Raw genomic sequence first — 144,179 nt, 5'->3', positions numbered from 1 at the left:
CATAATACACACACATAAACTTACATGCATAAACACCGCACATTACGTATCATAAGCACAAAACACATAAACGCACCACACATATTAGCAAAACTAAACAATACTCTTATACTTACACATTGCACACTTACATAAAAAGGTTCCCTAGCATTAAGGTTAATATTCAAGGTTTATTCATTATTAATTATGGAATGAAGCAACTGTATTTAAGATCTCAGGTTTAGTACATGATAAGCAGACCGTGTTTGGTGCTATTCTAAACCACTGTTTATTTGCAGACTTCCGGTTCCATCGGCAAGGAGATCGCAGCAGGCATTCGCAAGATATGAATTATAGGTTAGAATGTATCTCTGTATGTAGTGTCTATTGATTAGTTCAAACGGACACAAAGAAGCTGTTGGAGGCTGAACTATTACAATACAAACTGACCTATGAACTACATCGTAACAGGAGAACCAGGAAGAAGAACCAATGCCAATGCCAACTTGTTCTATTGTATTGCCTATCTCTGCAAGGGTTTATATGCAAGCTCCCTGAACCTGCTAGTCAGTCATCATATTCTTTCTGTTGACGGAGGCTTCACCTTTGATGCTGGAAATCTGGATCCAGAGCGCCTGCGTAATGAATTTACTGTACCTTGTTTATGTATAATCTTTTGCGCTAATTGTATTTAGATCACAGCGTGTAACTATCTGCTTTTTGGTGAATAATATCTTTCTGTGCTTCGGAACCACAATCCAAGTCTGGAAAGCAATTCTTTCTTGTGCGACCTATAACGCTATTTAGCGACATTTAGAGTGTATAGATAGGTAGGAATCATTAGGAGGCACTCCAGGGACTGGTATATGTTTAAATAGAAATGAGCCACACACGGCAGCGAAAATCCGATGTTTCGGGTTTATTCACCCTTTTTCAAGGAATAAGATATACAAAATAACATAAACATGCCTTTATACACCCAGTGTGTTCTGGGTGTATAAGTGACCAGTCAGCTGGAGCGTCAGCGTATCCCAGCAACGGAGACGCTATATCAAGTGACATACCTTCCACCATAAATGCGGACTACGCTACGGAGGAAACAGAAACTGCATCTCAAAAAATATCATATAACAATAGATGAACTCTCCAATATAGAGAAGACTAATGCGATAGCAAAAACATAATACAAGTAATAAATCAATTTTGTTCTGCATGAGTAATCGGCAATAGAGCACAACTGATCTAAATTATTAACTGTAAAAGAGAACACACATGTTCTCAAGTGAGAAGTTAGAATGTTAAAAATTACAATAACATATATAGTCACCCTCATGCTGAAGCTTTGCGAATGGATAGTCATGATGCTTGGCTCTCTCCCTACACTTTTCAGCTGGACCACTAAGGTGAAGGAGTGTGAGGGTGGGGGAGTGCAGCTAGGAGGGGAGTTGAACAACCGGGGAGGAATTCGATGGCAGAGGAGAGGAACAGGAAGGAAGCAGGAGGCATGAGAACTGATTACTGTTGGTGGCGGTCAGTGCGACCCTGCCTCTGGTGACACCCGGGCGGGAAGGCTTATAATGCGCGTGGGTAGAGGACGTGGCCGGAGTTGCGGACTGCCCTCGGGGACCAGTCTTTTTGCAGTGCCGGCTCCCTCACTGTGTCAGTAGTGCTGCACGTAATGCTACAGTGCAGCAACCGGCTCCTGTCACAGAGGAGGGGTTGGTCAGCCCTCGGCGGGTGCTACCCCGTGCAGTCCGCACCCCGCTTGTGACGCCACTGGTGGCGGTGCTGAAGCTGGGTGCAGGGGGATGTGGACCAAGGAGGAGAAGCACCTGTCCTTGTGTGTCACAGTGAGACCCGGTGTTTGACTTGGGGCGGGGGAAGGGGGGTGCGTTATCAGTGGGCGGGGCTTTGGCTGGACAGCTGCTGTAACAGCACAGTAGTTTAATAGTTTTAATAGGTGCTGCTACCCCGTTTTCTCCGTCCATGATCCTCGGGGCCCCTCTGACCCTCGGGGCCCGGTATGGGTGCCTTCCCCCCCGTCGCAGGGCCTGCTAACTGCATGGGGTTTGAATATTCTCCCCAGCCTGACATGGGTTTCCTCCTGCTACTCTGGTTTCCTCCCACAACCCAAAAGTATACTGGTAGGTTAACTGGCTCTGGACAAAAATTAACCATAGTGTGTGTTTGTGTGTGTGTTCTTGTGTGCGCTCGCACACGTGTGTGAACATGTGGTAAGGAATATATATTGTTAGCACATATGCGATCAGAATGAATGCTATGTCGGGCGGTATGTACTCAGCAAGGTTAGTACATCAGCCCAGGGACTGATGTGACTAGCCAAAAAACGCTCTGCAAATCACTGCAAAATATATATGTGCTGTATAAATAACTGTCAATAAATAGAAGAGGTTATAGGATGAAGGTGTTATGTATGCATGTATGTGTGTATACATATATATATATATATATATATATATAATAGCATTTTGTAGCTTGGCACTCTATGATGAAAACAAGTATATAGATAAATGAATCCTGGGTGCCTTACTTACGGTAGAATAAGCAGGTAATCCTCCTTGCAAGGACTGGTTAACCCTTAAGGAATAAGAATAGGCGGCACTCCATTCTCGGTGAAAATGTGATTATATTTGACAATCAAAAAATTACATACAAGTCGACGTTTCAAGGTCCTCCGACCTTTTCCTCAGGACATGTGTAATATACTAGTGAAGCAAGTCTTACCTTAATAGCAGTGTTAATCTTGTAAAACGCATGTTGCCATGCTGGATTGCCCACAGCCTCCGGCGGAGTCGCGTAGAAGGGATGCTGCGGGCCCGACCCGGTGCAATGACGTCAGACGGTTGCCCGGCAACCCTGGACGCCAATTGCCATGACCCCTGTTGAAAAGGTGCAAATAACAAGTGCATGAAAAAAGTAGAGTTATGGTAAAACTTACCTTTGTTAACTCTCATCCTTCGAAGTCCATAGCGTCCAAAGGGAGACATTGGCATGCAGGTGGGACCTGGAGGACCAGACACAGCAAAGCCCCTCAATCCCAGGATGCCCCGTGGTGTGGGCAGCCCAGTTTAGGATCCAAAAGGGACAACCCTGTTCAAATGGGGAGTCTGTAGCCACCAGGCTGGGGACAGGCGAGCCTCTGGGGGGGAGGCGTATCATCTGGGATGTGAGCAGATGGGGCAGTCCGTTCCACCTGGAGAGGATCAGGTGTTGCAGGGGCCTGGAGTGAAACTGGACGAACTCCACCATGTCGAAGGTGGATATCATTGATCCCAAGACCTGCATTGCAGAGTGAATCAACACTCTGCGATTGTGAAGCAGTCTGCGTAGTCTGTACTGTAGTACTGACATCTTGTCTGCCGTCAGGAAGATTCTCTGAACTCGAGAGTCCAGGAGAGCTCCCAAAGTTACCATCCTTTGAGAGGGTGTCAGGGAAGACTTCTTTCAGTTGATCAGCCAACCGTGCATTTGTAGAAAGGTAATGGTTACCTGCAGATGACGTTGAAGATGCTCTGGGGAGCTTGCCAACAGCAAAAGATCTTCCAAGTATGGGAGCAGTCTGATCCCTTGACAACGAAGAGAGGCCGCCATAACTGCCATGATCTTGGTAAAAACCCAAGGGGCTGTTGAGAGGCCAAATGGTAGCTAGTTGTCTATATAATAAGCAAGATGGAGTGTCTGTCTGTCCTTTATGCACGGCCAGAGTTTTGGACCTAGCTCCACCAAATTTGGCAAGTTGGTGTAATTTGACAAGGATTAGGTTTTTGCCTAGGTTTGAACTTCATCAGGGCCACACACTGTCACACAATCCCTAAAAATGGGGACACTCTTAAATTACACAGGTTCCGGTGCTAGCTCCAGTGGAAATTGGCAGTCTGCCAAAAACCTGTGTGGAAGATAAATAAGCATCCTTTCAACCTCACAGTGTGAGCAAGTGTCAAACTTTATAACTCATGGAAGTTCATATTAAATCCAGAGTTAGTCCTTTTTAAAGTGACCATATATATTAGTCAACTCTCTGTGTTTGCATGCAAGGGCGTAACTAGAACTTTGGGGGCCACATAGCAAGATCTTAAAGGCCCCCCTAGAGGTAAAAAACACATACATTTGCTCCCACACAGAACCCATTCATACAATACAAGTTAGTAAAGACAAGTTAAAAAAAGTATGTAAAAATCTTAGCTAACTCACTAGCACACGCTTTCAAAACTTTCCCCATAATCCCGTCCGGACCGGGTGCTTTCCTGACACTAACGCCGCGTAAACTATTTCTAACCACACACTCAGTGAGAACTAATTTAGGCTGAAGTAAATACAGTTATTACTGTTTTGCGAGTCCTACCATCCCATGTTAATTGTAATTTATCCTAATAGCTCTTACAAATTGGCATTTTAGTTCCCTCTATTGGCATATTGCTTACATCCTTCACCCCCTATAAAGAGATTGGCATGATCGGGAAATTCTAGCAATGAAAATGGGATTTTGGTACCTACCGGTAAATCCTTTTCTCTGATTCCACAGGGGACCCTGGACGCCCACCTCTGCGCTCTTAGCCTGCCTGTTTGGTTTGTTCCATATGTTGTATGTTTTGATTATTGTGTGTTCTCTCCCTTTTTACTCCGCTTGTTCTCCATCTCCTCTCGGCCTTCATTTTCTAAACTGAGGGCTGATGGGGCATAGAGGGGGAGGAGCTTCGCACTTCTAAATTATTTAAAGTGCCGGCTCCAGTTATCCACGCCTCTATACCCCAGCGTAAGCACCTCCAGTGTCCCCATTTTCTCTTTCATCCACTAGGGGACACTGTAGGTGCTTACGCTGGGGACGTCCCAAAGTTTTCCCCACGGGCGGGAGCGCTCTGCAGGACCTGCAGAACAAGACGGCCAAAACGGGATGCCGAAACCGCGAACGTATCAAATTTGTAAAACTTGACAAACGCACAGAAGACCAAGTGGCCGCACGGCACAATTGTGATGTGGAGGCTCCCCTATCGGCCGCCCAGGACGCACCCACAGAGTGTGGAATGAGCCAAAATGGACGAAGGAGGCCGGCGTTCGGCACCAACATAAGCCTGATGAATAGTCAGTCGGATCCAACGTGCCAAAGTCTGCTTAGACGCTGGCCAACCCCTCCGAACCGCATCATAGAGGACAAAAAGTGACTCAGACTTACGGAGGGAAGCAGTCCTGTCAACATAAATGCGGAGAGCTCTAACCACATCCAAGGTAGAAGAACCACCAGAGTCCTCCACCAAAGACGGTACCACAATAGGCTGATTAATATGAAAAGCCGACACTACCTTGGGAAGGAAGGCGGCTACCGTCCGGAGTTCCGCCCTATCAGCATGAAACACAAGGTAAGGTGGCTTATAGGACAGAGCACCCAATTCCGAAATTCTACGAGCCGAAGCTAGAGCCAAGAATAGGACCGTCTTCCAAGACAAGTACTTAATATCAACCTCTTCCAAAGGTTCAAACATGGACGACTGAAGAAACAAAAGCACTAAGTTCAAGTCCCAGGGAGCAATCGGAGGTACAAAAGGAGGCTGCACCCGCAAGACCCCCTGAAGAAATGTCTGCACCTCAGGAATGAGGGCCAATTTCCGTTGAAAGAAAATGGAAAGGGCAGAAACCTGCACCTTTAAAGTTCCAAGACCTAGGCCAGAATCCAGACCCGTCTGAAGAAAAAGCAGAAACCGGGACAACTGAAAAGTCCTAGATGGAAGATCCCGACTGGAACACCACAAGATATAAGAATGCCAGATGCAGTGATAATGCGCAGCAGTAACTGGTTTCCTGGCGTGTAGCATGGTGGAAATGACAGAGTCCGGGATTCCTCTGCGTCTTAGGATATTGGTTTCAAGAGCCACCCCGTTAAATGCAGTTGCGCTAGGTTGGGGTGTACTAAAGGACCCTGCTGTAGCAGATCCGGGCGCAGAGGAAGGGGCCACGGATCGTCTGACAATAGGGACCGAAGGTCCGCGAACCAACTCCTCCGAGGCCAGTTCGGAGCCACGAGAATGACAGAGGCTGACTCGTGTTTTATCCTTTTTAGCAGTCGAGGAAGAATTGGAATCGGAGGAAAGAGGTAAACCAAGTCGTAGTTCCACGGAACTGTCAGAGCGTCTACTGCCACTGCCTGCGGATCTCGAGTTCTTGACACGTACATATGGGGAGCTGACGATTCAATCGTGACGCCATGAGGTCCACCTGAGGACATCCCCATCGACGTATCAGTGCGTTGAACACGTCTGGATGAAGCTTCCATTCCCCGGGGTGGATATCCTGTCGGCTTAGGTAATCTGCTTCCCAGTTGTCCACACCCGGGATGAATACCGTCAACAGGATTACTGACTGGCTCTCGGCCCACCTGAGAATCTGAGTTACTTCTCGCATGGCCATGCGACTCAGAGTCCCTCCTTGGCGGTTGATGTACGCGACGGCCGTCGCGTTGTCGGACTGAACTCTTACCGGACGAGTTCTTAGAAACTCTGTTGCTTCTATCAGAGCATTGTACATCACTCTGAGTTCCAACACATTTATGGGTCACTTTTGTTCTAGAGGGGACCATCGACCTTGAAAATGATAATCGAGGACTACTGCTCCCCATCCTCGAAGGCTGGCATCCGTTGTTACGATGATCCAGTCCCACACTCCGAATCTCCGGCCCGCTAAAAGATTGTTGGATTGTGTCCACCAGAGAAGGGCCACTCTGGTAGCTTGGCTCAGATGGATCTGTCGATGTAGGAGCAGATGAGACCCTGACCCCTGTGTTAGTAGGTCCAGCTGAAACACCCTGGAGTGGAACCGCCCGAACTGTATTGCCTCGAAGGCCGCTACCATCTTCCCCAGGAGACGCAGACAAAGAAGGAGGGACACCCTCTTTGGTCTGAGGACCAGCTGAACTAACAACCGGATATCCCGGGCCTTGTCTACTGGAAGAAAAATCCTCTATGATGCCGTATCTAAGATCATGCCCAGAAACAGGAGCTTATGGGACGGATTGAGATTTGATTTCTTGAAGTTTATTATCCAACCGTGTTGGATTACAGTCTGATATGTCAGTAAGGCATGACTTGTAAGAAGAGATACCGACTGCGCCTTGAGTAAGAGGTCATCCAAATAAGGGATTATGTTCACTCCCGATGACCGAAGGAGAGCAATCATGACTGACATGAGTTTGGTGAAGATGCTGGGAGCTGAGGATAACCCGAACGGCAATGCCCGAAGCTGATAATGATCCTTCAATATGGCGAAACGCAGAAAGGCTTGGTGTGGTTCCCAAATGGGAACGTGGAGATAAGCATCCTTGATATCCATGGATAATAGGAACTCTCCTGGTTCCAAGCTCGCAATAACGGACTGCAGAGACTCCATTTTGAACCGATACATCTTCAGATACAGGTTCAATGACTTGAGGTTCAAGATGGGCCTGACCGATTCATCCGGTTTGGGTACTACAAACAGGTTTGAGTAAAACCCCATACCCCGTTGATGTTCTAAAACCGGGACTAGCACAGATGACACTACTAGAGACTGTATAGCCTCCTGTAGAACCCTGGCCTTGTCTGCAGGTATTGGCAGACTTGTAGTGAAGAACCGAGGTGGAGGGGGGACCTCCAAGTCTATTCGGTACCCCAGGGAAATTAGTCTGCGGATCCGCGGCTCTGGAGATGTCTGGTTCCAAACTTATTGAAATCTTTGCAGGCGGCCTCCCACTGTAGGTGGTCCCAGGTGGGACGGAAAACCATCATGCCACCTGTTTCTCAGCTGGCTTAGGCTCCTGTCTACGTGCAACCGAGTGTGGGCAACCTCTACCTCTGTCGCCTCTTGCTTGGGAGGGAGCACCTCTGGCTCTACCACGAAAGGAATGTGGCGCACAAAAGGAATGAAAGGAAGGTCCAGTGTAAGATCTTCTGGGAGCCGGTGCAGTTGACGGGAGGAAGGAAGACTTACCCCCCGTGGCCTGGGATATCCATTTGTCTAGTTCCGGGCCAAACAGCATGTCGCCATTGAATGGTAAACCCTCCACCGCAAGCTTGGATTCTGCATCCGCATGCCAGGCGCGCAACCAGAGGGCTCTGCGGCCCGAAATAGCAGATATGCGAACACTAATCTGACTGATATCTTTTGACGCTTCTCCCACGAAAACTGCAGACTCGCGGATGTGTTCTGCTAGTAAGCGTAACTCTGCTCTAGAAGCACCCGAGTCCAAACCTGTAATCAACTGGTCAGCCCAGCAAACCACCGCCTTGTTAACCCAAGCAGTAACAAGGGTGGGCCTAAGTTGAGCACCCGCTGCGGTATAAATAGATCTTAGCGTTGTCTCCAATTTACGATCTGAAGGATCTTTTAGTACTGTAGCTCCCGGTACTGGCAGTGCTGTTTTTTTAGAAAGAAGGGAGACGGACGCATCTACTGGAGGGGGTGTTTCCCACTTCTCCATCATGGATGATGGAAAAGGGTAGCTAGAAGGAAACCGGCGCGGAATTTGGAACCGTTTATCTGGTTGCTTCCAGGCCACTGAGAGCTGTTGTTGAAGATGCAGTGAGAAAGGAAAAACCACCAAACTCTTTGGTTGTTCATGAAATAATTCACACTCCTGGGATGCAGGAATAATATCCTCAGGTGAGTTAAGGATTTTTCTGACCGCCAAAATTAGAGATTCCACCCCGGGAGAGGTGGACTCTAACTCTAGAGGGGTATCATCCTGTAATGCTTCCTCCAATTCCCCTTCCTCAGTATCCTCTGTAGCGAGGAATTCCTCGGCAGATTCTTCTGACTGGAGAACAGTCGATAAAGGACGCTTTTGTGTCGGTCCATGTAGGGAAGTGGAGGGTGCGGACACAGCTGTACCCATAACCTGTACCAGGGTGTCAAGAGACTTGGTTAGCCCAGCAACCCAGGGAGGCTGAGACTTGCGTGCCTCAGCTAACTCAGACGTTAAATCCATCATTACTCCTACCATGTCAGCGGCCCATGTAGGCGCAGGTGAGGCAGTATTAGCCACAGGTGGATCAATTGCTATACAAGCATCACATAACGTGGACCCAGCAGCATGTGGCTTGGATAGTTTGTTGTTACACCTAGGAGCTTAACACTTCTAAATTATTTAAAGTGCCGGCTCCAGTTATCCACCCCTCTATACCCCAGCGTAAGCACCTCCAGTGTCCCCTAGTGGATGAAAGAGAAAGTCATATAGTGCCCCACATGCAGAGCAGGATTAAGATCCCATGCCCAGCGGAATATTGGGCAATAAGGGAGCAGAGTGCCAATGCAGTATGCAGTTGGACGTCTGAGAGTGAGGTGCGTTGTCCGACGTCGCGGTGCAATCGGTGTCTTGCAGTGTGCTGCCATTTAGTTAGTGTTTTAAATTGTGCTTTCAGTTTTATGTCATCTTTGGAACTTTCTTTATTATTGTATTGTTAACAATGTTTGGACATAAAATTTGTCAGAATGGGCTTTTTGTTTAGATGAATTAGCTCATATTTTTGTCTTTTTGTTTTGCAGATTTCTCCCCTTTATCATGTCAAAAAGAAGGCGATGTAATGATAAGCACTAGTTTCCCAAACAAATAATGTAATTCACAACCACGTCTGTGAAAATATTTTGGACCAATTCATCTCAGGTATCAGAGTTAGTCCTCTGAAAATCTCCATATAGTTGGATGTCAACTGATATCTCCAGTTGTAGTCAGCTCATCACATTAGTGAGGTACGTCAATGACGGTCAGGGCCATAACTAGGGTGGGGTGACATGTGCCACGGCACAGGGCACCACAGGGCAGGGGGTGCTGTTCAGGCCTGTCAAATTTTTGTGAATGTTCATTCTCACTTATAGCTTCCTCTTCTTTTATCTCCGGGCTTCTCCTGCCCGCCCCTATCTCCTCCCTGGCCGAGTCCACCTCCAACTGGCCACCTCCCCAAGCACCTTCAGTCACATCCTCTTTTATTTAACACACACAGCTATCTGCCCCACAATTTCTGATGGTAGCCCTGAACACAGCCACCGATTCCCGTTCCAGGCGTTACCAACACACCTCGAGTAACACTGGTACAATGGGATCGGTGGGGGGTGCCAATGCTCTTTCTGGCCCAGGGCACCAAAAAGTCTAGTTACAGCTCTGATGATGGTGCTGTGAAGGAAGATTTCCTGTTCTGTGAGGACCTGAAGACAACACAACTGCAAAGGATGCGATGCAGCTGATGATAAGACTTCTTGGCCAAACATGATTTAGATGTCAAAGTCATTGGTTCTTTGTGCACTGATGGGGAACCTGCAATGCTTGGAAATAAATAATTTTTTTTTGTGCATTGATAAAAAGGGAGATTTCAGATGTACAAGCTACACATTGTGTTCTTCATCAGCATGCTTTGGCAGCAAAAACATTGCCTCCAAATTTGAAGACAGTCCTTGACACTTCTGTGTGATTATCAACTGGATCAGGGGTCGAGCTTTGTATCATTGCATCTTCAAATCGTTTTGTAAAGATCCCGGAGTTGAGCATTCTGTTTTACTTTTCCACACAGAAGTCTGTTGGTTGTCAAGAGGAAAAGCTGTAACACGCTTATTTGAACTGCGTGAAGAAATCAAAGTATTTCTGGGGGAGCGTGATGACCTGAATGTTTCTCTTAAGAGATAAGAGTTGAACATATTGAAGGCTTGTGAAAGGGTGAATGCCTTCAATGAAAAGTTACTTCTTTAGCATCGAAGGGTGGAAAGAGGCAATCTCTCAAAGCTCCCCTCACTTGAAGAGATGGTTGGTGATAACACCTACTTTGCGTGAAGTACTCGTAATTGTGTCTCATTTGGGAATTCTGTCAGTATCTTCTGATGGCTAATTTGCCAGTGGAGACTTTATGATTTCAGAAGACTGGATCATGGAACTATATTTCTACAATATGGAGAAAATGTCAGATGAAAAAGATTTGGAGGAAGATATTATTGACGTGGACAAATCGCACTCTTGAAATGCAAACTGAAAGCAACACTTTGGAGGATTTATGGTGCTCAGCACTAGATATGTTCCCAAGGGGATGCAGTCAGGATGCCGGCAGTCGAAATGCAGACCGCCAGAATCCTGACACTGAGAGCCCAGCATGATACTAAAGATGGGCGTCTAAATACCGACACCTATCATTAGCCCCACGTCGAAATCCCGACGCCCGGCATACCAAATGTAGGTTAGCAGGGCGTTGCGACCTGTTAGCTGTGGGGGTCGGGGGGGGCAGGCTTAGGCACTCCCGGGGGGACTTAGGGTTAGGCACCCCCCGGGAGGGTTAGGTTTAGGCTAGGGGAAGGGGGAGTTAGGGTTAGGCACCATCAGGGGGAGGTTAAGGTTAGGCACCCCCCGGGAGGGTTGGGTTTAGGGTGTGTGGAGGGGGGGTTAAGCATCACGGGGAGGACTTAGGTTTAGGCACCCCCCCAAGTCTTAGGGTTAAGCACCCCCAAGGGAGGGTTATGGTTAGGGGGGAGGGGAGGGTTGAAGATACTTACCAGCCAGCATCGGCATTATGATGTCTTGGGCTTCCAGGGTCGGGATTTGACCCATACCCAACCCGTTCCCAATTGGGAAAGCACTCCGTGTCCTCATTCCATTTGACACATCATACTTATGTGGATCAGGATTCAGTTCTCTTTTCTTGTCAATCAAGACAAAGGCCCTGTTTCAGAGCCGGACGCTCTGACCAGAGCGCTCGCTCTGAATCAGGGCCCTCCTCCATTAAAATGGAGCGTCCTCCTGGACGCTCGTATAGCTGTAGGTCACCACCCACAGCATATACGAGCGTCCAACAAGATGGTCGCGATGGTCTTGACCATCGCGACCATTGGATTTTGCGAGTGAAACCCTGTGGTCGGGTTTCTCAACCACAAGCCCTGGAGTGATTTTGGCTCTATCAGAGCCAAAATCACTCCCACTGACATCACTAGTGATGTCAGTGGGGCCGGCTTCAGACGGTAGGCGTTCCCATGGGAACGCCTCCGTCTGGAAGGCACGCCCCCGGCACGCCCACCAAAGGGGGCGTGCTGTCACTCAACATCGACAGCACGCCCCCTTTGGTGCGAGACCCGGAGCGATGGAAAGTCCTTCGCTCGCCGGGTCTCGCGCATGCGCACGACGGAGCTCCCTTCGTCGTGCGCATGCGCAGTGGGGACCATCGACCCACTTGCGAGCGTACTGCTGCTCGCGAGTGGGTCTGAATGACCCCCAAAATCCAGAAATAGACTGAATCCAGAGGCAGACCTGCGGCTCACAATCAGCAAGAAAGATCTGCGTTTGGACAAAATCATGAACAACAAACAGGAACAAAAAAGTCATTGAGTTAAATGTTCACAATTCTGATTGAATTCACTGTGTAGCATTTTTGGTAATTTACCACTTTATATTCGGATTTTATGCACTGAATTAAAAGTTAATTTTTTTTTATTTTGAATTCAATTTTGGACTGTTTAACATTTTTGGTAATTGCTCATGCTCAAATTATATATGCATTTTAACTTTATTTCTTTAGAGCAGTATCACGCAGACCAAGGGGGTGAAGGATTTCCAGTAGGAGACAGTGGTCCACAGTGTCAAAAGTAGCAAACAGATTATTATAATCATTTATTTACATGGCGCCACAAGTGTTCTGCAGCGCCTTACAAGGTACATAACCACAAAAGTGACTTACAGTAAAATACAATACAATGAAGGACAAGGACACGGATAATATACGTTGATACATTGGTGGCCATAACACCCACATAAGCAGCAAAGCATAGGCACCAAGTGTTAGGTGTCCTAGTGGTGAGTAAGAAGTAAATGAACATATAGTAAGGAGAAGCACAAGAGGGTAGAGGGCCCTGCTCGCAAGAGCTTACATTCTAAAGGGGAGGGGCAGACAGACAGGCATGATACATATAGCAAGTTAGCTGTGATAAATGTTAATCAATCAATTGTTGAGATAGACAAACTCAGTAATATGCACATTATCTGATAGCAGTTCATTTGTTGTAAAAGACACATGCAATCAGCAACCAAATTGTTTCTAAAGCAGGTTTCAGAGATCCATTAGAAATACATTGATGTATATTCTCTACTTTGATGTCTTAGAAAAACGAGTGTCAAGAAGAATTAAAGGTGGTAGGGCGGATGTATACCATACACTCAATTGCCAGTATCCAATTAGCCCTGATATATTTTCAGGGGCGAAAAACGGGGATGTTTTTGCCTATAATCTTCGTTTTTCGCCGAGTTTTTTTTATCACCTTATCCTATTTGTTTAGGCAAACAAATAGGATAATTTGGCCTAAAACACATATGATTCGTAATAAGTTCACAGACCTATGTGTTTCGGGCAGGACTTCAGGGCTAATTGGATAGCCCCGGGGGATCCATTAGCGCCTGAATAATGTTCAAAGCTAATTGGATACTGGCCAATGAGTTTGGCAGCAAATGGAATAGAGACCTACACAGTGTATTAAAGTGTATTCAATAAATCATTACACATATAAAAATGATTGCAAGCACATAAGGCAATCCAAATAGACCAGTACACATAGCATAATATCGCTCAGGTAAAAAATGAGAATCTTACACACCATGGGTACATCATTTGGCGTTTAGCCTGACAGCTGTTTCGATGCACCCTCCTTAAACATCTCTCAAGGGCTAAATGACACTTTGTCTATCAGGGTGTATATACCCCATGAGCAAGCATTAGTTAAAGAAATCATTTAACTCACCTATGGGACGTCAATCCAGCATGGTCTCTGCAAGGATTGAGAAGCGTTACCACGTCGGGCTGCCAAGGAGTGCTGTGGCACGTTGCCAAGCAATTCACATCATGGCATCAAGTATTACCCACGTCAGAGACAGTAGGTGAGGTGTCCGTTACTAAGCACCATGACAAGCACACTGAAGTGAAAAAAATATATAAACATGAAAAGGACCAGTAGCCTATAATAAAGGATTTGTAGGGCAGGCCAAATCCATCCCTATATCACAGGTTAAACCGAGTGCATATAAAGCTATTATGGGGAATATATCCAAGTTCACAGGAACAATTATACAGTAAATGGACATGCAATAACATAAAAAAAATAGTAAAACACTCAAAAGTGATGGAATAAAATTGGGCAATATATAATAACAAATATATATAAAACAAAAAAACAAATTGCAAATGACACCACCATTGCTATATATGTAATATTAATACTAAAGAAAACAGCTTCAATTTGGTTCCTCATTAAGACCATAGGGGACCATGGAATTGAAACGATTGATCCAAGCAGCTTCCCTCTGTAATAATAATTTATTATGATCACCACCTCTCCTTAATGGCGGACTTTAGTCTATCAGCATGAAGTGAAAATCCATCACAGTATGGGGTCTATGTACTAAACTTTGGAAAGAGATAAAATGGATGGAGATATTTATTTATTTATTAACAGTTTCTTATATAACGCAGCATATTCCGTTGCACTTTACAATTGTACACATGAATAGAACAAAACTGGGTAATAACAGACAGATATATAGGTAGGAAGGTCCTGCTCACAAGCTTACAAGCTATAGGATTATAGGAATATATAGGAATATAAAGTATCAACCAATCAGCTCCTAACTGTCATTTTTCAAACGTTAGAATGTAAAGTGACAGCTGGAAGCTGATTGGTTGGTACTTTATCTCTCTCCAAGGCTTAGTACATAGACCCCTCAACAATGTATTTCCCAGAGCTAAAATATAAATATTAAATTACTAACTGTAATATTAAGGGGGGAATTAAATTGTTAGGGTGGCCACGCTAATTAATGGGCGCCCGACGGAACAATTCAATTATTCCGGACGCCCATAAATGAAGTATTTGAAAAGGAGCTTATTTGATATTACAAAACGCTCCTTAGTAAATCTCCCTCTCAGAGGTAATCCTGACTCTTTTGGAATCTCAAAACAAAGATCATCCATCAAAATAAATAAAGAAGGAATTTATCTCAGTGAGAAGTCAATTGTAGTCCTTGCTTATGATTCGGATCCATGTTGCTCTATTTTACATCAAATATTCTATATCTCCGGTAATAGAGAGAGAAGAGGTCAATAAGCTAAAAGGATGGATACTGCCATATAATATGCCTCTTATAATGACACACATCCTTTTTAATACACATTTCAGATAGCGTTAATTTAAAACCGATATTAGCAAGCCGGGATAAATTAGTGACTAATAGATTGGGGCCTCTTATTGCTAATCTGATGAGGATGGGCATTTTGCGTAGGCAAACATTGGGTAATACTAGGAGGGTCCTGAATATTTTGTAGAGTTTCTTGTGTGAAGAAGGCATGTACTGCTCTCTCTATGGGGCCTACTCATCATTGGGAGCTGGGTGGTCCCTGATAATTAAGTATCCAACTCATTGCGAGTTCAATTAGCGCCACGGTGGTCTTGAGATTTTACTGTGCCCTGCACATATTCAAGGCACCCCGTACCTTGTGCCAGATGCAGCAAAGCAGCCCCAAAACATAACCAAGTCTTCTCCATATTTCACAGCAGGTGTTCTTTTCTTTGAAAGCTTAATTTTTCATCCGTGAACATAGAGCTGATGTGACTTGCCAAAGAGCTCCAGTTTCGACTCATCTGTCTCCCAGAAGCATCGTACCTGGTCAATATGCATTTTAGCAAATTTCAGATCCTCCTGGGTCTTTTTCTATGGAGCCCACTGTTGATCTTTGGGTGGTGTGATCAGATACAAGTTCCGCTTGTATCTCTTTGGAAATTTCCCTTGACTTTTTTTTTTACTATTCTCGCTATCCTTCTGTTTAATCTGGGGTCGATTTTCCTCCCGCCGCCATGTCCAGGGAGTTTGGCTGCAGTCCCATGGACTTTTTAATAATATTTGCAACTGTAGTCACAGGAATGTCAGGCTGCTTGGAGATGGTCTTATAGTCGTTGCTTTAAACATGCAGTTCTATAACTTCCTTGCAGACAGCTCTCTCCCCTGCTTTCTCTGGTTCATATTCAGCGTGGTGCACAAACAAGAGAGTGACTACTTTTCTTTGTTAAATATTGAAGACATGCGTGATGCTAATTCAAGAAAGCAATTAGTTTGAAATATCATTATTATCCAATTATTTATCTTTATTAAGAGATACCCACAAATATGTCTAGGCCAGTGGTTCCCAAACTGTGTGCCGCGGCACCCTGGGGTGCCTCGGGACACTTGCAGGGGTGCCTCAGGTTGGTGGTCCAGCACCAGATCAATATTTTTTGTCAATGTAATGTAAATATGTGGACAAACAGAATCACAAACCTGTCCACCACATAACTGACCCTAAGGATTACCGGTAAGAACAATAAACTTCTGGCTTAGGGGTGCCGTGAAAACCATACTGATGCACTAGGACACCGTGATGCAAAAAAGTTTGGGAACCACTGGACTCTAGGCCATTTTAGAATATATTTTCACAGTTTATTTGCTTTATTATGTGGCATACCAAAGGCATGCACGTATACATGAGACAATAGGTTTTAATACAATCACTTTTAAGGAGGTATGAAGCATTTCTTAGTTAAGCTGTAAGGCTACCAAAAATTGTCCACATCTGTATTTGGATAATGTACGAAGTACAAGTACACATGGAAGTATGTCATGTTGGGAATACATATTCCTTCAGAGATAGAGGGAGCGTTTGAATATAGCAATTTATTGGTAATGCTTATGTTACAAGTTCCGGTAACGACTTGCTTCCCTCTAGCAATTTACCTCTTTCTGGCAGTCTGGTTCCAGTTCCGTCGGTTGCTAGGTGAGCTGGATGCCGCAGGATGTCATGTGCTGTCCACAGCATGGCATGATTGGTTCCTTCCACTTTTTTGTACACGCTGGCCTTTTGCCGCCTCGCCAACTATAGAGTTCCTTGTGGATTTCTCGGCTCTGCTGCATGGTCAGCGTTCTCATCTTTCTTGGTCGTAGCGCATGCTGTTTCCCCGGCTTCCAGCCGCTCCGTCAGCCTCCTGGCTGCTACCGGCTTCCAAGCCGCTCCACCGGCTCTATAGCCGCTCTGTCAGCCTCCTGGCTGCTATCGGCTTCCAAGTCGACCCACCGGCTCTCCAGCCGCTCCATCAGCCTTAAAGCTACCATCGGCTCTCAAAGTCGCATCACTGGCTTCCAAGCCACTACATTAACACTTCAAATTGTATTACCGGCTTTAGCCGCACCATCGGCATACAAATCCGCAACATTGGCGTACAACGCTGCACCATTGGCTCTCAAAGCCACATCACTGGCTACTAGGCCACTACATTAACTCTTCAAATTGTACTAACGGCTTTAGCCGCACCATCGGCGTACTAAGCCGCACCATCGACTCTCAAAGCCACATCACTGGCTTCCAAGCCACTGCATCAACTCTTCAAACTGTACTACCGTCTTTAGTTGCACCATCGGCTTACAATGCCGCACCATCGGCATAAAAAGCTGCACCATCGGCGTACAACACCGCACAATCGGCTCTCAAAGCCCCATCACTAGCTTCCAAACCACTTCATCAATTCTTCAAATTGTACTGTCGGCTTCAGCCGCATAATTGGCTCTCATAGCCGCACCATCGGCTTCCTAGCCATACTACTGATTTTCCTCCCAGTATCCAGTATCTCCTGCTAATCTCTGGTTTCCGAAGGTAATCAGTGTAAACCTCTACTACCCCCAGTATTAAGTCCAGGCGGCCACTTAAGTACGTGTGAACGTTTTCTAGTTCTAAGGAAACAACGGGTGGCTGTTAGTGGCAGAAGACCTCGCTAGCCTGGGTTCTAGGGGTTTACACGGAACAGCCTAGGAATCCATAACAGCTTATTTATAGGTCACCAAAAGATTCCCCAAAGCTGGACAATTGGAAAACAAAACAAATGGTTGAGAAACGAGGACCCTGCTTGTGAGAGTTTCATCACCTGTGATTTGTATATATATATTTAGTAATTACTGTTTTTTTTTCAAATTATCAAATATATACAGTGTACCTCATTCACAGCAAGTACTTCACACATAGGCGGGAGAGAGATAAAATAGTAAAAAATAAATTACCAAACAATCAGCTCCTATCATTTTTTTAAACACAGCCTGCAAAATGTAAATTGGAAGCTGATTGGTTAGTACTTCATCTCTCACAATTCTCTCTCTCTCCCAGCTTTGATAAATACACCCCACAGTGTAAAATGCCTTTAATTTTGCATGGGTGCAAAAAAATGGTCTGTCCAATGGACACACTTACATACCCACCCCTCCTCACTATTAGGAGGCACCTCTGCAAGCTAGGAGGCCCTCTACATGTTCAATGGGGTCTAAACATTGCAAAAAGCTCACAGTGCAACGTCACATCAAAGCAGGGCCGTAACTAGGGTGGTGCAACCTATGCCATGGCACAGGGCACTGCAGGGCAGGGGGTGCTGTTTAGGGGTGAGCGGATTCGGTTCTACTCGGTTCCGTTTAGATTTAAAAATCGAATCTTATTGGGTATCAGCTGTCACGAGTTTTGGATAGCCAATAAGATTCGGTTTTTAAAACCGAACGGAACCGAGTAGAACCGAATCCGCTCACCCAGGCCACCCCTATCTCTTCAATGGGCCTTTTTTGGGTGTAATTATGTCCCTATTTGAAAAATAGGGGGGGGGCGAGTGGCGCACCAATGCTCTCTCTGGCACGGCGCACCAAAAAAAAGTCTAGTTACGGCTCTGTTTCAAAGGTATTACCTCCTATCATTTTCAAGCCATCCTTTTAATTGATTAATTAATTAATTAGCCTCCCCCTTACAGAAATCTTTAAGAGCTAGAACTGTACTTGGAAATTAGGAACAGTTGGCAATTACAGCAGGAACTTCCTTTTCAATCTGTGATGTTGCAAGAGTCCAGTAGTGACTATTACCATTTGCAGCCACCAGATGTCAGTGTGACTCCTAAAATTTTCTAGCAATGCCATGTGGGTCAGTTTTATCCAGTAAGGGGATCAAATCACAGCAATAGCACATCCAAACTCTTTAACTTCTGGAGAAATTATGTCATCTTACGTGTATATATAGCATATAGGTGCATATATTAGCATACTTTACTTCTGTCGTGCCAAAATATTCTGTCCCACTTTACAGTAAGTGTAACACAGGAACATATACTGAGACAGAAGGTATAATGACCGTACTTGCTAGGGCTTACAAATTGCTATAGATTATTAATATTTGTTTATCTAGTGCAGTGGTTCCCAAATTTTTTTGAAACACGGTGCCCTAAAGTATCAGCATTGTTTTCATGGCACACCTAAGCCAAAAGTATGTTATTGAGAAATTCAGAAAAAATGCAGTAAAGTAGAAAAGTGAAGTAAATTGTGGTCATCCTTAGGGTCAGTTATGTGGTGGTGGACAGGTTTGTGATTCTGTTTGTCCACATATTTACATTACATTGACCATAAATAATTTGATATGGTGCTGGATCACCAACCTGAGGCACCCCTGCAAGTGTCCCAAGCAGAGCCAGCCCTAGGCATTATAAGCAAATGCCTAGGGGTGACTGGAATGCCCAAGGGGCATGCCAGGGTCTGACGCTGCCTCCCCCCTGCCAGCCACTTCCCCCAACTACCGCGCTGTCAACCCTGGCGCTGCTACCCTCCCTCTCTCCTAGCGCGCTGCCTCGGTCGAGCTCTCCGATTGGGCAGCGCAGCAGATGGCTGGACATGTTAGGAGCGTGAAGGTGACTTCATGATGTCACATCACGCTCCGACGGCAGGCGCGAAGAGGAGCCTGGGGGCTTTGAGCGTCCTTCCCTTGTTTGTTTTACTGTCCACTCCTCATCGGCTTCTGCCTCCTGCCGAAAGAAACAGAGCGACGGAGGCTGTTTACTGAAAGGTAGGAATATTTTTGGGTGGGATTTTGTAAGTGATGCACGGTTGGGGGGGGGGGTCACTGATAGTGGTGCAGGGAGTAGTAGTGAATGGGGGTTGTTAGTGGTGCAGAGGGTAATGGAGGGATGTACTGTATGCTAGTGATGCTTAAAGTAGTGAAGGGGGTTGGTTAGTGATGCTGGGAGTAGTGGGGGGGTTGGTTAGTGATGCTGGGAGTAGTGGGGGGGTTGGCTAGTGATGCTGGGAGTAGTGGGGGGGTTGGTTAGTGATGCTGGGAGTAGTGGGGAGAGGTTAGTGATGCTGGGAGTAGTGGGGAGAGGTTAGTGATGCTGGGAGTAGTGGGGGGGTTGGTTAGTGATGCTGGGAGTAGTGGGGAGAGGTTAGTGATGCTGGGAGTAGTGGGGAGTGGTTAGTGATGCTGGGAGTAGTGGGGAGTGGTTAGTGATGCTGGGAGTAGTGGGGGGGTTGGTTAGTGATGCTGGGAGTAGTGGGGAGTGGTTAGTGATGCTGGGAGTAGTGGGGAGTGGTTAGTGATGCTGGGAGTAGTGGGGGGGAGTGGTTAGTGATGCTGGGAGTAGTGGGGGGGGGTGGTTAGTGATGCTGGGAGTAGTGGGGAGTGGTTAGTGATCAGGGCCGTAGCCAGGGGCGGATTGGGATGGAAAACCAATTCGGGAAATTTCTGCAGTAGCCCTAAATGGGAGGAGGTGGAGTCTGTGAAGGGGGCAGGATCTGATGACATATCTAAATGGATCGGATGGTATATAAGGGGCAAGTGGAGGAGAGACAGCAAGAAATCTCAGAGAGAGATTGGGGAAGGTAGAGAAACAAACGAGAAAGATAGAGAGAGACGAAAGCTGTTTTTTTCTTCATCATTTATCAATGTACAATCCCATCTCCTCTATATAATAATAATAATGCCACATATCAGTGTATGCTGGGGGCTGTTTTATTCCCCCTCACATCACTGTATAGTGCCTTCACCTCAATATAATATGAATACCACATATTAGTGTGTGCTGGTGGCTGTGTTATTCTCCATTCTATATCACTGTACTGTCCCATGTCACCTATAAAATAATAGTACCACATATCAGTATGCTAGCAGCTGTATTATTCCCCCTCATATATCACTGTACAGTCCCCTCTCCCCTATATAATACCACATATCAGTGTGCACTGGGAGCTGTGTTCCCCCCCTCTCATATATCACTGTACAGTCCCCTCTTCCCTATATATTAATAACAATACCACATATCAGTGTGTGCTGGGAGCGGTATTATTTCCCCTCATATATCAGTGTAGTGCCCAGTGGCGTAACTAGGGCAGGGCGAGCAGGGTGCGTTCCCTGGGCGCCGTGGGACCGGCGGCAGGGGGGGCGCCACCGGCCACGGTCCGCCCCGCCCTAGTTAGCCACCAGAGTAGCGCCGACCGCAGTGAGTGCGGTCAGCGCTACACATTTACACAGGACCGGCGCTAGGCTTCCAGCACCGGTCCTGTGCTGCACACCTGAGCCCATTCCCTCCCCCTGAGCGGTTGCCCAATAGCGCCGGGAGGCAGGCTCAGGCTGTGCATAACACACGCATCGCCGCCAGCGCTGGCGGCGATGCGTGTGTTAAACATTAGCCAATGAGAGTCAGATAGACTCTCATTGACTGCTGCAGCACCCACTGCAAGAGCCGGACTTCCGTCCGGCTCCTGCAGTGGGTAATGGGACAGACGTCATGACATCATGACGTCTCTCCCATTATGTTGAGCGCGATAGCCCGGGAGGACTGGTGGGCGGAGGCGGCGGCGGGAGAGGTGTCGTGATCTGGAGCAGCAGCGTGGATTCAGGTAAGTATGTTTTTATATATATTTTTTTTAAAAACCCGTCAGCATAACTGGGGGCACAACGGGGGAGGGGGGGGTGGCTACTACTGAGGGGACCTCTACTGGGGTGGGGGCACAACGGGGGGGTGGTGGCTACTACTGGGGGCACAACGGGGGAGGGGGGTGGCTACTACTGGGGGCACCATTATTGGGAGGACCTCTACTGGGGGGGGCTATTACTGGGGGCACCATTATTGGGAGGATCTCTACTGGGGGGGTTATTACAGGGGGCACTTAATCAGGAGGGGGAACCTCAACTGGGGACAACTACTTGGGGGGGGAACTACTACTGGGGGCATTATAAAAGGGGCCTACTACAAGGGGCACTGCACTGGGGGGACCACAACTGGGGGCAATAACAGGAAGGACCACTATAGGGACCACTGGATAGGGGGGGTCACTACTGAGGGCCTGCATCAGGGGGACCACTACTGGGGCACTGCATGGGAGGGGGGGGACTACTGCTGGGGGCACTATATAAGGGGCTTACTGCTAGGGGCACTGCGGGGACCACTACAGGGGGCACTAGATAGGGAGGGGATCACTACTGGGTGCCTGCATAAGGGGGACCACTACTGGGAAAACTGCATGGGGGGGACTACTGCTGGGGGCACTATATAAAGGGCACTGCATAGGGGGGGGAACTACTACTTGGGGCACTATATAAAGGGCACTGCATAAGGGGATACCATAGTGGGTGCACTGCATTGTGGGGACTGTTACTGTGGGCACTGCATAAGGGGGAACACTACATAGAGCACTGCATTTGGGGGGACCACTACTGGGGGCACTGAGTAAGGGGAACTAATTGGGGGCTGTATAAGGGGGACCACTACTGGGGATACTGTATAAGGGGCACTACTATGGGCCTGCATAAGAGGGACCACAACTGCATACTGGGGGTACTGTATAAGGGGTACTACTGGGGTTAAGGTGCATATGGATAGGAATGTTCAGCGTGACAATAAAGGGGTGTGTCATGTTGACACGCCCCATTTTTAAGTGACCATGCCCATTTTTTTTTCGGCGCGCGCACATATCGGGTTGTGGTGGTGATGGTGGGGGGGGCTCCCTTTTCAAATTTGCCCTGGGCTCCAAATACACTGGTAGTGCCCCTCTCTAATATATAATAATACCACATATCAATGTGTGATGGGAGCTGTGTTATTCCCCCTCATATATCACTGTACAGTCCCCTCTCCCCTATATAATAATACTACATATCAGTGTGTGCTGGGGGCTGTATTATTCCCATATGAGAGAGAGAGAGAGAGAGAGAGAGAGAGAGAAAAAGAGTGAGTGTGTGTGCGCGCGCGCTGGAAGCTGTGTTCAGCTCCCCCAGAGGGTCACTTACCTTACCAGCTTTTATCCATTCCTAGTAGCCATGTTCAGATCGAAGAGCAGTTCAGCCAGTGACAATGCGCAAGCTGTGCTGTCTAATGAGGAGGCCACACTGGAGTGAGACACCTGGTGGTGGGGAGAGGTAACTGCAAGTCAGTGTTACTGGCAGCCCTGAGAGACCGTGCTGTCTGCACGGCCCAGCTGTCTGACATCTTCGGATTCTCCACCGCCGCCGCTTCTAACATGCGTGGCCACAGCAGTGAAGGCCCTGACGGGGCTGCTAATGACAGAGATGTCCGGCCCAGCGGGAAGTACCCCAGTTTCCCGGCGGCCCAATCCGCCCCTGGCCGTAGCTAGGGTAGTGCGGCCAGTGCCATCGCACAGGGCACCACAGGTCAGGGGGCGCTGTTTGGGCCTGTCAAATTTCTGTTTATTATCATTCTTGCTTGTAGCTTCCTCTTATTTCATCCCCAGCATCTCCTGGCCTCTCCTATCTCTTCCCTGGTCCTTCCCCATGAAGCCATGGCCCTTTTTTGGGTGCATTATGTCCCTTTGAAAAATGATGGGAGGCGCCAATGCTCTTTCTGGCACAGGGCACCAAAAAGTCTAGTTACGGCTCTGTTAGTGATGCTGGGAGTAGTGAGGGGTGGTTAGTGATGCTGGGAGTAGTGGGGGGTTGGAAGGTGATGCTGGGAGTAGTGGAGGATTGGTTAGTGATGCTGGGAGTAGTGAGGGGTGGTTAGTGATGCTGGGAGTAGTGGGGGGTTGGTTAGTGATGCTGGGAGTAGTGGGGGGTTGGTTAGTGATGCTGGGAGTAGTCGGGGGTTTTGTTAGTGATGCTGGGAGTAGTGGGGGGTTGGTTAGTGATGCTGGGAGTAGTGGGGGGGTTGGTTAGTGATGTTGGGAGTAGTGGAGGGTTGGTTAGTGATGCTGGGAGTAGTGGGGGGTGGTTAGTGATGCTGGGAGTAGTGGGGGTTGGTTAGTGATGTTGGGAGTAGTGGGAGGTGGTTAGTGATGTTGGGAGTAGTGGGGGGTGGTTAGTGATGCTGGGAGTAGTGGGAGGTGGTTAGTGATGTTGGGAGTAGTGGGGGGGTGGTTAGTGATGCTGGGAGTAGTGGGGGGTGGTTAGTGATGCTGGGAGTAGTGGGGGTTGGTTAGTGATGCTGGGAGTAGTGGGGGGTTGGTTAGTGATGCTGGGAGTAGTGGGGGTTGGTTAGTGATGCTGGGAGTAGTGGGGGGTGGTTAGTGATGCTGGGAGTATTGGGGGGTTGGTTAGTGATGTTGGGAGTAGTTGGGGGTGGTTAGTGATGCTGGGAGTAGTGGGAGGATTTGTTAGTGATGCAGCAGCTCCCGATTGGTTCACGGACAGCGTCAGATTTGAAATGGCCGCGCGGTGCCGCTGTCTCTGCATGGATGCCTGCCAAGCAGGGCGCCAAAATATATATATATATATATATATATATATATACAGTCAGGTCCATAAATATTGGGACATTGACAGAATTTTCAGATTTTGGCCTCTATTCACCACCACAATGGTTTTGAAATGAAACAAACAAGATGTGCTTTAACTACAGACTTTCAGATTTAATTTGAGGGTAATTACATCCAAATCGGGTGAACGGTGCAGGAATTACAACAGTTTCAATATGTGCCTCCCACTTTTTAAGGGGCCAAAAGTAATGGGACTATCAACTCAAAAGCTATTTCATTGACAGGTGTGGGCTATTCCCTCGTTATTTCATTATCAATTAAGCAGGTAAAAGGTCTGGAGTTGATTCTAGGTGTGACATTTGCATTTGGAATCAGTTGCTGTCAACTCTCAATATGAGTTCCAAAGAGCTGTCACTATCAGTGAAGCAAGCCATCATTAGGCTGAAAAATCAAAACAAACCCATCAGAGAGATAGCAAAAACATTAGGTGTGGCTAAATCAACTGTTTGGAACATTCTTAAAAAGAAAGAACGCACCGGAGAGCTCAGCAACACCAAAAGACCCGGAATACCACGGAAAACAACTGTGGTGGATGACAAAATAATTATTTCCTTGGTGAAGAAAAACCCCTTCACAACAGTTGGCCAAATCAAGAACACTCTCCAGAAGGTAGATATGTATATGTGTCAAAGTCAACAATCAAGAAAAGACTTCACAAGAGTGAATATAGAGGGTTCACCACAAGATGCAAACCATTGGTGAGCCACAAAAACAGGAAGACCAGATTAGAGTTTGCCAAACAACATCTAAAAAAGCCATTACAGTTCTGGAACAACATCCTATTGACAGATGAGACAAAGATCAACTTGTACCAGAGTGATGGGAAGAGAAGAGAAGGAAAGGAACTGCTCATGATCCAAAACATACCACCTCATCAGTGAAGCATGGTGGTGGTAGTGTCATGGCGTGGGCATGTATGGCTGCCAGTGGAATTGGTTCACTTGTATTTATTGATGATGTGACTGCTGACAAAAGCAGCAGAATGAATTCTGAAGTGTTTCGGGCAATATTATATGCTCATATTCAGTCAAATGCTTCAGAACCCATTGGACGGCGCTTCACAGTGCAGATGGACAATGACCCGAAGCATACTGCAAAAGCAACCAAAGAGTTTTTTAAGGCTAAAAAGTGGAATGTTATGCAATGGCCAAGTCAATCCCCTGTCCTGAATCCGATTGAGCATGCATTTCACTTGATGAAGACAAAACTGAAGGGAAAATGCCCCAAGAACAAGCAGGAACTGAAGACATTTGCAGTAGAGGCCTGGCAGAGCATCACCAGGGATGAAACCCAGCGTCTGGTGATGTCTATGCGTTCCAGACTTCAGGCTGTAATTGCCTGCAAAGGATTTGCAACAAAGTATTAAAAAGTGAAAGTTAGAGTTACGATTGTTTAGTTTGTCCCATTACTTTTGGCCCCTTAAAAAGTGTGAGGCACATATAGAAACCGTTGTAATTCCTACACCGTTCACCTGATTTGGATGTAATTACCCTCAAATTAAATCTGAAAGTCTGCAGTTAAATCACATCTTGTTTGTTTCATTTCAGAGCCATTGTGGTGGTGAATAGAGGACAAAATCTGAAAATTCTGTCAATGTCCCAATATTTATGGACCTGACTGTATATACACATATACAACAAATAGTGGTGACCGGCGCTATAACTGTAGATAAAGACGGCTAAATTGTCCTTTCCTTAAAACCCAGTTAGTCAGATAAAAAATAAGGTTACACTCCTCTTTTCTCAGAGTGGCTGCTAGAATGATCTCCAAGATAGGACCGTTGCTCCAGAATGTCCAATAAAACAGTGGGGATCATTCAGACCCGCTCGCGAGCAAAGGACGCTCGCAAGCGGGTCAATGTTGTGCGAATGCGCACGACGGAGGGAGCTCCATCGTGCGCATGCGCGAGACCCGGCGAGCAACGAGGAATACGTCGCTCGGGGTCTCGCACCTTTGGTGGGCGTGCCGGGGGCGTGGCTGCCAGACGGAGGCGTTCCCATGGGAACGCCTACTGTCTGAAGCCGGCCCCACTGACATCAGTAATGATGTCAGTGGGAGTGATTTTGGCTCCGATAGAGCCAAAATGACTCCTGGGCTTGCAGCAGCGAGACCCTACCGCAGGGTCTCGTCGCAAGCCCGATGGTCGCAATGGTCTTGACCATCGCGATCATCTTTTTGGCCGCTCGCATATGCTGTGGGTGGTCAACCACAGCTATGCGAGCGGCCGGGAGGCCGCTCCATTTTCAGGTAGGAGGGCACTGATTCAGAGCGAGCGCTCTGGTCAGAGCGTTCGGCTCTGAATCAGGCCCAGTGTTCAATAATAGTGAGACGTCAGCGCCATCTAGTGTAAATTCTTCAAAAGGTGACTTTAAATAATGTCCAGTCAAAAACGAGCTCCTTCTGCAACTCTCAAATCAGGATAGGGTGATATTTAGACACAAAGAGAAAAAAACATAAATTAATGCTGTGATGTACATATATATACATATATATATATATATATATATATATATATATATATATATAGTGTCTCCAAGCCAAAGTGCATGTGCCACTTGAAGATCTATTGCACCCTATTTCAAACAAATGCAAATAAGCAAGCAGCATCCACAAAAGTGCAAAAATGCAAAAAAAGTGCTTCACCACAAATAAAGTGTTCAGTGCAATTCTTTGCTACAGGTGCCAATCCAGCAATCAAAAAGAATAAAGTGCATATAGGCATGCAAGAGGACTTTCACGATATTATCCTTATATTCGCCATGTCATAAATGGATTTGCAGGTAAGAATAGAAATAAGGTACCAATGAGTTGTAAATTTAAAACCACATTTAATAAAAAATAATAGTAACATACATCTAAAAACAGAATAATCAGCTTATCTGGTTAGGACCAACAGCAAGAGGATATGGACCACCAACACCAGAGATACCTCAACGCGTTTCGTCAAGACGCCAAATGGCCAGACTTCTTCAGGAGGATCAGGTGGTCGGTTACTGATGCTGGGAGTAGTGGGGGTTGGTTAGTGATGCTGGGAGTAGTGGGGGTTGGTTAGCGATACTGGGAGTAGTGGAATGATTTGTTAGTGATGCGGCAGCTCCCGATTGGTTCACGGACAGCGTCAGATTTGAAATGGCCGCGCGGTGCCACTGTCTCTGCATGGATGTCTGCCAGGCAGGGCACCAAAAAAAAATAAAACTAAAAAATAAATAATATGAGATATGGTAAGAACTTACCCTTGTTACCTCTATTTCTACGAAGTCCATAGGGTTCCACAGGATACCTTGGGGTATAGGTGTGACGTCAGTCATCGGGCACCAAAGAGTTAAGCTTTCAGCCTCCCAGGATGCACTAGGTCCCCCTCCTATACCCCGCCCCCGAGCCAAGGCATCTCAGTTAGTTACCAAGCCATAGGCCGGAGGAGGAGAAAGAAGAGAGAGAACAAAGATCTGGACACATACAAGAATCACATTCTCACCAGAGGGAGACGGAAAACCGGTGACCAGAGCAAAGCCCATCTGCAGCACAGGTGCGACAGGGCAGGAGTCCTGTGGAACCCTATGGACTTCGTAGAAATAGAGATAACAAGGGTAAGTTCTTACCATATCTCATATTTTCTACTTCAGGGTCCATAGGGTATCCACAGGATACCTTGGGGATGTCCCAAAGCAGTATCCTTTAAGGGTGGGGATGCTCCTGTGCAGAAAGGAGAATCCGCCGCCCGAAGGAAGCATCCTGAGAGGCGAAGGTGTCAAACCTGTAATACCTCACGAAGGTATGGACAGAGGACCATGTAGCAGCCTTGCAGATCTGGACTGCAGAGGCACCACGTCGAGCTGCCCACGAAGGACCCACAGACCTAGTGAAATGAGCCTTCACAGAAGGAGGAACCGGCAGGCCTTCATGAAGATAAGCTTCAGAAATAGCCATACGGATGCAGGCTGCCAAAGTTTGCTTTGAAGCAGGCCAACCCTTTTTACGGAAGCCATCGAGGACAAACAAAGCGTCCGACTTCCTAAACGAAGAAGTGCGGTCAACATAAGTCCTTAAGGCCCGCACAACATCCAAAGAGGCCTCACCCACAGAAAGACCCGGTGAGTTAAAGGCCGGAACAACGATTTCTTCGTTAACATGAAACTGGGAAACAACTTTGGGAAGAAACTCAGGCCGAGTGCGGAGCACTGCCCTGTTCCCATGAAAAACCAAGAAAGGGGGTCTACAAGAAAGAGCCCCTAACTCAGAAACACGTCTGGCCGAAGCAATAGCCAGAAGGAAAACAGTCTTAGCTGTTAGCCATTTAAGGTCCACTGAGCCCAGTGGTTCAAACGGCGGTCCTTGGAGAGCCCTCAGGACCACAGCCAAATCCCAAGGCGCCACAGGTGGAACAAAGGGCGGCTGAATGCGGACAACACCTTGCATAAAGGTGCGCACATCCGGGATTGTAGCAATCCTACGGTGAAACCAGACAGACAGGGCCGAAACCTGTACCTTCAAAGAAGCAAGGCGAAGCCCATGATCTAGTCCCGCTTGTAGGAAGGCGAGAATCCGAGACAGACGAAACTCCCGCGGTGCATAACCTCTCGGTCGACACCACTGGAAGAACGTATGCCACACGCGATGGTATATCCTCGCGGAAGACGGTTTCCGAGCTCGCAACATGGTACGCACCACAGAGCTGGAAAACCCCCGGGACCTCAGCATGGCCGTCTCAACAGCCACGCCGTCAAAGACAGCCGAGTCAGGTCCGGGTGAAGACAAGGACCCTGAGACAGAAGGTCCGGTTGTAGCGGCAACCGCAGAGGACAGACCACGGACAGACCCTGAAGGTCTGAGAACCAGTGCCGTCTGGGCCACGCGGGAGCTATCAACAGGAGCGTCCCTCCTTCCTGTTTGAATTTCCGGATTACCCGTGGAAGAAGGGAGACCGGAGGGAACAGGTATTCGAACCAGAACGTCCACCGGATGGACAGAGCATCCATCAGAGACGCCCCTTCGTCTCTTGTGCGAGACCCGTACACCGGCAACTTGTTGTTGTGCCGGGACGCCATGAGGTCGATCTCTGGAAGACCCCACCTGTCCACCAGCAGTTGAAAAACGTCCGGGTGCAGGGACCATTCCCCCGGATGAACGTCCTGGCGACTTAGAAAGTCCGCCTCCCAATTTAGCACTCCCGGGATGAAGACCGCTGATATGGCCGGAAGATTGCGCTCCGCCCAAACCAGGATCCGAGAGACCTCTACGAGAGCCGTCCGACTGCGGGTTCCTCCTTGCCTGTTTATGTAGGCCACGGTGGTAGCGTTGTCCGACTGGACCTGTACCGGGTGACCCTGGAGAAACCGATGTGCCTGCTGGAGAGCATTGAAGACCGCACGGATTTCCAAGATATTTATGGGAAGCTCCGCTTCTGTCGGCGTCCACCTGCCCTGGAACAAGTGTGGACCCAAAACCGCTCCCCAGCCCCAAAGACTGGCGTCCGTTGTCAACAGGACCCAATTTGGAACCCAGAACGGACGTCCCTTGTTGAGGTGGGTCATCTGTAACCACCAAGCAAGGGACAGGCGAACTTCCGGGGTGAGCACAATCTTCTGGGACTTCAGAGACTGAGGCAGCCCGTTCCACTTGGACAGGATCAGGTGCTGCAGAGGTCTGGGTGAAACTGGGCGTATTCCACCATGTCGAACACCGACACCATGGAGCCCAGTAACCTCATCGCCGAGTGTAGGGACACCCGGCGGCTGTGCAGACAACTGCGCACCCTTGACTGTAAAGCAGAGATCTTTTCCTCCGTCACAAAGATCCTTTGCTGTCCCGAGTCCAATAAGGCTCCAAGATGCAGAATCCTCCGAGACAGGATTAGAGTGGACTTCTGCCAGTTGATTAGCCAGCTGTGCCGTTGCAGCAGTGCAATGGTCAGGTCCAAGTGGCGTAACAGGAGCTCTGGAGATCCTGCCACCAATAACAGGTCGTCCAAGTACGGCAACATGCGGACTCCCTGCAGCCGCAGAGAAGTCGCCATGACCGCCATCACCTTGGTGAAAACCCGTGGTGCTGTCGCCAGGCCAAAAGGTAACGCCCGAAACTGGAAGTGGTCGCTGCGGATTGCAAACCTGAGGAACTGTTGATGGAGCAAAAGAATAGGGACATGCAGGTAAGCGTCCTGTATGTCCAATGACACCATGTAGTCCCCAGGTTCCAGCGCCAGAATGATGGACCGTAGGGTCTCCATCCGAAACTTCGGTACCCGCAAAGACCTGTTGAGTGCTTTGAGGTTGAGAATCGGACGATACGACCCATTGGGTTTCTGTACCAAAAAAAGATTTGAATAGAAACCCTGGCCCCTCTGGGAGAATGGAACAGGCACTATAACTCCAGCCTGGAGCATAGTGTGCAATACCTTCCGCAGCTCCGTAGCCTTGTTCCGGTCTGATGGTAGCCCCGTGGTGAAGAATCGAGCCGGGGGTCTGTGCCGGAAGGAGAGGGCGTACCCGTGGGAGACCACCTGCAGAACCCAAGTGTCTGTCGTAGTGGTCGACCAACACTGGGCGAACTGCAGCAGGCGGCCTCCCGCCCTGGGATCCCCCAAAGGGAGGCCCGGACCGTCAGGCCACAGGCTTGTCATCTGGCTTGGGGGCCGGACGTCTGGTACTCCATGTCTGCTTCCGGGGCTTGACCGATTTCTTAGGGCCAGCCTGTCGAGGAAACGACTGTGGTCTGGGCCTGCCCTGGGCCCTAGATGACCGAAAGGACGATGGTCCAGAACCAGAAGGAGCAGCGGCCGACGGGAGACAAGCCGATTTGGCTGCCGCCAGCGTGGCCACAATCTTATCCAGATCCGGACCGAAGAGAACTTCTCCGGTAAACGGCAATGCCTCCAGACCCTTTTTGGAATCTGCGTCCGCCTTCCAGGATCGCAGCCACAAGGTGCGACGAGCAGCTACCGCTGCTGAAGAAATCCTAGACACCAGAGTACTAATGTCTAGGGCCGCCTCATTGATGTAGGTGGCCGAATCACGGAGATTGCCAATCAACTCTGCCTGTGAGAATCCACCTGAGGAGGGGATTCCCACTTTGCAAAATAATTATCCGCGAACGGATAAGCCACCGCCAGGCGTCTCTGCGGCTGGTATCTTTTGCCAGGCTGTTTCCACGCCTCCTCTAAATGGTCCACCAACTGACCCGAAAGAGGAAAGACTGTGGCATCGCCCTTCACATCTTTGAAAAAGGCATACTTAGATTTAGCCGCTGGGGGAACTTCGTCCTCAATCACCAAGGCTGTGCGGACCGCCCGAATAAGTCCAGGAATATATACTTTGGACTTAGCATCAGCGTCCTTAGCATGGAGAGGTTCCTGATCGTAAGGATCCAGAATCTCCCCATCATCAGACGTCCCCTCGTCATCCTCATAAGGGTCCGACAGAGACGCCACCGGCCGTTTATGCGGCCGCATCACAGACTCCCCTTGCAACACATCCGACAAGTGCTGTACAGAACTCGTCAGGGAGTTAACCCACGCTGGCTCCTGAGAAACCGGGAGCGGGGAAATAGGGAGACTGTGGGGTACCACCAATTGTCGTGGGAAACCCTGCATGGGTGACGACACCACTGACTGCTGGGACAAACCCATCGGTGTAAACGCGGGCTGCGGAGCTAACTGGCCCACTAAGGCTGTAAGCGCTTGAGCGAAACAAGCCCAGGGCGGCTCCTGTACCGGTGCAGTAACCGTAAGAGGCCGCGCCATAGACAAACACTGCCGGCAGAGGCCCTCCGCGCTACCCTCCCCCTCCGCTAACGGTACTTTACACGTAGTACACTGTAGCCGGAGGGAAAAATCACTTTCAGACATGATGGCACCACGTATGTGACCCCTCTCACCAATTATATATTTAAGAGGCGAGAGACCACCCTGCAGCACCGCACCGCAAGGGCTTAGCAGAAAAAACAGGGACAGTATAAAGCTGACAGTTTAGAAAAAAAGTTACAGGCGCAGCGCTAGCACAGTCACATACAATGCAGAGAAATAACAATTTCTGCACTAACAGCGCTGATCACTCAACTACACAGACACAGGGCCTGGTAGGACACAGCGCTGCATACACAGACCTGACCACAGCGGAGGAGAGGTATGCGGGGGGACCCAGACCACGATGCTTCCAATGCAGGCTTCCAGCAGCGTTCACCATGCTTCAGAAAAGATGACCACCGAGGAGCAGAAAGAAGGCTGGCCTGGGGGAGGAGCGCTGACACAGGGCCAGTCAGCACAGTGCAGAGAGGGCTGTGTGCAGCGGGGGAGGCGCCGGCTGTGAGACAGGGAAGGCGCGCTCCCCTGGCATGCATTTAACCCCTGGGACGCCGCTGCGCTACCGCTCTGCTGCGGTCCACTGTCCCAGGGGGTAGTGGAAGCGCAGGTTGGTCGCCTGGCTCCACGCTGCAGCCAGTCCCCAGGGAGCCCCCTGCCTGGGGACTTAGGACCATGTGATCAGCGGGGACCCCCCGCGGGACCCCGCTGCTTACCTCTGTCCCCCTTGAATCCGGCCATGGTCCGGAACATCTGGGGTCACCGCTAGCTGTGACCCCAGATGTCCACCAGCATCCCCGGATCAGTACCGGCGTTCTGGTACCGGCGGGGTGTAGGGAAGACAGCATGGACGTCAGGACTGACTGTCCATGCTGTTCATCCAGATGTGCAGCCACAGCTGCATGAAGAAAAAGCTTCAGGGGCTCTTCTAAGCCCCCCTCTAGCAGGTGCCTCCGACTACGGCCGGGCACCAAACGAAACTGAGATGCCTTGGCTCGGGGGCGGGGTATAGGAGGGGGACCTAGTGCATCCTGGGAGGCTGAAAGCTTAACTCTTTGGTGCCCGATGACTGACGTCACACCTATACCCCAAGGTATCCTGTGGATACCCTATGGACCCTGAAGTAGAAAAATATATATATATATATGGTGTATATATATATATATATATGTGTGTGTATATATATATATGAATATATATTAATATATATGTGTGTGTGTGTATAACAATTCCAAATAGGTCCACACTCACGTCTTCACAAACATTTTGCTGGGGTAGCTTACCCAAAAAGGGAGTTACAAAACCACCCATAAAAGATAAACATTTTAAAAAATGGGGTGCACTCACCAGTCTTCTGAATAAAACTCCTTTATGAAGTTATGACATAGCAGGTTTCACAATCAAATCAAATGTGTGTGTGTGTGTATATATATATGTGTGTATCTTCAAAAAAGACACGACACTCCCAGGCTCTTATTTAAAGATGCAAAAGATTAAAGTGTACATAATTGTAAACGTTTCAGGACACACTTTGGAGTTGTATTTAATTTTACACTGGCACCGAGGCCAGATGATCTATAACGACTGAGTGCAGGCAGTCTTGGAAATGTGTATGTATATGTATATATATATATATATATACACACACATATATATAATTGGTGGTGGGATTATCTGCTAGGGGGCACCAGTCAAAACTTTGCCTAGGCAAATTAGCTAGGGCCGGCTCTGGTCCCAAGGCACCCCAGGGTGCCACGGCGCACAGTTTGGGAACCACTGATCATAGTGAATCATACTATGCAGTACTGTAAAAGTGGAAACCACCAGTAATAAAACAGAGATGGGTATTAACTAAGACGTAAGAGGGCCCTATTTGCATGCTTACAATTTATAGGGCTAATTAAATTCTGTGGCTGCGCAGATTTTCAGTCATTACGATACAGAAATTTTGCTCACACCTCTATGGGGTGCAAACTAAACCAAGCGAGATTTTCCTGCCCGCATATTACGCAGTGTCCTAGCCCACGTGATTCCAACAGGTTTTGTTGAATTGAATTGCCCGCCCGCCCCTCCTCCATAGGATATAAATATACTGCTTCATCAGTCATTCTATAAGTGATGCATGCATTATCTTACTCTATACAGTATATACAGTCAGGTGCATAAATATTGGGACATTGACAGAATTTTCATATTTTGGCCTCTATTCACCCCCACAATGGCTTTGAAATGAAACAAACAAGATGTGCTTTACCTGCAGACTCTCAGATTTAATTTGAGGGTAATTACATCCAAATCAGGTGAACGGTGTAGGAATTACAACTGTTTTATATGTGCCTCCCACTTCTTAAAGGGGCCAAAAGTAATGGGACTGTCAACTCAAAAGCTATTTCATGGACAGGTGTGGGCTATTCCCTCGTTATTTCATTATCAATTAAGCAGGTAAAAGGTCTGGAGTTGATTCTAGGTGTGACATTTGCATTTGGAATCAGTTGCTGTCGACTCTCAATAGGAGATCCAAAGAGCTGTCACTATCAGTGAAGCAAGCCATCATTAGGCTGAAAAATCAAAACAAACCCATCAGAGAGATAGCAAAAACATTAGGTGTGGCCAAATCAACTGTTTGGACCATTGTTAAAAGGAAAGAATGCACCGGAGAGCTCAGCAACACCAAAAGACCCGGAAGACCACAGAAAACAACTGTGGTGGATGACAGAAGAATTTCCCTTGTGAAGAAAAACCCCTTCACAATAGTTGGCCAAATCAAGAACACTCTCCAGGAGGTAGGTGTATATGTGACAAAGTCAACAATCAAGAGAAGACTTCACAAGAGTGAATATAGAGGGTTCACCACAAGATGTAAACCATTGGGGAGCCACAAAAACAGGAAAACCAGATTAGTTTGCCAAACAACATCTAAAAAGCCATTACAGTTCTGGAACAACATCCTATGGACAGACGAGACAAAGATCAACTTGTACCAGAGTGATGGGAAGAGAAGAGTATGGGGAAGGAAAGGAACTGCTCATGATCCAAAACATACCACCTCATCAGTGAAGCATGGTGGTGGTAGTGTCATGGCGTGGGCATGTATGGCTGCCAATGGAACTGGTTCGCTTGTAGTTATTGATGATGTGACTGCTGACAAAAGCATGAATTCTGAAGTGTTTCGGGCAATATTATATGCTCATATTCAGTCAAATGCTTCAGAACTCATTGGACGGCGCTTCACAGTGCAGATGGACAATGACCCGAAGCATACTGCAAAAGCAACCAAAGAGTTTTTTAAGGCTAAAAAGTGGAATGTTATGCAATGGCCAAGTCAATCCCCTGACCTGAATCCAATTGAGCATGCATTTCACTTGATGAAGACAAAACTGAAGGGAAAATGCCCCAAGAACAAGCAGGAACTGAAGACATTTGCAGTAGAGACCTGGGCAGAGCATCACCAGGGATGAAACCCATACTTTTGCTGTGGGCTCCTCAGGTGCCGTGCTCTCCCGGGCTCGGCAAGCCGCCTGTCCACGGGGACAGAGCGAGACACAGGGGCGGGGGAGGGACACATGAAGCTATGCACCAATAAGAGGAGTCAGTGTCCGGGGCTGGCGGGTACTGAGTGAGTACAAGTGGCTCACTGTCACTGACTGTGGTGGCGTAGTGGGTCTGGCTGCAGCAACCCTCCTCAGTGTGCCTTAAGCAGCCCCGTACCCCGCGTAATGGGCCGTCACTGCTGCCTCTGCACGCCCAACAAAGAGTGTGCCGAGTGTGGGAGCCATGGGGGAGGCAGGCAAGGCTGCAATGAAGGTGCCGGGCGCAACGCTACTAATATACACAGCAGCAGGCACCCGGCAAAATAGAGATTGCGGTGGGCAGACGGTTCTTCCCCAGGGCATGCTGCGCTCTGTGCGGTGGCACCGACCGTACCATTCTAGTTACAGCCCTGGCTGCAATGATGCTACACAATATATATGCAGTATAACTCACCAGCTCTAGATGTAGGAAAGCGCTGGTGAAGCTGCACCTGCAGCAGGATTTGTCCATCAGAACAGCCGTGCACAAGCCTGGAGCCGGCAGTGAAGATCACCGACTTAAGGTATAGAAAGAGCGCTACTTGTAGTGTACAGTGCATCCGGAAAGTATTCACAGCGCATCACTTTTTCCACATTTTGTTATGTTACAGCCTTATTTCAAAATGGAATAAATTAATTTTTGCCCTCAAAATTCTACACACAATACCCCGTAATGAAAACGTGTAAAAAGTTTTTTTGAGATTTTTGCAAAATTAATAAAATAAAAACACTAAGAAATTACATGTACATAAGTATTCACAGCCTTTTCCATGAAGCTCAAAATTGAGCTCAGGTGCATCCTGTTCCACTGATCATCCTTGAGATGTTCCTATAGCTTAATTGGAGTCCACTTGTGGTAAATTCAGTTGATTGGACATGATTTTGAAAGGCATACACCTGTCTATATAAGGTCCCACACTTGACAGTGCATGTCAGAGCACAAACCAAGCATGAAGTCCAAGGAATTGTCTGTAGACCTCAGAGACAGGATTGTCTCGAGGCACAAATCTGGGGAAGGGTACAGAAAAATATCTGCTGCTTTGAAGCTCCCAATGAGCACAGTGGCCTCCATCATCCGTAAATGAAAGAACTTCAGAACCACCAGGACTCTTCCTAGAGTTGGCTGCCCGTCTAAACTGAGCGATCAGGGGAGAAGGGCCCTAGTCAGGGAGGTGACCAAGAACCCGATGGTCACTCTGTCAGAGCTACAGCATTCCTCTGTGGAAAGACGAGAACCTTCCAGAAGGACAACCATCTCTGCAGCAATCCACCAATCAGGCCTGTATGGTAGAGTGGCCAGATGGAAGCCACTCCTTAGTAAAAAAGCACATGGCAACCCGCCTGGAGTTTGCCAAAATGCACCTGAAGGACTCTTAGACCATGAGAGACAAAGATTGAACTCTTTGGCGTGAATGCCAGACGTTCTGTTTGGAGGAAACCAGGCACCACTCATCACCAAGCCAATACCATCCCTACAGTGAAGCATGGTGGTGGCAGCATCATGCTGTGGGGATGTTTTTCAGCGGCAGAAACTGGGAGACTAGTCAGGATAGAGAGAAAGATGAATGCAGCAATGTACAGAGACATCCTGGATGAAAACCTGCTCCAGAGAGCTCTTGACCTCAGACTGGGGCAACGGTTAATCTTTCAGCAGGACGACCCTAAGCACACAGCCAAGATATCAAAGGAGTGGCTTCAGGAGAACTCTGTGAATGTCCCTGAGTGGACCAGCCAGAGACCAGACTTGAATCCGATTGAACATCTCTGTAGAGATCCGAAAATGGCTGTGCATCGATACTTCCCATCCAACCTGATGGAGCTTGATGGGTGCTGCAAAGAGTAATGGGCGAAATTGCCCAAAGATAGGTGTGCCAAGCCTGTGTCATCATATTCAAAAAGACTTGAGGCTGTAATTGCTACCAAAAGTGCATCAACAAAGTATTGAGCAAAGGCTGTGAATACTTATGTACATGTGATTTCTTAGGTTCTTTTTTTTTAAATTACATTTGCAAAAATCTCAAAAAAACTTTTTACACATTGTCATTATGGGATATTGTGTGTAGAATTTTGAGGAGAAAAATTAATTTATTCCATTTTGGAATAATGCTGTAACATAACAAAATGTGGAAAAAGTGACGCTCTGTGAATACTTTCCGGATGCACTGTATATGCAGCAAATATCAGCGATAGGAAGATCCATGTATGTACCATGCGCCGGCAGCTGAACTTACCGGCAAGTGTACACAAGGTGTGCTGGTAACACCTGGGTCGAAAATCGGTGGCTATGTTAAGTGCTGCCATCAGAAATTATGGAGCAGATAGCTCCATGTGTAAGGTGTCTCATTCATGTAAGAGGTCATAGGTTTGCCCGGGTATGATAGTATTTTGAAATGTGTATGTTAAATAAAAGAGGATGTGACTGAAGGTGCTGTGGGAGGTGGTCAGATGGAGGAGTTGGCCAGGGAGGAGATAGGGGTGAGCAGGAGATGCTGGAAATAACAAAAAAAGGAAACTACAAGAGAGAATGATTATAAATTGATGATTGACAGGCCTGGGCATGCTGAGGTCAGTGATTGCGTCCTCGGACGCAGCTTAACTGGCTTCAGCAGCATGATTTCCCTGCCATCCTGAGTAACTAGAGGGATATTCAGATGACCAATGTTCACGCAGACGATCCAATGCAGTGTCTTCGAACTGGATCAGGGAAACCATCAGGAGGCGTCTATTGTCACAAGATGCCTCCTGCGGCATAAGCATATTATCGCACAGCCGGTGCGTACAAGAGGGGCTAGCTTTAGTTATTTCAGACAAGAGGGATTATTGCTTCCATTTATTTAAAAAAAAAGCCAGGCTGACTACATAGCGACTTGGGTAATATGTCACAATAACAGTAATCAAAGTTTCAAAATAATTCATACTACTTTTTTAAACTTGGTAGAACTTTACTATATTCTTTTTACTAAAATAATTATTATAGTTATAGTGACAATGTATGTAATTAAGGGCCTGATTCAGACCCGCTTGATAGTCGGCCAGTGCGCACGTGCGGCGTGCGCAATGCGCGTGACCGAGTGAGGACTTCACTCGCTCCGGGGCTCGCTTCAAAACGGGGAGGCTGATTGACAGCTCGCCCCGTTTTGTAGGCGGGGAGTGGGGGTGGCTGGACAAACGGAGGCGTTCCCGTAGGAAAGCCTGCCGTTTGTGGGCGGCCCTACTGACATCATTCGTGATGTCAGTAGTGAACTTCCTGCTCTATTAGAGCAGGAAGTTCACTCGGGCTTGCGGGAACCGAGACCCTACCACAAGGTCTTGTCGCAAGCCCGATGGTCGCGATAATCGCCAGGTAGCTTGCAAAAGCTGTGGGTGGTCACCCACAGCTATGCGAGCGGCCTGGAGGCGGATTTTTGTTTAAAAGAAATCCGCCCTGATTCAGAGTGAGCGCTCGCAAATAGTGAGCGCCTCTGAATCAGGCCCCAAGTGTCAAACTGCATATATGTTCTCTATAGAATTATTACTCCAAAAACATTGTGCAAACAGTAAAATGATTGCTGCTTTATGTACAGCTGACGTACTGTACAATTGTTGATACAACACTGTGAATAATCTGTTTATGTAGTCTAATTAAAAGTCCCATGCACCCATTTTGTTTCACTTTCAGCAGTCTGCCCAACACCTTACACCCTGTGCTCTAATTTTTTCCACTTTAACCTATACAGTTAGGTGCATAAATATTGGGACATTGACAGAATTTTCATATTTTGGTCTCTATTCACCACCACAATGGCTTTGAAATGAAACAAACAAGATGTGCTTTAACTGCAGACTTTCAGATTTAATTTGAGGGTAATTACATCCAAATCAGGTGAACGGTGTAGGAATTACAATGGTTTCTATATGTGCCTCCCACTTTTTAAGGGGCCAAAAGTAATGGGACAAACTAAACAATGCTAAATCTAACTTTCACTTTTTAATACTTTGTTGCAAATCCTTTGCAGGCAATTACAGCCTGAAGTCTGGAACGCATAGACATCACCAGACGCTGGGTTTCATCCCTGGTGATGCTCTGCCAGGCCTCTACTGCAAATGTCTTCAGTTCCTGCTTGTTCTTGGGGCATTTTCCCTTCAGTTTTGTCTTCATCAAGTGAAATGCATGCTCAATCGGATTCAGGTCAGGGGATTGACTTGGCCATTGCATAACATTCCACTTTTTAGCCTTAAAAAACTCTTTGGTTGCTTTTGCAGTATGCTTCGGGTCATTGTTCATCTGCACTGTGAAGCGCCGTCCAATGAGTTCTGAAGCATTTGACTGAATATAAGCATATATTGCCTGAAAAACACTTCAGAATTCATTCTGCTGCTTTTGTCAGCAGTCACATCATCAATAAATACAAGAGAACCAGTTCCACTGGCAGCCATACATGCCCACGCCATGACACTACCACCACCATGCTTCACTGATGTGGTATGTTTTGGATCATGAGCAGTTCCTTTCCTTCTCCATACTCTTCTCTTCCCATCACTCTGGTACAAGTTGATCTTTGTCTCATCTGTCCATAGGATGTTGTTCCAGAACTGTAATGGCTTTTTTAGATGTTGTTTGGCAAACTCTAATCTGGTCTTCCTGTTTTTGTAGCTCACCAATGGTTTACATCTTGTGGTGAACCCTCTATATTCACTCTTGTGAAGTCTTCTCTTGGTTGTTGACTTTTACACATATACACCTACCTCGTGGAGAGTGTTCTTGATTTGGCCAACTGTTGTGAAGGGGTTTTTCTTCACCAGGGAAATAATTCTTCTGTCATCCACCACAGTTGTTTTCCGTGGTCTTCCGGGTCTTTTGGTGTTGCTGAGCTCTCCGGTGCGTTTTCTTTTTAAGAATGTTCCAAACAGTTGATTTGGCCACACCTAATGTTTTTGCTATCTCTCTGATGGGTTTGTTTTGATTTTTCAGCCTAATGGTGGCTTGCTTCACTGATAGTGACAGCTCTTTGGATCTCATATTGAGAGTCGACAGCAACTGATTCCAAATGCAAATGTCACACCTAGAATCAACTCCAGACCTTTTACCTGCTTAATTGATAATGAAATAACGAGGGAATAGCCAACACCTGTCCATGAAATAGCTTTTGAGATGATAGTCCCATTACTTTTGGCCCCTTAAAAAGTGGGAGGCACATATAGAAACCGTTGTAATTCCTACACCGTTCACCTGATTTGGATGTAATTACCCTCAAATTAAATCTGAAAGTCTGCAGTTAAAGCACATCTTGTTTGTTTAATTTCAAAGCCATTGTGGTGGTGAATAGAGGCCAAAATATGAAAATTCTGTCAATGTCCCAATATTTATGCACCTGACTGTATGACCTATTCTCAGCCCCCCCAACACTTTGCTACAATTTTCTTTTTTTCATTAGACTGCGCTAAGCCACCTCCCAGTAACAGCCCAATCACTTTGTCCAAGACGTTCCTGGTACTATGCATCTCGATTGCAACATCACCTTTGTGCGTGCACTCTGTGTAAGGCATGCACTGTTTACTTGCCTACTCTCCCGGGAGTCACGGGAGTCTCACAATTTGTCGGGGAACCCCCCTGCACCCCTGAAAGAGTAGGCAAATCTCCAGCATCCTGCCCACTTCCTAGTGAAGTGGGCAGGATGGGGAGATTTTCCGAGAAATTTGCATGTCCGTAGGGAATAGGCGGGGCTAAATGACGTGATTCACATAATGTAGCAAAACCCCCTCCTAGTGGGTCTTTCCGGTAAAGGGGGTGTGGCCTAATGACGGCTATAGTCTGTCCCCGCCCCCCGATGATGAGAAGGTATGATTCACTGTAGAAGCTTTTAGGGAAATTTGTGCATGTGTGACATCGCCACTATGTGCGCCTCTGAATCAGGCCAGCTATCTATCTCAGCCTGTCTCCTCTCTTAAGATGTCTTGCTCCATTAACCATCTCATTCACTTACCTGTTTGTCGCAATCTCCCACTTACTAGGGCTGTCCATTGCAAGATAGTCATCAAATAGTGGCAGCGATGTTGCCATCGCAAGGTAACCAACAACGGTTTAACCATTGTCTCAGCTGCACTGAAGATTTTCATCTATGGTTGCTAACCATCGGCTTCCGATGGCCATACATACCACCTACCTCTCATGCTGTGGAACTTCCCCGATTAGAATAACCTGTCTTCCGCTACTGTCTTAGGGCCTGATTCAGAAATGGACGCACTGCTGTTATTTACCCTCTATCGGTGACCTGCACATGCGTCTAAGTCGCACTGCCTCCTGGTACATTAACAGCTTCGCCCGCAGCGACTATTTACCCACATGGTGATTGACAGTCAGGGGAGTGTCTGCAAAATGTCGAGACCGTTTGTAGGAGTGTTGCAGCCTGCATATGTGATCCCGTATGTTATACAAATGGCTCCGGCATTTCAGTACATGCGGCCATTCTGCGTGACCACAAGGTTACTCAGAGGGCCGATTATCAAAGGATCTTTGGGCCTGATTCGGACCCGCTCGTGAGTGCAGGACGCTCGCAAGCGGGTCGATGGTGCCCGAATGCGCACGACGGAGGGAGCTCCGTCGTGCGCATGTGCGAGACTCGGCGAGCGACGAGGAATCCGTAGCTCGGGGTCTCGCACCATAGGGTGCGTGCTGTCGATGGTGACTGACAGCATGCCCCCTTTGGTGGGCGTGCTGGGGGCGTGGCTGCCAGACGGAGGCGTTCCCATGGGAACGCCTACCGTCTGGGGCCGGCCCCACTGACATCAGTAGTGATGTCAGTGGGAGTGATTTTGGCTCTGATAGAGCTAAAATCACTCCAGGGCTTGCGGCAGCGAGACTCTACCGCAGGGTCTCGTCGCAAGCCTGATGGTCTTGACCATCGCGACCATCATCATGGACGCTCGCTATAACTGTGGGTGGTAACCCACAGCTATGCGAGCGTCCAGGAGGCTGCTCCAAGAACAGGTAGGAGGGCCCTGATTCAGAGCAAGCGCTCTGGTCAGAGCGTTCGGCTCTGAATCAGGCCCTTTGTACACAGACGCTTTGATTTGTGAAGGCATCAGTGGGCAACTCAATACAAATCTAGGCGTCTGCGACAATTGCATATTTTTGCACAGCCGCTGTGTAAAAATTTGCAGCTGCGCTGGCATTAGCGCCCATTCTCTGAAGCAGGACCTTATTCTCTCAAGTATCCAATCTCATTCTCTTCAAATGAGTTTATCAAATAGGCCTGTATAGACCTAGGGCTAAATTTGCTATGAGGTCCTTTTCAAAGATGCCACGTCTATTATCGGGTATGTAGTCAGGAAGCCGGCGGTTGGCTTCCCGACTGTCAAATCCCGGCATGGGATTAATGATAGGTGTCGAAATCCCAACGCCTATTATTATCCACCCGCTGAAATACAGAACGAAGGTAAGCCGGGCGGCGGGTGCGGACAGCCGCGGGCGGGGGTGGTTAGGGGCTCCCAGGGGGGACTTAGGGTTAGGCACCGGGTCAGGCTAGGGGAAGGGGGGTTAGACACTCCCGGGTGGAGGTTAGGGTCAGGCACCCCACCGGGAGGGTTAGGTTTAGGGTACGGGGAGGCGTGGTTAGGTTTAAGCACTTACGGGGGAGGTAAGGGTTAGGCACTAGGGGGGGAGGTAAGGTTTAGGCACTAGGGGGTGAGGTTAGGGTTAGGCACCCCTAAAGGAGGGTTAGGGATAGTGAAAAAAACGTACCTGTCGGGATCTGCTGTTGCCGGTCTTCCGGCGTCGTGATTTGAACCGTCACACTTATCGATTCCCTATTATCACTGGATTTAAAGGAGCAATTAGATACAATAGGAAACACAACTGGGTTTGTATTGAGTATAACTGCCCTTTTAAATCTAGGGGCTGAAACCACCAAAGTCATGCTGGTTTTGAAAAGAAATATAGCCCCTATTTTCATTGCAGCCATAGAAAGTACTTTACGGCCTATTAACCAGAAAACTAAACAAAACTAAAAAAAACCTCAGAGGCAGCTGAGCGATGCACAGATCACCAGCGATACTGATAGGCACCATAAAGAGGCTGATTCAGAGGGGGCGGTAAAGGCATCTTTGCACACAGCAGTTGTGCCAAAATATGCAAAAGCAGCAGGAGGCGTCTTGTTTAAAAAGACGCCCACTGATGGCTTCTCTGATCCGCTGCTGCGTCCAAAGACTGTGTGAACATCACCTAGCCATCTGACATCTGAGTATTACTCAGGTTACTCAGGATGTCCAGCAAAACTATGCTGCCGAGACCAGTGAAACTCTTGTCCAAGGACGCAGCCACTGGCTTCAGCATGCACAGAATTTGGGGGCGACGCTCTCCTTTGCCGCCCCCAAACACCAGCAGCATGTCAATCATGCTGCGGTTTTTGGGGCACTGCAACGGATGTTGCAGGGACAGATCTGCATATGTTCAGTGCGGCTCTGGCGCATATCTAAAAAAAAACCAGTGATTTGCGTGAATATCGATGACCATGTCAACTTTTTTTTCTGTCGACATTCAGAACCAGTCAACCTTTTGAAAGTCGACCTTTATACTGTCAACCTTTTATACAACAGTATGTAGTAAATAGGAGAGCCCCTGCAATGGCCACCACCAGGGTATACGTTCAGGAAGCCGGCGGACGGAATGTCGACCGCCGGCTTCCAGACATTGTTATCCCGACTAGGGACGAATGACAGGTGTCTAAATCTATACGCCTGTCATTTGACCGACGTCGGGAGACCGGACAGCCGCGCAGGGGGGGGGGATCGTTAGGTTTAGGGCTCCCGGGGGGGACTTAGGGTTAGGCACCCCCCGGTAGGTTAGGCTAGGGGGAGGGAGGGTTAGGCACCCCCAGGGGGAGGTTAGGGTTAGGCACCCCCTCAGGGGACTTAGATTTAGGCGGCGGGGAAGGAGGGGTTAGGTTTAGGCACTTAGAGGGGGGATTAGGGTTAGGCACAGGGGGGGAAGGTTAGGGTTAGGTACCCTAAAGGGGGGTTAGGGGGTAGATTAGTGAATACTTACCTAGGGACGATCAGGATTTGTTCCTCTGTTGGCCAGGCGCTGTCAGGATTTGAACCGCCGGCCAGGGGTCCAGAGGTAATTCATACCGATTCCTACCACAAGCTGTGGGGCTGGATAAACAGGTAAAACCCCTAAATCCTGCGAAAACATACGGTTTCCACAGGATTTAGGGGTCTATATATAAAAGACTTTTCTTCTGAGAAATCGATTCATACTGTCTTTAAAAAGTAGAAACACTCAGATCTCCACTGTTTACTTAGCACATACAATGGGGTCCGACACTTCCTCATTTTAAAGAACACATTAGTTTTGCAAAGCGAAACTATTATAAGAAAAAAAACATAACAGCGTCTGATGATCACATTATGTCTGCTCGCATTGGTGTAAAGCAGGAAGAGACCGTTCTCTTCCTGCTTTTTCCCACAGTGCATTGCTCCCCGGCTCCTTCGGCCTCTGTTCTGCAGTGGACATCCCTCGGCACCTGTTTTGCGCCTACGCCGGGACAGTGAGCAACAAACACAAACTGTAGCAAGAGACAGCAAAAAGAGCACACTACATGCCAGTTTTAGCCCTCACCATAACTGACCTTTACCGTGTGGTCATCCCATCAATACAAATAATATAAAAACGGGGTAAAAAGCCAGACAAAAAGCCAGGAAAACTGAAAACTCGCATTGCTTTCTTTTTAGCTATACTGTAGCCCTTAGTGCTAATTGCCTTTGATAACTAGACTCCTTATTGTTGATCACTCCTAATCTGTCTGTCTATTCCTCTCCATAACCTGCTTCTCTATGGGGGTGATTTTGACTTGGATGCAGTTGCTGCGCAGATGGGTCTTTATGGTAATGGTACTGCCGATGGGTGTCCTATACGACATCCACAGGCTGTGACATGCTGCTATTGTGACCAAAAAGATGCACTTTTGGCTAACCATCGGACATTGCATCTATCTATGGCAGGCGCAGAATGTATGGGCTATATTTACTAAAGTGAGAGTTTTTAGACGTGAAGATGTTGTCCATTGCAACCAATCAGATCCTAGCTATTATCTTCTAGAAGGTGCTAGTTAAATGTTAAGTTGAATCTGATTGGTTGCTACGGGCAACATCTCCACGTCTAAAAACTCTCACTTTAGAAAATGTACCCCTATGATTTACCACAGCCACTGGCATCAGTGGAATTGTGTCCTCAGATGCAATCGTTGACATCGACACATCCATCGCTTGTAGCCATCCCCCTTGTTACCACCCAGAAACGCCTATTGAAATGATATGGATCTCCATGCAATTTCGATCTGTGTCCCCCGGCAGTAAACATCGGGAGACATACGCAGTACGTCTCGGAAATATGCACAGAAGACATTGCAGGGCTCAGCCAACCCGGCCAGCCCATCGGTTCTGTGGCGATCTCACCGCAGCCTCCTCCTGCCAGGGTAGAGAAGGGTGATCTTAAAAGTAACGTCTAAAAGACAGTCTCCCTGCAGCCCATTTTGAGGGAGATCGGGGACGCTGCAGCCTCCCTCTCTCCCCCCGGCAACAGGCACTGCCAGGGGGTTGGCGGAAATGAAGGGACCGCGGCATATATCAGAGATTTCTGCTGCGGCCCTTCCATCTTAAATCCTGGGGATGCTCAACTAGTTGTTTGGCATGGTCGCATCAGATGTGACCACGCCAAGCTGGGCTATCTCTGATTACCTTCCAGCAGCCGCTGCAGATGTCAGATGAGACCGTGTCAGAGAAACCTGCAGCAGCTGCCAGAAGGTAATCTTCTGTCAGTCGCCGGGCTCAGCCAACCCGGCCAGCGCATTGGTTCTGTGGCGACCTCACCGCAGCTTCCTCCTGCCAGGGTACAGAAGGGTGATCTTAAAAGGATTGTCTAAAATATAGTCTTCCTGCAGCCTGGGTTGAGGGGGATCAGGGATGCTGCAGCCTCCCTTCTCTCCCCCCGGCAACAGGCACTGCCAGGGGGTTGGCTGCAATGGGCGATCCTGGATTGCCCACCAGCCTGGGCTGTCTGCACTGCACAGCCCTGCCTCTCCATGCTGTCTAACACCCACCACGCCAGCAGTCATGGATTGCCCCCTCCCTGCTGCTGTCGGATCTTGCACTACTGTGAAGTCCTGCAAGAAAATTATGTTTTATATGGTTAAAAAAAAAAACAAAGGTTTGGTACATTATATATATATATATATATATATATTTATTAACTGTATAAAATATTTTTTCCCAAAATTGTTGAGATTTGAAATAATGAAATTATTTGAAGAGCTATTTAACCCTTATTCTGTGTGATTTTATTAACAATCCTGCATATTTGTTAATAAAATTATACTGAATTGGGTTTAAATAGATTGTAAGCTTGCAAGCAGGGCCCTCTTACCTCTATGTCTGTCTGTTATTACCCTGTTTTGTTCTATCAATGTTTCCAATTGTAAAGCGCAACGGAATATGCTGCGCTATATAAGAAACTGTTAATAAATAAATAAAATAAATAAATAGCTATCAATTACATAATTTGATAAATAAAAAAAACTTGACAATTTAGGGGACATTTTTGGGAAAAAAATATTTGTCAGTTAAGTGGTTAATGTTTGCAAAAACACCTGCAAATATTCTAATATGCCAAGTCTATCCAGAACCTACGTCTATCCAGAACGTGTAACCCCATGTCCAAGTCTCTCCATAACTTGTCTCCCAATGTCTCTCCGTAACCTGTCTCCAAAACCCATTTCCTGATTTCTCTCCATAACTGCCTCACTCCAAAACCCATCTGTCTCTCCATAATCTGTGTATGTTTCTCCTGTCTCCCAATATCTCTGTCTATTCCTCTCCATAACCTCTCTAATCTTCCCCATCTGTTTCTTATCTTTCCTGACCTACCTGTCTCATTCCTTCACTGTCTCATTCCCTTACATCCTACGACTGTCTCATACTCTCCCTGCTGTCTCTTTACCTGTGTGCCCAGACACCCCTCCCTCAGTCTATCCCCCACCCATACACTTCATGTGTTCTCCAATCACTCCCCCCCTTCCCAAAGCCGTGCACCCCTGTACGTCCCCCCTCCTTCCTGTCTTCCCCCTCTCTTTGTCACCCACCTCCCCCTCTTACAGTACCCTAATCCTCTCCACCAATCCGCGTTCCCGTCAGCCTCCCAGACCTGTCTCCCGCAGTGCACTCTGGGGAATGTAGTCATTTCCATTTCAGCTTCCGTTACTCTTTATCTCTCAGAACTGCAAATCCCAGCATCCCCCGCGGCCGGCTTCCCTCATCTTGGCCTGTGATTGGCTGCTGGTTGCAGAATGAATGAAATTGTACAGTATTGTGATATTAGAGGGGCTGCAGTGTTCTTGCTTAATACCCAGCAGCACCATGAACACAGCCCTGCACAACCCCCTCAAATCGTGAGTACATGTGTGTGACATAACTCAACCCCATTTCATGCGTGTGTGTGAGTGCATGTGTACATGCATGACTTTTATTTCAGCATGCAGAGAAATATAAAAATATGTGTAATATATATATATATATATATATATATATATATATATAAATATATATGCACATTCTGCAATGTATGTACATGGTATCTGTGTCTAGTAATCTGATAGTGAGGTGCATGTGTATATCTCCTCTCTCTGTATAAGCATATATATGTAGTATAGACACCTGACTTCTATTAGTCAGCAGTTCTCTGTGTCTGCCTACACTCTGCATTCTTTTTTATTGTATTAGGGTTCTGTATAGAAAGGTCACATGTTAGGAGAGTCTGGCATCTGGATTGCACAGCAGCCCACAGTGTAGACATGAGCTGTCACTGCACCCTCTGTATATTCTGTAGCCACCTGACTGTATAGGAACTCTGCAGCACTATGTTATAGAGGAGTAGGATGTGGGGTAAGCTGTATGCACTGTGAGCACATACTGTCCTTAATTCCTTCTGCACATCTGGAGAGACTGAACCCCATGTGACTGTCCGCTGTGCACCCCTTCACTGCTGTATTGGATACTGTGGCTGAGAACTGACTAATCCCTGTGACATTTCCCTCTGTACTCTTTCATATGATTAGTATTATATATACATAGTATTATATGCACCCACATACCCCCTGCACCGTTCTATGTAGCACATCAGTGTAACAGCCGGCTGAGTCCACACGATGTACGTTCCATTATCCATGTGTGCCTCCTGCTTATTGTATATTTTTTTATTTAGTAATATTAGTATTGTTATATTTCTTGTAACGCATATTTTAGCCCTCAATAAGGCGTTTCATTTATTAGACTATTTATAACATGCACATTTAAAACGCTGCTTTATTTTGCTGATGTAAAACAGCTAAAAAAGGGATAATTATGTTGGCTTGTGTAATGACAATAAATATGTAGCAATACAATGGCATAAACTTATTCTGCGTTGTGCATACATATCTCATGTCAGTATGTAGCTTTCTGCAGAGCTGGTAGCGTGTGTGACCTGGAGCTAGACATATTCAGCACAATATATATATATATATATATATATATATATATATATACATATACAATGATATAATAACAGGTGTAAAGAGTATACAGTACCAAGAGGCGTCTGTGACCTGTCTGTGACTGCAGACTCAGTTCCCTTAGTCATGTACAGGGATGTTATATGTATGTGTGTGTCTATGTAAAATGATATGTATGATCGTAATAATGAAGTAAATAATTTATTTTCTGAATCGTAATTTATGCGTAGCACATTCTTAATCCTAATTAACTAAGTAGTATAATTTTTGTCTTTAATTCATCTTCCACCAGACAGAAATGACCTGTGACAATTACCACAAAACTAATTGTATTTTTATAAGGCAGCTCAATCTGACTTGTCCAAGCAGTCAGTTATTCAAGTAGAGTGTATGTTTTATACAAAGATCCCTATTTCACGCTTAGTAAAATGCCAGACATACAAGGCACGTGATTTTATCACTGCATACATACATACATAGCCACGATAAAGTGACTCCGCTACCACTGAGTCTGCTGATACTGCCACACACACACTGTACAACAATTTATAATCTTCCCACACACTGATATCCTCCCAAAAGGTACAATACAGATTACATCCCATATTAGACAGTGTTTAAAGGTCTGATCTACCCGCATCCACATTTTACACTACAAGATAATGCCTCCCACACAATACAAAGCCAGCCAGAACAATTGATTAAAAAAAAGTCATTTTGGAAAACAATTGCCCAAAAATTACCCAAATACATTTCTTTCTAAAAAAAAAAATAATTGCACCATGTTCATGGTAGTATTTGCATGCTTTTTTTCCTATTTGCAATGCAAATATCTTGCTAATGAGCATTATTCCAGCCATCCATGCGTTGAATTCTAAGGCAGCCTCACTGTAGCAGTGGATAGTTTTTATCATGTTTGCATACTTAAATATTAATATATATATATATATATATTATATATTAATAGACTTATATTTAGGCTCGCACATGTTTTATAAAGTTATCACAAAAATTCAAATAGTTTTACCTGCAGCTGTGTAAAATCCGCAGGTTCTCACTTTTCGAGCACCAGGTGCTAGTTTATACATGTACCCATATTGTACAATGAAAAGTGTAATCTACCCAGAATGTGTGGTATGATTTCTCCCACAGTTGTGTTATCACAGTGTACCACACTGTACAGTGTATGGTTTATTCACTTTTCTCAACACACACACATACTGCACTATACACCACCACATCTCACAAAACTCTGATCTTCCCTACGTACTGTACTCATCAGGATGTAATCTTCCCCGCTTTGTACAATACAGCAGGTGCGCTGGCCACACTGCACTATATAATGGGTTCTGAACTTGTTCTACATTCTACAGTACAGATATTGATGTCCCAATACTGTATAATGTATAGTATAATCCCCCAACACACTGTATCGGATCTCACCACACACTGTATAGAAGATCTGATTCCAAACTCATTGTACAATACAAGATCTGATCTCCCCCACGCTGTACAGTACAAGGTTTCATCTCCACTACATTGACAATACAAGATCTCATCCTCCATACTGTACAGTTTACGATTTGATCACCCCCACACAGTTCAATAGAGGATCTCATCTCTGCCACATTGTACAATACAAGATCCCATTGTACAATACAGGGTCTGGTCTCCCCCATGCTGTATATACAATGCAAGATCTCATCACCTTCACGCAGTACAAAACAAGATCTGACCTACCTCCATGCTGTGCAACACAAAAATGTCATCTCCACCATATTGTATAATGCAAGATTTGATCTCCACACACAGGGCCTGAGTCAGCAAGGATCGCAACTGCTAATACGCACGTAATCGGCCGATTGCTGCGTACTGCGTATGCGTTGGAAATCGCAGTTCGCGAACCAGCCACTGCGATGTTTCTACGCAGACCCATCGCAGAGTGATTGACAGGAAGTGTCCTTTGTGGGTGGTGACAGTGGGGGTGGTCGGTGAAATGCAGGCGTGTCAGTGCGTTTGAACGCCGTTGCATAGGCGTGCATAAATTATCTGCTGCGATGCCGTATGCAGCCTGAGTACTCATAGCGTGCGATGAAGTTATCAATTTCTGAGTAAGGTCAGAGCTGGTGTAAGTTTGTGTGAGGCTGCGATGGTACTCGATTGTACCGATAGTTTCGCAGTCTTGCTAAACATTACGGATGTGTGTAAGGTAAGGTGGGCGTCCTTGTGCTGCGTCAGCATAGCAATCGCAATGGATTAGCATACTATCGCAGTGGAACTGTGTGGGATAATCGCGGTAGTGAATCAGGCGCACTGTACAGTACAAGATCTGATCTCTCCCCACACTGTACAATACAGGATCTCATTTCACCCACACTGTACAATAAAGGATCTCATTTCACTCAGACACTGTACAATACAGGATCTCATTTCACCCACAATGTACAATACAGGATCTCATTTCACCCAGACACTGTACAATACAGGATCTGATCTAACTCCATGCTGTACAGTACAAGATCACATTCTACTGTACACTATACAATTCAGAATCTGATCTACCCCCATTCTGTACAGTACAAGTTCACTTCTCACTCACACTGTACAGTACAAGACCTAATTTCCTCCACCCTTTAGAATACAAGATCTGAACTCCCTCCATGCTATACAATGCAAGATCTCACCTCTCTCATGCTGTACAGCAATGGTTCTCAAACTGGGCGCCACGGCACCCTGGGGTGCCTCAGGACACTTGCAGGGGTGCTTCAGGTTGGTGGTCCAGTACCAAATAAAATTATGTGACAGTCAAAACCAGTGCTAATGGCTGACAATCAAAAAATATGTGGACAAAAAGAAGTGCAGCCCTGTCTCCCACCACTTAACTGACCCTTAGAGTGACAGGTAAGCACAATTTACTTCAATGCTGATACTCTAGGGGCCATGACCTGAAAAAGTTTGGGAACCACTGCTGTACAGTACAATGGGATTCACCGCAATAGCAATTACGCACGCAGTTCAACTACGATAGTATGCTCATTCATGGCGATCGCCATTCCCTCACAGCACAACACAAGGACGCCCACTTTACTCACCACACATCCGTAATGTTTCGCAAGACTGCAAAACCATCGGTACATTCGAGTACCATCGCAGCCTCACGCACACTTGCACAAGCTCTGACCTCACTCAGAAATTGCTAACAACCATGCACGCTATGAGACCTCAGTCTGTGTAGGCCATTGCAATGGATAATTTATACCCGCCCCTTCAACAGCGTTGAAACGCACTGGCACACCTGCGTTCGCCCGACCACCCCCCGTCACCACCCACAAACGGCACTTCCTGTCAATCACTCTACGATGTGTCTGCGTAGTCACTGTGATCGCAGTCCCGATTGCAATAGATAGTTTACGAACGCGCACTGTGATGCAGTTGCAGAACGCAACAATCGGTCGTTTGCATGCGTATTAGCAACTGCGTTCCTTGCTGAAACAGGCCCAATATCAGAAATACGCTGCACACATTAATGTCCAGGAGTATCTCAGATAGATCCACTGGGGTCTTTATGCTAAGTATAACTCCAAATAACTTTAAATGTAGCCTACTAAAAAAAAATAATAATAATAAAATCTATATACAAATAATCATAGGTGGTATTTCTAAAATGAATAAGGATTGGTTTGGTATAAATGTACACAAATGGAAAGGTAATTCACACATTTTATGCGGCACACATAAGGAATGAACAATAAGGCGCGAGTTGCCGCCTCGACTACAGTAGGCTGATATCTGTACCTTCATAGAACTCTTGAGACAATCACGCAAAGCTGGCGGAAGCTGTTCCAGCAGCGCTCATGTCTAATTGAATCTGCCCCGTTTGGGTGTACTTCTTTGGGGGTTAATTTACTACAATTCCTGTTATATTTTATATATATGATGCAAGAAATTATATAGTTAATAATTTCTAAAAAATCCAACAATTTTGATGACTAGGGCATGGGTGGCAGGACATGCTGGGATGTGTAGTTCAACAGCAGCTGGAGAGCCGCTTATTGCCCATCCCTGGACTCAGGACTCATCCTAAAGCCCAAAGCCTGGTATACACTAGACGACTTGCAAACGATGCGATGTCATCAGCGATTTCCCTTGAACTCCCGGACAAACGATCTAGTGCATACACACTGTGCAATCTAACAAATGACCAAACGTTATATCTTGCATCGTTTGGTGGGTAGATCGTTAACTATATAAAGTAACCGTATCGCCTGGTCGTTCCGTAGAGCGTAAACACTGCACGATATGCGGGGAATCGCTAACGAGATTGACAGATCTTCCTGCATGTAGAGAAGATCTGAAGATGCGAGGGACGACGCCACGGGAGTGCACATAGTGCGTACACACTGGACAATTTGTTTTTCCGATGCGTCATAATCGGCCATATCGTTCAAAATATCGTCTAGATTGTCCCTGGAAATTAGAACCAACTCAGATTATTGGTGCATTATATCAATAACATAGTAGTGGGCTCAGGGCAGTGTGTTTCATCACCTCTCCCTTGTGGCCACAGATGCACCTGTATGACCTGTATAGCATAGAAGGGACTTTTCATAGTGTTGCTATAATAGCAGAGGTTATTCAAGCTTGGTACATACTACGCGATAGTGTATGCAGCCGACGGTACAATGCGATGTAATGATGCATCTTGGCGTCCGTACATACAGCACAATGCGGTATACATTGCCGATGTGTGCGCAGTTATCTGCTGTAGCGAATGGAGTGTTTGCAGAGCTGTTGGCGGACAGCCATGGGAGTTTCTAGGAGGTGATTGGCGGCGGACAGCCATGGGAGTTCCTAGAGGTGACTGGCGGCGGACAGCCATGGGAGTTCCTAGGGGGTGACTGGCGGCAGACAGCCATGGGAGTTTCTAGGAGGTGATTGGCAGCAGACAGCCATGGGAGTTCCTAGGAGGTGACTGGCGGCGGACAGCCATGGGAGTTCCTAGGGGGTGACTGGCGGCGGGCAGCCATGGGAGTTCCTAGGAGGTGACTGGCGGCGGACAGCCATGGGAGTTCCTAGGGGGTGACTGGCGGCGGACATTCATGGGAGTTTCTAGGAGGTGACTGGCGGCGGACAGCCATGGGAGTTCCTAGGGGGTGACTGGCGGAGGACAGCCATGGGAGTTCCTAGGAGGTGACTGGTGGCGGGCAGCCATGGGAGTTCCGAGGGGGTGACTGGCGGCGGACAGCCATGGGAGTTCCTAGGGGGTGACTGGAGGCGGACAGCCATGGGAGTTCCTAGGAGGTGACTGGCGGGGGACAGCCATGGGAGTTTCTAGGAGGTGACTGGCAGCAGACAGCCATGGGAATTCCTAGGGGATGACTGGCAGCAGACAGCCATGGGAGTTCCTAGGGGGTGACTGGAGTTCCTAGGGGGTGGCTGGCGGCGGACATTCATGGGAGTTCCTAGGAGGTGACTGGCGGCGGACAGCAATGGGAGTACCTAGGAGGTGACTGGCGGCGGACAGCCATGGGAGTTCCTAGGGAGTGACTGGCGGCGGATAGCCATGGAAGTTCTTAGGAGGTGACTGGCAGCGGACAGCCATGGGAGTTCCTAGGAGGTGATTGGCGGCGGACAGCCATGGGAGTTCCTAGGGGGTGACTGGCAGCGGACAGCCATGGGAGTTCCTAGGAGGTGACTGGCGGTGGACAGCCATAGGAGTTCCTAGGGGTGACTGGCGGCGGACAGCCAAGGGAGTTCATATGGGGTGACTGGCGGCGGACAGCCATGGGAGTTCCTAGGAGGTGACTGGCGGCGGACAGCCATGGGAGTTCCTAGGGGGTGACTGGCGGAGGACAGCCATGGGAGTTCCTAGGAGGTGACTGGCGGCGGACAGCCATGGGAGTTCCTAGGGGGTGACTGGCGGCGGACAGCCATGGGAGTTCCTAGGGGGTGACTGGCGGTGAACATTCATGGGCGTTTCTGGGAGGTGACTGAGAGGTGGCTTGAAGTAAACACAAAAAAAAATAATCTCATGGTCGTGTTATGGGAGTGTCACAGGCGTGTCAGTGAATGCGGCTGCGTTCTCAAATGCAGAGTCACAGCCAAAGAAGCCATTATTAGAGAGAGTTTCTATAACGCCTCCCTATGGAGTTTTTGATTCTCCATATAAACTACCCCCACCCTCAGGGATTTCTAGTGGGGGTGGGCAATAAGCGCCCCCCCCAGATGTTGTAAAACTACACATCCCAGCATGCCCTGCCACAGTTTTGCTATTTGGCCGTTATAAAAATGTTGCAATGCATGCTGGGATTTGTAGTTCAACAACAGCTGCCTTTATTGAAGAATGCGGATATCTGATGGGATGGGTTTCCAGGGACGCTCCCTGTTACATCGTGGACAGTTGGCAACTACGATAAACTCCTTCAATAACTTCACTTGTTACTCCATATACATCTTCCCTAGAATTCCTCCTCTTTTACCCCATATCACCCAGCTCTAAATGTTCAGATATTAATCTATATAACTTCTGTATATCTCTTTTATAAATGCATAGAACATTTACTGTTCCCCTCCATATAGTTCTAGCTATTATACCATGTTACCCCGATCTATATCTCTCCCTTTAATCAGTAGCGCTCCCTTTCTATAACACTTTTATTCCATATACGCCATACTTCCTTAATAATAACCTATTATTCTATATAAACACTCCCAGTGCAAGCTCCTATTATTCCATAGAGAATATTAATATAACACATGCTATGGCTCCTCCCATTACTCCATGTAGCCCCTCCCCATATCTCCTTCCTGTACTCAGTGTGTTGTCTATGAATAATATACCATACACTGTAATCCCTTCCCCCTATTTTTTAAGATAATACTTCACATAGGCCCTCATTCAGAGCCGCTCGTTAGCGGCAGTACGCTCGTTCCGAGCGATGTTTGCACATCTGCGCATGCGTACGGTTTTTAGTACGCATGCGCGAACCAGTCAGTGCGGCCGAAAAACGTTGGTACGCAATATAGCGAGGGCCTGCTATTTTGAGTGACAGAATGAGGCGTATGTGGGTGGTAACAGGGGAAGGAGCTTGAAAATGGGGAGTGGAGATCCGAACGCAGGCGTGCTTAAAGGTCAAAACGGGCGTTTTATGGGTGTGTATATTTAAAACAGCAGCGTCATTGACCACGTCACTGGGTTATTTTAGAGCCAGAACTGCTCGCAAATTTGTGGTAGCAAACACCAACCACAAGAATAGCGAGCAGTTCATACGCTGGTCGATGTACTCGATTAATCTAATAAATAGCGGACATGACGTAGGATGCGAGCGGCCAGGGGGCGTTTTTAACAAATAAACGAGCGTATGTTTTGCTCGCTCGTTCAGACTTAGAGGTGTGAACAGACTGCAATGTGCGTACGGATCATTTGAATAGCCACCCCTTGTTTTTAAACGAACGACCACAAATAGCGAACGGCTCTGAATCAGGCCCATAATCCCTCTTACTTCCTCTTATTCTTACTTATAAACCACTTCTCTGCTCCATAGAGGTAATTGTAGTACTTCTCACTAGCCCCCCTATTAAATACCTGGTCCCACATATTATCTGTGCTGCAAATAATTGTATTTTTGTTAGGTATCAATCTGCAGCCTCTCCTCTTGGTGCAGGGCCTTTGAAATGTTAATGCACTTGTTCTGCTGCATATATACATATATATTGGGATTTGATGTGTGCAGGGTGTGCAAGTATTAATGTGTCAGCGCCCTGCCCCCCTTCACACCCACACAATGATACGGAGTCTTGTGTCTGTTCTGCAGGTTGGCTGTCTGGTGGGATATGTGGGTGGGGGAGCTCGTAGGGGAACGAAAAAAAAAGGGGCGTATGTGTGTGGTGGGGAAAATTGGGGAAATAAAATGTGGGTTTAAAAAAAAGATATTGATAAAGAGGGACAGACTGTCAGGAGAATGAATAAATCAGGGTTTTGCAGATATATTCCATTTCTATTTCCTCTAGACATGTTCTAAGTCAATGCAGACAATTATGCCAGAGAAGCACAGACTGCAACCGCTCCGAAAAACAGCCCCCAGTCTTGCTTCTCGAAGTCAAGGACATGGCTTAAAGGTTAAAGGGGAATTAATCCTAAATAACAGAACAAAAGGTTCCCATACATGCTGCAGTTCTAAACATGGCCTAATTGGTTGTAATATACATAAGCCAGAAAAAGGCCACCGATACTGATCAACATCTGATTGCGATGCTTTGGATGCTGAACGCCTGGAGTGTCTTGTCGGACGGTGAATGCATGGGACAATGTGTATGCTAATTGTCAGATAGGCCTGGTTGTGACCTTACTCTCTTCCACTCGATTGTAATCTTAACAACAAGTCTCTTTCTGACCCTGTAGCGGCAATTTTGCATGGGACACAACTGTGAAAATATGCTAATAGTCCCATAGCTTACCCAAGCGTAGGGACGCACACTGCTGCCTTCTCATCTGCGTCCTATGTCATGCACCAGTGTAAAAATCGGTAACATCGACAAACATTGACCAGCTATTCCGCATATGCGGCAGGTCTGACCAGCCGCAAGCAGTGCAGCTCTCCTGACACGCAGAGAGCTCTCATGCTGCGTAGGAATTCGCAATGGATAATTTAAGCACGCTCACGTAACGGCGTGTAGATGGAAAGACACGCGTCCGTTTTTCTAACTACCTCCCCCAAACGGTGACGTCCTGTCGCTCACTTTGCGAATGGATCCTCTGTGCGGGCGTAATCACAAAACAATCTCTGCATGTGCGCAGTGCGGCTGACACGCATGCACAGTGGCAAACAATCGCTCGATCTGCGTAAAAATCGGCATTGCGTACATCTTTGAATCTGGCCCATTGTCTTTCATGTGGGATTGACAATATACACGGGAATATCTCCGATACACATTAAGGGCCCGAATCTGAGTTGGGCATAGGTCCCTCTGTATGGATCTCGCGATATTTAGCAAACTGCGCACGCACCGGAGCCTTCATGTGCAACTTAGAGCAATTACAGGTGATTCAGAGTCATACTGATCTCAGAGGCCAACTTGGACCAAATAGACAGGCACAACGTTCTTCTTATATTAGTGTCAATTATTATAAAGGTGGACTTAATTGTAAGACTAAGGACTGAGGACCTCATTCAGAGCCGGACGCTAAGAAGCGTTTGCTCGTAGCTGGCCGATGTTTGCATTCTGCGCATGCGCGAACCAATGCGAACGCTTGGGAAGCGTTCGCTCGCTGCGCATAGACTTCCCAGAAGAGTGAGTGACAGGAGAAGCCGTCTGTGGGTGGTGACGGGCAGGCTGCTAGAAATGGGGGAGTGGAGGTGCGAACGCAGGCGTGCCTGAGGGTTTCTACGCCGTTTCAGAGGCATGTGTAATTAAGAGACAGCGTCATTGTCCAGGTCACCTTGCTTTTTATACTCAAGTGATCGCAGTGCTTGCGGTAGGGTATAGTCAACCTCAACCTTCCGATGGTACCCGATGTACCGATGGTTGCATACACTTCCTGGAGATGACGTGCGCAAGTGGGCATCTTAAGACAGGCTGGTGGGCGTATACATACTCAGAAGTGATTGCACGCCAAGACATAGTGGACGTGCTTATGCCTTGCAGTGCGATCGCCTGCCTTGCCGTCACTTAGCCGGATTTGCATACGCTGGGTGCGAGCGTGCGCATCTAGCGAGCGGGTCTGAATGAGCTCCTCAGCTCTCACTAACAATACACTAATACGCATGACTGTCATATTTCTCTTTTTGCCCCGTTTGAGCCAGTCACATGTATAAAGCAGTATAAAGCAGTACTTTGCCCCAGCTGATGGTAGGCGCTGGGAGGAGCGATGTTGCCCCTTGTTAAATACAGAGTAGGCATGCATAGCAGTGCAATAATGGCATTTTAATATGCAGAGGGGGATTATTGAAGGGGGGAGCGAATTTAATTTTAGGGGTGTTCCTTGCTTTGCAACCATACGAGTTCATTCCACAGAAACAGCTGATTTTTGCACCAGCTCAGAGCACAGGAGAAGCAAGGAATTCATCACCCAACATATAATGCACACAAATGGCCTCATATCCTTATGTCTTCTCTCTATGGTGATTCATTTATGCCTCAAACCGAGATGAATTTTAAAAGTAAAACTGAAATTCATAAATAAATAACAATACATAATAATAATAATAATAATAATAATAATAATAATAATAATATTATTATTATTAATATTATTATGTGTTCTCTATATCGGCCAGTGTGTACGCTAAAACGATGAACGATAAACGACCAACGATGCACGCTTCCGCAGGTCGTTGGTCATTGTCGTTCATCGCCAGAACATGCAGGCCAACCTGACGATATTGTCAGGTTGTTGCATGTTCGGGGATGAGGGAGGGTGCCCGGCACTGAATGATATTGTTCAGTGTGTGTGCTCAATGTCGTTAATGACATTGACCACACCCGTACCCGGACAGACACTAGACGATATCGCTTATGGAGCGAATCGTCTAGTGTGTGCTCACCTTAAAAAGATTTTAAGGATATCCTTGCTTGACCACAGGTGACTTAATTAGTACCTCAGTCAATTTTATTTAATCACCTCTTTAAAAGCTGAGCTGCTGGGTTGCCTTGAGGACCGCGTTCGGGAACCTCTGGCTTACGCATTGTTTGTGTTGTCTCACTGTACAGCTGTTGTACATTTCAGCAAGTAAAAGAGACATCAGGTCCTTTAGTTGAAGTGACATATTTAGGGGTTTTATTGGATAAATGGGCTAATTCTACGAAAACAAATTTCTAGCCAGCATTCCCTTTCTCCTAAATCGCAGCGGCAGAACTGTTGAGGTTCCATTATATGGCCCAATGTTGTTTGGATGATCTTGCCCCCGAGGCACTGCAATGTTTCTTATACCCGTGCTGGTATAGCAGGCTCTTTGTCCATTTGTAACACAGGGGTCTATTTACTAAGCACTGTTAGGAAACAGAGTGAAAAGTGATAAGGTGCCAGCCAATCAGCTCCCAACTGTCATTTTTCAAACACAGCTTGTGAGATGGCAGTAAGGAGCTGATTGGCTGGCACCTTGTCACTTTTCACTCTGTCTCCGAACACTGCTTAGTAAATAGAGCCCACAAAGTGCTAATGGGACCTCCCCAACTGTTGTGTGCTGGGCTGGGGAGGGCCCGGGGAGGCTGCTGCCACTGAGCAGCAGCAGTCTCTGCTTTCTCCCTGCCTCATGTGCCTTCACACACAAGCGTCAGATCACCTTGCCAAATTACAAGCAAAGGGCCCCGTTTAGCAAATGACCTTAATACCAGCGGCATATTTTGTTTAGTATTGCAGTGAAACTAAGGTATATATGCCACTGGTATTTAACATTACTTACTCCTCTGGCGAGGTCCAGCGTCGCCCCCTTGGCGGCATCCCCCGCTCTGTTGCTGTCAGCCTACCCCTGTCAGCGAGGGGCTGCTGTGTCATACGCATGCGAGGAGGCCAGTCTGCACATGTGTATGACATTTTCACCTGGCAGGATAATGGGGATCTATAGATGGTGTAGGCGGTACAGTGACAATCAGCTGTAATCTTAGTTTACCACTGTTTGCTGAATATTGAAAGGAGGATATAACCCCTTAGGAAGTGCTGAAGGGGTTATATCTCATTGTAAAATGGGACCCATAGACTGGAGGGATGTAACAGACAGAACCATTGGGCTTGTTTCACCATTCTAGCTATCATTTTTCTCTATGGCATTCTAGAAAATGATAGACACAATCTGATTGGTTGCTATGGGTAACACCACCACTTGTCTGTTTTAGAAGCTTTAGCAAATCTACCCCTATGTGGCGGAAATGTACTAATCTTTGAAAAGTGATAAAATGGAGAGTGATAAAGTGCCAACCAATCAGCTCCTAACTGTCACTTTACAGGCTGTGTTTGAAAAAAATGACAGGAGCTGATTGGTTGGTACTTTATCACTCTCCACTTTATCACTTTTCAAAGCTTAATACATCTCCTCCAGTGTCTGAACAGTATATACATTTTATGTAGAGCAGTGGTGTCAAACCCGGGCCCTTCAGCTTTTGTGGAACTACATATCCCAGCATGCCCTGCCACAGTTTTAGCATGCCGTAATAGCAAAACTGTGGCACTGCATGCTGGGATGTGTAGTTCCACTGCAGCTGGAGGGCCTGAGTTTGACACCACTGATGTAGAGTCTCCCTATGCTGAAAGGCCTGAGGGCCTGATTCAGAGCCGGACGCTATTTACGCTCGCTCGTTCAGAAAAAGGGGCCGGCTATTTAAATAGAGCGCTCGCTCTTTGCGGTCTGTTGACACCTCTATGTCTGAACGAGCGAACGAAACATGCGCTCGCTATTTTTTTAAAAACGCCCCCTGGCCGCTCGCATCCTACGTCATCTCCGCTATTTATTAGATTAATCGAGTACATCGAACGGCGTATGAACTGCTCGCTATTCTTGTGGTTGGATTTTCCTACCGCAATCATGTGAGCAGTTCTGACTAAAAGACAACCAAGTGACGTGGTCGATGACGCTGCTTTGTTAACTATGCACACCCTTAAAACGCCTGTTTTGACCGTTTGGCACGCCTGCGTTCGGATCTCCACTCCCCGTTTTCAAGCACCTTCCCCTGTTACCACCCACAAACGCCTCATTCTGTCACTCAAATTAGCAGGCATTCGCTATTTTGCGAGCATACAATTTCCGACCGCAATGACTGGTTCGCGCATGCGTATTACAACAACCCATACGCATGCGCAGTTGTGCGAACATCGCTCGGAGCGAACGAGCGGCCGCTTACGAGCGGCTCTGAATCAGGCCCTGAAGCAGTAACTGCAGTCAGTGGCGGAACTTACACTCTCCTTGCTGCAGCCTCCATCGGATGGGGGTGGTGTAGAGAGCTCCTTCTGGCTCAGAGAGGCAGGAGGATAGGGGCTTGAAGAAGAGGATGATACGTTGGCACATCAGGACCCAGTATTCTGTACCTGGGCTCTCCACCCATCTCGGCGCTCCCACTGCCACCCCCTCCATACATGGTGCTAATAGGTGAATGCAACCATTGCCTTCACGAGTTACCCATATGACATATTAATAATTTGTTATAATATGGCACCACTACTCATGAATACAGTTGCTGGAACGGCATACAACCCGTTTGACAAATCAGTACAAAAAAAAACTTGCCATATTTTCTCATATCTTCAAAAATAAATAACACAGGTCTGCGAAATTGAAGGTATTGAAAGCTTATTTTAATAATACTTTTATAGTTTTAATTATACTCCTGTGTACATCAAGAAATAGTATATTAATAAAAATTACCACATCACATTTACCTATAAGGGGGTTATATAAATTTTTAAGAAAAAACAAGAAGTTTAATTGTTTTGACATATTTATTGTGAAATACAAAGAAGTGTAGATGATATCACTGTGTTTTTGTCTTAATCACATAATAAAATAACAATAAAATCAAACAATAATAGAAACAAAACCATAATTTTGAAAAAAATCGTTAATCTCTTGTTTTTTTTGTCATCAAACTTAGGGCCTGATTCAGAGCCGGACGCTATTTGCGCTCGCTCGTTCAGAAAAAGGGGCTGGATATTTAAATAAAGCGCTCGCTCTTTGCGATCTGTTGACGCCTCTATGTCTGATGAGCGAACAAAACATGCGCTCGGTATTTTTTATAAAACGCCCCCTGGCCGCTCGCATCCTATGTCATCTCATCATGCGAGCAGTTCAGGCTAAAAGACAACCAAGTGACGTGGTCGATGACGCTGCTTTGTTAATTATGCACACCTTTAAAACGCCCGTTTTGACCGTTTGGCACGCCTGCGTTCGGTTCTCCACTCCCCATTTTCAAGCACCTTCCCCTGTTACCACCCACAAACGCCTCATTCTGTCACTCAAATTAGCAGGCACTCGCTATTTTGCGAGCACACAATTTCCGACCGCAATGAATGGTTCGCGCAGTTGTGCGAACATCGCTCGGAGCGAACGAGCGGCCGCTTACAAGCGGCTCTGAATCAGGCCCTTAGTTTTGTCGCTTTTCGCTTATAAGCTTTTTCTGTGTCGTCTCTGTGTATCATCCAGCAGTAGTCAGCAATCATGCTGACGTCCCAACGACCCTGGTATCTTTTTTCTACATCTTTAACTTCTTGGTAGAACCGTTCACCCTGTTCTTCACTGTAGTCTCCGAGATTATTTGGGAAATGCTCAATATGGGAATTAAAAAAATGTACCTTTAAACTCATATTGCAGCCAAGGTTTCTGTAACTATCAAGAATTTCCCTGACAATTTCTTTGTAGTTTGGATCCTTGACATTGCCTAAAAATTTGGAAATCACTTGAACTGTATGAGTGGCGTGTACTGTAGATGTTCTGTGTAGTGTAGTGTGTACTGTGTGTGTATGTGTGTTTATGTGGTGGTAGGCAGGGGTTAAAATGAGCCGGCACAGGGCAAAACTGTGTTGCATCTGTTGTATTTGGTTCCACCTTCGCCAGCTCACCTTGTAGTTGTAGCTGTTGGGGAATGGGGAACCTCAGGTCCAGGGGCTGTATAAGGCTCCCGGAATCATTTGGTCTGGCCCTCTGAGCTTTTTTCTGCTAGCCTCATCAATCTATGGAGCAGTGCCGCCTGGAGCATCCTTAGGACACTTCAGACGGTCGCACCGCTGCCCTTACAGCTCCCCGGAGCAGCCCCAGGATGCTCCGGGCATTGCAGTAATCACCGGCAATTGTTGCCCCACCCCTATGTGACATCACATGGAGGGGGAGTGGCTTGCACTGGGCCCGCGAATAGTGTTATATATATCAAAATGGCCCTCGGCAGAAGAAAGGTTCCCCACCCCTGCTTTAGACAGTATGGGGTTTAGGCCCTTTGTAAATTTCAGCACCAGGACCATGTGGACCTTAATCTGGCACTGGGCGGGGGGAAGTTTTATGACGAGAACTGAATTGCAACGTTCTATACTACCGACTGAATTCATTTAAGACAATGGGTCTCATTCAGACCCGCTCACAAGCGCCTGAGCGCTCGCAAGCAGGTCGATGTTTGGCTGTGTGCACGTGCAGTGGCCGCACTGCGCGTACGCAAGCCCCAGAGCGAGAGAGAAATTCTCTCGCTCCGGGGCTCACTACAAACGGGGCGGCTGTCGATGTTGATCGACAGCTCGCCCCGTTTTGTAGGCATGGCGGGGGGTGGTTTCACAAACGGAGGCATTCCCAAACGAACGCTTGCCGTTTGTGGGCGGCCCCACTGACATCACCAGTGATGTCATTGGGAGAGCTTCCGGCTCTATTAGAGCCGAATACTCTCTGGGGCTTGCGGCAGATGAGACCCTACCTCAAGGGTCTTGTCGCAAGCCCCGATGGTCACGATGGTCTTGACCATCGCGACCATCATCCTGGTCGCTCGTTAAGTCTGTGGGTGGTAACCCACAGCCTAGCGAGCGGCCAGGAGGCCGGATCATTTTTTAGATGCGGCCGCCCTCATTCAGAGCAAGCGCTCGCATTTTGCGAGCGGCTCTGAATGAGGTCCATTGTTTTATAATAAATGTAGGCAGAATACATTTATTACTTTAAAGAATATGAAAAAAAAGACTTATTCATAAATACACGTTTTGCAGAAAAAACGTGATGTGATATACAAAATCGGGAGTCATTTTCGTGTTCAGAAGCCAGAAATCTATAAGTATCGCATAAATCCGTTAAAAAAGCTTTTTTAATCGCAGACCTGTGTAATTGACACATGTTAAAAAATTTAACGGTGAACACAGAACCTTGAAGTGTGGAATCTGATCTTCAAACACTGTTGGGGAGATGTATCAAACCTTGGAGCGAGATAAAGTGGAGAGAGATAAATGTACCAACCAATCAGCTCCTAAATGCCATTTTATAGGCTAGAAAAATTACAGAAGCGGATTGGTTGGTACTTTATCTCTCTCTGTACTTTATCTCCCCCACAGTAGTTTTTCGCTGTCCAAATTTCCAAAATGTTAAGATACTTTTTATTTATTATTTAAGAATCTTTAGTGAATGGCGAATGCGAGACGCAGATTTTGAACTGTAAGTGCAAATCAGGGTCTATTGATGATCGTATTGTGAACACCTTTGTGACCTACGAGACTCTGTAATAAAATGAGAGGTTGGGGCTGTGGTGTAGTCAGGACAGAGGGTCTGTAACTACAGGTCAGGAATACAGAGAACATGTGAAGAAAGATATATATATATATGTGGAAGGGAGCTGCAGCCTTGAGAAGGAAGGGTGAGATGGGGTGAGGGGGAGGAGTGCTGGTTAACGCCGCAGAAAGCCTGACACACACCACCCCACCTCCCTCCCCCATACACCTAGTAGTATACAGTATTATTTGAATATTAGGACTGTTCTCCATGGTGACAGATCACTGGCTGGTGGCAGACTGAGATTGGGGAATTACAGTCACCCCAGGCTTGCAGTCTGCTACTCAGGAGAGAGCTGGTGAGAGGGTATAGGGGAGAGTGTGTGTGTGTGTTTTGGGGTTTGGACTGGACCCTGATTGATTAGGGGAAAAGAGAGGGGAGAGACTAGTGAGAGCGCTAACTGCTTTCTGTTAGACCTACGGTAGCTGATATTGATTAAAGTGATGTCTAAATGGATAGTGAGAACCACTTTTTAAGGATCAGAGGAGACAGTCCGAATGAGACTGCAAGTTAAGGCCTGCCTGAGACATCATATGGTGTTACCTTGAAGAGACAGACAAAGAAAGAGTCTATTTATTAATCAGAGACAGCAAAGTGGGATAGTGATACACTGGGGAGAGTTAAGGAGAGAGTTAGCTAAAAGGCCAGCGGATTCATTTATTAAAGAGACAGACGCGGTGGTGAGAGGTGAGGAGGATGAATTGATCTCAGACGTAACAACAGAGAAAATAAAAACTGGGGGGTGAGAATGCAGACAGAAAGCAAGGTATAGATATGTCTGACTTTCTGGGGATAAGTAACATGCTGCACTGAGAATAATGGGTATATATACTAACGTGCGGGTTTTTAGAAGTGGAGATGTTGCCCATAGCAACCAATCAGATTCTACCTATCATTTAACTAGCACCTTCTAGAAGATAATAGCTAGAATCTGATTGGTTGCTATGGGCAACAACTCAAATTCTAAAAACCAGCACTTAATTAAATATACCCCTAGATCTGATTTCTGTAACAGATTTCAATGTTAACCTTTTGCTAAATCCTTTGGTGGGGTGGTCGTCACATCTGGGTGGGTTTATCTTTCACCGACTTGTTAATAAAATTGTGCTGTGTGAAATGTGGCGTAGCCCATAACAGCCAATCAGGCATTTCCTTTCATTTTCAAAATGACCTCATGGCCAGTTATACATTACATCATGGGGCATGTCATATAACGCTAAAGGGTACATTTACTAAAGGTCGATTTCAATCGATTCTTAATACATTTTATTTTATTTCAAATCGATCTAAAGCTGGGTACACACTAAACGATGTCTAGTGTACCCGACATGGTCATCGGCAGGACCCGGAGGGGGGACCGGCATCGGCAAGTGCATACACACTTGCCGATGCCAGGAACGATGGCGGGGACCATGCTGTATTTGGCAGAATGGCCCCCGCTAATGACAACCCCCATCGGACCTGCATGCTGGGCAGACAAAGGATGTCGCTGACGACGCGTGGGGGCGCACAACGTCAGCGACATAGCAAACACACACTAGACAATGTGCCCGATAAGTAGCTCCGATCCACCGGAACGGACGATATATTATCTAGTGTGTATCCGGCATAAATCGATGTTGTGTTTCTGGGTCTCAATCACACATTTACTAACAGACAATGGGCCTGATTCAGACCCACTCGCGAGCGGCTGTCCGCTCGCAAGTGGGTCGATGTTATGGACTGAGCATGCGCACGACGGAGGGAGCTCCGTCGTGCGCATGCGCCAGACGCGACGAGCGAAGGAAAGTCCTTCGCTTGTTGTGTCCGATCAAAGGGGGCGTGCTGTCAATGTTGATTGACAGCACGCCCCCTTTGGTAGGCGTTCCGGGGGCGTGCCTCCCTGACGGGGGCGTTCCCACGGGAACGCCTCCCGTCAAAAGCCGGCCCACTGACATCACTAGTGATGTCAGTGGGAGTGATTTTGGCTCTGAAAGAGCCAAAATCACTCCGGAGCTTGCGGTTGAAAACCTCAACCGCAGGCTCCGGCTCGCAATTTCGATGGTCGCGATGGTCACGACCATCGCGGCCATCAAAATGCACGCTCGTATAGCCTGTGGGTGGTGACCTACAGCTATACGAGCGTCCAGGAGGACGCTCCATTTTCATGGAGCCCGGCCCTCATTCAGAGCGTGCGCTCTGCTCAGAGCGTACGGCTCTGAATGAGGGCCAATATTCAGTATTAGTAAACGTGTGATGTAGCCCCAGAAACACAACCTCGAGTTAGATCGATTTGAAATCAATTGAAATCGACATTTACTAAATTTACCGCTATTTGTCACACATCACATTACAATTACCTCACAACTTTTAGTTGTCCCATACTAGGACAGCCATGCATAAGCAGGAGGCTTGTCCTTGTCATGGGATATATATATATTGGTCCCTTACCTTACAACACCCTTTCAATGCCGCATGTCCTGAGCAACGAGACTGCTGGGACAGTGCCACCTAAATCAGGACATCTGGGAAATAATCCCCACTGACTCCTGTACTAGAATTTAGATATTATTGAAGATGTAATACAATAAGGCCCTAAATAGTCATAGTGTAGAAGTGCGGCCACAGTAAATCCTTGGGAGGGCTTTATCATGGCTGCCAGTTGGACACCCTGTGCTCTGGGTGCTGTTCCTCCCTGGATAGGGATGGCAGCAGTTAATGATGGTTTCTCGGGCTCCACACTATGAATAATTCATCTTATACCTGAATCTCTTTATGCAGCAAATGCAATTTTATGTTCTCTCAAAGCTCCAATCAGTCCTCCCAGAGGAATTTATTGAGAATGCAAAGCACAGGCTTATATAACAGAGATGGAATATGCATACACCTCTGTATATATATATATATATATATATATATATATATATATATATATATATTTATATATTTATTTAAAATAACAAGGTATTGAACTAGCGCTACTCCTATACACATCTGTTTGTAGCATGTCCTTAAGATTTTCCTCTCACCCAGGTGGCTGCTGTGATTTCTCCTTGTATACTGTCATAATAAAGTCCCGATATGAATTTGTGAAAAAAAAAAAAAAAGACGACAAATAGCGCCATCTAGTGTAGTATCTTAGCGAAAAATCAAATAGTGCTCACAAATATTCTAGTCAACAAGTGATATGTGTACCGGAACACGGAGTATTCCAAGAACCTTGATTCAGGATCTTTCCTTTTGACCTCACTTTCAGTCCCCCCAGAATCAGCCTTGACACAGTAGCTCATATGTTGCCGTGCAGGTTATGACACCATCCATTAGGATATATTTCCCATGTGGAGACAACAAATAGAGGGCTTGCATAGTGTAGTAGTTTCACTAATGTTAATAATACACCACCTATAAAACAATTAATAATGACCAAACGTAAAATAAAATGAAAGCTTATCTGATGTCCCAGAAGTCACTTTGGTGTCGTCAGAAGAGAGAGAGAATCCGGGTCACTGCCGTGCCTCTACACTATTCTAAGACGCTGGGTTGCGACTGTATCCGCGCGAGAATTAGGGGTCTATTTACTAAGCAGTGTTAGAAGACAGAGTGAAAAGTGATAAGGTGCCAGGCAATCAGCTCCTAACTGCCATCTCACAGGCTGTGTTTGAAAAATGACAGTTGGGAGCTGATTGGCTGGCACCTTATCACTTTTCATTCTGTCTCCTAACACTGCTTAGTAAATAGAACCCTTAGTTTTAAACACTTAAAAAGTTGCAGATGAAGCACCTGGGAACTTGGCATGAGAGAGAGTGAGAAAGAGAGCGAGAGAGAGAAAGAGAAGGAGCAGGCACTCAAATGGTACTTACTGAGAACTTATCTTAAATATAGTGAAGGTTCAGCAGTATTGGCGTATCTTTAGTGGGTGCAGTTCACCCATATTATATTATACTTACCTCTCCGGAGTTCCGCGTCGACCAGTACTACAGACATGAATCATCGGGAAAATGCAGCTGTGGCCATTTTCCCGTAGATTTGCACATGTACAGTAGAGAAGTCTGTGGGAATATAGCACGGGTACCATGTTCCCGGAGACCACTCTGGAACAAAGTCAAAGTCTACTGCGCTGCACAGAGGCTGCACACTGCCCCCTCCTCTCTTAAATGCCTCTGCTAAGCAGCAATGTTTCAGAGAGTCCAAACTCCTTTCTCAAGTTTGTATACTAATAGGGGTATTCAATATGGGTGCGATAACATCGTTTTTTGCATTAATATCGCACTTTTTAACTTTTTTGCGTTAATATCACTGGTTTTACTTTTACACCGTATTTAATTTCAGAGACTTATCGCAGTTTTGAAAAGTCTTTGATAAAAAACGGTGATAACTTTTCACCATTAAAAAAAATAGCCTGCACCCCTGAGATTGACATTTAAAAAGAACTGTGTCAAAAAAAGTAAAAGAAAAAAAAAAATAGGGACACCCCAAAAAGTTAATTTAAAAATTGGGGTGCAAAAAAAAAAAAAGGGAAAAATTGTTAAACAATAGGGAAATAGGTTCAGGGCTATTCTGCAAGTATGCGGCAGGTGTTTTCTAGAATAGAATTATAGCGGCAGGTGCACAAATGCTGAATTTTTAAAAACTGACTTTAGGGACACCAAAATATGCTAGTACCCATTTTTATTTACCCCAAATTTGATGGGACCACTTAAAAAAACGAAAAAAATAACCTAAGTGCTCTTCTGCATCACTTCTTCAATGTCGGGAAAAAACACCTGCTGCGTCTATTTAAATCCACGACTTTCAATTAAAGGCTAAAACGGGGGTACCCATAGTGATCACCCATGTTTTTACAACTTTAGGGGGGTCTTACAATTATTTTAAGGAAAAATTCGTAACTTTATGCAAATCCAACTTCGGAGTTTCCCGTTTTCGTTAATTTTATTTTGAATACGGGGATAAGCGGCAGCGCGCACCATACCTTTACGCAGAAAAAAACTCCGATATGAAACGTTAACTTCGCCAGGGAAGTTAACCTTTCATATTGAATACCCCTCTAAATGTATATTCATACATTTAGGGGCATATGTATCAAAGCTTGATGTGAGATAAAATTGTGAGATATATATCACCAACCAATCAGCTTCTAACTCACATTTTGCAGGCTGTGTTTAAGAAATGATAGTTTGGAGCTGATTGGTTGGTGATCTATATTTGACAATATTATCTCACATCAAGTTTTGATATATATGCCTTTGCATTCCAGTGGGGGTAGCAAATAATTTCACAGTGTTACACCAATGACAGGTCCTGATTTTTTAGATTTGTCCTTGGGAATTTTTGTGTCCCTGTATAGTGCAGGCCGTAAGTGTGCTGGGTGTTTTTGTCAGTAACTTATTCTGAATCTATAATCGACTGCCCAAGTAGTAGGGAGTAATTCAGTATGCGGTGACCGCTGCAAGGTGTCTGAGTTCCGACCGTTTCTCTGGCACATTGTGACCACCAACATCTCAAAGTGGGCCTGATTCAGACCCGGTCGCAAGCGCTGAGCGCTCGCAACCGGTTTGATGGTGGCCCAGAGCGCACGCGCATGACGGAGCCGGCTCCGTCGTGCGCATGCGCGAGACCCGGATAGCGACGGGCACTCCATTGCTCTGAGTCTTGCAACAAAGGGGGCGAGCAGTCGATGTTGAGTGACAGCTCGTCCCCTTTGGTGGGCGGGCCGGGGGGTGGCTGCCCAAACGGAGACGGTCCCATGAGAACGCCTGTCGTTTGGGGGCGGCCCCACTGACATCACAAGTGATGTCAGTGGAGAGCTTCCGGCTCTGTTAGAGCCAAAAGCTCTCTGGGGGGGCTTGCGGCCACATGACCCTACCACAAGGGTCTCGTTGCAAACCCGATGGTTGTGATGGTCTTGACCATCGCGACCATCTTCCTGGCCGCTCGCTATAGCTGTGGCTGGTCACCCACAGCTATGCGAGCGGCCAAGAGGCCGCTCCAAAAACAAAAAGCCCGGCCCTGATTCAGAGCGAGCGCTCTGTCAGAGCGACCGAGTCTGAATCAGGGCCTGTGTTCCTTGTGCCCCATAGATGTGCGCAGGACAGTCTTCAATGTTGGTAGTACTGTAAGAAGCGGTGATGTGTTCTGTATACTAGGCGTAATTCTCAGCTGTATAAATAATTGCACATTCCTCTTACATTGTTATGTATGATTGATGCAAGCTTCCATATTTATTGTATTTCATGTCTATGAATGGATAAATGCACAGTACCAATATTATTGCTCTATGTGCTGATTCACTCATATTGCTACCTCTTTCTAGTGTCAGGACTGGTGCACTAGGTTATATTAAGCCAAATTGCTGTACAGGTATTATGCTTTCCCTCCAGTACACATAGGATGCACATGGAGATGACGCTGGTATGGTAGGGAGCAGTGGTCCCTATGAGTAAAAAAGGCAGACTGCACAAATGCTTCTTCTCAGAAAAACAGAGCTAACGTGGATGTAAAGTATTTTCATTTTTCTCGCCTGCAAACGCCCTTGCGTTTGGACTGTCTTATGGTCATAGGGATCAATGTTCCCTATGCCTGCTCTGAGTACCAGATGAAAAACAGGACGCCGCTTATGCTGTCTCGGTAAGTATGAGGGAGGAAAGGGAGACATTTTTGTGCCTGTCTAGAAGTCGATAATGAGCTTGATGAATATTCACAAAATATTTCACACTCGAATATTTTATCACTCCATAATCTGCACCTGGAATCAGATAAACAGAGTTATTCACACAAGCAGCTGTGACAAGAGAGATCGGCAGAGACAGTTTTACATTTGTATATATACTGTATATATATACATACATATAATGTGTATATTAGAGATGAACAGCCTATAGACTATATATAGAAAGAACTGCTGGCTACACTTGTCCTCACCAGTGTAAATCTGTATATAGCTAGTCTAAAATGAGCAGCTCAACTCTTGTTTTATATATATATATATATATATATATATATATATATATATATATATATATATATATATGGCTTGCAAAAGTATTAAACCCCCTACAAAGTCAACAAATAGTATGTATTACAAGCAACACACAGATTTTTCCAGACAGTGTTTTCTTTTTGTGAACGAATAGGCTCTTAAAATACATTTTCAAACTCATAATTAATAATTTGTCTACAAATTTTTTTATACAAACTAAAAAATATTGATTGCATAACTATTCAACCACTGAAAAATAGCACTTGATAGAACCACATTTCAGTGCAATAAGAGTTTTAAGTCTGTTGGGCAAGTCTCTATCAGGTTTGCACGCTATTCGGAAGTGATTGTTGCCCATTCTTCCTAATGGGGGGTATCCATTTGTAGATATACAAACGACAGCACGATTACGACATTGCAATCGTGATGTCGTCAGTATAGCTAGTGATGTGCCTAGATAGAACGTTCACTCGTTCAGTCCCGGCACATCCCTCATCCCCGCACATGCTGAACCTGACGATATCGTCAGGTTGACCTGCATGTACGGGCGATGTCGGATGTCAGAAGGACCAGTGGGCACGCGCATCGCTGGTCGCTTCTGACCAAAACATGCCCAATGCATGCGCGATTTGCAAGCGATTGCACGATAACGATGTCGTTATAGTGCAATCGCTTGGCTAAAATCGCTAAGTGGATACCCCCATTACAGATTTGCTCCAGGTAATGGCTGGATATAGCTTGTGGACTGCAAATCTCAAATATTGCCACAAAGTCTCAATTAAATTGTGATATGGACTTTGACTTGGCCATTGTAGAACATTAATCTCTTTGTTGTTCAGCCACGCCAGTGTTGCTTTGGCCATGTGCTTGGGATCATTGTCCTGGTGAAAGGTGAATTTTCTCTCAAGCTTTAGGGATCTATTTACTAAGCAGTGTTAGGAGACAGAGTGAAAAGTGATAAGAAAGTGATAAGGTGCCAGCCAATCAGCTCCCAACTGTCATTTTTCAAACACAGCCTGTGAGATGGAGCTGATTGGCTGGCACCTTGTCACTTTCTTATCACTTTTCACTCTGTCTCCTAACAATGCTTAGTAAATAGACCCCTTAGTTTTCTAGAAGACTGAGGGTCCCATTTATCAACGATGCATAACCCCTTTAGCACTTGCTAAAGGAGTTATGCCAGGTTTCTGAATTTAACAAACAGCGGTAATCTTAGATTACCGTTGTATTGTCACAGCATCGCTCTCGCCATCTTTTAGTAAGCGGCAATGGAGACCCGGCAGTGCCTTTCCGGCTTTAGCGAAGCCTTCCAAGCACTGCCGGGTCCTCCTGTCATGCAGTTGTGCGTGATGGACTGTCGCACAGGCACATAACACTGGAGCCCCATCGCAGGCTTTAGACTGCCAGCAGCCCAGCAAAGGGCCTTGCCGAGGACTTCGCTGGTCCTCGCGGGACCTCGCTGGAGGGGTAAGTATTGTTAAATACCATTAAAATGTTTTGTTTGTATCACAGTGATGCACGTTGTCTAGCAGTATCTCCATGTATTTTGCACTGTCTATCGGACCTTCAATTTTATCGTAATGCCACGTCCATGAGGAAAGGCATCCCCACAACATGATGCTGCCACCCCTACACTTCACTGTTGGGTGGTATTTACTGAGAAATGGGAGGTGTTAGATTTGTATCACACAAACTGTTTTGAATTGGGGCCAAAAACATTTTTGTCTCATCTGGCCACAATCCCTTATCGCACATGGTAGGTGTCACTCTGATGTTTGCTGGCAAACTCAATGGGCGGAATTCAATTGATTTCGCGGCCCGAATCTCCCGTCTAAAGTGACAGGAGATCGCGGGCCGCTATTCAATTGTGCCAGCGTTTCACGCTGATCGCACCCAAAGTGGTCGAGTTTACCCGCGTAAAACGGCTAACCCCGACCAAAGTGCTGGGCGCGATCGCGAAAAGTGCCATTTGGGCTCCCAAACAGGACACTTTTCGCCGATTTCAGCCCGCACCCCTCTGGGGCTGCGAGCTGAAATTGAGCGCTAGCAGCTGATCGCACCCGACAGGAGCAACAATAGAATAGCTCCGTCGGATGTGAAGGGGGGAATAATCAATTGAATTCTGCCCAATATGTGTGTTGATGTGGTTTTTCTTTTTTTTTTTTTATATATTTCTTCATTGAAGCAAAATAATTTTGTACATAAGTACAAATGTTACAAATATAAAAATATTATTAATAAAAAACATTGGTATGTTTCTGATATTTATACAGAAAAACCAACATCTGAAAACAGATCCAATAACCTATCAATAAGTGATTGTACCAATAAAACACTGCAATACAATCAATAAAACACTATTAATAAATATATAAACAATAATCGTGTTATATAAATATAAAGATATAGATATAAAGATATAAGCCCGGGTTCTTGACACTTTTTTTTTTTTTTTATTATATTTCCTCATAACTCTCAGTTAGGTATTCATATACCTTAGAATGATATTGGGGGATCATTTGAACAAATACGTGTTTCATACCAAAGTGTATTTCTAAAACACTTCTCTATTTGTTCTTTCAATGGTTGGGATAAGGTTTCAATGTAACTTTTGATGTGGTTTTTCTACAATATTGGCATCTTTCTAGCCACTCTTCTATACAGACCAGTTATGGGTGACTGTTGCACCATTACTCTAGTCTCAGCCACTGAACTCTGTAGCTCCTTCAAAGTAAGAGCCTCCCTGTGGCGTCCCTCACAAGCCTCCCTGCTCTGATGCTGAGTTTTGAGGGACGACCTTTTCTAGGCAGTGCCTGGGTGGTGTGATGCAGCTTCCATTTCCCCACAACTGATCCAACAGTGAGCCTGATTCAGACCCGATTGCAAGCGCTGAGCACTCGCAACCGGGTCGATGGTGGCCCACAGCGCATGCGCACGACGGAGCCGGCTCCGTCGCGCGCATACACGAGACCGGGCTAGCGACGGGCACTCCGTCGCTCCGGGTCTCGCACCAAAGGGGGCGAGCTGTCGATGTTGAGTGACAGCTCGCCCCCTTTGGTGGGCGGGCCGGGGGGGTGGCTGCCCAAACGGAGGCGTTCCTGAGGGAACGCTTGCCGTTTGGGGGCGGCCCCACTGACATCACTCTGTCAGAGCCGAAAGCTCTCTGGGGCTTGCGATGAACAAGACCCTACAACAAGAGTCTCGTCGCAAACCCGATGGTCGCGATGGTCTTGACCATCGCAACCATCATCATGGCCGCTCACTATAGCTGTGGGTGGTCACCCACAGCTATGCGAGCTTGGCCGCTCCAAAAAAAATAAAGCCCGGCCCTGATTCAGAGTGAGCGCTCTGTCAGAGCGACTGGGTCTGAATCAGGTCATGTGCTCACTGGAATTTCCAAACAATTGGATACTACTTTGTAGCCTTTTTCTGTCTTGTGAATGTTTATAACTTTCTTTAATTTTCTTAGAAAGCTCTTTGTTCTTCATTTTTCTTCAGATTCAACGTTTGACTAATGTTATTTGAATTAAGGAATCTTTTATCCATTAAATATGTTGTTTTTTGTTTGTTTTTTGTAATAATTGACAGAGGCTAACTGAAAGACCTTTTTTGGGGGGGCAATATTTTTCATCTGTGTAAACTTGGAGATTCCACAGCACAGGGGTTGAATACTTTTGCTAGCTGTATTTTTCAGTTTTTGTAAATCTGCAGACCAATGATGAATTATGAGTTATAAAATTGACCTTAAGAGCCTACTGGTTACAGTACAAATACTGTCTGGAACAATCTGTGTAATGCTCAGTACACACTTAAATGACGAATCGGTCAGTACACCGATCTGCCATCCGAGCGGCTGATTTGTAAGCTATACACACTTACCAATCGGATGCTCGATATGTCTGCCTGACATCACAATTGAGCGGGCATTAAATTTGCCCACCGGGTTGTGATGTCCTTTTCGGCGGTCCCTGCAGCAGTGTACGGGCAGTCGGCCAGTCGCCCAGACGCACAGCGAGACGTACAAATATATTTGTAATATATATCGGCATAGGCTGTGCTGCATATATGTCTGTGAAAAACATCGTTCCCAGACATATTGGGTGTACACACCCGTCAATGCACTCGCGATATATCGTTCATCATTCGAACGAACATATATCGTCAAGTGTGTACCCAGCTTAAGAGGCACGCCTAGAAAAGGGGCGGCTGTCGATGTTGATCGACAGCTTGTCCCGTTTTGTAAGCGTGGCAGGGGGTTGGCTTCACAAACGGAGGCGTTCCCAAGCAAACACTTGCCGTTTGTGGGCGGCCCCACTGACATCACCAATGATGTCAGTGGGAGAGCTTCCGGCTCTATTAGTGCCGAAAGCTCTCTGGGGCTTGTGGCAGACAAGACCCTACCTCAACGGTCTCGTCGCAAGCTCCGATGGTCGCGATGGTCTCGACCATCGCGACCATCAACCTGGTCACTCGCTAAGGCTGTGGGTGGTAACCCACAGCCTAGTGAGCGGCCAGGAGGCCGGATCAATTTTTACATGCGGCCGCCCTCATTCAGAGCGAGTGCTCGCATTTTGCAAGCGGCTCTGAATGAGGTCCTAAGTCCTGAGAATTAATAAATATGCTCCTTTATCTACTAAAAGTATTTATTAACAGTAACCGAGATATTGATGTCATGCATGCTAGCCAGATGTTTAAAACATATCAGAGAGGGCACACGGTACTCCATTTCCATTTGATGTAGTGGGTAAAGGTTTTAATATTACATGGGATGGTATTGTCGGATTGTTTAGCCCGGTGGTTCCCAAACTTTTCTGAATCACAGTGCCCTAGAGCAGGGGTCTTCAACCCATGGCCCGCGGAGGCAGCAGACGCGGGAGTGGGGTTTAAGGTAAGTAGTAGTATTTTTTTTTTTTGTAAGCGGCTTCACTACTGAGGGCAGTACTACCAGGGGGCATTATTATTAGGGGCACTACTACTAGGGGGAATTACTATTAGGGGTACTACTACTAGGGGGCATTACTATTAGGGGTACTACTACTAGGGGGCATTACTATTAGGGGTACTACTATTAGGGGACATTTCTATTAGGGGCACTACTACTAGGGGGCATTTCTATTAGGGGCACTACTACTAGGGGGCATTACTATTAGGGGTACTACTACTAGGGGGCATTACTATTAGTGGCACTACTACTAGTGGGCATTACTACTAGTGGGCATTACTATTAGGGGTACTACTACTAGGGGGCATTACTATTAGGGGTACTACTACTAGGGGGCATTTCTATTAGGGGCACTACTACTAGGGGGCATTTCTATTAGGGGCACTACTACTAGGGGGCATTTCTATTAGGGGCACTACTACTAGGGGGCATTACTATTAGGGGCACTACTACTAGGGGGCATTACTATTAGGGGCACTACTACTAGGGGGTATTACTATTAGGAGCACTACTACTAGAGGGCATTACTTTTAGGGGCACTACTACTAGGGGGCATTACTATTAGGGGCACTACTACTAGGGGGCATTACTATTAGGGGCACTACTACTAGAGGGCATTTCTATTAGGGGCACTACTACTAGGGGGCATTACTATTAGGGGCACTACTACTAGGGGGCATTACTATTAGGGACGCTACTACTAAAGGGCATTTCTATTAGGGGCACTACTACTAGGGGGCATTACTATTAGGGGCACTACTACTAGGGGGCATTTCTATTAGGGGCACTACTACTAGAGGGCATTTCTATTAGGGGCACTACTACTAGGGGGCATTACTACTAGGGGGCATTTCTATTAGGGGCACTACTACTAGAGGGCATTTCTATTAGGGGCACTACTACTAGGGGGCATTTCTATTAGGGGCACTACTACTAGAGGGCATTTCTTTTAGGGGCACTAGTACTAGGGGCATTACTATTGGGAGCACTACTACTAGGGGGCATTTCTATTAGGGGCACTACTACTAGAGGGCATTTCTATTAGGGACACTACTACTAGGGGGCATTACTATTAGGGGCACTACTACCAGGGGGCATTACTATTATGGGCACTAATATTAGGGGGCATTAATATTAGGGGTACTACTACTAGGGGGCATTTCTATTAGGGGCACTAGTACTGAGGGCATTACTACTGGGGGCACTAATACTGGGGCACCACTAATGGGGGCATTGCATAGGGGGCACTGCATAAGGGGCACTACTACTGTGGGCATTGTGTATAAGGGGCACTGCTGTGTGTCATACATGAATAAGGGACACTACTATGTGGTGCAATGTGAATTGGTTGAATCAAGATTGTGCTACTGTCTGGCATATAGCTTAGTGGCCCTATTTTTATAATGTGGCCCATACTGTGTAAAAGGTTGAAGACCCCTGCTCTAGAGTATCAACATTTTTCCATGGCACCCCTGGGCCAAAAGTTTCTTATTGAGGAATTCAGCAAAAATTAAATGAAGTAAATTGTGCTGCTATGTCACCATTAGGGTCAGTTATGCGGTGGTGGACAGGGCTGCGCTTCTTTTTGTCCACATATTGTTTGATTGGCAGCCATTAGCACTGATTTTACCTATCACACTGAGTAAAAGTATTTTATTTGGTACTGGACCACCAACCCGAGGCACCCCTGCACGTGCCCTGAGGCACCCAGTTTGGGAACCACTGGTTTAGCCCATGAAATGATTATATAATGTGAAAAGCTAGATCTGCAATAATACTGTTATATACAGTCAGGTCCATAAATATTGGGACATTGACAAAATTTTCAGATTTTGGCCTCTATTCACCATCACAATGGTTTTGAAATGAAACAAACAAGATGTGATTTAACTGCAGACTTTCAGATTTAATTTGAGGGTAATTACATCCAAATCGGGTGAACGGTGTAGTAATTACAACAGTTTCAATATATGCCTCCCACTTTTTAAGGGGCCAAAAGTAATGGGACTATCAACTCAAAAGCTATTTCATGGACAGATGTGGGCTATTCCCTCATTATTTCATTATCACTTAAGCAGGTAAAAGGTCTGGAGTTGATTCTAGGTGTGACATTTGCATTTGGAATCAGTTGCTGTCAACTCTCAATATGAGATCCAAAGAGCTGTCACTATCAGTGAAGCAAGCCATCATTAGGCTGAAAAATCAAAACAAACCCATCAGAGAGATAGCAAAAACATTAGGTGTGGCCAAATCAACTGTTTGGAACATTCTTAAAAAGAAAGAACGCACCGGAGAGCTCAGCAACACCAAAAGACCCGGAAGACCACGGAAAACAACTGTGGTGGATGACAAAAGAATTATTTCCCTGGTGAAGAGAAACCCCTTCACAACAGTTGGCCAAATCAAGAACACTCTCCAGGAGGTAGATGTATATGTGTCAAAGTCAACAACCAAGAGAAGACTTCACAAGAGTGAATATAGAAGGTTCACAACAAGATGCAAACCATTGGTGAGCCACAAAAACAGGAAGACCAGATTAGAGTTTGGCAAACAACATCTAAAAAAGCCATTACAGTTCTGGAACAACATCCTATTGACAGATGGGACAAAGATCAACTTGTACCAGAGTGATGGGAAGAGAAGAGAAGGAAAGGAACTGCTCATGATCCAAAACATGCCACCTCATCAGTGAAGCATGGTGGTGGTAGTGTCATGGCGTGGGCATGTATGGCTGCCAATGGAACTGGTTCCCTTGTATTTATTGATGATGTGACTGCTGACAAAAGCAGCAGAATTAATTCTGAAGTGTTTCGGGCAATATTATATGCTCATAGTCAGTCAAATGCTTCAGAACTCATTGGACAGAGCTTCACAGTGCAGATGGACAATGACCCGAAGCATACTGCAAAAGCAACCAAAGAGTTTTGTAAGGCTAAAAAGTGGAATGTTATGCAATGGCCAAGTCAGTCCCCTGACCTGAATCCGATTGAGCATGCATTTCACTTGATGAAGACAAAACTGAAGGGAAAATGCCCCAAGAACAAGCAGGAACTGAAGACATTTGCAGTAGAGGCCTGGCAGAGCATCACCAGGGATGAAACCCAGTGTCTGGTGATGTCTATGCGTTCCAGACTTCAGGCTGTAATTGTCTGTAAAGGATTTGCAACAAAGTATTAAAAAGTGAAAGTTAGATTTAGGATTGTTTAGTTTGTCCCATTACTTTTGGCCCCTTAAAAAGTGGGAGGCACATATAGAAACCGTTGTAATTCCTACACCGTTCACCTGATTTGGATGTAATTACCCTCAAATTAAATCTGAAAGTCTGCAGTTAAATCACATCTTGTTTGTTTCATTTCAAAGCCATTGTGGTGGTTAATAGAGGACAAAATATGAAAATTCTGTCAATGTCCCAATATTTATGGACCTGACTGTATTTGTTTTCTGTGATTCTTTTCGTTTAAAAAAAAAAAAATGTTAATTGAAAAGAACTTTGGGCCTAATTCAGCAAGGATTGCAATTACAAAGTTGCACGCAGGCAGCACACAGGCACGCAGGCAGCACATAGACACGCAGACAGCACACAGGCACGCAGGCAGCACATAGGCACGCAGGCAGCACACAGGCACACAGGCAGCACACGGGCAGGCTGCACACAGGCACGCAGGCAGCACATAGACACGCAGGCAGCACACAGGCACACAGGCAGCACACGGGCAGGCTGCACACAGGCACGCAGGCAGCACATAGACACGCAGGCAGCACACAGGCACGCAGGCAGCACATAGGCACGCAGGCAGCACACAGGCACGCAGCCAGCACACAGGCAGGCAGCACACAGGCACGCAGGCAGCACATAGGCACGCAGGCAGCACATAGACACGCAGGTAGCACGCAGGCAGCTTTGCAATACGATCCTTGCAATCATGCAAATGCAGCAGGAGGTATTTGCATTTGCAATTCCTTCCGTCGCAGTGCTGGGATCACCATCGCGCTCCTTGGTGGTCGATGGTCGCGATGGTGGACAGCGCCGGGTAGCCGGCCAGCTGAGTAAGCCTCAGCTTACTCAGGCTGGCCGGCTTGTGAGCCAGCAGACTGTGGGCCTCATTCAGAGGCGGTCGGAGGATGCAAGCGGTCGCTCAGAAACTGGGCGGCCGCTTGCATCCTGACCGCCCGCCTCTGTTTCAGTCGTTAGGCTGTGGGTTTACACCCACAGCTCTAACGACCGCTAGGGTGATGGTCGCGATGGTCATACGACGAGACCCTAGGGTAGGGTCTCACTTGTCGTAAGCCCCGGAGAGCTTGTGGCTCTGTCAGAGCCGGAAGCTCTCCACTGACATCATTAGTGATGTCAGTGGGGGCCTCCCCCAAACGGTAGGCGTTCCCATGGGAATGCCTCCGTTTGGGCTGCCACCCCCCCCGGCCCGCCTCCCAAACGGGGCGAGCTGTCAATCAACATCGACAGCTCGCCCCCTTTGGAAAGAGACCCGCTACGACCGGCGCTGTCGGTCGTAGCGGGTCTCACGCATGCGCACGAAAGAGCCGGCTCCCTTGTGCGCATGCACACTTGACAAACATCAAGGCGGCCGTGCGGTGATAGACCGTACGGCTGCCTCTGAATGAAGGCCTGTGTCCCTAATTCAGAGCGCTCGCTCTGAATCAGGGCGTCTTTTTTTCTTTTTATGGAGCGGCCTCCTGGCCACTCACATTGCTATGGGTTGCCACCCACAGCTAATGCGAGCGGCCAGGATGATGGTCGCGATGGTCAAGACCATCGCGACCATCGTGCTTGTGACTAGACCCTTGTGGTAGGGTCTCGTGGCCGCAAGCCCCAGAGAGCTTTCGGCTCAAACAGAGCCGAAAGCTCTCCCACTGACATCACTTGTGATGTCAGTGGGGCCGCCCCCAAATGGTAGGCGTTCCCATGGGAACGCCTCCATCTGGGCAGCCACCCCCCCGACCCGCCCACCAAAGTCACTCAACATCGACAGCACGCCCCCTTTGGTGCGAGACCCGGAGCGACGGATTGCCCGTCGCTATCCGGGTCTCACGCATGCGCACGACGGAGCCGGCTCCGTCATGCGCATGCGCTCTGGGCCACCATCGACCCGGTTGCGAGCGCTCAGCGCTTGCGACCGGGTCTGAATCAGGCCCTGTGTACGTCCATTCAGTCTCTGGGCTGGCCACTCCCAGAAAACGGGGCGGACACACCCCGATTATGGGAACGCCGGCTGCCCCCACCCCCGCATCACCCCTTAAATGCCTCTGCCTGTCAATCAGACGGAGGCATGCAAGGGCTAGCGTGCGTGTTAGCAGGACCCATCCTGCACACTTGCAGAATGGGTCCTGCGCGTGCGCATATTCCTGAAAGTCGGGAATCTGCCTTCAGCAGTGTACTTGCGTGCACTGATGAATTAACCCTTTTGTTGGAATCACAGTAAAGATTCTATCCAAAGATAAACAGCGCAATGAATTGAGCTACAAAGGTTATGCACAAACTTAACTCGCTACAATAGGACTTTGTGATGACATTGGGGGTCATTCAGACCCGTTCGCGAGCAAAGGACGCTCGCAAACGGGTCGATGTTCCCCCAATGTGCATGCCCCAATGTGCATGCGCACCAAAGGGGGCGTGCTGTCAATGTTGATTGAGGACGCTCCATTTTCAGGGAGGAGGGCCCTGATTCAGAGCGTTCGGCTCTGAATCAGGCCCATTATTCATAATATCAGACAACTTTATTATTGATGGCACTGATGACATCACATCGTACAATTAAAATATTATGACATCACTGATGACTGGCCACACATACAATATGATCAATAATAAATGTACAGAACCATCAGATTGCGTTTATAATAATGCTTTGCTAATTCAATACCACAATTGTTTACTGCTTGAGTTTGTCCTATATTATTTGAAAATAAAGGGGTCAGTCTACTACTAGTGAGGACGATGTCAGTCTGTATGCCATAAACCCGGCCTGCAGGGACCCTAAGATTCTCTCTGACCATATTCCAAAAATATTTTAGATTTTAAAACTAGCCATGATCACAAATTCATGTTTAAACTAGTTTGTGCAACTCAGCCAATCCTTCCTCATGTATGAATGAAGGGGGGCGGAGTATAGGGAGAGTGGAACCAGTGCATCCTGGGAGCTGTAAAGCTTTAACTGCGTGGTGCCCGCATTGGTTCCCATCACCTACACCCCCCAAGGTCTCCCTGTGGAGATTATGGACCCCGAAGAAGAAATATACTTGTATCTGTTGCTCATGGTAACATTTCTTGCATCTCTGTGGAGTTGAAATACAGTGCCTACGAACTATGGCCTGATTCAGTACGGATAGCAACTGCGATCACGGCTGCCATTACACACGCAGTCCCACTGCGATGATATGCTAATCTACTGCGATCGCTATATCGTCGGAGCACAACATAAGGACGCCCACCTTACCATACACACATCTGTAATACTTAGCAAGACTGTGAATCCTTCGGTACAATGGAGTACCATCGCAGCCTCGCGCACACTTGCACAAGTTCTGACCTTACTCAGAAATCGCTAACGTTCCGGTACGCAGTAAAAGCTCAGGCTGCGTATGACATTGCAGTGGCTAATTTATGCACGCCCCTGTAGCGGCGTTCAAACACACTGGCACGTCTGTATTTCGCCAACCACCCCTCACATCACCACCCGCAAAGGGTACTTCCAGTCAATCACTCTACGATGGATCTGCGTAGTCACTGCGATCGCAGTCCCGGCCGATTGCAGAACGCAACAATCTGCCGATTGCATGCGTAATCGAAGTTGCGATCGCTGCTGAATCAGGCCCTGTATTAATTTCCTTTGGCATATTTTTATATAGAGGAATACATTTATTTGGACATTGTTACCACTGAACAACAACAATGTATCTCAAATGTCATATAATAAATAACAAATCTTAATTTCTTAATTAATTTCAATTCATTTTACTAAAATATAATGAAATAACCCCAGAGACATTTGCCTTCCCATAATTGATTGAAGTTAATCAGTGCACATCTAAAGTGTTGATTAACAAAACAAAAACTGAACTGTCTGTGGGGAGTCTCACAGTTGGTTCGGGCATTTCCAAACAGTAGCTTCATCATGAGGATGAAAGAACATTCAAGGAAAATCTTAGGAAAATTATTGAAAGGCATAAATCTGGGTGAAGATATCAAAGGATTTTGATACTGCCTGAAACACTTTTCAAGTCTGTCATATAGAATTGGATATATTATAGCGCAACAGTGATTTTGTCTACAGCAGGCTGTCCTCCAATACTGACTTTCCATGCGGGGAAAGCACTTCCTATGGAAGCCAGTGAAAGGCCTTTGGCATCTCTGATTGAGTTACAGTCCATCGCACAGTTAGGAGAAACTGACGTAAAGATGGCAAAACAAAATCATTCTTTAAAAAAAAAAAAAAATTGTTGGAGATTCTCATTAAAGTGAAGGAAGAGTCTATGGTTTTGAGATTAAGAGGGAACTTTTAGGACTCGTATGTGAGATGCAAGCCTAAAGCTGGGTACACACTATATGATGTATCCAAGGCGTATCAGGATCATATATTGTACACATCGTATATTGCAGGGGTGGGGAACCTTTTTTCTGCCGAGGGCCATTTTGATATATAACATTATTCGAGGGCCCGGTGCTGGCCACGCCCCCTACATGTGATGTCACATGATGTGGGGCCAAAATCTCCAGTGATTACAGCAATGCCTGGAGCATCCTGAGGATGCTCCAGTGAGCTGTAAGGGCAGCGGTGTGACCGTCTGAAGCATCCTAAGGATGCCCCAGGCGGCACTGCTGCATAGATTCTGGCTGCAGGATGCCATTCTAGGCACCCTGCCATCCAGATGAGGCTAGCAGAAAAAAGCTCAGAGGGCCATTCCAAATGATTCCAGGGGCCTTATATGGCCCCCGGGCCTGAGGTTCTCCATCCCTGGTATAGTGTGTACGCCTGATCTGTTGTTCATGATGGTTGTTCATCATATCGTTCCATCTGCTGTTCTGCATGGCAGATGGGACAGTGCAATGAATGATGTACATGCAGCATTTAATGATACATTGCGCTGTTGTACACCGGATCGTGCATTATGTACAGCCCTCGCGATGTATCATTACATTGCATTGTACCTTCGCTAGGTTGCACCATCATATGGTGTGTATCCAACTTTACACTTCATCTCATCAGCCCATGTAGCACTACTAATGCCAGGAAGCATAGTGCATAGTTGCTTACTTTCCCAGATTAATGACAGCCCCACCGGACACCCAGAAGTGGGCTGGGATATGTCATCATGATACAAAAAGCCCAGCCTACCTGAGTGCTCTGAGTCATGGTGATGCGATTTGTGTCATCATACACGTTGCCCCACCCACTCTATGGAAATTGATTAATCAAGCCTCGCCCACTGCCACTTTTTATACCTTCTTCCAGAAGTAAGATTTAAAGTAGGCAATTATGGCATAGCTGTGGGTGCATAATGCTACGGGGATGCGACTTCTACGCTTTAAGGACTTGGGAGAATATTTATATTCCAGCAGGACAGTGACCCATAGGACACAGCAAAGCCCCATATTCTAGTGGCCTAAATACAAAATACTCAATGTCCTCGAGTGGTACAATGTACAGATCTTAATCCCATTGAAAATCTATGGAATGATTTTAAAATTGCTGTTTACCAGAAGACTCCAGCTAGCAATATTGGAAAGAATGGATTATCTGTGCCGGGGGGAGATATATCAAAGCTTGGCGAGAGATAAAGTAGAGCGAGATAAAGTACCGCCCAATCAGCTCCTAACTGTCAAATGACAGTTATGCCCCTTTCAGACCAATGATCCGGGAAATTGCCAGGTCTATCAACCCGGCAAATTCCTGGGTCTCGGCCCGACCCTGGTAAAGAGCAGAGCCCTGGATCTGGGACTTATTCCCGGGTTGTTTGCATTCACACATAGTAACTACCTGGGTCGATGAGCATTCACGTTCAAAAACGTGTGAAAGGGGTATAACTGAGGTTGAGGGGCTACAGAAAAAGAAGCCCCCACAAACAATGCATGTCCAGTAAAAGCCGTCCATTATGTCTGGTGGACAGAGCTGCCATTGCATTCTCTTCATTAAGAAGCCCTGGCACTCCCAGTGTAAGCATACTTTTCCCCACAGTACATGCATGAGGCATCATCAGCCGACTGGACTTTTTAATCTACTGGTTCATTCATATTTAATCAACTTTATTAACTATACATCATTGTAATGAACTTGGAAAACGAATGCATTACCATATGACACGTCTATAAATTCCTCAGAGTGTCGCATTGTGCAATATTCCTGTGTTAACTGCAAAATGGAAACTTTGTTTACTCTCAGAATAGGGCAATTATACCTCTTAGGGTTCCTACACACAACGTGTGCACTTAAAGCAGTGGGGCCTAAACTTGGTCCTCAAGGCACCCTAAAGCTATGCACACACCAGACCAGGGGTCTTCAAACTTGGCCCTCCAGATGCTGTGGAACTACACATCCCAGCATGCACTGCACATAGTTTTAGCATGCTGTTATATCAAAAAGGTGGCAGTGCATGCTGGGATGTGTAGTTCCACAGCAGCTGGAGGGCCAAGTTTGAAGACCCCTGCGTGACTAGACGATAAATTGGACCATTTTAGATGAATTGGAATGACAAATCGCCCACATCGTCTAGTGCAGTGGTTCCCAAACTTTATTGAATCACGGTGCCCTAGAGTATCAGCATTGTTTTCACGGCATCCCTAAGTTTAAGTTTGTTCTTGAGAAATTCAGAAAAAAATTAATAAAATAGTAAAGTGAAGTAAATTGTGCTTACCTGTCATCCTTCTGGTTAGGTTATATGGTGGTGGACAGGTTTGCAGTTCTGTTTGTTCACATATTTATATTACATTGACAATAAATAATTTGATTTGGTGCTGGACCACCACCATGAGGCACCCCTGCAAGTGTCCCAAGGCACCCCAGGGTGCCACGGCACACAGTTTGGGAACCACTGGTCTAGTGTGTATGTACTATTGCGCGCTCCAGTGCATCATTCATCTCATCCTCTGATCTGCAATGCAGTGCTGGCAGATCTGACGATATCATTAAGGATTTTGTGTAAATCGTCTGGTGTGTAAAGCCAACCGGACGACCAGGCGATATGTTGACATTTTATTGTTAATGATGAAACGACCAAACGATGTAAGATATATAGTTCAGTAGTTTGAAGGATTGCACAGTGTAGACACTATATAGCTTGTACTGGGGATGAAGGGATATCGGAACGACCATCGCAATGTTTGCACATTGTCTAATGTGTACCCAGCTTAACAGTCTAGTGACGGGATGCACCAATGTCAGAAAAGCGGTCAAACCCCTGAAAATTCTAATTTTTGGGGGTTTGTATCAATTTCTCATATGCACTTAGATGCGGTGGGCAATGCCATCTTTAGATGGGGCTACCCAATAGAAGCCTATGGGCTTCTATTCGCAGCTGGTAGGGACCCATTCAGATCCCGACCAGCGCCCCCTACAGCGCGCGTGTACTTCTGGATCTGGAACCTGGAGGTCCCTCTCTCGCAAAGGACAGCTCTTACCGAGAGTTGTCCTTTGCTTTTTTTATATGCATACCGGCAAAATTAACGCCAGCATGCATGCAATGAATGGCGGGATGCATCGCATGCAAATTGTGATGCGTCATGTATCCCGCCCAAAGTCTTCAGGAAATCCATGTTTTCAGCACAGGTGACTTAATTAGTACCTCAGTCGGTTTGATTTAACTATCTGTGCTCAACAATGGATATCCTTAAAACCTAGACTGTTAGGGTGCCTTGAGGACTGAGGACCTCATTCAGAGCCGGTCGCACAGAGCGTGCGGTCGGTCTGAATGAGGGGAGGACGTCTTGAATTTTCAAGACGTCCTCCTTTGCGGTGGTAAGGCTGTGGGTTAACACCCACAGCCTTACGACCGCCTAAGGTGATGGTCGTGATGGTCAAGACCATCGGGGCTTACGACAAGACCCTAGGGTAGGGTCTCCCTTGTCGTAAGCCCCGGAGAGCTTTCAGCTCTGTCTGAGCCGGAAGCTCTCCACTGACATCACTAGTGATGTCAGTGGGGCCGCCCCCAAACGGTAGGCTGCCACCCCCCCGGCCCGCCTTCCAAACGGGGCGAGCTGTCAATCAACATCGACAGCTCGCCCCCTTTGGATTGAGACCTGCTACGACCGGCACTGTCGGTCGTAGCGGGTCTCATGCATGCGCACGATGGCGCCGGCGCCGGCGTGCGCATGCTCTGTGGGGGCCATCGACCCGGTCCGAGCGCATCGGCGCTAACGACCGGGTCTGAATGACCCCCTGAGTTTGGGAACCTCTGTCTTAAAGCCTATTAAGAGCCCTGTAACACTTATATTACAAAACATAGGGCCTGATTCAGACGATGGTGGGGTACTGTGCAGGCGCGGTGCGCGCATGCGCAAGCCCCTGAGCGAGAGAGAAATTCTCTCGCTCCGGGACTCACTACAAAAGGGGCGACTGTCGATGTTGATCGACAGGTCGCCCTGTTTTGTAGGCGGGGAGGGGGGATGACTACACAAACTGAGGCATTCCCGAAGGAACACCTGCCGTTTGTGGGAGGCACCACTGACATCACCAGTGATGTCAGTGGTGATGTCAGTGGAGAGGTTCCTGCTCTTTTAGAGCAGGAAGCTCTCTGGGGCTTGCGACGGACGAGACCCTACCATAAGGGTCTCGTCGCAAGCCGCGATGGTCGCGACCTTCACCTGGCCGCTCGCAAAAGCTGTGGGTGGTCACCCACAGCTTAGCGAGCGGCCAAGAGGCCGCAACAACAACAACAAAAAAACCGCCCTGATTCAGAGCGAGCGCTGTGAAAGAGCGTCCGACTCTTAGGCCCCTATTTAGCAATGAAGGCAAATACCAGCGGAATTTTTCGTTTAGTATCACTGTGATACTAATGAAAAATTCCACTGGTATTTACCAATACTTACCCCTCCGGTGAGGTCCTGCGAAGTCCTCGGCTGGGCTGCTGGCAGCTTAACACTGCCTGCGACGGTACTCCGGTCCGTCTGCACATGTGCATGACACGGGGACCCGGCAGTGCTTGGAAGGCTTTGCTGAAGCCGGAAAGGCACCGCTGGGTCTCCATTGCCGGCAATAGGGACAGCATCGCTCTCGCCATCTAACAGATGGTGAGAGCGATGCTTGACAAACAGCGGCAATCTTAGATTACTGCTGTTTGTTAAATCCAGAAAGGGTGGCATAACCCCTTTAGCGAGCACTAAAGGGGTTATGCTTCATTGTTAAATAGGGGCCATAATGTTAAGTACATGGATCTGTGCGCACACACTTCCAGACAAGGGTTTGCTTTATAACAATTTAGATGCTTCCTCGTTCTCAGTCGTTAACACGGTGTAAAATATATAAAGGAATGTTGTGGGAGGATGTATGAACCTTTGAGAACACACTTTAAACAATGTGTTAAATTAATAGCGAGGGTAACAGCGTTTACACGTTTGCCTGTTTATTAGTCTCTGTACGAGCTCTGCAACATTTAAAACTAAATTGCCATCATCGACATTTCAAAATTACAATTTAGCAATACACATATATATATATATTTTAAGTAGCTAAATAAAAGTATGTGTACAAGTTTGTACCTGGTGATTATTTTAAAAGGATAGTCCGCTTAGATAATACTCTTCCTTTTTAAATCACCCCCTGTTCAATTCCTACTGCATGCAACAAATTTGAGGATTCCTGCTGTGCTCTCTCCCCACCTCATTACCTTCAGAGGGAGCCGGACATCTTGTAGTACCGGGAGAGTCAGGGGTATATTTACTAAAGGTCGATTTTAATCGATTTAAAATAGATGAAAATTGATAAAATCGATCAACATTGATGATGTTTTTCTGGGGCTTAATTACACATTTACTAACAGATAATTTAGATTCAATTTAATTTTTTTTAAGCGTTTTTAAATCGATCAAAAATCGATTAAATTGACCTTTAGTAAATATACCCCTCAATCCTTCCAGTCCTATTCAGTAGTGCAGAATAGAGCCTTTTATTTAGCTCTATTAAGGCGGACATGATCACAAACCCCATTTGCTTGCTTGGAACATCGACGTACAGTGATACGTCAAGCCCAGGGGCCTAATACTGCTTCACCCATTTATTGTGGTGCTGCTGTCTATGTGCAGGAAGTGTGTCTATGCAATAGGTACAATTTACCCAGAGGTTATAGAGCATTATCATCTTCAGATGTATTCATCTTTCCCACTGAGTGGTGTAATAAAGCCTCCATGCTAGTATTTGTTCACTATGATCCAGTGTGCTTCTAAATAAAGCTTGTATAAGTCAAAGTGTGGCATTAGGTACTCAGCTTGGAAATAGCTAAGTATTGCCAGGGGCTTATGGCTAGGCCAATGTCCACGGCCAGAGTCTTAATCTGCCATTGGATTATCTTTTCTAGTTTTCTTGTTGTAAAAAGTTCTGTTCTCATTCTAGATTGCAGACACCTGAACTCATTAGCATGGGATGTCTTTTTGTCTCCGCAGGCTGGGAGAGGACTTCTACCGGGAGGCTATAGAGCATTGCCGCAGCTATAACGCTCGTCTGTGTGCCGAGAGGAGCATGCGGCTGCCGTTCCTGGACTCCCAGACCGGCGTGGCCCAGAACAACTGTTACATCTGGATGGAGAAGACCCACAGGGGCCCAGGTGAGAACTGTAGGTGCCAATATATGAAAACGTGTGTAATAGAAAATAGTGGTGTTACCCATAGCAACCATTCCCAATTTACAGTACCTGTTTTTTTTCCTATTGAAAAGGACAGCCATTGTGGGATCCGTTCATATGGGTTACACTGTAGCACTTTATATGAATTAACCCTGTTTGTGTTATTTCTCTGCCTATCACATTGCAGTCGCTTTCTCCTCACCACCTGGCGCCAGGGCCAGACACACAGGGGCAGCACATGCATAATATGTATAATGAGCTTTATTCCGAGTGACACGACATTCATAAACCATATGCATTCACTCACTACTCAGATTTATACCCAGGATAGATGCTGGGTCTTGGAGTTTACAATCAAGCTGCTTCTCTCAGGGGTAGTAGGCCATGGCAGGAGAGGGATATAAATCACAGCTACAATTATTTTTCTGTAAGATAATATATTGTACCGCTGACAGATGCTGCTTGTTTACATTTTCCCATCTTCTTCTGTATTTTAGGCTTTCTGATAGGAGACGGCACTTCCCAGCTAAGACACAGCTCAGTAACCATGTCATATAACATAGAGGACACTTGTGAACGTCCACAGCTAATTGTGCAGAAAAGGGGGTGCTGGCCATAGCAGCCAATCAGATGTTTGGTTTCCTTTTACTCGCAAATTGCAGCTTAAGTGTAATTGTCAGCAAGAGCACCATCGTCTCCTCTGCACAGTTACCTGTGGAGCACTGCCCAGTAATGTCTCTCGTTATGCTGTACATGTAGATTATTCTTGTGTAAAGGGAATTCCATGACAGTTCGTAAGTAGGTTTTCTATTCACTAATGTTATCATCATCATCCTTTGCTTACATAGAGCCGATATACTGTGTGGTATAATAGATTGACAGTCAATAGGTCGACACCAGATGCTCAACAGGCAATAAGTTGACATGGTCAAAAGGTCGACAGGGACAAGTGGTCAATTGACAAATGGTATGCAGTGCAGAAGGTCAACAGGTTCAATGATCGACACATTTTTTTAAAACTCTAATCATAACCCTAACCCTCCCCCTAGTGCCTAAACCTAACCCTCCCCCTAATGCCTAACCCTAACCCTCCCCCTAGTACTTAAGCCTAACCCTCCCCCTAGTGCAGGGAAGGGAACCTCAGGCCCAGGGACCGTATAAGGCCCACAGAATCATTTGGTCTGGCCCTCTGACCTTTTTTCTGCTAGTTTCATCTGGCGAGCAGGGTGCCTAGAATGGAAACCTGCAGCCAAAATGCTCCAGGCATTGCTGTAATCACTGGCGATTGTGGGCCCCCCCCCCCCCATGTGACGTCACACAGAGGGGACGAGGTCTGCACAGGGCCCGCGAATAATGTTATGTATATCAAACTGACCCTTGGCAATAAAAAAGGTTCCCCACCCCTGCCCTAGTGCCTAACACAAACCCTAGCCTAACCCTCCCCCAAAGGCCTAATCCTCAACCTAACCTTAACAATTTTCAAAAAACATGAACACGTGTCGACCATATTTCCGTGTTGACCATTTTTTTTGCGTCGACCATTTGAACATGTCAACCTCCTGCCCTGTTGACCATTTGTCAGTCTACCTTTTCTCCCTGTCGACATCTTCTATCCGGATACTGGCAGAACATGCTGGGACTTGTAGTTCCTCCACTGCTAGAGATTTGCAGGTTGCTTACCTCTGCTTTGTGGTGTAAAATGAGTAATTATCTTATTTAGACTCCAGTAAAACAGTGGCCCTGATTCAGAGGCGGTCGCTCTGACAGAGCGCTCGCTCTGAATCAGGGCCGGTCTTCTTTTTTTTTAGAACGGCCTTTGCAAGACCATCGCGACCATCGGGCTTGCGACGAGACCCTTGTGGTAGGGTCTCGTTGCCGCAAGCCCCAGAGAGATTTTGGCTCTAACAGAGTTGGAATCTCTCCACTGACATCACTTGTGATGTCAGTGGGGCCGGCCCCAAACGGTGGGCGTTCACATGGGAACGCCTCCGTTTGGGCAGCCACCCCCCCCCCGGCCCGCCCACCAAAGGGGGTGTGCTGTCACTCAACATCGACAGCACGCCCCCTTTGGTGCGAGACCCGGAGTGACGGTTTACCCGTCGCTATCCGGGTCTCGCGCATGCGCACGACGGAGCCGGCTCCGTAGTGCGCATGCGCTCTGGGCCACCATCGACCCGGTTGCGAGCGCTCAGCGCTTGTGACCGGGTCTGAATCAGGCCCAGTGTCTTTTGTGGACCATCTGGCTGAGCTCATCAATACATTACGAACAAAGCTTCCCAGCCATGGAATATGCTTGTTTTATTCTATATGAGGATTTTAGGCTGTGGCATCTGGCATCTAATAACATTTGTATATTTCTCAGTTGTAAAGATTTTAGTATATTTGTGCCTCGAATAATATGCACAGGTGATTACTTATATCATTTATGAGTAGTCATTGAGACACGCTTAGCGGTGGGAGACGTTTACCTTTGTCACCCTGTACCTCTGGTGTGGAGATTGGTGTCTTACCAAAGTGCTGGTTAGTATTGTGTTTGGTTGAGAGCCATGGAATTTCTTTTTCATAACCACGTGCACCTGGGAACCAGGTTTTAATGAGCTCATATTTCTGGGATTCACCTTCAGTTACCCAGCAGGTTACTTCTGCTTGTTGAATTTACCTCAGAATGGCATTATATAGTTTTCAGCGGTGCGGACTATCCCCAGTGATTCATATTGCAAAAGCCACATGTGACCGTTCCTTGATTGCAGCCATGTGACTAACGGGTACGATGGGCGTATTGAGGTGGTCAGTGACGGCGACTAGTTTTGTGCCTGCGGAGCAATACAACAATATAATAGCAGATTTAAATGAACTAAAAGGTGGAGGTAACTGGGCAAATGTGTGGGGTTGCCTTTCCTGTGCTGTGCCTGAAATGATTATGGATATTTAAAAATAGATGAACACAGGTTCTGTAACTCTGCAAAAATGGTGTAAATAGTGAGGGGTCTGCTGTCATTGTCTAAGCTTTATTGTAATACTTTACCGTCTGATTTGTTGCCCTGGCTGATTTCGTGGACCAGTTTTTATCAATGTCCCAAGTTGTTTTATTCTTGACTTAGGGGTCTAGTAACTAAGCAGTGTTAGGAGACAGAGTGAAAAGTGATAAGGTGCCAGCCAATCAGCTCCCAACTGCCATCTCACAGGCTGTGTTTGAAAAATGACAGTTGGGAGCTGATTGGCTGGCACCTTATCACTTTTCACTCTGTCTCCTAACACTGCTTAGTAAATAGACCCCTTTATGTCTTAGGTCCATCACATCTGCTGCTTAGGGCTGCACAATCATTTGCTCCCTAATAAGTGCATCTGAGGTAGAGCACAGGCTCTGGGCTCCATGAGGCAGCTCTTGAAGTTGCAATTTTGCTTATCTGTTCCCTCACATTTCCTAGTACTTAATTATTTTGGGATACTGTGTTTACTGTGTTTCTGTACATATATTAGGAGTGATGTCAACCTGGGAGGTTGGAGGTTAGAGACCTGTAAAAGGGAACCAAAGGATGGGCCAGAAACCTGTGTTTGGGGTTTTTGTCTGTTGCATGCATGGTTTTACCCAAACAAGGGCATTTATGGGAAGTTGCTATTTAAAGCTGCTATCTGTAATAGAAGGTGTTTTATTCTTTAAATAGCAAATGAAATACCTTTAAAGAATGCATCTGATTTATTTTTCACAGCTACACTTCAACAAATCATTATCTACTTTCAAAATATCTCTGAAGTGAGAAGTATGGCTGCCAAGCCTGTGTTTGCTACATAGACACAGGCTCACATAGCTCTCTGCATGTCATATGAATGCAGAGTGGGGAGGCGAGGGGGAGGATGTCACAGGGCACATAATGCTCAGAGGGCTGATCCAAAGCCTCTCTGCTCAATACATCAGATTCCATGTGACTGTGGTTGCCATGGAGTTCATGACACTGTAGGATTTATAACTCATTAATAGCAACTTGTAAAAACAAGCCAAGGAGACATCTTATATATAAAATGAATTGGTCTGTTTGTTTGTATTTGAAAACCCCTGCACCAATTGGGATGAAGCCAACGAGAGGTAATCCAGTTGGATTTGGACAGGCTTTAGGGGGTTAGGGTCCCGGCCATACCTCCTGTTGGTGTACGCTGGGTAGAACTTTGACCCAGGGAGCCTGTTCTGAGCCTTCCACTGGATGGATTTGGACAAAAACTTCACAGAGTGGTAACTTTGGATCCCAGAAGACATACAGATGTGTCCACATACATCTATGTTCCGTGCGCTACAAGTCGCGCCACTCATAACGTGGGAGCTCCGTGTGATTCGGTAGCGCAGAGCGTCTATTGTGCAACTTTTTACCTTGAAATGCGTCTTATTCGCACAGCGATGTGAATATATAGCACAAGCAGCTTCTGCTGATTAAAATGATATGCAGCATGCCTATGTTCTCTGTGCGTCTGCTGGTGTATCTGCATGCTAAACACTATGTTACAGTGTTATAGCCCTTCACTGTAATGTAGCGTTTCGCATGCACTCGCTCACAGAATATAGACATGCTACATATCATTTTAATCAGCAGAAGCTGTTTGTGCTCACTATTCACATCACTGTGTGAATAAGATGCATTTGAAGGTAAAAAAGTCGCACATAAGACGCTCTGCGCTACCAAGTCACACCACTGCATAGCGCAACTAGAAGGGCTGTGTAACGTGCAAGGAGGCTAGATGTATGAGGAGCCATCTGTACTAGGGGGTTGAGGACCCAGCCGGACCTCCCCTTAGTGTATGCTGGGCAGAACTTTGACCTGGGGAGCCTGTTCTGGATGTATTTGGATGAAAACTTCACAGAGGGATGGCAATTGGTCTGGGATTCCTAATGGAGTGGTTGGAGTCCCGGTCTGTCCTCACGGCGGAGTTCGCCGGGCAGAACTTTGACCCAGGGAGCCTCTTCGGACCCGGGGAGCCTGTTCTGAGCCTTCCACTGGATGGATTTGGACGAGAACTTCAAAGAATGGTAACATTGGATCCCTGAAGACATACCAGGGGGTTGAGGTCCCGGTCGGACCTCCCGTTGGTGTAAACTGGGCAGAATTTTGACCCAGTGAGCATGTTTTGTGCCTTCCACTGGATGGAGTGCACCAGGCAGAACTTTGACCCAGGGAGCTTGTTCTGGGCCTTCCATTGGATGGATTTTGACGACATCACGTAATAAAGCTTAATAACTTGAAGATACACCACTGCACCGATTGGGATGAAACCAACGCAAGGTGGTCCAGTTGGATCCTGACCAGGTTTGAGGGGGGTTAGGGCCCTGGTCGGACTTTCCGTTGGTGTACGCTGGGCAGAACTTTGACCTGGGGAGACTGTTCTGAGCCTTCCACTGGATGGATTTGGACAAAAACTTCACAGAGTGGAAACATTGGATCCCAGAAAACATACTACGGGGTTGAGGTCCCAGTCGGACCTCCCGTTGATGTACGCTGAGCAGAACTTCAAGCCAGGGAGCCTGTTCTGGGCCTTCCACTTGATGGATTTGGATGAAAACTTTACAGAGGCGTGTCAATTGGTCTGGGATGCCTAATGGAGTGGTTGGGGTCTCGGTCGGACCTCACGGCAGAGTGTGCCAGGCAGGACTTTGACCCAGGGAGGTTGTTATGTTCCTTCCACTGGATGGACTTGGACGACATCACATGATAAAACCTAATAATTTAAAAAGTTAAACCCGGGCAACGCCAGGTGTTTCAGCTAATGGTAAATATAAAGATTTGTCTTGTAGACTGCCGGATAGATTTATAATAGAAAATGCATGGGATGGCTCTTTAACTGAGCTATAATGAAACACACAGTACAGTACAGGTCCATTTTGCAATTTACACTTTCTGATGATAGTTTTGGAATACACACCCCATTCTGGTGGCTGCTGTGTAATTCATACACCAGTCTGTGATTACCATATAATTCAACCCCAAACTGATGTCTTATCTGCAATTCAGACCCCAAACTTTTGGTTTAAATGTAAATCAGACTCCAATCTGTGATTTAATATGCAATTCAGAAATTATTCTAAAGCTGGGTACACAATATACAATTTTTGGGCCAACCTGTCAGAAATTGGGTCGTTGGCCTGAGAATTCTTTAGTGTGTACGTTGGCAAATCTGTCAAGAATGTACCTAGCTTAATGGCTTCTATACAATTCAGAGACCACTCTGGTGACATTTCAAAAGTCAGTCTGACGGGATAATGTGTAATTCTGAGACACACATCTGAACTCTAGATGTGGACTATGCAGTCAATTTATTCCTTAATCTGATTGTTTTTATGCAATTCAGTTACCAATTTGGTGTTTACTATTCAGTTCAAACCCCATATCTGGTGGTTTCTGTGCAGGTCACCCCATAATCTGATCGTTTCTATGGAATTCAACAACCACTCTAGTGGCAAGTTATAGGGCAATCTGATGGCTACTATATAATTCAGAGATCAGTCTGATAGCGCTAACATGCAATTTGGACCCCAATCCCATTGGAACTATGCAGATCACACCATAATCTGGGGACCACTATGTCTGGTGGCTTGGCATATCAAACCCTAATCTACTGGTTACTGTATACTGCAGACTATGACTCTCAGCTGCTTAGGGGTCTATGTACTAAGCAGTGATAAGTAAGTGATAAGGTGCCAGCCAATCAGCTCCCAACTGTCATCTCACAGGCTGTGTTTGAAAAATGACAGTTGGGAACTGATTGGCTGGCACTTTATCACAGACTTATCACTTTTCACTCTGTCTCTTATCACTGCTTAGTACTACATAGACCCCTTAGTGTTGCTTGTGACTTGCTGTCTCATTTGTGTACAGGGAGAACTATCAGGAAGATATCTCAACTCTTAATCATCCATCTGCATACAAAATGCCTATTGCACATGTTTGTTCTTTATACATACACAGCAGACCCAAGTTTCGCACAGCAGACCCAAGTTTCACACAGCAGACGCCATCTTACACTGTGTGTGGAGCGGCACAACTAGGAGTAACACCATTGAAAGCATTGAAGTACAGCATTTGCTTATAGATGTGTTTGAGCTGCCCACATATTGCTCTATTGGTCAGATATTGTGTCAACACAATAATTAGTTTCAAATGTGTCAGCAAGAGTCCAATAATGGTCATATCAAGGTGGTGAGTGGGGGATACTAGTATTATTGCTGTCAATAGACCAGAATATTTATATCTGCATTCATCCCATACCTAGTATAATTTAATGTTCATACAGTATATGCCATCCTCCCATAAAGAGTATATAGAACTAAGTTTCAAAGTATTATATTAGTAATAGTGGTTTAATGTATGTAATAGATCCATCTACCTGAATACACAGGGGGGCTCATGCTGAGTTGGGCGACATGTGCGTGTAAGTTACAAGCTTGGCTGCTGAGCTGGTCGCACACAGAAATATGGCCAACGCAACAGGTACATGCGGCCTCCCTTACTCCGGCAGACCACAGAAGCCAATGCGCCGGGGTATACGTCAGGAGGTGTGACTTCACATCAGTACAAAATTGGACAGTGTACTTGATAATTACCAAAGTCGCTGAGATCACATAAAGCTAAATTCGAACACAAAGTACAAAACTGAAGTTTATTGTAAGAAGACATAATAAACATATCAGTCACATTCTCCCATAAAAGCTGACCAGGGAACAAAAGAAGGAAACAGGGAGCGCTAATGGAGAAACAAATATAAGTCAAACTGGTGGATAATGATCTTAAATCCAAAATGTGATAGGATAAAATCAAGATCTTTAATAGAATATAGTGAAAATGATTGACCGATTATGGCCCGTATTCAATTTGAGGCGAAAAGTCCGGATTCGTGATACTTTTTCGCCGTTCACGTAATTTTCACCTGTTTTGCTTTTACCCCGTATTCAATTTGAAAGACTTTCCGCCTAGGAATTGGGGTTTTGGGGTGCAACATTGAGGCAACCCCCCTGCAGCCTTCAGACAGTCCCCCAAAGGTAAACTGTGTCAAAAAAATAATAAAAAAAACACTTAAGAACACCCCCAAAAAAAATCACTTTAATTTGGGGGGTGAAAAAAAAAATGTTGGGGGACAAAGTTAAAAACTAGCGAACTTGACTCTGGGGGGGTCCTCAAGTATGCCCCAGGTGTTTTTTTGATTGCAGGTGTTTGCGACAGGTGGATTTTTCACAATTTTTTCAACTTCACTTTAGCAACTTTTTAAATATGCTAGTCCCCATTTTCAAGTACCCCAAATTTGCTGGGATAACTTATTTTCTGGGAAAAATACTCCTGAATACTATTCTGCATCACGTCTAGAAAAACGCTATATAGCAGCTATTGAGCCCGTTTAAAAACACCAAATACCTTCAGTAAGCCAACTCGGGGGGTACCATAGCTAACCCCCATGTCAGTGCATCATTTGGGGGGTGTCAGGCTGATTTCCCCAAATCTGACAGTACTTTCCGCCTGTTCAAGTTTCGCGGGGTAAAGCGGGCACGCGCGCAATACTTTTCCGCCTACAAAACAGGCGAAGTAGGCGAAAAGTCCGTAGGTCTACTCGTTATACTATACACTAAAATCTGACATAAAAATAAATGACATATAAAAAATAAAAATCAATGAATCCAAACAATTATGACATATATATAAACAACACACAATATACACAGTCCCAAAACAGATATGCGCCGTATGATGTTAGCTTGAATGGTTTATAGTTTGTATATGACATCTATTTGAGAATTTAGGCTATATACAGAACCGATTTATGGGAGCCATGTTATAAAGTGGACGTGGATGTGAACTGACGCATTTCTCAGGCTAATAACAACTGGCCGTTGCCAGTTTGATGCTCATATGCTCAATTATCCTCTATTTAAGAGTCGAATCACTGTGTTGTTTATATATACTGTATGTCATAATTGTTTGGCTTCATTGATTTTTATTTGTTATACTGTATGTCATTTATTTTTATGTCAGATTTTAGGGTATAGTATAACGAGTAGACCTTTAATCGGTCAATCATTTTCACTATATTCTATTAAAGATCTTGATTTTATCCTATCACATTTTGGATTTAAGATCATTATCCACCAGTTTGACTTATATTTGTTTCTCCATTAGCGCTCCCTGTTTTTTCTTTTTACTTGGCTGACCAGGGAACTTCCTTTATTACTCTACTGACTGATCGCTCATATCACTGTAGCTCAGTAGCAATATTACTAAATTAATAGCATAAATGGGAGGGACTTAGATGCATTCAACCAATCAGATGTGGCCGTGGCTCATCAACCTCATAATCATCAGGTTGTATTTGCACCAGGGGTTGATTACTCGTAATAGTGATTAGCATGAGAAGCATTTTGTGTGACTTAGTGCATCTACATACCTCCTCCTACCTGTCCCTGTCTTATTCGAGCTATGAGTTGCAAGTTTGAAATGCGTCCCACTTGGCATGGCTGAAGAAACGTCAAACTCTTTTGGGTGACCATGTGTAGTAGAGAAAAGTGCAAGTTGTAGCTACAAAGGTACAAAATGCATTGGGGTCCAACAGTACATGAGCCCAATTGGTTCCTTTCATTTGTATCCCTTTAATACTAATACTCTTGTCTAGGATGTAGAACATTTTCTTGTCCATTGTAATATAAACCCTCCCCTCTACTCATGTGTCTACATGCAGGCTTGTCACCGGGACAGATCTACACCTATCCTGCCCGTTGCTGGAGGAAGAAGAGGCGACTGGACATATTAGAGGATCCTCGTCTGAGGCCCTGTGAGTTTAAACTTGGTAAGAAGTTAGTCTGGGGGGCCCCAGGTGTTATCATGTTCTGCCATCGTGGGACCTGCAACACATTGCACATCAGGTATGGGGAGACTGGGGGAATAGAGTCTGCAAGAGTCAGACCATTGGGGAAGTCTGCTGGAGATCAGATCGTACAGTTACGTAGAGGATAGAGAGAATTTATTGGGTAGAGATCCTATTACAGCAGAAGAAGGAGCTTATTGTATTCAGGTCATGTTGGAACTCCTAGACTGGATTAAAAGAAAGTGCAAGTTACATGGTTACAGCGAGTGTCTGGTTCGTTACCATGAGTTACTGCAGATATGCACTTTGTTATTTAATAATCTCCAGGAAATAGAGATATAACTTTATGCAGGGAAAGAACTTAGTAAATACAGGATAGAAATGAGCTCAGCTGGAAGGAGTAAGAATTTGGAGACCAATCGGTTTACTGAACGTAGGACAAGAGGTCGGACAGTGAGAATATTCCTTGGAGCAAGATGGTGGCATTTGTAGCAGAGCAGCCAATGGGAGGAGATGGGCGGAGAGAGGGCGTTCCTTGTGCAGAGGTGCAGCAAATTAGGAAGAACAGTGCATAGCTTTGTTTTCGCTTTGTGGCGTAAGATGATTGAACTCAGATAAAGCAATGGATTTGGCACTATTCCACCAGTTCAGAGATGGTGGAAATCGGATCTCAGCCTATATAGTCTTAATGGAACGTATTTTGCACTTTCCAGTTACATTTCAGATGAGAAGTGCACTTCTGGCTGTGTAAAAAAACACCACATAAATACAGCTTGTAATATATACAGTCCCAATGCCCTCTCATTCCTATGAGAATGAACTTGGCAATGATAATTTGGAGAATAAGCTGACAAGTTTAATTTAACATTTCATTTGTACTAAAATGCTGGCAGATGTTAGCTCCTGCTCGCACACTGACAGTTTCTGCAGAAGACCTATATTCACAGCGCATTAGCGCTAAACCCAAGCAAACTGCAGTGCACATCCGCTGCGCTTCATAAATGTGGCCTGGAGTGTGTAGGGCACAGTCACTACAGGCTAGAGTAGGACAATGCTTTGCAGGTCTCCCTGAATGCAAATCCTTTTAACACTGGGGCAGTAATCAGGTGATTCCTATAGCAGGACACAATTTGTATCTAAATATTACAGATAGTGGACAAAAGAAACTGGAAACACCAATATAAAGTCACTTCATAGAACCAATGTTGCCAGTTTGGCCTGTATAGATTCTGGCATTGAGTCTACAAGTGTCTGGAATGGTGCAGGAGAGATACAGCCGCTTTCTTCCATAGGAAAACCACTCAACTGGCACCTGGTTTATGATGGGGAGAATGCTGCCACTGGCTCCATGCCAGAATATCCTATAAATGCTCAATTGGTCTCAGATCCGGTGATGGAGAAAGCCGTGTAGATAATATCAAACCGAAGGGCAACCATATGTGCTCTGCGGATGGGAACCCCGTCATTCTGGAAGACTCTTCCCCCCCCATCAGGAAATAAATACTACAACTTGGGGAGAAGGTGATGACCATAATGGTAGCCATAAGCATTCGCACTGCACATTCTCGGTGATTGTGTACCCATGTTGCTGGCAGCGAGGATTTGGCTGCAGTGTGATTGACAGTCAGGGACCGGTGGGGCGTCTCAATACAATACTAGGCGGCTGCGACATTTGCATATTTTGCGCACAGCTGCTGCGTACAAATTTGCAGCGGCGCAGCATTACCGTCCATCTCTGAATCAGGCTCACTGCCTTTTGGGCTCCATAAACCATCGACTGTTGCAATTCAGCGATCCCCAGATGCTGGGGTCGGAGGATCGGTCAAATCAAACATGTTCGATTTCACTGATTTGCCCATCATTATCAAAATATTGATGGATAGGCGAACAACGATGGCCGTCGGTCGGCATTTCCGACCAGCAGATCGGTGTCTCTAGTTGGAGGATCGGGCAATCAAGTTAGATGTATGGAGCCCTTTAGATACAGTTGCTCATGAAACTTTAGCAAGTTGAGCTGTCTCTGAAGCTCCTTTAGCAAGTTAAGTGGTCTCTAAAGGTGCATACACACTAGATGATATGCTCCCTGAGCGATATCGTCTAGTGTGTCCCCGGCAGGCTGTGCTCAATGTCGTTCATGACATTGAGCACAGCCGCTGAACGATATCATTAGCGATATCGTTCAGCGCCGGGCTCTCTCACCCATTCCCTGACATGCAGCAACCTGACGAGGTCGTCAGGTTGGCCTGCATGTCAGCGCGATGAACGATGATGACGAACGAACCGCGGGAACGCGCGTCATCGTCATCGTTCATCTTTTTTGTGTTAAAAATGGACGATAAAGTGGACGACTGAACGATAACGATATCGTTATCGTTCAGTCGTCCACTTTAATCGCCCAGTGTGTACGCACCATTAGGCTAGTGCCATACTCAATCCACTAACCACCCCTCTGGCTGAAGTCACTGATGCCTGGCAAAGTCACTCATGCCAGCCATAACATGCATTATTATCCACAACCCTGACCATGCTGGAATGTCATTTGCTTACCGCAGAAGCCACACCTGTATCATGGACGCCCTTGGCTTTGATATGCTTGGTGTGCCTTATTTACCCAGGACTTTCCATTTATTTTGTCCACTAACTGTATTTTGGTATAAATATAAACAGGAATCTTTTAAATAATTTGTGGGTTCAAAATGTATTTTGTATAATGTTATTTTTTCATGTGCATGTTAATGTGAATGTGGAATTCCCCATGTGGCTTTAAGTAATGAATTACTATAAGTATTATTAGATATTTCTGTAGATATCACTACATTGCTGTTATGTTATTACAGTATTACAAATATTAAAATATTACAAAGAGATGTTATTACGGTATTGTTATTTTTTTATTGATATACTATTAGTTTAAAAAATGTATTAGATCATTAGCAGATATAGAGCCATATCCAATTAACCGTGATAAGCCGCAGCTATGCGAAGGGTTGCGGAATTTTCCCCCAAAAATGCGTATCACGCCATCCTATTAGCCCCATCTTTTTGCACATACAAATTTTGCATAGTCAAAAGCGGCTAAATATTTTCACTATCTCGGAGCAGGTGAAAAGTTGTGCAAAACCCCTATTGTTGGCTAAAAATGTTCAGAACCCCTTGGACACCCTCCTTAATGACTAATTAGGCAAAAATAATTTTAATTCGCTTAATTTGGCCAATAATTACTAGTCATTTTGGGGGTGAAAAAGGAAAAAGTGCTGGAAAATGGGTTAAAAAGTAGTGGGTTAGGTATTTGGGGGGCTGTATGGTTGGGACAGGTGTTTTTGGGATTGCAGGTGCAATGACAGGTGTATTTTTAAAATTTAAAAAAAATGCATTTTAAGACAAAAAAATATACTTACACCCATTTTAATGTACCCCCAATTTAACGACAGCGTTTATTTTCCCCCCAAAATATTGATTTCTATAATTTTTTTACTGTTAGTATATAACAACCATGTGACACAATTTAAAACCCCCAAACCCTTTGATTTTGGCCACTATCACACTTCTATACTATTACCCTATCTTAGTTTTACTTGTTTTGGGGTACAGGCAGATTTCCTCATCTTCACCTGCACTTTTCGGCACTAATGCCAAGGAAATTTTTCAGGCGAATGCCGCATCACTTCTTTTGCAATAGGATTGCTAGAAAAATGGCAGATGCGATAGACGCGAAAAGTGAGCGCGCAATGTTTTTGCAAGTGAAAACGTAAAATTTTCACGTCTAATTGGATATGGCCCTTAGTAGATATGTTACTATTGTATTAGAATTTATGTATTGTACTAGTTTATTACCTGAGATGTTATACCTTTTATACCTTTTAGAATTATTTTTTTATTATTATTATGATTATTATTATTATTATTAGGAACTTGATTTGATCTTAAACTTTTGCATACAGTATCTGTTCCTTAATATCTCTAAAGCCCACCATGTTACTTAAAAGTGAGATGTCAGGTTCCGCTGTACACTTAGCGTGGTACACTGATTTTTGTTCCAGCTGTGAGCGCTGTGAAATGACATCCGGTTCCCAGATTCACTTACATTTTTCCTCATTCCTTTTTGGAAAGAAATGTTTCAACTTTTATCCTGTTTTACATAAACGGCTCAATTCAGGCCATGTCACAATATTTTGGTCGGCTTATGGCTAAGCCTTTTCTTTTCTGTGTTGGAGATTTCTGAAAGCTGCTGCACAGAAAACATGTTTGATAACCCATGATGCCATCCAATCAGACTGTTGCTTTTGTTTTCTAAACTATGCCAGAAAAATAACAAGATGTGATTGGTTACCATGTATAATTCTTTTGCAGTTTTTTTTTTTTTACTTATTCTACCCTGTGTGTTTATTGCTCCAGTCAATGGTTGGTCAGTTCAAATAAATGTGATATAACATTGCATGGCACGTGCGTTGTACAGTCCGCAAATTGCCTGACATTGTGCATTTTCCTGCCTGAGAGGTTGCCTGGTAAAATGAAGGATGTAGGAGCCATGATCAGTGCATTATCGGCGTTCAAACGCAGTCATAACGGCACATCGTGGTTTTATCAGTTCGCCCCCTTTGTGTTGTCACTGTACTTGTGTGGCTAGGAATGTTGTCGTGTTGGATGGTCCACATTAAACTTCAGCGCCCATAGAAATAATGTAACATTCTCATGTAGACAGTTAGTTGGTACAATCCAGAATTTATTGTTCTCTCAAAAGCCGCAGAGTGTACTTTAGAACGTAAAGTACAATTTTATATTAACATAACATTTCTCTTTGATGCCTAAAAGTTCCACGTTCATGTTATTTTGACATAGACCTTTCTATCCGTAGTACTGGATCGTCTTGGTGGCCTTTCATGCACTTCAATTAATCTTTTTGGAGTGTATGTGATCCTGTTTATCTTATACACGTAAATCTTATGCAGTGTTATTCTTATGTGAACTCATGAAGACTGACAATAGATAGTGCAAGGGAGGCCTACAGATCATTAGCCGCTGTCTTGGGCTTCTTGGAGTATTTTATTATTTGCCCTTTGAGTGATCTATGTTGTACAACCACTCCTGGGATGCGTAAAAACAGGCTTAATGCTCGTGATCTGTACTATATCCACCTGACCGTACATTGATGGAGGCCAAAGATGTCTTTGTAGCCCTTTACATCTTCTCTGTTGTCTTCAGTAATGTATTTTGATTAAAGCAAGCGTACGATAAGTATTATATATATTTGATGAGGAGTTCTATGACCTTATAAGAGTTTGCGGTCAAATGATTTTCTACAGGTCCCCTATCTCCAAGCTTTATTACATGTAATATACATATTTTCCTATTGAAAACTGAAGTGATGACATAAACAATTTATAGGCGATGATATAATATTTCACCATTTTTACAGATAATATTTACAAGAGTGTACACTTATATTAGCATTACATATGTATTATAGGAATATAATTACAGATAATTAGAACCTTACTAGAGATGCTATAAGAATTGTACTAGAGATGTTATAAGACTATTACTTGAAATGTTAGAAAATAATTATTAGTGATGTTAGTTTTACTCAAAATATTATTCAACTATTACTGGAGGTTTTTAAAGATAATTACTAGGAATGAGTATTGCTTTATACAGTATGTCATGAAAGCATCATTTTAGATATCAAAGGGGTATTAGTATTCATATGAGTAGAGTATTAATAAGTTAGCGGACATCAAAATGTAAACACCATGGTAAATGAGGGACGCCAAGGGCCAAATGAACTAGCCTACAGATCGGCGTAGTCGGCATGATTCCGGTGAGATAGTCACCAGATTTAAATCTGCAATTAGTTTAAAGGCAAAACCAGGTTGATTTTGCCTTTTAAACTAATTGCGGCTTTTCATCTTGTGGCAATCTTTCCAGAATCGCGCCGGCTCTCACAAATCGCAGGCTATTACATTTGAACCCAACTATATGATAAGCACAGGCTTCCACACAGATGTGGTTCTTGTACTAATTATTGTAGAAGACACCACAGCATGGGATATACCAGGCTATGCAACTGAGCAGTCACAGATCAATTGACAGCATATTTCAAGCTTCGGAGCGAGCAGCCAGCTTAATCAAAAACAGTCCAACGAGAATTCCGCAGGAGGGTATCATAATAAGGTTGCAGTGCATAAATCACCAAAGCACATCCAGTAATGCAGGGTTGTAAGGATAGTGGTGCCAAAAGCACAGGCAATGGGCGACCTACAGTGGAGGGAGGTGATATGGGCAGATGAAGCTTGATAAACAACCAAGTGCATGTATGGCAACAAATCGGGAAAGGAACACAGGGCCGGATTCAGAGATGGATGCGGCATCGATGTTTGAACAGTTGAGCGATTATTTGCTACTGCGCATACGCAAAAAGGCCTGGAACCCCTACAGCGCATGTGTACCACTGAGTATACGCAGACACCGCTGATGCCAACTGGGTCAGTTGCAATAGCGCTGGTGGCGGACAGCCAGGGGCGTTCCTGGGTGGTGACCGGGAGGCGGTTTGAAGTGAACGCAAAAAGAAGGCATCTAATGGGCGTGTTATGGGAGTGTTACGGACGTGTGGATGAATGTGGCTGCGTTCTCAGAGCCGCAGCCACAGAGGCCATGATTGCAGAGAGTCCTGAAGGAGACACTGGGCCCAGCCATAGTGCATCGTAAGCTTCGATGGTGAACGCGACGGTGCGTCGATGCTGGAGTGTTTGAGTCCACTGTTGGATTTGCACTTTCCATGGACATTAAAAGTGGGCGTCTCAGGGCTTATAGTGTCCGGTGCACGCAATTACAGAAGGGGACGGCTGAGAATAGCATTTATATATTATCTCAGAAATCGCAGCCGCAGATACATTAGCGCCCACCTCTGAATCAGGCCCCCGGTGGTACAAACACTGATATTCTGGAAACAGGATCAGTGTATGTGTGATAATGAATTCATCTTCCTGACTTCAGTACTTGGTCTATTCACCCTACCAGTCCTCTCCATACTACCCTCTATCGCCTCTCCCCCTCCTTTCTACTATTGTTCTTAGTCTTTACATTCATTCCCTAATTTATTTTCTCTCTCTCTGCTTCCTGACCTCCCCCTTCTTACTCCCAGTACCCCTCCCTATCCACAATCCCCCATATTTCCATCTCCTCGCATGTGTTCCCTCTTCTATCCCCTCTGCTCATTAGCCCCCTCTATTCCTCTTTCCTGCTTTGCAGTTCCTATTTTATTCATCTAAAAAAAATAATCTTCTTCTTCCCATTACTCCCTCTATTTCTTTCCTTCCTCGCTTTTTCCTCTGCCCCCTCCCTTTCTATTCCTCCCTTCCCCCGTTTTTTTCTCTCACATTTTTCTTCAGTTTTTTTTTTAATTCAGCTATTCGGTAAATGAAAAAAGCAGTTGCCATGGAAACTATCAAACCACATGACCAGACGTATTAATGCTCTTTTTTTTGTATACTTGTCTGGAAAGAAAATGCAATTTCAGTCCTCAAATAAAAATGCAGTCCCACTGATCAGACTGAAATGTAAAGCATTTTTTATTTATTTATATATATATATATATATATATATATATTTATTTAATATTTATAATATTGTACACATGAAAAAATTTAATATATATATATATTCGTTTACATAATACTTGCAATTGCTGAATTTGATCTCTGAGATGAAGAGCCAGGGTGCACAAGCATTAATGACCGTATGAAAGTGGTTAAGAGCTTTGATTACTTTTGTTAGGGCAGACATAGCTGGGGCCATGATACGGGGCAGCAGTGTAAGTAAGCAGATCTGTTGCTGGGTTCGACTGGGATCCATGAGATCTTTTACTGGGCTCAGATTGGCTTCTATGGGATCTGTTGGGTTCTATGGGATCATGCGACCTGTTACAGGCTCAGATTAGGTTCTATGAGATCTGTTACTTTGTCAGACTGGGATCTATGGGATCTGTTACTGGGTCAGACTGTGATCCATGAGATCTGTTACTGGGTCAGACTGGAATCATTGAGATCTTTCACTGGGCCAGACTGGGATCTACATGATCTGTCATTGGGCCAAAAAGGAATTCATGCTATCTGTGAGTGGGCTAAACTGGGATCCATGAGATCTGTTTACCAGGCCAGACTGGGATTAATATGATCTGTTACTGGACCAAACTGGAAGGCATGCAATCTATTACTGGGCCATGCTGGGATCCATGTAATCTGTTACTGGGCCAGATTGGGTTCCATGGGATCTTTAACAGGGCCAAACTAGGATCCATGTAAATTGTTACAGGGCCAGGCTAGCAGCCAGGATATATTTTACTGAACAAGACTTTAAGCACAAGGAGAACTGCTATTGGGTCACACTGGCAGTAATGGGACAGAAGATTTATTACTGGGCCAAACTGAGACAGACAAAAGTGCAGTCAGTAATACCAAATATTATTTAGAAAGTTAACATTTCATGGGTCAAAAGCCTAAAAAACGGAAGTGGATATGTTGAATTACAAAGATGTCAAATCACAAGATCCTAGGTGGCATGGGAGATCTTGTCAAAGAAATCTAGTGGATTTTTAATTTAAGAAACTGAAAAACAATTGCTCTGCCTTTGCCCAGTAAGCAGGCTGCACACATCTGGGCCCATGCAGATCGCGCAATGCGGGAGGGATAGGCGGTATAACATTGAGTACATTAAGAGCGTATTAGCGTTATTGCTCACAGACTGGGATAGCCGCAGAAACGCACTTACGTCTATCCAAGCCGTAGTACTTGCTGAGGCCATGAGTACAGAAGCAAATACATGATTATGACAAAGATGAAAATCACCAGCACTAGCGAGCTACTTCTGATTGGCTGATTGGCTAATCTCCACTGGTGCTAATAGGTTTTATCCTTTCTTGCTCGTACATATTTTATGTTTTTTTGTGGGCGTTTTATTTATTTATGTTTATTAAGGAAGTTTTCAAAATTTTAACGATGCCTAAGAACAAATGTTTAGTTTTCAGGCTAAACAAAAGGGTAAAGACAAGGGTGTAAGTGTAGGTGTTGTTCACCTAATATAAACCTGGCGTATCTCCTACTGTTGCCGACCGACGCGCATCTTTGCTACTAGGAACTTTTTATTAAGCCATTTTACAACAGCGGTTTGGGATGCAAACTGAGGCCAACTCAGCCCCAGCTCTAAAGGAATGTTTGGCAAGTGGTGGGGTACCTCAGGGATCAGTCTTCTAATCCAACTGACAACCAGTATGTAATACTTTTATTATTATTGATTATATAGTGCCACAATATTATGCAAATGTTTAATCATACAGAGCAATCCCTGCCTCACTGGAGCTCACGGTTGTCTACTACACAGACGACACACTCGTTGGAGTCCATTTTGTCAGCAGCCAGTTATCCTACCATGATGTCTTTGGACTGTGTTAGAAATCCGTAGCAGCTGGAGAAAACCCACACAAACACGGAGAGAACAACAAACCTACAAACCCCACATATATAGGAAACCATATGCTAGTGACTAGAAGAATGGACCAAAGTTTGAAATTGTAAATATATTACAGAAGAATGTGAAATAATGTGTGTGGAACACAAAATACTGAACGCAATTACAGGATAAATGGCCGTGTCATGTAGAAGCAGAGGCAAGGGAACTTGGATAGTTTCAGATGATATGAAGCAATTATACCAGCTTAGTCAGCAGTGGGGGAAGCCATTGGAATATAGCGCTATCTAGAAAGAGGTGTTAATAACAGGATGAGGTGGTAATATTGTCAATGTATAGGTCATATTGGGAGCCTGGAGATCTGTTGCTGTACCAGGCGGTGGGCCAGAGAAAATGTAACCGGGTCATACTTACAGTCAGGAAATGTGTTACTGGGTCATATTAAGAACCAGGAAATTTGTTACTGGGCCAAACTTGGATGCACAGAAGCTGTGTCTGGGCCAAACTGTGAGCCACAATAAATGTTACTAGACCAATGGATATGTTAGTGGGATGACCTTGGAGCTGGGAAAACTGTTACTGAGACAAGTGGTTGAACAAGGAAACAAGATCAATATGGCTGGGTCAGTCTGGGAGCAGAGCTTGGGGATTATCTGCTAAAATAAGAAGCACAGTGACTGTTACTGTGCCAAATTAGGACCGACGTCTAGTGCTGGGTCAGATATGCAGCCGGGAGCTGGGAATCACTGCTGGTACAGGGCTCACCTTGGAGCAAGGGCTGCTACAAACTCTACTAATGGAATGGACTGGGAGCAAGGAACTCATTTTAGGGACCAAATTGGTAGCCGTGGCTGCTATTACTGAGACAAATAGAAGCTAGGTCCTGGATGGATGCCAAAATTGCTGCTTATGGGTCATACTGGGGGGATACTGGAACTGGGTTAATCTAGGAGCAAATGTCCTGTAAGTGTACCAGCACTGGAAAGGTGATGCAGATTGTAGATCTGTCCATTGTAACTGGTTATCACTGGAAAAGGTGCTACAAGGGCAGACTGTGAACCCTGAACGATTTCATTGAATGAAAGTGAAGCAAAGCAAAATATCTTTGCAGGCTCCCCTCTGCTGTGTCTGGGGTCGACTACTGTCACTGAAAACTGCAAATCCCATGCAAGCCTGAGAAGGAGCCCCTCTCCCTCCTCCAACGCTGATTACTTGCCGCTTACACCCTGATTGGCTTTTTATGGCTAATTGCAGTATAGAAGTGTCTTTTTATGGCTTTAACTGTGCTAATGACAGCTAATGGATCTTCCAGCTTGCTGTGTATATAACACACTGAGGGAGGGAGAGAGACCGACATTATGCCAGGACACAGATAAGAGGTGTATCAGTATTTGCTGTCCCTGCTCATTCCCATTTTGTACCACATTGGATGGAAGTCCCCCTATGATCACATTCCTGGGCAGCTGGGAGGTTTATGATCAGGTAACGTATTGTATTTAAAGTGATCCTTATATAACATTACAATGCTTTGACGAAATAGTGCAGATAGCAATAAACTGAGATTAGATTTTGTCGGCTGCAAATGATTACAATAACAGCCTTTTCCTACATTTTGGCAAAGCTCCTCATTGAGCTGCTATATTGATAAGACCTCCCTTAAATAATCATGGTTTAAGAATCATTATAAAACATATGGGGTAAAACTTCTAAAAAGGAGAAGTGGAGGGTTTGCCCTAGTAACCGATCACATTCTCGTACATTCTAGAAAATTACAGCTATAATCTAATTGGTTGTGATGGGCAACAACTTCATTTTTACTTGTTAGAAGTTGTGATACATCTGTCCCATGGTATACACTGCTATTCTCTTTGCTCCCTTAGAGCCATTAGATTCAGGCCATGTATCAGCTGTGTCTATCACAGATTATTCTTGGCTGCATCCTAATAGCTAATTGTTCCCAACAACTTCCCTATTTGCTGGGCCTCCACCATAGGCAAACGCAGGGGGGTTTCCGGTTGCCTAGAAACCCCCCTTGCAAGCCCACACCATGACCACAATAGAAATAGTAAGATTAGCCCCTGAAGTTTTCTTCAAGGCAGCTGTGGCTGCACATCTGGGAGTACAGCATGGACAGTCACTGCTGACGTCCATGCTGTCTCCCCTACACCCCGCCGGTACCAGAACGCCGGTACTGATCCGGGGATGCTGGTAAGCATCTGGGGTCATGGCTAGCGGTGACCCCAGATGTTTCGGACCATGGCCGGATTCAAGGGGAGCAGGTAAGCAGCGGGGGTCCCGCGGTGGGTGCCTGCTGAGCACATGGTCCACAGTCCCCAGGCAGGGGGCTCCCTGGGGACTGGCTGCAGCGTGGAGCCAGGTAACTAACCTGCGCTTGCACTACCCCACTGGGACTGCGGGCCGCAGCTGAGCGGCAAGCGCTGTGGCGTCCCAGGGGTTAATTACATGCCAGGGGAGCGCGCCTTCCCTGTACACAGCCGGCGCCTCCCCCGCTGCACACAGCCCTCTCTGAGCTGCCGATTGGTCCTGTGGCAGCGCTCCTCACCCAGGCTCGCCTCCTCTCTGCTCCTCGGTGGCCATCTTTGTATGGTGTACGCTGCTGACGGTGGCATCGCGGTCTGGGTCCCCCGGCATACCTCTCCTCCATTGACTACAGGTCTGTGTATGCAGCGCTGTGTCCTACCAGACTCTGTGTCTGTGTAGTTGAGGAACAGCGCTGATAGTGCAGGGATTAATTTCTTTTGCATTGTATGTGACTTCTGCTAGCGTCTGCTGCCTGTACTTTCACTTTCTACTATCAGCCATTTTACTGTCCCTGCTCTTCCTCTGCTAAAGCCCTTGCGGTGCGGTGATTGCAGGGTGGTTCTCCCACTATACTAACGAGTATCAGTGAGAGGGGTCACATACTTACCATCATGTCTGAGAGTGAATTTCCTCTCCAGCTTATGTGTACTAAGTGCAATGTACCAATAGCGGAGGGGGAGGGTAACGCGGAGGGGCTATGTCGGCAGTGTTATTTATTGGCGCGGCCAATTACTGTCACGGCTCAGGTACAGGAACCGCCCTGGGCTTGTTTCGCTAAAGCGCTTAGAACCCTAGTGGGCCAGTTAGCTCTGCAACCTGCGTTCCCTCAGATGGGATTGTCCCAGCAGTCAGTGGTGTTGTCACCCATGCAGGGGTTCCCGAGACAACTGATGGTACCCCACAGTCTCCCTATTTCCCCTCCCCAGGTTTCACAGGAGCCTGCGTGGGTTAATTCCCTGACAAATTCGGTACAGCATTTGTCGGACGTGTTACAAGGGGAGTCTGTGTTGCGGCCTGTGGCGTCTCTGTCTGCTCCCTATGAAGATGACGACGTGACGTCCGATGATGGGGAGATTCTGGATCTATCTGACCAAGAACCTCTTCGTACTAAAGAGTCGGACGCTAAGTCCAAGGTTTATATTCCTGGCCTTATTCGGGCAGTCCGCACGGCTTTAGTTATTGAGGATGACGATCCTCCGGTGTCCAAGTCCAAATATGCTTTTTTTAAGGATATTAAGGGTGACGCCACAGTGTTTCCTCTTTCAGGTCAGTTAGTAGACCATTTAGAGGAGGCGTGGAAACAACCTTGTAAACAGTATCGGCCTCAGAGGCGCTTAGCTGTGGCTTATCCATTTGCGGACAATTATTTTTCTAAGTGGGAATCCCCTCCGCAAGTGGATTCTCATGTGACACGCCTAGTCCGAAGTGCCACCTTGCCCATGCCCTCCATGTCCTCCTTGAAGGATGCTACGGACCGCAAGGTGGAGATCTGCCTAAAGTCCATTTATTCCCTTGCGGGGGGGGGGCATCCAGACCGGCTATGGCCGTATGTTGGGTAGCCAGAGCTATGGAGCGCTGGGCTGATAGTTTGGAAGCGTCTTTGGATTCCGACTGTTCGGCTGAACAGGCCGAGTTGGTAGGCAATCTCCGGGATTCGGCCACTTACATCAATGAAGCTGCCTTGGATATCAGTATCCTCACATCTAGGATTTCTTCGGCAGCTGTTGCTGCTCGTCGCACCTTATGGTTGCGATCTTGGAAGGCGGATGCTGATTCCAAAAAGGCTTAGAAGCTTTGCCCTTTAATGGAGAAGACCTATTTGGTCCGGATCTGGACAAAATTGTAGCCACGCTGGCGGCAGCCAAATCTGCATGTCTCCTGTCTGCTGCGGTCCCTTCAAGTTCGGGTACGTCATCCTTTCGGCCTTACAGGGCCCAGGGTAGGCCTAAAGCACAGTCTTTTCCCCGACAGGCTGGGCCCAAGAAATCGGCCAAGCCCAGGAAACAGGCCTGGAGTACCAGACATCCGGCCCCTAAGTCTGATGACAAACCTGCTGCCTGACGGTCCGGGCCTCCCTTTGGGGGATCCCAAAGTGGGAGGCCGCCTGCTGCAGTTCGCCCAGTGTTGGTCGACAACCACGACAGACAATTGGGTTATCGAGGTGGTTTCTCACGGGTATGCCCTCTCCTTTCGGCACAGGCCCTTATCACGGTTCTTCACCACGGGCCTTCCATTAGACTGGAACAAAGCCTTGAAACTACGGAAGGTTTTGCACACTATGCTCCAGGCTGGAGTTATAGTGCCTGTTCCATTCTCCCAGAGGGGCCAGGGTTTCTATTCCAATCTATTTTTGGTGCAGAAACCCAATGGGTCGTACCGTCCGATTCTCAACCTCAAGGCCCTCAACAAGTCCTTGCGGGTGCTGCGGTTTCGGATGGAGACCCTACGGTCCATCATTCTGGCGCTGGAACCTGGGGATTACATGGTGTCATTGGACATACAGGACGCTTACCTGCATGTCCCTATTCTTTTGTGCCATCAGCAGTTCCTCAGGTTTGCAATCCGCAACGATCACTTTCAGTTCCGAGCATTACCTTTTGGCCTGGCAACAGCACCGCGAGTGTTCACCAAGGTCATGGCGGTCATGGTAGCTTACCTGCGGCTGCAGGGTGTCCGCATGTTGCCGTACCTGGACGACCTTCTGTTGGTGGCAGGATCTCCAGAGCTCCTTCTACGCCATTTGGACCTGACGATTGCAGTACTGTAACATCATGGCTGGTTAATAAACTGGCAAAAGTCTACCCTGATCCTGTCTCAGAGGATTCTGCACCTCGGAGCCTTATTGGACTCCAGACAGCAGCGGATCTTTGTGACGGAGGAAAAGATCTCTGCCTTACAGTTGAGGGTGCGCAGTTGTCTACAGAGTCGCCGAGTGTCTCTGCACTCGGCGATGAGGTTGCTGGGCTCCATGGTGTCAGTATTCGACATGGTGGAATATGCCCAGTTTCACTCCAGACCTCTGCAGCAATTGATCCTGTCCAAATGGAATGGACTGCCTCAGAGTCTAAAATCCCAGACGATGGTGCTCACTCCGAAGGTTCGCCTGTCTCTAGCCTGGTGGTTGCAGACGACCCATCTCAACAAGGGTCGTACATTTTGGGTGGCGAACTGGGTCCTGTTAACAACGGACGCCAGTCTTTGGGGCTGGGGAGCTGTCACGGGTCCACACTTGTTCCAGGGCAGGTGAACTCCGCGCGGTTTTCAATGCTCTCCAGCAGGCACATCGGGTTCTCCAAGGTCACCCCGTGCAGGTCCAGTCGGACAACGCCACCACCGTGGCCTACATAAACCGACAAGGAGGAACCCGAAGTCGGGCGGCACTCATAGAGGTTTCCCGCATCCTGGTCTGGGCGGAGCGTAATCTCCCAGCTATATCAGCAGTATTCATCCCGGGAGTCCTCAACTGGGAGGCGGATTTTCTCAGTCGCCAGGACGTATATCCGGGGGGAATGGTCTCTGCACCAGGACGTCTTTCAACTTCTGGTGGACAGGTGGGGTCTTCCAGAGATAGACCTCATGGCGTCTCGGCACAACAACAAGTTGCCGGTGTACGGGTCTCGAACAAGAGACGAAAAGGCGTCTCTAGTGGATGCTGTCCGTTCAGTGGACGTTCCGGTTTGCTTATCTCTTTCCTCCGTTTTCCCTTCTACCGCGTGTAATCCGGAAATTCAAACAGGGAGGAGGTACGCTTCGGTTGATAGCTCCCGCGTGGCCCAGGCGGCACTGGTTCTCAAACCTTCAGAGTCTGTCCGTGGACATTCCTCTGCGGTTGCCGCTACGACCGGACCTGCTATCACAATGTCCTTGTCTTCACCCGGACCTGGCTCGGCTGTCTTTGACGGCGTGGCTGTTGAGACGGCCATGTTAAGGTCCAGGGGGTTTTCCAACTCTGTGGTACATACCATGCTAAGAGCTCGGAATCCATCCTCTGCAAGAATATACCATCGTGTGTGGCATACGTTCTTCCAGTGGTGTCGACCGAGAGGTTATGCCCCTCGGGAGTTCCGTCTGTCTAGAGTGTTAACTTTCCTACAGGCGGGGCTAGACCATGGGCTTCGCCTTGCTTCTCTGAAAGTGCAGGTGTCTGCCCTGTCAGTCTGGTTCCATCGTAGGATTGCTGCGATCCCTGATGTGCGCACCTTTATGCAAGGTGTTCTTCGAATTTAGCCACCTTTTTGTTCCACCGGTGGCGCATTGGGATTTAGCTGTGGTCCTGAGGGCTCTCCAGGGACCGCCGTTTGAACCACTGGGCTCAGTGGACCTTAAATGGCTGACAGCTAAAACAATATTCCTTCTGGCCATTGCTTCTGCCAGACGTGTTTTTGACTTAGGGGCTCTCTCCTGTAGACCCCTTTCCTGATTTTTCATAGGAACAGGGCGGTGCTGCGCACTCGTCCTGGATTCCTTCCCAAAGTTGTTACAAGTTTCCATATCAACGAGGAAATCGTTGTGCCGGCTTTTAACTCACCTGATCCTTCAGTGGGTGAGGCCACTTTGGACGTTGTGCGGGTCTTAAGGATTTATGTTGACCGCACTTCTTCGTTTAGGAAGTCGAACGCCTTGTTTGTCCTCGATGGCTTCCGTAAAAAGGGTTGGCCTGCTTCAAAGCAAACTTTGGCAGGTTGGATTCGTATGGCAATTTCAGAAGCTTATCTTCATGAAGGCCTTTCCGGTTCCATCCTCTGTGAGGGCTCATTCCACTAGGTCTGTGGGTCCTTCGTGGGCAGCTCGACGTGGTGCCTCTGCAGTCCAAATCTGCAAGGTTGCCACATGGTCCTCTGTCCATACCTTTGTGAGGTATTACGCGTTTGACACCTTTGCCTCTCAGGATGCTTCCTTTGGGCGGCGGATTCACCTTTCAGCACAGGAGCGTCCCCACCCTTAAAGGATACTGCTTTGGGACATCCCCAAGGTATCCTGTGGATACCCTATGGACCCTGATGTAGAAAATATGAGATATGGTAAGAACTTACCTTTGTTATCTCTATTTCTACAAAGTCCATAGGGTTCCACAGGACTCCTGCCCTGTCGCACCTGTGCTGCAGATTGGCTTTACTCTGGTCACCAGTTTTTTCCCATCTCCCTCTGGTGAGAATGTGATTCTTGTGTGTGTCCAGATCTTTGTTCTCTCTCTTCCTTCTCCTCCTCCGGCCTATGGCTTGGTACGTAACTGAGATGCCTTGGCTCGGGGGCGGGGTATAGGAGGGGGACCCTAGTGCATCCTGGGAGGCTGAAAACTTAACTCTATGGTGCCCGATGCCTGACGTCATCACCTATACCCCAAGGTATCCTGTGGAACCATATGGACTTTGTAGAAATAGACATAACAAAGGTAAGTTCTTACCATATCTCATATTATTACTAGTGCTGCATGTTCTTCTCAGTATCACAAATGAAATAATTAGCCCCACCTGTGAATCTTTTAACATGTGTCAGCCAGTAATAAATACACCTGTGCATCAACTAGGTGATCTGGAAAACATGCACTGTTAGGGGTGCACTGCTATAGACCCTCAATAGGGTTAATTATTAATACTGTGTAATAATACACTATCCAGTGCATAACGAAACCAATATGTACATATATGTCCAGGGCAGTGCTAGGTTCTTCTGCTGCTCCCCCAGGCTCCCATGCTCTGGAATGGTGCCTACATCTGAAATAAAAACATTCAGCTCAGGCAGGATGACCCTACTGCCGCATCTAATGGCTTACTGTGATCGCTGGTCCTGTATATGCTGGAAATACACTCAAAACACTTTGTATGACCATAATATTAAAGCTGGATAAGTGCTAATTATGCCCTCTTCATAGACTGGCCACTCCTAAAATCAAGCATTTGGAAATCGTCCTTTAGAAATCCTACGTTTGCCACTGTCCACATGTCTTAATTATGTATTGGCTTATTAGACAATGTCCATACCTTACAATCACTTATGTACTTATTTAGAGTTTTGGTCCATTTTCTTGGAGAAGACTGGCGTACTTTGACCTCCAGCCAAAAAGACCTACATCCATACTGATCACCTCCAATCAACCAGTGCTTTATATCTAGTTTGGTGGATCACCTGGACTTGATGAAACTTGTTTGTTTGAAGTAGTCCCCTACAATTATTTGGGGTACTTCCATACTGCTACATTGAGGATACATTTATTTATTTTAAATATTTTTTTTTATTGAAGCTAATGGCAGCAGAATACAAAATATTTATCATGTCCGTAGAATCAAGAGATTTTACAATAAGCGAACTAGCTGCACTAATGGCCAACAATAGTGCCTTGCAGCACTTTGTCACAGGTTGACCTTGGGGTAAAATCCCTAAGGCTGCCTATTCAGGGGTGAACGGGATATAATTGATCAAATGTTCAGCATACGTCCGAGCAGTGTGCCAAAAGTATCTAATCACAGGGCATTTCCACAAACAATGATAAAGTTCATCTTCTTTGTCACATTTGGAGCAAATGTGTGGTGGAAAGACCCATCTGGAATTGATAAATAGATGTTATGGAATATATTAAGAAAGGTTCATTAGAAATGCTGGCTGATAACATTTTACGGGAAGATGCTAGGGCCCGAACCAATATGAAAATAGTTAGGGAAGGAAAATAGGAAAGCCACTTAGTCATACCAGTGGATATGTTAGAATGGTCTAAAGCATGGATGGGGAACCTCATGCCCGGGGGCCGTATAAGGCCCGCAGAACCATTGTTTGACCCTCGGAGGTTTTTTCTGCTAGCCTCATCTGGCTAGCAGGGTGCCTAGAATGGCCCTCTGCAGCCAGAATCTTTGCAGCAGTGCCACCTGGGGCGTCCTTAGGATGCGTCAGACGGTCACACCGCTGCCCTTACAGCTCCCCGTAGCATCCTCAGGATGCCTCGGGCATTGCTGTAATCACCAGCGATTGTGGCCCCACCTTTGTGTCACGTCACATAGAGAGGGCGTGGCCTGCACCGGGCCCGCAAATAATGTTATATATATCAAAATGGCCCTCGACAGAAAAAAGTTTCCCCACCCCTGGTCTAAAGTATCGCGCAAAAAGACGTAAAGTGTAGAAATGACCTTGTGAGGAGATAAAGGCTGAGTGAGCAGTCGTACATGACTGATGTGATGCTGAGCTTGTAAACATGCATATATGGAATGGGCGTATAAACTCAAATTTATCAGATGCCTCCACATAGGTCAGGGAATGTAAGGTTATACCTGTTCAGCAAATGGTGGACTAAAGTAACAGCTCCCCCTCCCCCCCCCTCCCCCACCACAAGAGATTGAAGGAATAGGTAGCCATGCCATCTTAAAAATCAGTATTACCCATAGAGGGCAAATATAGAGAATGGAATGCGTTGAGGCCAGCCCTCTTTCGCAGTATGTGCCAAAGTTTTCGTGTTGAGGATACTTTTATCCCCAATGACATCTCCCTCAACCCTTCTCAGTTTTGGACTCAATCATGTTTCTTGTCTCAGACTATGAGGTTCCTATGAAGAAGGAGAGTAGTTTGCCAGAGGGGCCCGTCTTAGAAGCCTTATTGTGTGCGGAAACTGTGGACAAGAAATTGGAACTGAAAGAGGAAGAGATAGTCAGTGACTGTCAGGTGAGAGGAATGTGTTGATCATTATTCAGTAGGTCTTCTGCAATAATCTCCTAACATAGACCCTATTAGACTAAAATAAGCCAGAGTGCATTTCTAATGTAGATCCTTCCACCTGTTTAATTAACTGATCTTGAATGTCCCATCATTAAATGTTTTTCTATCGATTAAATTGCAGGTGGTGCCCGTGATTTGCTGTAGCAATTGCACATGAAACTGCCCCCATTGCTCCCTGATTTTGCAGACTTTTGTCCACAGCCCCATAAGGGTGCATACAAAAACCCTTGATTTTGGGTCTGTGTGGCATATGTACACACTTACTTGTGGACCTTGCCAGTATCACCTGCAATTGTATTGATCCCTATCTATCCATGTATTCAACAACAAAACCCTTTAGCTGGTGTCCATCTCTACCCTTCCACTCATACCACCCAAATTCTGACTTTCAATTTACGTGTTCCAGTTGTGCTGAATCCAAGAAAAATCATTTTCATGGCCAAACTCATGTAGGAATCTACTAGTGACTCATATAAGTTTGGAACGGCCATTTCAAGCTACTTGTGTCATGTCATATCAGTATTCTGCATCTAAACTGTCATCCATCTTGGTTCTTCTTCCATCCACTTGTCCAACATGAATCTTTCTCCATCTAAGGACATGTACAGTGAATTTTGGGGAAGGGAAATTTTAAGTTTGGTTCCCATGTTTCCAGAAGACACAGGTGGGAGATGTCCCTCACGAACTGGAGGGTGAAGACCTGGAGGATGACACCCCAAAACGGAAGAACAGAGCAAAAGGAAAGGTGGGCAACTCAGTTATAGTAATGACAGAGAAACAGGACGAGGAACTAGAGGTTGTGGGAAGAGTGAGACCAAGAAAAGGTACTTGGATTGAGGGGTTGAAATATAAGATGAAGTGACTTGGAAGACATGGGGTATGAGATTAACGATCAGAAAGGAGGTACATGGGAGGAATTAAAAGTGGGTGGTGGGTCCAGAAGGTGTCAATATTCTGGTGGATTCCACGGGGCACCATTTATGCAGTCATTGTTTTAGACCTATTTGACTGCGATTGCAGAATATATTGGCCCAATCTTTTGGATGGTAAATGGGAATAGTGGTAATTGCAATCAGACAATGACCGTACACGTGGTCAGATAAGATAATTGTCCAACTGACCGATGTATAAAAGAGCCCAATCAGTGTTGGTTGGAGTCAGCAGTTGTTTTGGACCCATTATAATGAGTTGAACTGTACAGGTGAGGGAGGAATAAGGGAAGGGCTCGATGGGACAATAATAACTATTTATCTTCCTTAGGCCTGTGGAATCGGTGGCATGAAAAAGAGACAGGATCCTTCAACCTTAGAAGACCGAGACAAACCCTATGTGTGTGACAGTAAGTGGCACCCTAATATTTCATATTGTACAGCCAGCTGTATGGGAGCAGTCGCATGTATTAATACATAGAAATGTATAGAGACAACTTCGATGTGTACACATTTGTTATATATAAGTTGATACTTTGAAATTATTTGTAATTAATATACAAAAGGTCAGAGCAGTAGTATCTATCCTGGCCCTGGTGTATGTATTTTATTAATTATATTATATCTGTAGTGGTGTACAGTATCTTCCTTATCTGGGATGTTTGCATACTTGGCATGGTGTTGTACTAAACCTGCTTATGTCTGTATTATTGTGTAATAATGTATGTACTGTACCTGGGCTGAGTGTATACATGTCATAGTGTAGTAGTGTCTGTACTGGACCTTGGCTGAGTGTATACATGTCATGGTGTAGTAGTGTCTGTACTGGACCTTGGCTGAGTGTATACATGTCATAGTGTAGTAGTGTCTGTATTGGACCTGGGCGGTGTGTATACATATCATAGTGTAGTAGTGTATGTACTGGACCTTGGCTGAGTGTATACATGTCATGGTGTAGTAGTGTCTGTACTGGACCTTGGCTGAGTGTATACATGTCATAGTGTAGAAGTGTCTGTACTGAACCTTGGGCTGTGTTTATACATGTAACGGTGTAGTAGTGTCTGTACTGCACCTGGTCTGTGTGTATACATGTCATGATGTAGTAGTGTCCGTACTGTATCTGGGTTGAGTGTATACATGTCATAGTGTAGTAGTGTCTGTACTGGACCTTGGCTGTGTGTATACATGACATGGTGTAGTAGTGTCTGTACTGGACCTGGGCTGAGTGTATACATGTCATGGTGTAGTAGTGTCTGTACTGTACCTGGGCTGAGTGTATACATGTCATAGTGTAGTAGTGTCTGTACTGGACCTGGGCTGAGTGTATGCATGTCATGGTGTAGTAGTGTCTGTACTGTACCTGGGCTGTGTGTATACATGTCATAGTGTAGAAGTGTCTGTACTGAACCTTGGGCTGTGTTTATACATGTAACGGTGTAGTAGTGTCTGTACTGCACCTGGTCTGTGTGTATACATGTCATGATGTAGTAGTGTCCGTACTGTATCTGGGTTGAGTGTATACATGTCATAGTGTAGTAGTGTCTGTACTGGTCCTGGGCTGAGTGTATACATGTCATAGTGTAGTAGTGTCTGTATTGGACCTGGGCGGTGTATACATATCATAGTGTAGTAGTGTCTGTACTGGACCTTGGCTGAGTGTATACATGTCATGGTGTAGTAGTGTCTGTACTGGACCTTGGCTGAGTGTATACATGTCATAGTGTAGTAGTGTCTGTATTGGACCTGGGCGGTGTGTATACATATCATAGTGTAGTAGTGTATGTACTGGACCTTGGCTGAGTGTATACATGTCATGGTGTAGTAGTGTCTGTACTGGACCTTGGCTGAGTGTATACATGTCATAGTGTAGTAGTGTCTGTATTGGACCTGGGCGGTGTGTATACATATCATAGTGTAGTAGTGTATGTACTGGACCTTGGCTGAGTGTATACATGTCATGCTGTAGTAGTGTCTGTACTGGACCTGGGTTGTGTATATATCTATAATGTTTAAGTGGTTTCTGTACCAATATTTCCTCTGTAGTCTGTGGGAAGAGATACAAGAATCGTCCTGGCCTCAGCTACCACTACACCCATACCCACCTGGCTGAAGAGGAGGGTGAAGAGAATGCAGAGAGATATCTTATCCCTTTTCACAGGAAAAATAACCACAAACGTAAGTAGCACAGGTTTCTTCTATATTAGGAGCCAGAGGAAAATTGTATCAGTCTCTATAATTCATGGGGTGACAGCTCCAGTGTCTATGGTCACTGTGTATGTGTGTGTTTAGGTCTCTGCAGTACACAGTGTAGTAGGGGGAAGGTTCCACTGTCTGTAGTCACTGTGCATGTGGGTGTTCAGGTCTCTAGTACGCTCTGTATTAGGGGGAAAGTTCCACTCTCTGTAGAGCACTGTGTATTTGGGTGTTCAGGTCTCTAGTACGCTCTGTATTAGGGGGAAAGTTCCACTGTCTGTAGAGCACTGTGTACTTCGGTGTTCAGGTCTCTCCAGTACACTGTATATGTGGGAGACCGTTCCAGTGTCTGTAGAGTACTGTGTATGTGGGTGTCCAGGTCTCTGCAGTACACAGTGTATTAGGGGGACAGTTCCAGTGTCTGTAGAGCACTGTGTACTTCGGTGTTCAGGTCTCTGCAGTACACTGTATATGTGGGAGACAGTTCCAGTGTCTGTAGAGTACTGTGTATGTGGGTGTTCAGGTCTCTGCAGTACACAGTGTATTAGGAGGACAGTTCCAGTGTCTGTAGAGTACTGTGTATGTGGGTGTTCAGGTCTCTGCAGTACACTGTATATGTGGGAGACAGTTTCAGTGTCTGTAGAGCACTGTGTATGTGGGTGTTCAGGGTTCTGTAGTACACTGTGTATTTGGAGGACAGTTCCAGTGTCTGTAGAGCACTGTGTATGTAGTTATTCAGGTCTCTGTAGTACACTATAAGGGGGGCAGTTCCAGTGTCTGTAAAGTACTGTGTATTGGGTTGTTCAGGTCTCTGTAGTACACTGTGTATTCGGAGGTCAGTTCCAGTGTCTGTAGAGCACTGTGTATGTAGTTATTATTATTATTATTATTATTATTCTTAATTTATATGGCGCCACAAGTGTTCCGCGGCGCCTTACATAGTACATAGAACTAATAGGTGAACAAGAAACAAGTAACTTACAGTACATTACAGTGCAGGACAAGGACACAACTTATATACATTGCTGAAATAGTGATTAAAGCACTCACAATAAGCTGCCGGGAGTTGGCGGTCCCGTGTTAGGTGCCCTAATGGGGAGTAGAGAGTAGAAGAAAATGTAAAGAGAAGCACATGAGGGAAGAGGTCCCTGCTCATGAGAGCTTACATTCTAAGGGGAGGGGCAGACAGACAGGCGTGACACAGAAGGGGAAGATTGGAAGGAAAGAGCATGAGGTGGGTTAGGATGAGAGCTGGAAGGCCTTGATGAAGTAGTGGGTCTTGAGAGCCCGTTTGAAGATTTGTAGAGAGGTGGAGAGTCTGATAGGGAGAGGTAGAGCATTCCAAAGGTAGGGAGCAGCACGGGCAAAATCTCGGATGCGGGAGTGGGAGGAAGTAATCAGTTGGCAAGAGAGGTGGCATGCATTAGTTGAGCGAAGTGGGCGGGCGGGAGTGTGAAGGGAGAGAAGGTCTCAAATGTATGCGGGAGAGGATTTGGTGAGGGCTTTGTAGGCGAATGTAAGAACCTTGAATTGGCATCTGAAGGGGAAGGGGAGCCAGTGTAGGGCTTGAAGGAGAGGGGAAGCAGATGTAGAACATCTGGAGAGAAAGATGAGCCGAGCAGCAGCATTGAGAACAGATTGTAGTGGAGAGAGATGAGAGACTGGGAGGCCAGCTAGGAGAAGGTTACAGTAGTCCAATCTGGATATGACCAGTGAGTGGATGAGGGTTTTAGTGGCATCCTGGGTGAGGAAGGGTCTAATCCTGGAGATATTTTTTAGGTGAAAACGGCAGGACTGCGAGAGGTGCTGAATGTGCGGTTTAAAGGAGAGGGAGGAGTCTAGGATAACTCCAAGACAGCGCACTTTGGGGCTAGAGGAGATAGTTGTGCCATCAATAGATAATGAAATTGTGGAAAGTGATGTAGTGGAAGAGGGTGGGAAGATGATTAGCTCAGTCTTAGACATGTTAAGTTTAAGAAAGCGCTGGGACATCCACGAAGAGACAGCAGAGAGACAGTTGGAGATACGGGTAAGGAGCTCAGGGGTGAGCTCAGGGGTGGAAAGGTAAATTTGAGTATCATCTGCATAGAGATGATATTGGAGGTCAAAGGAGTTAATGAGTTCACCTAAAGAGGATGTATATAGGGAGAAAAGGAGAGGTCCAAGAACAGAACCTTGGGGAACTCCTACCTTTAGTGGAAGTGGAGGGGAAGAGGAGTCATGAGAGGACACAGCGAAGGAACGATCAGAGAGGTAGGAGGAAAGCCTGGAGAGGGCAGTGTCACGTAAACCGAGAGAGTAAAGGATTTGCAGGAGGAGAGGGTGGTTATTCGGGTCTCTGTAGTACACTATAAGGGGAGCAGTTCCAGTGTCTGTAGAGCACTGTGTATTTGGGTGTTCAGGTCTCTGTAGTACACTGTGTATTCGGAGGTCAGTTCCAGTGTCTGTAGAGCACTGTGTATGTAGTTATTCGGGTCTCTGTAGTACACTATAAGGGGAGCAGTTCCAGTGTCTGTAGAGCACTGTGTATTTGGGTGTTCAGGTCTCTGTAGTACACTGTGTATTCGGAGGACAGTTCCAGTGTCTGTAGAGCACTGTGTATGTAGTTATTCAGGTCTCTGTAGTACACTATAAGGGGGGCAGTTCCAGTGTCTGTATAGCACTGCACAGGGGGTCTCTGAAACTAAACAGTCTATTGGGGGAAGAGGGTCAGTTCTGGTCACTAGAACACAGTGGGACTCATTTATGCAGGGTAAGAGAAGTTTTATTACATTGCTCAGAGTGCACATTTTGACGCTTTTCGTGCTCATAGGTCAGTAAGGAGGACACCTCAACCTCTATAGGACACTGTGCATTAGTAGGACACTTCAACCTCTATAGGACACTGTGCATTAGTAGGACACTTCAACCTCTATAGGACACTGTGCATTAGCAGGACACTTCACCCTCTATAGGACACTGTGCATTAGTAGGACACTTCAACCTCTATAGGACACTGTGCATTAGCAGGACACTTCAACCTCTATAGGACACTGTGCATTAGTAGGACACTTCAACCTCTATAGGACACTGTGCATTAGTAATACACTTCAACCTCTATAGGACACTGTGCATTAGTAATACACTTCAACCTCTATAGGACACTGTGCATTAGCAGGACACTTCAACCTCTATAGGACACTGTGCATTAGTAATACACTTCAACCTCTATAGGACACTGTGCATTAGTAATACACTTCAACCTCTATAGGACACTGTGCATTAGTAGGACACTTCAACCTCTATAGGACACTGTGCATTAGCAGGACACTTCAACCTCTATAGGACACTGTGCATTAGTAGGACATTTCAACCTCTATAGGACACTGTGCATTAGTAATTCACTTCAACCTCTATAGGACACTGTGCATTAGTAGGACACTTCAACCTCTATAGGACACTGTGCATTAGTAGGACACTTCAACCTCTATAGGACACTGTGCATTAGTAATACACTTCAACCTCTATAGGACACTGTGCATTAGTAATACACTTCAACCTCTATAGGACACTGTGCATTAGTAGGACACTTCAACCTCTATAGGACACTGTGCATTAGTAGGACACTTCAACCTCTATAGGACACTGTGCATTAGTAATACACTTCAACCTCTATAGGACACTGTGCATTAGTAGGACACTTCAACCTCTATAGGACACTGTGCATTAGTAGGACACTTCAACCTCTATAGGACACTGTGCATTAGTAGGACACTTCAACCTCTATAGGACACTGTGCATTTGGAGGACAGTTCAGCTTCTATGGAACACTGTGCATTTGGAGGACAGTTCATCCTCTATAGGACACTGTGCATTAGTAGGACACTTCAACCTCTATAGGACACTGTGCATTTGGAGGACAGTTCAGCTTCTATGGAACACTGTGCATTTGGAGGACAGTTCATCCTCTATAGGACACTAATAGAGCAGGAAGTTCACTACTGACATCACTGGTGATGTCAGTAGGGCCGCCCACAAACGGCAGGCGTTCCTTCAGGAACGCCTCCGTTTGTCCAGCCAACCCCCCTGCATGCCTACAAAACGGGGCGAGCTGTCAATCACAATCGACAAGCGCCCCGTCTTGTAGTGAGTCCCGCAGCAAGTGAAAATTCACTCGCTACGGGGCTCACGCATGCGCAGTGCGCACACCGCGCTCACGCACGCGCAGTGCGCACGCGAGCGGGTCTGAATCAGGCCCAGAGTACCATCCAATTTGCTTTTGTAATTTTTCAAATACAGCTGTAACCTGACAGTTAGGTGCTGATCGGTTGGTACTTTATCTCTCTCCGTCTCTTTATTTCAATGTTACTTGTTTTTTTCATTTGGATTTGCTCCCAACTCAGAATCAGCCTCTGTATGAGGAGAGCAATGTAATGCCTATAGAACGCTGTGTATTAAGGGGACAGTTCAGTCTCCATACTGTGCCTTCTTATGCACTACTTCCTGCCATTGTGTTCCTAAATGTTAACATAACTTTTTAACAATGCCGCTCCTCTTCCGGAGCCGTAGCGGGGGCTGGGGTTATCTAACATGATTGGATCCCTGGAGAGGCAACTGAACAACAACAACAAAAAAGCCAATATTCACACTTACTTATGGTTTCTCTCTTCTATCTTGGTCATCTCTCAGCTCTGCAGAAATCTAAGATCACTACTATTAATTTATTATTCATACATTGCTGACATTTGTACATGGCATTTGTATTGGGGGGGGCAGATCCAGGCCTGGGCAGGATACTGTGAATAGTGGGCACAGGGTGTACTGTGTATTATGGGGCTTTGCAGAGCCGTTTTGAAGAACTTTGTGTAGTATTAAGGAGACTATTCCCGTCTCTGTACAGGCACATTGTTTTCCATCCCCCATTTCTATGTCTGTTTCTCTAATTGAAACAATAAATCAGGGAGAGATATATTAAATCCACGGTGCATGTTTTTTGGCGGTCCCTCGGATGCAGACAGTTGCTATGGAAACAGTGGAGTGACAGGGGTAGGTTATCAGTTTGGGTGATGACAATTCCCCCTCCCTACCAGCTTCCCTAAAATAATCACACCTCCCACTTAACCCCCTCTGTGCCTCTCTCTGTAACAGATGTAATATTCCCCCACAGTTCTGACTTCAGCCTTTCTCCTCCCCAGACTTCTACAAAGAGCTGAACTGGGTGCCGGAAATGCAGCCACGACATACAGGTGAGGATACAGCTTGTGGCCTCTGCTGGACAAAGAACGACAGCTTTTATTTCCACTGACCTCTATTGTACCAAGGGTGTTGGTGTCATTATTGCATTATTACTCTCTGTATGTAGCACCAGCCTGATCAGCTGCGCTGCACAATCAGCTTTAGTACCACGACTTATCTGTAATTAGTTTCATGTAATCATCTGCAAAACTTATTTGGTGTTCTACACATCCAGGTTGTCACAGCACCATCAGCATGGCAATTATTGTACCTGTAGTTCATCAGGGGCCAGAAATGCACACAGCCAGGACTATCGGCCCAGCAATTAAATGTAGAAGATAAAGCTGGTCTCCACACAGTGACATTTACCCACATGGACCTTAGCTAGGAGACACAGCCTGCCAACAGTGTAACTCACATCATTAGTGGTACTTGCTAATTATATGGATGTAGCATGGATTCCGCCCACCAGTCATTCTGTTATCTTGCATACGGGTGGCACTGTTTGGCACAAGGGATGAGCTCCTCCACTGCAGCTTTCAAATATTCCCCCACCCCCACAACCCCGCTTCCCCTACATTCCCTCCCACCTTTGCTTGCATGCTACCCACCTCTTTCATAATGTTCTTAAACAGCTGGCAGGCATGGCAGGGCTCTTAAAGTTAGAGGGGCAACAATAGGATTATCGGCACTCATCCTAAATGTCATGGGAAGACAGCATTTGGGTGAGGGGTAGCAGAACTTAGGTCAGCAGCCCACGCTCGCTACTTACCCTTGATAAGCGAATGACTGGTATGTAGTGTCCCTGTTTCAAGTGGTGTCTGTATAATTGACAAGTATCTCATTATCTAGCGCAAAGTACATCAAACATCCAGACCAGTAGGGTGATATAAAAATACTTTGTGCTGGGATCTAATGTATGTATAGGATCTAGTGTATGTATAGATGTTTTGGAGTTAATTTCATTATCATTCTCTGATCTAATGAGGTGGAACTAGGTGCAAATTGTGCCATAGCTGCTATTAGATACATGTTGTATGGACAGTGGTACCTCTGCCAAGGAAATAGGGTTTTGTGTTCTTCAGTAGACATTTGTATTCAGTGGGATGGGGAATAATGGATGCAATGGGATGCTGGGCAGGTTTGGGCAGTTGTCCCTAGGGTCCATCTCTGTTATTCATGATGAAGCGCACAATCTATTTACTGTTTTCCAGTTAAGAAAGCTCCTGACGGCTCGGTCATTGCCAATGGTTATTGCGATTTCTGTCTAGGAGGCGCCAAGAAGACGGGGTGTCCAGAGGACCTAATTTCCTGCGCTGACTGCGGCCGCTCTGGTAAATTACAGGGGAGGAGTTTTAGGATACTCAAATAACGTGTTTAGAATAAATGTTAATATTCTTTTTGAAATCTGGGGTTTGCGTACAAATCAATATTATTCACCCCTCAGCGCTCTATTTATTATATAAAAAGGGTCACAATACTTTTACATTCATACATTTCAATCAATGGGACTACCTCGCTAATCCAACAGCATACGTTTGTTTAAAGCGTTTTGTACATTTAAAGGGACGATCCTATAGAATAGCTGAACAATTGTTACTGTGACATGGAAACATTGAATTAAAGTCACATTGGTAAATCTATGCTGATCATATTGCTTTTTCATGGTTTACTGTTGTCTATCCCAAACCTGTTATTACCATTAGCAATTGGGTTTATTGAATTATTTCAGTACATCTCTCTAGGTTTCCTGTCTCCCTGCCTCAGATTAGGACTACATATGTCCCTGATTGTCTAGATACCACTGGGAGAGAATGCTTTTCCCCCAAACCAAGCACCAGAACCATGCTACAGTGCTGCAGTAATGAACACACGGCCTGATATACAGTTGAACTAACGCCTGTTTGCGATGCTTTCCCTGCGCATTTTTGCACAGGCGATGACATTACCACTTACAACTGAGGGAGACGTAACTGGGCTGTAATTGGGTGGAAGCATTAGATACGCCTGTTTCTAGGGGAATCGGTCGCATACCGTTTCTAGGCATATCATTTGCACCAAGTATAGGATGGCACAGTCCTGCACTGATGATGATGGCAAGTAGTTAACCAAGCGTACTGTTAGGGGGCAGGATGTGTGCGGACAAATATATTTCCATGCACACAATGCAGGAGCACATACGGGCGACTTATGTTCAGTATCAGTCCCCTAGTGAGTAAGAAGCCATTCGTCTATTTTTAGTATAAAGATATGTGGTGCTGGGAGTATGACACAGTCGGCTATTGGTTGTTTTATGTTCCTGTCCTGTTGCTAAGACCCCTTGTTTCTACAGGTCACCCCTCGTGTCTACAGTTCACTGTCAATATGACAGCCGCCGTTCGGACCTACCGCTGGCAGTGCATCGAATGCAAGTCCTGTATTCTCTGTGGCACATCAGAAAACGATGTGAGTACGCTACTCTGCTTACGATGGTTTACGTACAAACGCTGCCAAGAGATACCGTAGTCCTATCTGTCATGAATAAAAGCCAATATGAAATTGACTCTGGTGCCATAACAAATAAAAAAGTTAATGTCATTTAAGCAGCACAAAGCAGATATACTAACATGTGTAGTCACGTAGCTACAGAGTAAACCTGTTAATAAGGGGATAAGTATAGCCAATATGTATGGGCTGTAGTGCGTGATTATGAAGTTTCATGGACACAGAATTTGAGGTGTACGGTGATGGGACAACCACTGTATGAAAAATGGAGGTGATGAATGTTCTTACTTTCACTTGTTATTGATGTGTGAGAATAACGGCACATTGTGATATTGTACTTACAAAAATATAGATAGATATGATCTATGTCATCATGATTTCTACTATGGGGTCCCTGGTTGTCTGTGACATGTTGTAACTTATGGATGAAAATTGAATAACCGTTCTCCTGCCACAGGACCAGCTGCTGTTCTGCGATGACTGTGACCGGGGGTATCACATGTATTGCCTGAGCCCCCCAATGTCTGAGCCTCCAGAAGGTGAGTGATGTTTCCCGTGCAAGTGATCAGATGGAAAATTTCATTAATTATGGAGTCAGTGCAAGGAATGGCTGAGTATTACCCTAAAACTAGACACTCAGGCACCACTATGAAGAGACAGGAGGACACATGGAGTAGAGAGAGGACACATGAAGTAGATGGGAGGAAACATGGAGTAGACGGGAGAGCACAAGGAGTAGGCGGCTGGACACATGGAGTGGACGGTAGAGCACAAGGAGTAGGCGGCTGGACACATGGAGTGGACTGGACAGCACAAGGAATAGGCGGCTGGACACATGGAGTAGATGGGAGAGCACAAGGAATAGGCAGCTGGACACATGGAGTAAACGGGAGAGCACAAGGAGTGGGCGGCTGTACACATAGAGTAGACCGAGAGCAAGAGGAGTAGGAGGCTGGAAACATGGAGTGGATGGGATGACACTTGGATTAGATGGGGGGGACATGGAGTAGATGGAAGAGCAGGATGAGTAGATGGGAGGACACATGGAGAGCACAAGTAGTAGGTGGCTGGACACATGGAATAGAAAGGAGAGCACAAGGAGTAGGCGGCTGGACACATGGAGTAGACGGGAGAGCACATGTAGGCAGGAGAGCACAAGTAGTAGGCGGCTGGACACATGGAGTAGATGGGAGAGCACAAGTAGTAGGCGGCTGGACACACGGAGTAGACGGGAGAGCACAAGGAGTAGGCGGCTGGACACATGGAGTAGATGGGAGAACACAAGGAGTAGGCGGCTGGAAACATGGAGTAGACGGGAGACAACAAGGAGTAGGCGGCTGGACACATGGAGTAGACGGGAGAACACAAGTAGTAGGCGGCTGGACACATGGATTAGACAGGAGAGCACAAGGAGTAGGCAGCTGGACACATGGAGTAGACAGGAGAGCACAAGGAGTAGGCAGCTGGACACATGGAGTAGACAGGAGAGCACAAGAAGTAGGCAGCTGGACACATGGAGTAGACAGGAGAGCACAAGGAGTAGGCAGCTGGACACATGGAGTAGACAGGAGAGCACAAGGAGTAGGCAGCTGGACACATGGAGTAGACAGGAGAGCACAAGGAGTAAGGCAGCTGGACACATGGAGTAGACAGGAGAGCACAAGGAGTAGGCAGCTGGACACATGGAGTAGACAGGAGAGCACAAGGAGTAGGCGGCTAGACACATGGAGTGGACGGGATGACACTTGGATTAGATGGGGGGACACATGGAGTAGATGGATGGAAACATGGAGTGATTGAGGCTGGCGGTAGCTTTGCATTTGATCCATTCTTCTCTAATAAAGTGGATACTTCAGCCTGCATAATATAATGCTGCATAATCTAAAATGTCCTAGAATACTTCTTTTACATATATACATGTTTCCCAGATTCCTATATCTTAGGCATGTAACTAATGACACCATCATAAATTGTACATAAACAAATCTCTACAATGCTGTATTTATCTTACTTTATATTTCATATCTCTGAACACCGCCCCATCTCATCTTTCCTAGGTGAGCGCTGTCTGCATTGATTACTTAGGTCTTTAATCCTTTGCTTTGTGTGCACCAATATTCTGGTGTCCCCTTTCTCCATCTCAAGCGCACCCTCAGGCGCAGTGCACAGAGCTCTCCATATGCTTATATACATATTTAAGTCAGTGCACGCAATGAAAGTGTAGTTGTGGCCAACTTGCTCCACGATGTGGAAAAATCAATCCAGGACAGGCAAAAAGTTTTTACAACAGATTCTTGAATGTCCATCTCAAGGCAACTGCAGTTCTTGGGAGGGTGAAAGGGAAGCCAAATATTCAGAATTGTAAGTCTCAATTTAGCCATAGCACAGAAAAAAAAGAGGAAAAGCAGAAAGACATCTTAAACAGAACAGGTTGTGTAGACTATAAAAACCAATAAGAGGTAAGTGAGTACCCAAGAAGAAATTCGAGCAGAGAAGTCCATATGGACACTTAACACTCAGGGATAGCTTCTCTGGGGAACTGTAATTCATAAAATCTTAACTACAAAGAAATCTCTGGACTGTGGATAAATTTTTTATTTTTTTTTATAAAAGCACTGAACTAATATCTCTTTAGAATGTCACATTTTAAGACCGCTGTTCGGCTTTTTACAGCCAGTCCATTAACCTTACAGAGAAAAAAGATTTTCCACGCTATCCCAGCAGCAATCGTTATATTTCTGTATAAATATGTACACGTTACTCTGTCAGTCTGTTTTCTTTTCCCAAACTGTTCCACTACTTTACGGGTTAATACGTGTAGGTGCATGTTGGTGTGTTTTGGTAGGTTTATTCTATATCAGTCAGAACTGTGATATAACTCACAGTACAGAACAAAGACGGGCAGAAAACAGAGGACAAAATATATCCAGTTATTCCTGAGGCGCTTAGCACAGAGGTTCCCAAACGTGGTCCTCAAGGCTCCCCAACAGTTCCATGGTTAAAGGACAGGTGGTTAAATGAAATGAGATACTAATTAAGTCACCTGTGGTCAAGCATGGATATCCATAAAACCTGGACTGTTAGGGTGCCTTGAGGACCCAGTTTGGGAACCACTGGCTGAGCAGAATATCAAGCTGGACGTATACCTAAGCTTTTATATAAACTGTACAAGATGATTATAAGAAAATACCCAACCCTGTTTGCTGCAATGGATTCCTGCAGATGTTCCACTCTGTGTATGGATGAAAATTGCATCATGGGGAGTCTTTTGTTTTGAACCCATAGACAGAAATGTCACAAAGGTGTTTTATTTTTCCATGTAAAGCGTAAAAGTCGTTTATGTGCAGTGGAGGCAGCCATTTTGTGAGCTCAGCCAATATCCCTGACAATTCAGCCTGCTAATTAAGTAGCAGCTAGTTATATCACAACCCCTACTTGCAACTTAGGGGCACAGGACTTCATAATGGCTGTGGCCCGAAAGCGTCCTATGACCTGGATTCTCTTGTTGCAGGGAGCTGGAGCTGTCACTTGTGCCTGAGACAACTGAAGGAGAAAGCATCGGCCTACATCACATTGACCTAGAGCGATTGGCCCCTGCAGGACAAAGATCACTGATTCCCTCGGTCTGGTCTTGTCTATTCCCAGAATCCTCTGCTTCTTTCATTTCAGCACTACAGTCCTTTCCACCGCTCAAGTTCCTGAGCGGTGTAAAGTAGTTTTATTGGTTCCGCTGTGTGATAATAATATGAAGTAATGACATTATGCTCCTATTTATTTCTCTGCTACTTTCCTCTAAACTACCCATACAGTGATCTATTCCTTCTGACTTTTATATTGTGGGTCTACTGCAAACTGCAGCCCAAAGAGATTGTCCATAGCATCATATGAACACTTTGATGGATAAAAGCCTGTACAATTTGTATCCTTTCCTTTTAAAATCCAGCATGTGTTTAAAACACCATTCAGAGTCAGATTTTCTATATCATGCTTTGTGAACTGACCTGGTACATCAGCCACCCACCCGTTTATAATCTACACAAGGTGGTATATTACCTGTAGAATATATAGCTTTTCTGAATATTGAAGTGGTGATTATACTGATGACATCACTTGTTTGATTCAATAACGTAGAATACCAGAAATGATTGTTGTATAAATATCAGCCCTATACTGTATACCTGAGTGATCGTGTCACAGTTATTTTATTATAGATATATCATTTTCAGGACAATGTCATTGGTATATACATTAGTTCTGTGTTTATGCCACAACTGATTGATCATAAAATTAGATATACACATAGACTGATTCATAAATAATATCTCATACCACTTACCACTTTCAGTATATACTCTTACATATGTGCTAGGAAGGGTGTAACTCGTGGACAGGTGTGTTATGCCGGGCAGGGTGTAACTCGTGGACAGGTGTGTTATGCTGGGCAGTGTGTAACTCGTGGACAGGTGCGTTATGCTGGGCAGTGTGTAACTCGTGGACAGGTGTGTTATGCTGGGCAGGGTGTAACTCGTGGACAGGTGTGTTATGCCGGGCAGGGTGTAACTCGTGGACAGGTGTGTTATGCTGGGCAGTGTGTAACTCGTGGACAGGTGTGTTATGCTGGGCAGGGTGTAACTCGTGGACAGGTGTGTTATGCTGGGCAGGGTGTAACTCGTGGACAGGTGTGTTATACTGGGCAGGGTGTAACTCGTGAACAGGTGTGTTATGCTGGACAGGGTGTAACTCGTGGACAGGTGTGTTATGCTGGGCAGGGTGTAATTCGTGGACAGGTGTGTTAAGATGGGCAGGGTGTAACTCGTGGACATGTGTGTTATCCTGGGCAGTGTGTAACTCGTGGACAGGTGTGTTATGCTGGGCAGGGTGTAACTCGTGGACAGGTGTGTTATGCTGGGCAGGGTGTAACTCGTGGACAGGTGTGTTATACTGGGCAGGGTATAACTCGTGGACAGGTGTGTTATGCTGGGCAGGGTATAACTCGTGGACAGGTGTGTTATGCTGGACAGGGTGTAACTCGTGGACAGGTGTGTTATGCTGAGCAGGGTGTAACTCATGGAGAGGTGTGCTAGGCTGGGCAAGATGTAACTCATGGACGGGTGTGTTATGCTGGGCAGTGTGGAAGCCACGGACAGGTGTGTTATGCTGGGCAGTATGGAAGCCACGGACAGGTGTGCTATGCTGGGCAGTATGGAAGCCATGGACAGGTGTGTTATGCTGGGCAGTGTAGAGGTCATGGACAGGTGTGTTATGCTGGGCAGTGTAGAAGCCATGGACAGGTGTGTTAGGCTGGGCAGTGTAGAAGCCATGGACAGGTGTGTTATGCTGGGCAGTATGGAAGCCATGGACAAGTGTGTTATGCTGGGCAGTATAGATGTCATGGACGGGTGTGTTATGCTGGGCAGTGTGGAAGCCACGGACATGTGTGTTATGCTGGGCAGTATGGAAGCCATGGACAGGTGTGTTATGCTGGGCAGTATGGAAGCCATATGGACAGGTGTGTTATGCTGGGCAGTGTAGAAGTCATGGACTGGTGTGTTATGCTGGGCAGTGTAGAAGCCATGGACAGGTGTTGTGTTATGCTGGGCAGTATAGATGTCATGGACAGGTGTGTTATGCTGGGCAGTGTAGAAGTCATGGACAGGTGTGTTATGCTGGGCAGTGTAGAAACCATGGACAGGTGTGTTATGCTGGGCAGTATGGAAGCCATGGACAGGTGTGTTATGCTGGGCAGTATGGAAGCCATGGACAGGTGTGTTATGCTGGGCAGTATGGAAGCCATGGACAGGTGTGTTATGCTGGGCAGTATGGAAGCCATATGGACAGGTGTGTTATGCTGGGCAGTGTAGAAGTCATGGACAGGTGTGTTATGCTGGGCAATATGGAAGCCATGGACAGGTGTGTTATGCTGGTCAGTATGGAAGCCATGGACAGGTGTGTTATGCTGGGCAGTATGGAAGCCATATGGACAGGTGTGTTATGCTGGGCAGTGTAGAAGTCATGGGCAGGTGTGTTATGCTGGGCAGTGTAGAAGCCATGGACAGGTGTGTTATGCTGGGCAGTATGGAAGCCATATGGACAGGTGTGTTATGCTGGGCAGTATGGAAGCCATATGGACAGGTGTGTTATGCTGGGCAGTATGGAAGCCATGGACAGGTGTGTTATGCTGGGCAGTATGGAAGCCATGGACAGGTGTGTTATGCTGGGCAGTGTAGAAGCCATGGACTGGTGTGCTATGCTGGGCAGTGTAGAAGCCATGGACAGGTGTGTTATGCTGGGCAGTGTAGAAGCCATGGACAGGTGTGTTATGCTGGGCAGTATGGAAGCCATATGGACAGGTGTGTTATGCTGGGCAGTATGGAAGCCATGGACAGGTGTGTTATGCTGGGCAGTATGGAAGCCATGGACAGGTGTGTTATGCTGGGCAGTGTAGAAGCCATGGACTGGTGTGCTATGCTGGGCAGTGTAGAAGCCATGGACAGGTGTGTTATGCTGGGCAGTGTAGAAGCCATGGACAGGTGTGTTATGCTGGGCAGTATGGAAGCCATATGGACAGGTGTGTTATGCTGGGCAGTATGGAAGCCATGGACAGGTGTGTTATGCTGGGCAGTATGGAAGCCATGGACAGGTGTGTTATGCTGGGCAGTGTAGAAGCCATGGACTGGTGTGCTATGCTGGGCAGTGTAGAAGCCATGGACAGGTGTGTTATGCTGGGCAGTGTAGAAGCCATGGACAGGTGTGTTATGCTGGGCAGTATGGAAGCCATATGGACAGGTGTGTTATGCTGGGCAGTATGGAAGCCATGGACAGGTGTGTTATGCTGGGCAGTATGGAAGCCATGGACAGGTGTGTTATGCTGGGCAGTGTAGAAGCCATGTACAGGTGTGTTATGCTGGGCAGTATGGAAGCCATATGGACAGGTGTGTTATGCTGGGCAGTATGGAAGCCATGGACAGGTGTGTTATGCTGGGCAGTATGGAAGCCATGGACAGGTGTGTTATGCTGGGCAGTATGGAAGCCATGGACAGGTGTGTTATGCTGGGCAGTATGGAAGCCATGGACAGGTGTGTTATGCTGGGCAGTATAGAAGCCATGGACAGGTGTGTTATGCTGGGCAGTATGGAAGCCATGGACAGGTGTGTTATGCTGGGCAGTATGGAAGCCATGGACAGGTGTGTTATGCTGGGCAGTGTAGAAGCCATGGAGTGGTGTGCTATGCTGGGCAGTGTAGAAGCCATGGACAGGTGTGTTATGCTGGGCAAGGTGTAACTCATGGACGGGTGTCTTATGCTGGACAGTGTGGAAGCTACGGACAGGTGTGTTATGCTGGGCAGTATGGAAGCCATGGACTGGTGTGTTATGCTGGGCAGTATGGAAGCCATATAGACAGGTGTGTTATGCTGGGCAGTGTAGAAGCCATGTAGAGGTTTGTTATGCTGGGCAGTGTGAACTTCCTAGACAAGCAGTGTGGAAGGCATATGCAGGTGTATTGTACCTGGCAATGATAATGTCCTGTTTAGTTGTATTATGTCAGGCAGGGCATCCTCTTCAGGTGTATTGTACATGGTAGTGTTGATGTTCTAGGTTGTTACATTGTGCCAGGTAGAATCTCATACTGGAGAGTGCAGATATGTGAGGCAGTTGTACTGTATCAGGCAGTGCTGATTTCCTGGCAGATATGTATTGGCGTGTGGTGTAAGTGAGTTGAGGTGTCTGTGCTGCTGCCCTGTGTAAGGGTATAAAGTGTTGCTGACATCCTAGGCTGGCGACTTATTCCAGGCAATACTGACTTCCTGGTCACATGTACAGTACCATGTGTTGTGTTCACCCTACTCCCCGTACAACGTGTCCCAGTAATGGACTTCACACCGAGCGCTAAAACCTTAGTCAGGGTAACCATGCACTAACATATACTGAAAGTGGTTGTACTATCTATCACAGACCGTTGTGACAACAAGGTGAGAAAATACTGATATGAATATCACTTGGCAGATGTACCAGTCAGTTATTAGATATATTTTATACAGCTGTGTACATTTCACTTTGCAGGCAACACTGGACCTAAACCTATGTGTATGACTGAGGACTATAGTCATTACCTGTAAATACACATTCCCCCTTTATACATCCCCCTCCGTGTCCGTCTCCCTTCCTCTCTGATCCTTGGCCATTGACGTTTTTTTCAGATAGCATTGGGGAAGGGAGACATAGTTTTGTGTATAATACAATAACCATCCGAGGCTGCTATAGCCACAAGTCTTCAGTGTTTGCATTGAAAAGACCGAAGATGTCTTGAAAGCTTGCAACTAAAATCCATTCATTAGCCCATAAAGAAAAATCACTTTTTTTCCAGCTTTTATCAATGGCTAACACAGTACAATGCTTCGCTGCTTGTAATTTAATGAAACTTGCAACCATGCTGTGAGTTAACATCCCTAATGTCGCTGGAATCCCAAGTTCATCGATATTCACTAAGAACTGGTTAAACAATGCACAAAGCCGCTATTAGCTGTGTCCCCAGGATATAGTCTAGCTGTGAGGCTGTTCTGGGGTGTATAGGGCTCTTGAATCGCCAGGGGACGCAGTATCTTTGTTTACATGGTACTTGGTCATGCTGCTTAATGCAGGCGTGTTGAACGAACGCTGAGTATGTGTTAGCATGTGTGTGTATTGCTGTGTACAAATGAAAACACAAAGCACTTAGCTGACTGGATGCCTGATGAAGGGACAGGACTGACGCCTGTCCAGATAAGGTTTATGCCTCTTACTGGCCAGACTGGCCTCCTTGAGAATATAATCATTGTGGAAGCCATTTAATTGAATCTGTAACTGTAAAGGGCTACTAAACCTAAATGCAAGTTAGTCCAATGTAATAATGCATGTTGTAACACTCACAAATATATGTGGTATGTAAATGTTCCCGTATGCTGAAAGAACATGCGATGTATGACATTGTATTTATATTTGCTATGCAGCTGTACGTGCTCTCTGTTATTAATCATACATATAAAGCAGGACCTGCTGTCTGTGTTTTCCCTTATTAGATTTAAAGGCAGGAAGTCTGCTGTGCATAGGAAAAACAACTTCCTCCATGCTGAAAACTATATCTCCAATATATCCAGTTCTAATAAGCTCCTGAATCGTTTACATATATATTTGTGTTGCACTATATGCTGCTATAGTTCTAGTATCAACTAACTTGTATTTGCTTTTAGTAGTCCTTTTAAGGGTGATAGTGGACACCCTACATTTGTTACCTTAATATGCCGATAATACACAGAAGGGACCTGTTTATATGGTAAGATGTCTGGGCACTTATACGGCTCCTTAAAGGCGACGTTAGGGAGTTTGATGAATGGACTTTTTTTTTTTTTCTGGCGCTAAATTTAACTAATTGTACCTCTTGCTGTGGATGTGACCTATCTAACTAGCAAAAGTAAGGCCATTCCATGACCAAGAAAACACAAACAAAGAACACATAGGGCAGTATCCAATTAACCCCGAACATCGTACAGGCGCTAATGGATCCCCCGGGGCTATCCAATTAGTCCCCAAGTCCGGGCCGACGCCGGCACTTATCGGGGATTTTTTTTCAGTACCCGAAAAATTATCCCTGATAAGTGCAGTTTTTTCACCAGCGCAATGGCGAAAACACATAGGATTCATGATAAGTTCAGGGACCAATGTGTTTTCGGGCGGATTACTGTAACAACCTCTATGAGCGGTATCCAATTAGGATAGGGTGGGGAAAAAATTGGATTATCGGTGAAAAATCCCTGTTTTTCGCACCCGAAACAATATCGGGGCTAAATGAATACCGCTCATAGAGGTTGTTACAGTAATATAAGTACGAAATATAATATAACCAGACACTCTGCGGTGACAACGGCCACATACAAACATTTATTAAGGCCAGATAATCGTAATGGAGAAGTATTTAAAAACTAATTGGGAACTATTTAAAATTCTACATAAAAGTTAAATGTCTTCCAGGCCAAGATTTCTTATTTCTCTTGCCCCCCTCTACTCTCTCCTATCACTTTGCTGTTCTGCCCACACAATAAAACACATACTTCTCCCTCACATTCACTCTTTTTAATTGTAAGCTTTCCATTGTGAATATCTGGTATTAATAGCAACCAATCAGACAGTTGCTTCCATTGTCTGACCTGCACTAGCCAGATAAAACCTAATTGCTGAGTGGTTGCCATAGTTTTACTACATATTTGCACCTATGAACTTTGTTAGTAAAAAAAACCCCTCAAACTGTGTGATTTGATAGATAGATTTGTGTTTATCTGGGATATACTTGTGATGGCCAAGCATCATGTTTTTTTTTCTTTATTCCAACGTGAATCATGTATCTCAATCAGATTATTCTGCACTTCTTAATCCTTCCGAGTCTCTATAATTATTATTAGCTAGGAATGATTTTTATGTGCAGAAGGGAGTTTGTCACGGTCCCTGTGGAGTGCCCTCATTTAGTTTTTTATTATAATCTAGACCTATTTGTGCTGCGAGTGACCTGATACATCAGTGTAGATGACATTACATTTAAAGGGACACTATCATTAAGAACTTATCACATGTGTTTTGTACTTTCTACAATAAATTAGCATCATTCTGTCAGTTGTTTTACATAAATCAAACGTCTACGTCCTTGTGGTGGTTTGCTAACAGTAGACGTCTCACAAAGCATAAATGCTGCCCCTTTAATGCAGTTCTAAGAACGAATTGGGCGATTAATCTGCCTTATGCATACTGTATATAGGTGCAGACACGTTCTTTGTGCTAAAGTACTGCTCCTTAAGGCCTTATTTATGTACTGGCTTTAGGAGTGTATTTATTACACGTGAGACTATTGTACATGTCAATATTTTTTATTACATTGGTACAAGTGCACCTCCTAAATATGTACTTTTTTGTCTAAAATATGCCGTAAAGGTGTAAAGTTGCCCCAATCAAAATATAGGGTGATGCCCGATCTGTACTTCTTCAGAAGATGTTTAAAAATCACCTGCTGTTTTTGTTTTTTGGCGGTTTTATTTTGTTTTTTAGAAGAAAAATACTCAGCAAGCCCCCACACTAGCTCATAAAGTTGTGCATTCCCCTACTTTAATTTCACACATGCCTGTGGGTAACAAACCAATTCTGAGGCATGTTTTTATGTTTCACTTCTATTCCACTATGGCATGGTGTGGATCATAAGCAACAGTATTGCTTATAACCCTAAGCTTTGTTATTTTTATATTTTTATGGTCCACGTGAAATAAATGCATTGTTTCAAAAATATATTTTTTTACAATTAATGCAATATATGGTTAAATATCTCATAGAAAATATGAGAGACGCTGCAAAAGTTTGTAAACCCCCATCCCACAGACATTATCTCGGCCCACAAATCTATACGCTTTCCACTAACACTAAAAGGAGCAAAGCGCCATAAATCAGAGGTTCGTAAACTCTGCCATTACAGTCCAGGTTTTAAGGATATCCGTGCTTGAGTCCAGATGGTTCAATCAGATTGACTGAGTTACTATTTAAGTCACCTGTGCTCAAGCACAGATAACCTTAAAAGTGGACTTTAATGACGGAGTTTGAGAACCTCTGCTATAAATCTTCTCTACAAGAGTCTTGCCCAGCAGTCACGTCTCATCTGATGATATGTCTAGCTCCATTCACTCAGGCTGCTATCAGCTAATTAGTGATAATACTGACACCTAGGGGTATATTTACTAAAGTGAGAGTTTTTAGAAGTGGAGATGTTGTCCATAGCAACCAATCAGATCCTACTTAACATTTAACTAGCACCTTCTAGAACAGGTGTGGGCAATAAGCGCCCCCCCAGCTGTTGTAGAACTACACATCCCAGCATGCCCTGCCACAATTTTACTATTTGGTCCTGCTAAAACTGTTGCAAGGCATGCTGGGATTTGTAGTTCAGCAACAGCTGGAGGGCCGTTTATTGCCCACCCCTGTTCTAGAAGATACCCTTAGGGGTAAATTTACTAAAGTGAGAGATTTTAGAAGTGGAGATGTTACCCATAGCAACCAATTATATTCTAGATATCTTCTAGAAGGTGCTAGTTACATGTTAACTAGAATCTGATTGGTTGCTATGGGCAACATCTCCACTTCTAAAAATTCTAACTTTAGTAAATTTACCCCTTATTGTTCTGAAGCACACTGTAAAATAAGAAGACATTGAGACCCAGGGAAGGATATTTTTCACATTTTTGATGGTAGTGTCCCTTTATTGCTGTCACATGTGACTGGAATAACAGCCACGATACACTCCATCCAACGGGGTAATAGCATTTCCTGATTGTAAATAGATGTTAGAGATGGGGGGCTTTATTTACGAAGTGGCGACTTTTGTAAGCCACCGATTCCCAGTGGGTTGAAGGTGAAAATTTAAAACGAGACTAAGGCTTCTCTACCTTGCCACAAAATTATGATTATGGCTGTTTTTAATGAAAGTACAGGTCACATCATTTGCATCTCTTCCGTCCATTTACAGTCAAAACCCAGGGGCTGACTACCAAAGGGAAGGGAGGGTGTGACCGCCTTTTGCAGATAGCACTTTAGAGGCAATAGGAGGCATCCATTTTGAAGCATGCCTTCCATATTTTAAAATGGCTTCCAAGACTCCCAGACAGAACCTCTTTTCCAGTCAGTCAGTGTTA

The 144,179-nt window shown here is 45.9% G+C and overlaps 2 protein-coding genes and 1 pseudogene across 5 annotated transcripts; all 3 read left to right on the top strand.

Moving 5' to 3' along the window:
• The first annotated feature begins 48,233 nt into the window (after positions 1 to 48,233).
• Positions 48,234 to 135,974, top strand: DPF1 (double PHD fingers 1). 4 transcript variants are annotated; one of them, XM_088450108.1, is made up of 12 exons: positions 48,234 to 48,345; positions 91,167 to 91,327; positions 101,051 to 101,143; positions 120,480 to 120,607; positions 121,317 to 121,406; positions 121,922 to 122,000; positions 123,634 to 123,765; positions 128,958 to 129,008; positions 130,212 to 130,331; positions 131,330 to 131,442; positions 131,939 to 132,020; positions 134,993 to 135,974. In XM_088450108.1, exons 1-12 carry the CDS (start codon positions 48,248 to 48,250, stop codon positions 135,061 to 135,063), a joined length of 1,218 nt encoding a protein of 405 aa, XP_088306234.1. In that variant the 5' UTR covers positions 48,234 to 48,247; the 3' UTR covers positions 135,064 to 135,974. The 4 variants fall into 4 exon arrangements, with proteins under 4 accessions (XP_088306234.1, XP_088306232.1, XP_088306233.1 ...); XM_088450106.1 differs by having other exon boundaries at positions 101,051 to 101,158; XM_088450107.1 differs by having other exon boundaries at positions 91,167 to 91,336.
• Positions 135,975 to 136,456: 482 nt separating this feature from the next.
• LOC148501684 (uncharacterized) lies at positions 136,457 to 137,488 on the top strand (annotated as a pseudogene).
• Positions 137,489 to 137,605: 117 nt separating this feature from the next.
• Positions 137,606 to 143,318, top strand: LOC148501683 (uncharacterized). Its single transcript, XM_088450173.1, is given in 4 exon segments — positions 137,606 to 137,793; positions 137,832 to 138,011; positions 138,050 to 138,193; positions 138,414 to 143,318. Coding segments are annotated over 4 exon segments (978 nt in total). The 3' UTR covers positions 138,880 to 143,318.
• The last annotated feature ends 861 nt before the right edge of the window (positions 143,319 to 144,179 follow it).

Source organism: Taudactylus pleione, unplaced genomic scaffold, assembly GCF_031769625.1.
Source record: "Taudactylus pleione unplaced genomic scaffold, aTauple2 ptg000507l, whole genome shotgun sequence".
Taxonomy (NCBI): Eukaryota; Metazoa; Chordata; class Amphibia; order Anura; family Myobatrachidae; genus Taudactylus; species Taudactylus pleione.
This window is presented reverse-complemented; position numbering and strand designations above follow the sequence as displayed.

Excerpts from the sequence above, each read along its gene's own strand:
- DPF1 (XM_088450105.1), top strand. The coding sequence starts at position 48,248 with ATGAAATTGTACAGTATTGTGATATTAGAGGGGCTGCAGTGTTCTTGC. Across the intron at positions 123,766-128,957 it reads CAGGAAAAATAACCACAAAC|ACTTCTACAAAGAGCTGAAC; the intron begins GTAAGTAGCACA and ends TCTCCTCCCCAG. Across the intron at positions 131,443-131,938 it reads GTGGCACATCAGAAAACGAT|GACCAGCTGCTGTTCTGCGA; the intron begins GTGAGTACGCTA and ends CTCCTGCCACAG.